Here is a 143,059-nt window from a genome sequence, read left to right as displayed (position 1 = left end):
CCCATCTGCATCCACCTATCACTACCCGACGTATCTTTCCCCAGGCCCACCCATCCTCCCTTTAGCTTCCTTGACCTGACACAACTTCTCTCCCACCTATCCGCCCAACTATTCCCATTGACTAACCCCCACCACCTCTTGCCTGCACCCATTTATCACCATCCCACCTACCTTCCACCCCGCTCCTCCTCCCTCTATTTATTTCCCAGCTTCCTTCCCCCACCCCAGATCTGAAGAAGGGTCCCGACCCGAAAGGTCGACTTTCCTGCTCCTCTGATGCTGCCTGACCGCCTGTGTTCGTCCAGCTCCGCACTGTGTTGACTCAATGTTACAACTGCCTTCAATGTGTCTTTAAGTTTGGGTTAGCCACAAATAGCTATCATCCAGAGTTTGGAGATGGTACATGCGGAGTTCCATCGATGTCTTGTAAGACAGAAATTCACCATCCCAAAGTGAAATGGTCACCACATTTGCAACAACCAAAAAAAATTACGCCGAATACAGCATTTAATTCAGTACTTTGATTCCGAAAATCATGAAACTTGAACTACGGCTCCTTCGCCGCTTTGAGAATCTTGCGTTTAATTAGAACTGAAATCAATATCGGCGCGTTCCTGGTCTCTCGGAGTGCTTCATCATCCCTGAATTACGAAGTGGTTTTGTTATCGTTTTCTCAAATGTTTTTACATCGTTTAAATCGCTCTGCAAAGGAAACAAGGGTGATATGAGGAAAACCTCTTCAGACAGCGAATAGTTGGGGATTGGAATGCAGTGTCTGGAAAAGTGATCGAGGCAAGTTCTATCGGTGTGTTCAAGAGGGCATTGGAAGATTATTTGGATAGGAATATTGGGTAGAGAAAAAGCAGGAGATTAGCGTTCGGTAATGTTACTCATTTAACCAAAGGATGCAGGCACCATGATAATTCTGTGATTCTGCGATTACCTCTGTACAGCAAATGCGATTGGCGATAAGTTCTGACGAAAACATAGTGGAGATATTTTCTCGACATCATTTAGTTCACTGAGGACTATCAGGTTCACTTGAACCTCAAAAAGAAACTTTGCATCTTTTTCCAAACCAACAATGTTCTAAGGGAGAACTGAACTGTGGGTTAGGTTGGGGGTGTGAGTTGCAGGGTGGTGGAAGAGAAGCGGGTTGGTGAGGTATGTCAGAAAATCCAAGGTGCTCCCTGTCCTCTTAAGTGAAGGTGGAAGATCCCAGGTAATAACTTAAAGAAGAACAGTTTCTACATAGTGTTCTGAAAATATACATTTACATGCAACAGTGACTTCTCTGAAATATTTAATTAACTGTGAAGTTACTTGAAACACCCTAAGATCGTGAAAGGTATGTTAGAATTATATTTCTTTTCTAGTCCCTTCAATTATTTATCAGTTTACTTCTGAAAGTCACTATTGAATCTGCTTCCAACACTTGTTCTGGCAAAACCTTCCAGATCATAAGAATTGACCAGGTATTCTCCTCATCTTACCTCAGAATCTTTTGTCAGTTATTGTACGTTTGTTTTCTCTTTTTAATGATCCACCCAATAATAGAAATAATTTCTTAATATTTACTCTGTCCTAATTCTGTGTAATGACAAACGCTCTGTATTTGACTAAAACCTGGTACTTAGTTCCTCCAGCCCAGTATGGAACAATGGAAAGCAATTACCATTCCCGATCAGTCACAATCTCTTTTGCTGCAACCCTGGAGTTGTCCTGTGCTTGAAGATGCTCCTTAAAGGAACTTCATCTGTTCTTTGGCCCATCTTATCTCCTTTTCCCATCTAGTCACCAACAGTGTGCTACAGGGATTGATGTTGAGTCCATTGTTATTCTTCAGTTTATATGAATGATTTGGATGAGAATGCAGGAGGTATGGTAGGTAAGTATGCAGATGGCTACAAGATTGGTGATATGGTGGGCAGTAAAGAAGATTATCTGGAACTACAGCAAGATCTTGAACAACTGGGCCAGTGGGCTGAAGTTTAATTTAGGAGTATGCAATGTTTTGCGGTTTGGTAGATCAAACCAGGGCAGACTTACACAGTTAATGGCACAGCCCTCGGGAAAGTTATAGAACAAAGAGATCTAGAGGTATTGGTTCATAGCTCCTTGAAAATGGATTAACATGTAGACAGGGTGGTGAAGAAGACTTTTAGCATACTTGGTTTTACCCATCAGCACATTAAGAGTAGGGACATCTTGTTTCAGCTGTACAAGATGTTGCTAAGGCCACATTTGGGGTACCGTGTGCAATTCTGGTTGCCTTACTATAAAAAGGATATTATTAAACCAGAAAGATTACATAAAAAATTTATTAGGATTCTAACTGGACTGGAAGGATTGACTTACAAGGAGAGGTTGGATAGACTGGGACTTTATTCCCTGGAACATAGGAGACTGTGGGGTGACCTTATAGAGGTTTACCAATTCATGAGAGGCGTAAGTAAGGTAGATAGTCAACCATTTTTCCCCATAGTAAGGGAATCTAAAAATAGAGGGATTAGGTTTAAGGTGAGAGGGGAGAGATACATAATGGTCTGGCAGGCAATTTTTTCACATAGAGAGCGGTGAGTGTCTGGAATGGCTTACCAGACCTAATGGTGGAGACAAATGCAATTTTGCCATTTAAGAAACATTTGGACAGGCATATGGATGGGATATGTATAGAGGGATACAGACCAAAAACAAGCAAACGGGACTAGATTAATTGTGAAAACTGACAAGTTGGGCCAAAATGCTTGTTTCCATGCTGTAAACATCTGTGTCTCTAGTGGGGTCCATTTGACTGCCACTCTGGCCCAACATATGCCCAAGGGGCAAAATATCTGTTCCAATCAGTTATCTGTCATACATTTCCAAGTGATGCCCAGGATTCGTATAGGCAAAGCCAATATAAAGCGTACTACTTGCATGAAACCTTAGCTGCTCCTTTCTACATCTCACTGACCCAGTTCACAGTTGATACATCACTGGACATGTTCAGTTGCAACTTTGTGGCAAGTTGATGGCATTGAATTCCCAGACCATATGGAGCCCCTGGAAGACTGACTCTTCTTTGACAACTCTTTTTTGTATGTTAACTCATACATCGCCCTCACTGGACACTTTGTTTCTCAAGTGGGACGGTGTTCTGTGCCAGTGGTAATAGGCAGGAGTGGGAATCCTATGGCCATCAAGTCATCATTTGTTGGACTTCTTATAGCCAATGTGTAGACCAACATTAGTGCAGCTATTCTCAAGACTGGTGCTCTTGTCTTTGAGAGCATGTGATTCTTTGGTCAGTATGATATTGTCACCTAGTATCAATGGGAATCAGGGGAATTCCACAACTGGTTGGAGTCATACATGGCACAAAGGAAGACAATTTTGGCTGTTGGATATGGAAAGAAAGAAGATAGGAGCAGAAATAAACCATTTAACCTCTCAATCCTACTCTACCATTGACTATGATCTTGGCTGATCATCAAACTCAACACGCTAATCCTGCCCTCACACTGCATCCACATCCCTTGATCCCTTTAGCCACAAGTGCTATATTTACCTCCTTCTTGAAAGCGTATAATGATTCGGCTTCAACCATTTCCTGTTATAGTGAATTCCATAAGCTCACTACTCTCTGAGTGAAAAGAAATTCTCCACATCTCAGAGCTAAAAGGTTTACTCATGTTCTTCAACTATGACCCCTTCTGATGCTGGGACTCCCCCAGCATCAGAAACATTGAACTTGTGTAGTCCTGTTAGAGTGTTACAGGTCAATTGTGTCAACCCCAGGATATCTCTGTAGGTGTTCCTCAGGGTATTTTCTTCAGCCCAACCATCATCAAATGGTTCACCACTGATCTTTCCTCCATGATAAGGTCAGAAATGGTAATGTTTGCTGATAATTGTACAATGTTCAGCACCATTTGCAGTCCACACCCAGATTGCTGCAGGACGTGGACAATATCCAGACTTGGGCTGCTGTCTCCAAAAAAGAGAGAATCTAACTATTATAATTCCTTCAGAGATAATAGGAACTTCAGATGCTAGAGAATCTGAGATAACAAGGTGTAGAGCTGGGTGAACACAGCAGGCCAAGCAGTATTGGAGGATCAGGAATGCTGACATTTTGGGCCTAGACCCTTCTTCGGAAATGGGTGAGGGGAAGGTGTTTCTGAAATAAATAGGGAGAGAGGGGGAGGTGAATGGAAGATGGATAGAGGAGAAGCTAAGTGGAGAAGAGAGAGACAGGTCAAAGAGGCGGAGATAGAGCCAGTAAAGGTGTCTGAAGGTGGGGAGTTAGGGAGGGGATAGGTCAGTCCAGGGAGGACAGACAGGTCAAAGGGGTGAGATGAGGCTACTAGGTAGGAGATGGGAATGGGCCTTAAGGTGGGAGGAAGGGATAGGTAGGAGGAAAGACAGGTTAGGGAGGCTGGGCTGGTTTCAGGATGCAGTAGGGAGAGGGGATATTTTGAAGCTGGTGAAGTCCACATTGATAACATTGGGCTGCAGGGTTCCCAAGCGGGATATGAGGTGCTGTTCCTGGAACCTTCGGATGACGTTGTTGTGACACTGCAGGAGGGCCAGGATGGACATGTCACCTAAGGAATGGGAGGGCAAGTTGAAATGGTTTGTGACTGGGAGGTGCACGTGTTTAGTGCAAACTGAGCATAGGTGTTCTGCAAAGCAGTCCCTAAGCCACTGTTAGGTTTCCCTGATGTAGAGGAGGCCACAATGGGAACATCGGATGCAGTATACCACAAAAGCAAATGTGCAGGTGAACTTCTGCTTGATGTGTAATGTCTTCTTGGGACCTGGAATGGGGGTGAGGAGGGAGGTGTAGCGGCAGGTGTAGCACCTCCTGTGGTTGCAGGGAGAAGTGCCGGGTATGGTGGGGCTGGAGGGGAGTCTGGAGCGGACAAAGGAGTCTCAGAGAGAGTAGTCCCTCCGGAAAACAGATAACAGTGGGAGGGAAAAACGTCTTTGGTGCTGGGGTTGGATTGCAGATGGTGGAAGTGTCGGAGGATGATGCATAGGATCCGGAGTTTTGGTGGGGTGGTACATGAGGATGAGGGGGATTTAGTTTTGGTTGTTATTGTGGGGTGATAGTGTGAGGGATGAGTTATGGAGAATGCGAGAGACACGGTCGAGGGCATTCTCAACCACTGACGGGGGGATGTTGTGGTCCTCAAAAAATGAGGACATCTGAGGTATTTGGGAGTGGAATGCTTCATCCTGGGAGCAGATGCGGCAGAGGTGAAGGAATTGAAATAGGGGATGGCATTTTTGCAGGAAGGAGTGGAAGGAGGTGTATTCTAGGTAGCTATGGGAGTTAGTGGGCTTGAAATGGATATCAGTTTCCAGGTGGTTGCCAGAGATGGAAACAGAGAATTCCTGGAAGGAGAGAGAGGTATCAGAGATGGTCCAGGTGAACTTAACGTTGAGGTCCTCTCTACCACAATGCTTAGTAGCAGCTGTGTGTTATCAACAAAATGTCTGGAAGAATCCCATCAAGGTTCCTAAGACATCATCTTCAAAACTACGACTATGATCAACTAGAAGGGCAAGAGCAGCAGATACGTGGGAACACTGCCACTTACAAGTTTCCCTCCAAGTAATTTACCACCCACAGCCACCACTTGGAGATATTTTGCTATTCCCTCAGTATTGCTTGGTCAAAATCCTGGCACTGCCTATTTAGTGGCATTGTAGCTGCATCTACAACAGACAGACTGCAGTGGTTCAAGAAGGTAGATTACCACTACATTCTCAACTGCAAGTACGTGTAGGCAATAAATGCTGGTTCTGCCAGTCAAACACCCACTTGCAAATGATTTTTCAAACAAAACTAGAGGTCTATCAACTGGTGATGTTAGCATGGGATTCCAAAGTCTGAATACACCAATGGTTTTACTAGTGAATTAATAATCAAGAGCAGAATGAATGCTGGGAGCATCAGCCTTGCTATACTTTTCAAATATAGTTAAGGCATTCTGTGATGCCTGTGCTGATCTTCTGCAGCTGGAGCTTCTGTATTTGCCCTTAATCGCTTTTATAGAACATTCCAGGATGGAGCAGAGTTTCCAATGTTAAGCTTTATTCAATGTCTTCTTGAAATCAATGAAGTCGGTAACCATTAACTCTTTCTGCTCTAGGCTCGGATCTATATTCTGAGCATAAAGATCTGCTTGTAGCATAAACTGTTAACCCAGAAAGCAGCTCATTCTTCACAAAGGGTACTGTGCATTTCTGTTTTCAGTCTGTCAAGGGCACAATGCTGAAGACTTTGACAGGTGCTGACAGCAATTTTGTACCTCTCCATTTGTTGCAATCACTGAGGTTCCCTTTTGCTCACCAGATGTTTGTGGCAGACTGCAGTCAACATCTTCTTGAGCAGATCTGGGAGCTATGTTTAGATGGCAATATAGCCGTGCTTCAACAGCTCTGCTGCTGTCATGGTGATCTCAGGTGCCTTCGTTTTTTTTAGATTCTTGATGATCCTTTAGTCTTTTACATGACAATTTCTCCAATGTTGATTGTTCGTTGCTGAGGTGAGGAGTGTTCATCAAATGTGGAACTGGGACTAGGATCTCCAGAAACTTTTCTACCCATGTTGTCTCCGGTTATCCAGCCACCAATGGTGATCTACCTTGCTTGTCTTTTTGTGGTACAGTAGTGTTACTCCTTATATCAGCTAGTTCATGTAAAATCCTATACAGTATTGTGAAGAAATTATCGTTTGGTGTTTCTTGTTCATTGCGGCCTTTAACTCTATTCTACTTTTCTTGCCTCTTCTGCAGCCTTTTACTCATTTTTTTTATTCCATCTTCTAAAATTCTCACCTTTTTGTCATCTTTGCAAAATGATCTTTTCATAATCTGCCTTGCATTTTGCCGGGTTTATTTCATCAATTGAAGTGAGCATTGGTTCAGTGATGTATCTTTCTTTGCTGGTCCATCTGCTCTATTGGATGGAGTCTTCTTCACTCCCCACAATCTCTATTTTGATGGTTTCTCAGTGTTCTTCAATGTTCCCTGACCTCATTATTACATTAAATCTGTTGGAGAAGGCCAAATATGTAACCCATCTAACCCAACAAGGTGTAGAGCTGGATGAGCAATGCTGGCCAAGCAGCATCTTAGGTGCAGGAAAGCTGACATTTCGGGCCTATTTCTGATGAAGGGTCTAGGCTCGAAATGTCAGCTTTCCTGCTCCTAAGATGCTGCTTGGCCTGCTGCGTTCATCCAGCTCTACACCTTGTTGTCTCGGTTTCTCCAGCATCTGCAGCTCCTATGATCTCTAACCTGTCCATCATAAGACTTTGTGATTGATCAAAATAAAGTCAGTCTGGAGGCCTCCATGTCATTATTTCAACGTCCTTGTATTTGAAGAAGATATTGTTGAGCCCACAGATGGTATAAAAGGCCAGCCAACATTCACCTTTTTGCCTTTCCAACAAATAGAATGTCATTCACAGCTCAAGATATGACTTAGTCTTGCCAGGAATCACTGTTATGTCAAATTACTTAGAGTTCACTGGCATGGGAAGTTTGGCACAACCAAACTGTATTTAAGGACACCTTCCATATGATTCATACTCTCAATCTCATGTGCCTGTTGTATTGTTCACTTTGCCATCATTCCCCTGCAGAATGTGTTTTTATGTGTCAACATGCTGTTGGAATAAGAGCACAGTATGGTAGCAGTTGGGTTCTGACAAGCAGCCTTTGCTTGGATTAGTTTTTAGGAATGTGATTTTAAATATGAGTTGGGTTGCTAGTTGGGAGGTTTAAATTGTGCTTGTAAACAAATGTGGAAATTAAAAAAAAACTAACACCTTTACTGCCGACCATGAATTGTTGCAAAACCTATTGACTCAATATCATCGTTGCTGGAAGGGAATCTACAAACTTCATTGAGCCCAGTTTATATATGGCTCCAAAACCACAGGACTGCGGGAGCTGTTATTACCATATAAAATGTTTGAACAAGTATTCCAGGTGGACAAACCTCTGCAGAAAACATAATAACAATATAAGGGAACAGATCACTCAAATTAAATGTAGACACTGGATTTGGATTTGAAAAGGGTAAAGCCAGCTCAGGTCTCTCTGTAAAATTCTTCTCAGTGAAGTCTGTGAAATTGGAAAAGCTGCTGCATGGAGAAAATCACCTATTTTATTCAAAGGTCTCGACATCCATCAATCGTTGAATATGTCCCATGTCACCAGAAGGCCTGGCTCACCAGAGATGAAGTCAGGATGAAATTGTTCCTCAGAGAGAATGTGGTTTACTAAGAATGTCACAGGATAGTAAACCAGAATCCAAGGTTAACATTCGAGGGACATGAGTTTGAAATCCACCATAAAAAATATTGAAATTTTAATTCGATATTCATCCGCAATGAGAACATGGCCTAATGTAAACCATGTAGCCAATGTTGACATTGGTAAAACCTCAGGAACAAAATCAAGCTGCTGGAAAAACTCAGCTGGTCTGGCCACATCTGTGAAGAAAAGAATTCAGGGTTAAGATTTCAGGTCCAGTGACTCTTCTTCATAAGTCTTGCTACTTCCGTTTTGGTTCCTGATTTACAGTATCTACAGTTCTTTTGGTTTTTATGTGGTAAAAACTCAATTGGTTCACTAATGCTTTGTAAGGAAGGCAACGTACCGTACTTAACTGGTCTGGCTTGCATGTGACTCCATACCCAGAGTAATATCATTGAGTTTTAACAACACTCTAGGCACTTAGGGATAGACAATATTGCTAGCCTAGCCAGAGATACCCATATCCTATGAACAAATAAATAAACAAAAATATACCTGTCATAAAGTTGTGGTTTGTACCATCAGAACTGATTGACCTGACTGAGTCCAAAGGACATGACTGCCAGACTGGATGCACAGCAGTTGGTGAGGTAACTGCAATAAAACAAAAAATCTATGAAGGCTGAGATATGAAACAAGTAAAAATGGAAATTGTTGGCAAAACACAGCAGGATCTGTGGAAACAAAATGAGGTTAATGTTTTGAGTTCTATGATTTGAAGTGATCTTCTCAAAAAATCAAAATCTGTATCCATTCTGCTTGGTCCCAATGTTTTGGGCAGTGGGCAAATCATCCAATTCAGTTCTTATAAAAACAGTTCACGGACAAGGGCACACACATCACTAAGGGAAAGTTGTTAATTCTTAATTTCATCTACATTCCTTTCCCTTGATTTAATGACATCTGAAGTAATTTATTCCCATTTAATGCTGTGTCACTATCCTGTCGCTATCTTTTAATCTGAGTATGCCATTCATTAATTGCCATGCCATCTGATTCAGGTGCTCCAGGGACACCTTACAATCCAGTTGAAAAGTAACAGGTTTTCATAACATTTTTAAAATAGTGATCAGGCGATATATTGTGGTTCTAAACAATAACAAATGCTACTTGTTCTTTTTTACAAAAATTACACATAATTTTTCTTAAAAGTAACTGCTAAATTATACTCAATTTTTGTTTCTTATAAGATTGGCTCCAATTCAAATATGGTAACTCAAGATTTTTTTGTGTATAGAGCCTAGGAAGTGTTGGTGGGCTGACAGGTTTTGTTAGTGGTCAATTAATGTCTCGGACTGGAGGGCTTGTCTTACGAGGAGAGGTTGACTGAGCTCGGACGTTTCTCTCTGGAGAGAAGGAGGAAGAGAGGTGACCTGATTGAGGTGTACAAGGTAATGAGAGGCATGGATAGAGACTTTTCCCCAGGGCATGATTGACTGCCATGAGGGGTCATAGTTTTAAGGTGTAAGGAGGAAGGTATAGAGGAGACGTCAGAGGGAGGTTCTTCACCCAGAGAGTTGTGAGCGCATGGAATAGTTTACCAGTGGTAGTTGTGGAAGCGGAGTCATTAGTGACATTTAAGCGACTGCTGGACATGCATATGGACAGCAGTGAATTGAGGGGAATGTAGGTTAGGTTATTTTATTTTTGGATTAGGATTATTCCATGGCACAACATCGTGGGCCGAAAGGCCTGTACTGTGCTGTATTTTTCTATGTTCTACGTTCTAAAACAATCTTTCCCATTTTTTAAAAACAAATTAAAACCGCTTAGGCTTATTTTCATCAGCTCTTAGTTCAATGTAGAATTTTAAATTTTAAAATTGTTTGTCACCTCGATCTTCATGTAATTTGCCATTGCATGCTTGAAGTTGCAAATATTATCTGCTTATTTTGCTAATACTAATTTCAAGAACAGCTACGTCCTAGCTTGATGTTTTCAAATTATGGTCCTTTATTTGAGACGTAGAGATTGCAGTCAATTTAGGGTTCTCACATTTTTAAACACAGAAAGCTGCCAGGGCAGTTTGCTGTGGCATCACTTTGCTCTTAAGACCTACTTAAAAACACAAACAAAATTTATTCTGTTCTGGAAGAAGCCCAATGGATTAATAACATCCAAATATATCTGTAAATTCAGAATTGTGTAAAATTTAGTCCTGCCCAAAATCACACATCTAGTGATTTGGAACACTGATGGTAATTTTTTTAAAAAAGCTATCAGTAGAAAAGTTGGCTCTTTGTTGGTCTGAGAAGGGGTGGGGGCCAAGTCACCAGATGATGGCATGCTGTACTTTTATGCATTAATTTTAAGAAACTGGTGAAATTTTTGGCAATTTCAAACTGACTTGTAATTTTTTTATTGTTTGAAATAAATTGTTTTAATTTTTTTTAAGTCCACCTTCAAAAAAACCACATTTCTCATTCCAAATTTTCAGTTCAAATTGGGTGACTTTCAAAATGCAGCCTACCTATGTGTTTTGAGAAGAAGTTTTACACAACACAAATTTTTTAAAAATTAAAATTGAAAAGTAGGTACTCAAATCAATTTGAAATCTTTGACCCTTGTCAACAACATTGTTTTTAAGGAAGGACTTGACCTGAATGTAAAATGTGCCCCCTTTTTTGAATATACTTCAATATCCATTGGGATACCCTTCAAACTCATTGGGGAATAGACCCTTGTGCAGATTCATGACCTTTTCTCTAACTGCACCAGAGGGGCTCTTTTTATTTTGTTCATTCATGGGATGTGGGCTTTGCTGGGTGGCCAACATTTATTGACTATCTATAGTTGCCCTTGAGAAGGTAGTGGTGAGCTGCCTATTGAACTGCAACAGTCCACATGCTTGAGTTGACGCACAATGCCATTAGGGAGGGAATTACAGGATTTTGCCAGTGAAAGAACAATGATATATTTCCAAGTCAGAATGGTGAGCAGCTTGGAGCGGAACTTGAAGTTGGTGGTATTCCCATGTCTCTGGTGCCCTTGTGCTTCTACATGGAAGTTGTCATGCATTTGGAAGGTGCTGTCAAAGAATTTTTAGTGAATTTCTGCAGTGTATCTTGTAGAAAGAACACGCAGCTGCTACTGATCGTCAGTAATGGAGGGAGTGAATGCCTGTTGATGTAGAGCCAAACAAGTGGGGTGCTTTGTTCTGGATGGTATCAAGCTTCCTGAGTATTGTTGGAGCTGCACCATCCAGGCAAGTGCGGAGTATTCCATCACACTCCTGGCATTTGCCTTGTAGAGGGTGGACAGGAATTTGGGAGTTCAGAGGTGAGTTACTTGCCACAGTATTCTTTGCCTCTGACCTGCTCCTGCAACTATTATGTTTATGTGGTGAATCCAGTTGAGTTTCTGGTCAATGATAACCCCAGGATGTTGATAGTTGTGGGATTCAGTGATGACAACAGCATTGAATGTCAAGCGGTGGTTGTTAGATTGCCTCCTATTGGTGATGGCCATAGCCTGGTATTTGTGTGGCGCAAATGTTACTTGCCACTTATCACCCCAGGCCTAGATATTGCCCAGATCTTGTTGCATTTGAATGTGGACAGCTTAAGTATCTGAGGAGTCATTAATTGTGGTAAACATTGTGTAATCATTGGCAAATATTCCCACTTCTGACAATATAGTCATTGAAGAAGCAGCTGAACATGTTGGGCCTATCACACTACCCTGAGGAACCCTGCAGAGGTGTCCTGGAACTGAGATAACTGAACTCTGAAAACCATGGCCATCTTCCTGTGTGCCAGCTCTGAATCCAACCAGAGAGTTTGTCCCCTGATATCCATTGATTCCAGTTTTCCTAGGGCTCGTCGATGCCACACACTGTTCAATGCAGCCTTGATATAAAGGGCTATCACTCTCACCTCACCTCTGAATTTCAGCTGTTTCGTCAATGTTTAAACCGAGGCTGTAATGAGGTCAGGAACTGAGATGTCCTGGGCATTACTGAGGAGGTTATTGCTGAGCAGGCACCACTTTACAGCACTATTGATGACACCTTCCATCATTTTATTGGTAATCGAGAGTAGACTGATGGGGCAGTAATTGGTTTAGTTAGATTTGTCCTGATTTTTATGTACAGAACATAACTGGGCAATTTTCACATTGTTGAGTAGATGCCAGTGTTGTATCTGTACTGGAACAGTAGTTCTGATAGAATTGTACAGCAGAAATGTACTGGCTAGGGGAACAGCAGGTTTTAGAGCACAAGCTTCAGCACTATTGCCAGAATGTTGTCAGGGCTCATAGCCTTTGTAGTATCCATTGTCTCCAGCTGTTTCTTGATTTCACGTGGAGTGAATCAAATTGGCTGAAGACTAGTATCTGTAATGCTGGGACTATTGGAAGAGGTCAAGATGGATCACCCACTTGGTACTTCTGGCTGATGATTGCCATAAAATCTTTACCCTTATCTTTTGCACTGATGCGCTGGGACCTTCCATTTTAAGAAAGTTTATACTTGTGGATCCTCCTCCTTCAGTCAGTTATTTTACTGTCCACCACCATTCATGGCTGGATGTTGTAGGACTGCAGAGTTTAGATCTGATCTGTTGGTTGTGGGACTGCTAAGGTTTCTCTACCACTTGCTGCTTATGTGGTTTGATATGCATGTAGCCCTGTTTGTTGGTTTCACCAGGCTGACACCTCATTTTCTAGTATGCCCAGTGCTACTCCTGGCTATGCCCTCCTGCACTTCTATTGAACCAGTGTTGATTCCCTGGCTTGATTGTAATGGTTGAGTGGGGGATATGCCATGCTATGAGGTTACCTATTGTGCTGGAGTACAATTCTGCTGTTGTTGATGGACCACAATGCCTTATGGTTACCCAGTCTTAAATTTCTGCATCTGCTTGAAGTCTGTCCCATTTAGCATGTTGATAGTGGAGGTTACTGTCAATGTGAAGATGTGACTTCATCTCCGCAAGGACTCCACAAGGCTCTTGTGAATAGTGCCGTAGACAGATGTATCTGCACTTGGTAGATTGGTAAGGATGAAGTCAGGTTTGTTTTTCCCTCTTGTTGGTTCCTGTGCTATCTCTCATAGACCTAATATAGCAGGTAAATCCTCAGCATCGACCAGCTTGATCAAAGGTAATTTTGCCAAGCCCCCTTGGTGGTGGATTTTGAAATCCCCACCCAGAGTACACTTTGTGGTTTTGTCATTCTCAGGGGTTCCTCTAAATGTTGATAAACATAGAAGAGTACCAATTCATCAGCTAAGAGAGGACAGTATGTGATAATTAGCAAGAGGTTTCCTTGCCATGGTTAACCTGGAACCACAAGACTTCATGAGGTCTGGAGTCAATGTTCAGGACTCCCACAGCAACTCCCTCCCATCTGTATCCAACAGTGTTGCCACTTCTGCTGGGTCTGTCCTGCCAGTGGGACTGGACATATATAAGAATGGTGATAGTGGTGTCTGGGACATTGTCTATGTGATTCTGTGGGTATCACAATGTCAGGCTGTTGCTTGGCTAGTCTGTGTGACAGCTCTTCCAATTTTGACATTAGCTCCTGATGTTAGTAAGAAGGAATCCGCAGGGTTTACGGGGCTGTTCTACCTGTGTCTTTTCCAGGCCAATGCCTGGTGATCTATCCTGTTTCTTTTTTGTTGAAGCTCCGTGGTGACTGCTAGAACTGAATGGTTTGCTTGTCCATTTCAGATGGCAACTGAGAGGCAACTACATTGCTGTGGGTCTGGAGATACACGTAGGCCACACCAGATTAGATTGGCCGATTTCTTTCCCTGAACGACATTGGTGAAACTGTTTTTTTGACATTCTACAATGATTTCATGGTTATCAGTTGATTCTTAATTCCAGATCTGTTATTTTAATCAAATTCAAATCCCACCATCTATAGTAGTGGGATTCAACCTTGATTCCCAGAATATGAGTGGAATTTCTGGATTAATAGTCTCATGGTAATACCACTAAGCCATTTTACCCCCCTCTTCTATCTCCATCCAACATTTGCCCCAGTGGCATCCAACATGCGCTGAGACCACATTATTACATTGAAGAGATAGGGCCAGGAAAGGTCAAGGCTATCTGGCCTCTTTTCTAGGATAGTAATTGCAACTGCCTGGTGTTTGCAAATTTCTGCCTGACCCTTTCTTTGTTCCTAGTAATCCTATTTTATATTCAATTTGACAGCAAGGGACCCTCATATTGAAACCTGTCGAGGCTTATTATGAGCATTTTGTGCAGTCTGGCAGTTGCTAGACAATGCAGGGGAATCAGGTACCATTAATTGCTGAAAGTGTCCATTCTCAACAGCATGGACAACTAGTATCCCACAACCATCCTATCAGAAAGAAGACACCATCTATCCACGGGAGGACTGTTGGAGTTCTAATGGACTCTATCTATCTAACCTAGAGTTTGTGTCACTACTGCAGTGGACTGCCAAACCCCCTGTCTGATTCTCTGTTAGTGCCTCTACACTCTCGCTCTCTAAATACGTTCAACTCAATCAAAACTCATGTGTACAGGAGGAGGAGGTCAGAAGCAGAACACACTTTCATTTTCAGACTCTTCTCCATCCTGTTTATTACAGTAATCACAAAGATAGTGTTCAAGTTGATTGCATTGAAACAGTGAATTCGGATGCCTCTTATTTGTACAGTGTTCTTAGGTAGTCCAGACTTGTGGCTGGGCAAAGGTCCTTCAACAGCTGCCATGTTAGCATTTCCCTAGCTGCTGCAAAGGTAATATGGTCTTTTCCCGAGGCTATGTTAGTATAATGGATATACTCATTCCAGACTGCTGCTTTACAGTTGTACACACACAATCAGTACAAAATGAAGACTGATATCCTTTCAGAATGAGGGTCTTGAAACTTGGCGAGTCACAGTATCACCTCATCGGGATTCTCTATCAGGTCTTTTGGTAGCAGCCATAAAGTATCTCTGCAAATACACTGGAAATTTCAGTGGATGTCTATTTGATAATAACTAATACTTGATGGAAATTAATATTTGCTACCCCTACTCTCATTTACTTAACAACCTTTTCCATGTTATTCTAGTTCAGTTTTCTTATAAAGTCTGAAATAAAAACGGGAGTTGCTGGACGATCTCAGCAGGTCTGGCAGTATCTGTGGGGAGAAAACACCATTAGCATGTCAAGTCCAGTGACTCTTTATTAGAACTCTTCTTCAAGTTGCTGGGCTCAAAACATTAATTCTGCTTTCTTTCTACAGATGCTGTCAGACCTGCTGAGTTCCTCCAGTAATTTTAGCTTTTGTTCCAGAGTTCCAGCATCTGTAGTTCTTTGTTTTATTCTCTTTAAAGACTTGTAAGCAGGCCGATAAGAGGGTCTGTTTGAAATCATCACTCTTTTATTCTGGGTGTGAAATTCTAAAAATTTCTCGTTTTGGCATGAGGAAAGAAATATTAGAACTTATATTTGCTATACTACTCAGTTCCTCCCTCAGGATCCTAACATTAGCTAGTAATAGGCGTCCATGTGCAGTTGTAAACTCCTCTTTAATCACAGTGGGGCTTCCCTTCTCACCGTCCTCTTGCTCAGTTTTCACCATGACTCATGTGAATACAAGAGAAGGGAGAGACTGCTTCAACTACACCCTCCCAAAAATGCATGAAATCACCAGGGTAACCACTCTCACACCTGCTATCCCATCAGATAACAGGACTGCTTATTCTATTTGTACAGAATGCAGCTATCACTATTTGTTTTGATTAGGATTAGTCTGGAGTACTCTAATTTTGACTGTAAAAGGAATGTTGCCTGTTCCTATGAGGCAACAAATTTTTGTCAAATTATTTATTTCATACATCTTATGGTTCTGCCTTCAATCTCACATTCTCTGTTCATAGCTCAGTGTCTTGTTTGAATAGTTTATCTATCTGTTTCTTTTTGTATTGTGCCTTGTTACATACTTCTGCCTTCTGTCTTAATAAGTGTGCAAGCTATCACTTTCCTTCACAGGTTTGTAATTTGATCCCTAGACTCCTTGTTCTAATTCAGCTGGAAGGCACTGCGTGCTAGTTCATTTTGGACATTTTAATATTTTAATCTTGACCTTCTGAACCTCCCTAGAAAATCTATAAAAATAGACCTGTGACCTCCATCAAGTATTTCTGTACATCCTTTGCTCCAGCTGCCTCCATTCTCACAGCAACATTTTCTATCAACTTTTGTCTAGCACATGAAAAGGCCATTGATTTATGTGAGAATTACTCAGCACATGTTCACTTACAATCTAAAACTGCCGCTTCTCAGCTTCTCGAAATAAAGTGCCAAAATTTGTGATATCCCACATCACTGTCAATTTTGACAGGCTCATGATCATAGTTACCTAAAAGTGGCAGTTAACAATTTCTAGCAGTTTTCTGATAGTTTATTGAGTTTGTTAGGAAGCAGTAGTTTAGATATGATATTTCAATTAATTGAACAAAGAAAGCATACATCCATGACATATGAGAACACTTCGCTGATTCTGTTGCAGGTCAGTTGAAAGAATGAGCATAAAAATGATTTTGAAGTGGTAGAGTGTCTGTCCCTGATGTAGTGCAGTCTTTGATGGTAAAAGTCTTTGATCTTCCCTTGGGCTGATATAAAGAAACTCCTGGTCTTCTCCCAAGTAGGTTTTGGCACATTTTACTAGATGCTCTCTCTTGCTCTCTTTCTCCACCTATCCCATGTTGATGTGCCTTATTTTGGTGGCTGGCCATCTATGTATATTAATCAGCTGTCAAATCCTCTCAATGAATGACCATGTGCAGCTACTGAAGATGCAAGGATGCTCACTAACCTCTTTCCCACCTCTATTTGATGGTGATTTTTCAATTCTTCTAAAAGCATAAACTCATTATTTTCAAAACACTGCAGTCATAAAAGGATATTGTAGTGCCGTATAAATCTTTTGTTTACACTTGAAGATGACTAGTTAATACTGTAACATTGTAAAATGAGGTCTCATGCTACAAATAAAATGCAAAAAATGGAAAACTGAAAGAACACACTTTTAAAAGTGACCCCAATTTCCAGCAACGTGCCTGGACACTGCAATTGAATAGGACTCAAGAACTTAACACTATCCAGGAGAAAGTGACATATTTCATTGGCACATGATCTCTATAGTTAAAACCTCAGTTCATCTACTTATGTCACTCTGTGACTCTGATTTGCACCATCTTACATGACAATACTCACTGGAAAATGCTACTCTTCAGATTAAGACTGAGTATGTTTTGATAGAACCCTTTTATTTTACGTCGTGTTCTGTCCATCGCCTCTGACAGACTTATCCAGGCCCTTTTACAAATATTAAATGGCTATCTGAAAATATTGACAAACACAAAATATCTCCCTTGATATGAAGTCTATTCTTACATGCACTTAAATAATTTCACAACTAATTGTAGTACAAAGCAAAAAGAAAAAATGCAAATGTTGGAAATATGAAACTGGATTTTGACACCTGCACTTCTTGTGTTCCTAAACAGATGCTGTTTGATCTGCTCACCATTCCCATAATTTTCTGTTTTGATTGTGATTTTTTTTGTTATTACAGCATTATGCCACCTCAGGACTCATGGAACTAGGCATTCATGAGAAAAGTGCTGATTATGGTAGCATTTTACTTTAGTAGGGTTGATTCTGGAATGTGTTCAGTATAAGGAGGGTGAATAGAAAATTGTTTCTTAATAACCAGTCAGTTAAAACATGTTTTTACTATAAACATTTTACATTACGCAGAGCGTCACCAAATCAAAACATCACTAAACTGGACTTCAATGTAACACAGATAATTGCTGTAATTTACCACAGTAAGGTCCATGGTAGCAAGGCTCCATTATGATACAAATTCATGGATTCAATATCTCAATGTTATGATGTTAGTAATTAATAAGATGTCATTGTGATGCATTGGATTATATCCCAGGATTACTAAGACATGATTTCTTATATATTTAAATAAAGGGCTTGGATTCAAAAGCATGATATTTTAAAATGGTGAAAATTACCTAGAATCAGAATAATAGGAAGTAATTTTGAAATATTTCTTTAGAACAGTGGCCAACAGTAACAAGTCTGTGTTTGGCCTCGCAGCAACGTTTCCTTAAATTGAAGACATATTATCCTCTTTGTTAGCTTTTATTTATGTAAATAGTTGTCACACTGTCTGTGCTTTTAAAATCCCTCTTGCAATCCATATGTATATTGGTTGCAATGAAGGTCTACCTAAGTATTGAATGAATTTCTCCTCTTTAGCCAAAATGTAGGATATTATCTTGAACAATTAGAATTGATATATTATTAAATATTAATAGATTAATTTTATCCCAGAAAGCAGTTTGAAATTTTTGAAGGGGCACTTGGGACAGTAGCCTACAAGCAACACAAAGAGAAATAGAAATTCAGAGGCCAAAAAGAGGCCATAAAAATGTTTTCAGGAGAATCTTGAGGATGAAAAGAGGATGAATCTTGAGGTGAGTGGAAACAGAGGGAGGGAATTTCCTTGCTAGATGCAACAACTGTCACTGACAGGACAAGAAAAGAAATTAAGCTTGCGCAAAAGGATAGCAGGGAGCAACTTGAATCTAGGACTGGAGGAAGACTAGATAGAGCTATGGCATATAAAATTGATACATGTCAGACGATTGGAAATTAACTTGTGAGTGTTTAATTATATTTTAATCATGAAATATTACCTTTGATAGGAAAAACATTTGTTCATTAAATAGGATTCACCCACTGTACTTTCCCTACTTGAAATTACTGATTCCACTACCGAGGAGTCCTAACAGATCAAGGCCTCTGATGGTTACTCGAATCCCGTGACCAATAAGCACAAGGCAGTCTAGTCCTCAACCACAATGCACATACAAGTGATGCAAAGTCAGAGAAGTATATTGTGAGAAATATTTTTAGACATTAGGCAGTTACTTTAAAGCCTGAGGCCTTGATTTACAGACATGATAATGAGAAACTTGCATAAGTTGAAGTAAAGAATATAAAAAAGAATTTGCATTAATATAGCTTCATTGTCAACCTCAAAGGCTCTAAAGATGTTTTGTCCAACAACATATGTTTGAAGAGCTGTCCATTGTAATTATTTCTGTCACTCAAGGTGAGTGGCGCTAGTTACCATTGTGTGGTAGGGAAATGTATTAAGCAGTACGATTTTAAATTATGCTACTGTTTTAAGATTTGGACTTTGAATCTGAAATGAATTCTTCAACAGAGGAAAGTGTGGTTTCATATTGACACCCTAATCCTTAGCTCAGACATAATGGGAACTGCAGATGCTGGAGAATCCAAGATGACAAAGTGTGGGGCTGGATGAACACAGGAGGCCAAGCAGCATCTTAGGAGCACAAAAGCTGATGTTTCAGGCCTAGACCCTTCGTCAGAAAAGGGGGATGGGGAGACGATTCTGAAATAAATAGAGAGAGAGGGGGAGGCGGACTGAAGATAGAGGAGAAGATAGGTGCAGAGGAGAGTATGGGTGGGGAGGTGGGAGGGGATAGTCAGTCTGGGGAGGACGGACAGGTCAAGGAGGCGGGATGAGGTTGGTAGGTAGGAAAGGGAGGTGCAGCTTGAGGTGAGAAGAGGGAATAGGTGAGAGGAAGAACAGGTTAGGCAGGCGGGGACGAGCTGGGCTGGTTTTGGGATGCAGTGGGGGGAGGGGAGATTTTAAAGCTGGTGAAATCCACATTGATACCATTGGGCTGCAGGGTTCCCAAGCGGAATGAGTCGCTGTTCCTGCAACCTTCGGGTGGCATCATTATGGCACTGCAGGAGGCCCAGGATGGACATGTCATCTAAAGAATGGGAGGGGTAGTTAAAATAGTTCGTGACTGGGAGGTGCAGTGGTTTACTGTAGGTGTTCTGCAAAGCAGTCCCCAAGCCTCCGCTTGGTTTCCCCAACGTAGAGAAAGCCACACCGGGTACAGTGGATGCAGTATACCACATTGGCGGATGTGCAGGTGAACATCTGCTTGATATGGAAAGTCATATTGGCGCCTGGGATGGGGGTGAGGGAGGAGGTGTGGGGGCAAGTGTAGCACTTCCTGTGGTTGCAGGGAAAGGTGCCGGGTGTGGTGGGGTTGGAGGGAAATGTGAAGCGGACAAGGGAGTCGCGGAGAGAGTGGTCTCCCTGGAAGCCAGACAAGGGTGGGGTGGGAAAAATGTCTTTGGTGGTGGGGTCGGATTGCAGATGGCGGAAGTGTCGGAGGATGATGCGTTGTATCCCGAGGTCGTTGGGGCGGCAGGTGATTACTCTAGAGATAAAAGGAACTGCAGATTACTCCAGCACGCCCTCTGATGTTCAATAAACTTCATTACAGGAAGCCCGACATTCCTCAGGATCATGTTGATCTGAAGAGAAGATTCGGGGCATTTTCACATCGCTGTTCTACGAAGTAATTCTGAGGTCCTGGGGAACCTTAGTCATCTCCCTTCGTCAGAGTTGCAAAATTCTGATTTCATTATCTCCTGTCCTGTTGCAGTAAATTCAAAGCTCAAATTCCATCAAATCTGATTGCGTTCGTTAATTGATGTTGGCTGGATTTAAAAATAAGATTTTAAGAAAAAGAAGCCACCTATTAAAACAGAATAATCAAGTTAATATAAGTAAACCATATCTAATCCTTTATCATTGCAATATTAGTGCTATATAAAAATACGTTCAGAAACCTTTAATAATCAATACTTTGATTAATATATTTTAATACTCTACGGTTAACGCAAATGACGCTTAATCTTAAAGAAAACAGAGCAATAGTTCATGTTCTGACCATGCACATGCAATTGTTTACTCTCTGTCATATTCATTATAAATTTGATGTTTGGATGTTGAACTTGCACAGCAATCTGTTTTGTATTTAATAATTAGCTTCATACTAAGTTGCAGTTTCACAAGAAGTCTACAATTGAACAATTGAGCCATGCATTCGAATCTTTTCAAATAATATAACACCTTCTGAAACTGGAAGTATACACTACAGGTACTATCTTCTATTTGTAAGTAAATACACCAAACTCATTGCAACTGAAACATCTTCAGGGTTTCTCTGAAACTGAGAAATTTTAGTTTAATATTTTAAACATTGAATCAAGGCCGTTGTTTTGGACTTGTATGAATGTCTGTCAAAAGATGGAAGTTCTTTATATAGGGGGCTCAGACCTCCTGCCGTTTGATTTTATTACTATTTCTTCTTTTTCAGGAAAACGCTTGAAAGAGAAGAACCACTAATTTCGAACGTAGGAAATGAGGAAAAAATAATTATTATTTGGATTACATCCTTCCAAATCAATAGTTCAAACAGGCACCTATAAGCTTCAAGAAGAAAAACATCACTCGTTTCAAAACGAGCTCCGGCACTTTTCAAAACTCCTGCATTTCAATTAATCGCTGATCATTTCATTAAAGAACTGCACCGTAACTTACATAAACCATGAAGAGTTCATTCTTATAGAATCGTCTGTTTGCGCTGATTTGAGATAAAGCATCTCTTCATGGTCAATTTTGGTATGAAATATAATGCGTGATCACATTTGAATACAATCAGTTTAGATTAAGTATAACCGAGGAACCTGGATGTGTGTGTCTCTGTGTAAGACAGTGTGAGCCAAAGAATACAATGCAAGATAAACTCGAGAAAATAAACATTAGAACGAACCCTTCATGATATGACATCCTGTCATTATTTATCAGTTTCGATGAAGGATATGCTTCCAGATATCAGTCTTGTTTTTCTTTTGATTGGGGCGCATATTCTCTGGTTCTCATTTGCTAGAATTCCTGTAACTAATGTCAGTTTAGCGAATCGTTGAACTGATTATATTTATTTTGCCATGAAGTCCCGTTTTAACATCTTTATAGATTATAGAACTCGAATTTCTCTAACCTTCTTTTGCAGTCCATCTTCCTTATGTTTTGGGTTATTTCTGTTGCTGGGGTCTGCACTGCCTCCATTACAAGGAGATATTTTGAGATGGAATGACCAGAACACAGTACTCCTAATGATAGAGATATTGGGAACTGCAGATGCTGGAGAATCCAAGATAATAAAATGTGAGGCTGGATGAACACAGCAGGCCAAGCGGCATCTCAGGAGCACAAAAGCTGACGTTTCGGGCCTAGACCCTTCATCAGAGAGTCTTCATCAGACTCCGAATGATACCTAATCTGTACACGGTAGGGACTCAATTTACTTTCTAAAGATTTATTTCTAGATAAAAATCTGGCAATACACTATCTTCAGCACATTGTTTTGCTGAATGGCCTAGACTTATGGAGTGGCCGATTGACTTTCGCTCCTCAGTTAATTTCTAACGCTGCTATTAGGGCTCACATAGGGCTAAGAGCGATCTCAATTTCAATCTCTTGTCTAAATTAAAATTGCAATAGAACCTGTTTAGACATCTCCATGTATGCATAAAATGAAATAATATAGACAGCTCTGCGCAGATCGCGTATTGAATGATTATATACACATTGTTTTTACTTTTATCATGGTTGTATCTGCCCTATTGTGACAATTTTCAGGCATTGAATACTAGATACGAAACTGTGCAGTGCCCATGTATTTATATGACTCTCGTAAGGAACGAAGTTGCTTTGGATTATTTTAACAGTACGATGAGTAAAAGTATTACAATGGGGCTCAGGTTATACGCTTCCAAATATTGTTGGGTTTGCTATTCTACAAAGAAGAAGCTTTCTAATGTTAACAGTTTAACATCGCCCAACTATCATGTTACTAGTTTCAAACGTTGCACATCTACGAAGGGTAATGCAACGCTGTTCGTGTCCCGACTACTTTTGCATTCACCTGCTGAGTTTAGCAACTGAAGTTGACGTTTCTTCAAATCTCTTTCAACTTTGCTTCCTATTCATCAAACCTGATTATTTTCCACACCAGGATAACCAGTATAAATTGAAATTTCGCTATCTCGTGGAATGATTCTAGCTTCCCCAGTTGACGAACATTCTGTTTCCTATCTTAAATCAATGGTTCTCCCTTCTGTTTTCCGCTGCATTGTTTTAAATGAATAAAAACTTTCGGTCTGGAAAGCATTCGAAAGTTTTCTGTGATTTCCCACATAAATAATGCCCTGGCCTTTCACTATTACTTCCCTAACATATTCAAATAACTCAGAAATGTTTAAAATTCTGCAACTCCGCCATAGGCCATTCAGCCGATCGAGCCTGTTCCGAATATTTAAATTAGTTATCGCTGAAATCCAATTACCAGTCTTTAATTCATTCCTGCGATGCCTTAGCCAACAAAAGGGTATCGAACATAGTCTCGATAAAGTAAAAATGTACATCAACTCTACTAAATCCCTCACTGAATTAAAAGACCTTTGCTAGTGCATTCGTCAATGTTTCAAGAGTATGCTCGCCATTGTAGGGAAGCTGTCCGCATAATGGAACTATTTACGCCGTGTTCTTCGCACTAAAATACGCGTATGTTACAACAGTGAATGTGTTTCAATGTAATTCAGTGCATATCACTTATTTAACACTGTGATAATTCAATTAAATTGAGATATTGTCAGATTATAAGATAAAATCCAAAATTGTGTGTGTGTGTTTGCCAATGTTGCTTTGTGATCAGTTCTCCAGCTTTTCTATCTGAAATGCCTTCATTGTTTAGTTTTTCTCAATATCTGACGATCGTCAGATGTGAAAGTATTTTAAAATGCATGCACTACAAAAATCCGATAAACCCCAGAAGTATCCAGTGCTTGACAATAATGGCAAAGACCTGGCTTTCTTCTGTTGGTGGAGTCAAATTCGGAGGATGGACGGCATTTCACCCAAATAAGTAACTTGTTTAAATTCTTTTAATCCGACAAGTAGCCCTGCTGTGCTAACTACAAGTTCATTCACAAAATGTGTTAGGAATAGAATGTTTTATGTGTTATCTTCCTTGGTGAATGTTTCCGGAATCATCCGTTTCAAGTTGCAATTATTTTTCCCTCCATAACTTTCATGTTTGAAGGTTGTATCCTTCACGTTAACATTACTAGCAGAGATGTCACTGAAACAGCTATGTGTTTGCTGGTCTGTTTGCGTATCTATCTCTTTATGTGTCACAGTAGATATGTATTCTAAGTTCACGACCTTCTTGAGAGCAAGTATCTTTGCTGTGTTTGTATATATTTAAGCGTTTCAGATGGAACACGTTAGTATGTGTAAGGTATTGTATAAATTTGCATGCGTAAAGGCTTCCCGTACTTGTGTGTGAGTTTACGATAATTGCATGTGTCATAAGCTAAAGAGATACTGCGGATATTGACATTTATTACAAAATAACGGAAATATTGACTATTTATAGTTTCGCAACGTCTTCGAAATGGCGACCGAAGTCCGGAAATTGTATAGGTGTAAAATATGACTTATGCATCCAACGCAAACTGGGAAATGGAAATTCGAGTACTGCAAGAGTTAATATGTGCACACATTGCATGAACGCTAACGCCTTCAGCTTCTGTTAATGCTGTCTCAAGTTCATCCCTGTACGCTGTGAATTGAATCACATCGGCATTTTTGTCCTAGATTGCTTCCCGTGTAGAATATAAACCTAATAACAGTGAGTACTTTGTTCATCATGTCCTTTACAATATTTGTCTGTCTGTCTCTTTGCTATGATAATTGTATCTGTGAACTTCTCTTGTTTATTTCTTCTAAGCTCCGGTATGTGTATCCTGACACTATTCTCCTTCCCTACAGTCTCGAAACTTATTCATAACTTTTCCTTGCGCTTCGCTCCGTTTCCAGAACCGAACAACTTCTGATGTCCATCTCTTCCACCTTTCTATCGTTTTCAGAATCTTAAAGCCATATTTTGGCATCCCCTAATGATTTTCTAATGGACGTCCTTGTTTAACGATTTGGAGACTTTGGCCTGAAATACATGAAGGACAGTGGTTTTCACCTTGATCACTTTACAAAACATAATATACCGGTTTACAACCGTTTTTACTCTAGCCATCGACTTTGAAAATGATATCTGTGCAGTTTTGACATTGAGCTTCATGCGGTTGTTATGGACAGCCGCAGTCCGCCGACGCTGGAATTTATACCCCGTGGATTCGTTTACATTTCACCCCACTTCATTCGTGTTACTAGGGATGGGCAAGAAAGCATTTAGTTTGTATGAATTGGGGAAATTGCCTGCAATCTTGTTCTCGGATACAATTTCCATGGAGCATCAACTCGTCCGGAGCAGTTCGCGGTTTAAGGGACAGGTTGTTCTGAATGAGTCAATAATTAAAATCCAATTGTGCATATAGAACAAGAACCACTGTTTTAAAGAAAAGGGCTGAGATTTGTTTTGTAGACAGGTTGCTTTTGTTTATTAAAATAAAGTCACGGAAAATTCGCATTGCTACCTAGCACCTTAAAAATACTGTAACCCCGTCGAAAATAAGCATTTTGGGAATAGACGTATGAATTGCTTCATGCGGTGTACATAAAGGGAAACGAATTTATTTCAATTCATGCTTCGGTTAAGAGAAAGAAAATCTTATTTTGTGAAATGTGCCCCCTTCCCCATTCGCGGTAGAATTATACGAGCCATCGGGAGAAAAACCAAGTTCGGGACTACCGATCTTAAAATGACACTGTGCCTTTTTTCGAGTCGCTTAGGTAACCGTTAAAAATGCAAATTAAACCTGTCATGTTAATCTGTCCTTTTGCGTATGTGATAAACTCAATTGTTTTGACGCGTTTGCAGAACATTTAACGTTAGCTGTTACCGTTTATGAAAATCTATAGCTTCAAAAAATTATTTTTTGCAAAAGAGCTTCATCCAAACGGAAAATGTTGGGCAAACATCATAAATTTAAAGGAAAGGTAAAATTGTTATAAATACAGAGCATCAAGCAAATTGCGAATACTAAAACGCGGACGAATGTTTCAGATGTTTACCAACGATTAACTTGCCCTTTGTCGCCATCGTCCTACGTACATCCAGATACTCTCATTTTCTTTCCGGACAAACCTCATTTTTTTAGTCTTGCTCTTGTATTTCTATTTGTACTAGTTTCTATTAATAAATACGTAGTAAACCAGTTAATCCTGTTTTATTTTAAGGCTAGATTAAAAACTAACAAATTCGGAAAATAACGTTGTGGTGATGGATTATTTGTCGATATATTTTCACGAAGGCTATAATTCTGGAATTAATTAGTTTTTTCTTTCCACATCTGTGGAATGCAATTTGCAACATTCTCGTTGTCGCGCCGTGATGAACTTATATTACATTTTAAAAGTTTCATCAAAAGTAAAATTATACACAATTATAACTTTTGAGAGATTCTGCAAGTGATTATTTTACAAGTAGGTGCATCTTTTTTTGCAAAATGGAGGCAGATGTGTGAAGAAAAAACAGTGCGTAGGTGAAAAATGTCTTCTGGCAGGGAAGTTTTGCACGCATTTGGACAAAGATATAAATTTGTGTTTTAAGACCATACTAGAAGTGGTCATTCCGTATACATTGTGCCTGTTAACGTTTGATAGTTAAATGCGTTTTCCTATGAATATCAAATAACGATAGCTTTTCACTGAGGGAGCACTTACGTGCATTGAGAAACGAGCCTTAACCACAGTAATTTGTTTGGCAGTTAATTAAAAATGTTTTTATGTTAATATATACACATCAACTGTTTTCGACGGTGAACATTTGTAACATTTTTAGCTCACCTGGGCCCCTAATATAGTCCTGCAATTGTGCTAATTAGTAGTCAGTATTATGCATTTCTGTGTTTATTCGGTGATTTGCAAACAAATATATTTGTTAATTTCACATTTCTCGTGTTTAAGATACAAACCTGCAACAAACTCTTGAAAAACTATAAAACAGAACTGAGCTTTAAATCGATATTATGGCCAACAATTTTTTAAACAGTCTTTTGTGAATTATTTTCGAGAACCCAGTTAACTACAAGGTTTTACTGGCGACCCGTAAGAGAAAAAGGCTCGGGTATGTGAAAACCTCTAAACAATGTGTTCTCAGTCAACTCCTCATGTTGAAAAGTGAAGCGTTTTTCTTCGATGTTTTGCTATGTCGGAGTGTTGGAATGAAGCGAGTCTGTAAAGTGAAAGGGAAAACTTATTTCACGTTGAACACAATTCGAATGGTGTAAATAAGTTATTGAGGTGATCCATGTTTCAAAGCAATTATTGCAGTTTTGCCTTCAATTTCAAAACAAAATAAATAACTACATTTATGCCACATTCCACATGCTTGATTGGCAGAACAATGGCAATTTCAACGTTATACTCGCATACTCTCACTGGAACACGGCGTATTCATTTTTGGTTGGATAACTATGTCTCAATAGACTTGTAATTAAAATTATTATTAAACAGCCAGACTGGTACAAATTAACTACTGTACTTTGGGAGGACAGATTGTTCAAGTCACCTTGAAATGACATTTTAAATCAAAATCACAATCAATAAAACCGTATCAGAGATAATGGGAACTGCAGATGCTGGAGAATCCAAGATAATAAAATGTGAGGCTGGATGAACACAGCAGGCCCAGCAGCATCTGATGAAGGGTCCAGGCCCGAAACGTCAGCTTTTGTGCTCCTGAGATGCTGCTGGGCCTGCTGTGTTCATCCAGCCTCACATTTTATTATCAACAAAACCGTGTAGTTTGGCAAACAATTTAGTGAAAATAAATAATTGTGGCATATTTTCAAATAGATATTTAGTGAATTGGCAATAATATGTCAAGATGAGATAACATGGTGTGAAGCTGAATGAACATAGCAGGCCAAGCAGCATCAGAGGAACCGGACGTTTAGGGTCGAGGCCCTTTTTTGTACTTAAATGCAGACGCCTACAACAGGCCTTCACATATACTCAAATAGTTCTTAGTTTCAAAAGATGAGATCGATTCATTAGAAGTAGCTTGGCGCAAGATGTGTTCTGTCGTTAGATGTGTGTCACTTTAAGTCGACACCACAGCCAACACAGAAGTGAAATATATCAACAGCGTGTATTTTTTTTAAAAACGGGGCAGACTTTAGGATGTTGGATCCCAAAGTGCTTGGTACCAGTAATGTTGCAATTTTGACGCGATCATCAGATCACATCACACGTGACATGCCTCAGTACGTCGAACGACAAGAGTAAAATGAGACGCGATACATTGTCCTGTGATGCATATGAAAAAAATGAAACCAAAAAATGAATGGTATGCATTTCAGTCTTCAGTCCTGTCTTGGATTTAGTGAGGCAGCTGAAACTCTGCACCGCCAGAAGCTAATCCCTTTCCATTTAGATAGCTTTGTATGTTTATTGTCAATGAAATTTGGTAATGCAGCTTCACATATACTAATTAAACATGTCCCTCACCTAAAATAGAACCTTTTCTATGAACCACTTCGCCAAAAAAAGATTGCGGGGCGAAAATTCGACCGAATCGAATCTTTACTTGCATTTCCAGCGCCTTAGACTTCGACTCGAATAAACATCCGCTCCTGAATGAGCGACAACCAAGTTCCACAGAGGAATGCGTCCAGGAAATAAAGTTTAAGTCTGGAACCGTTTCAAGGTTAGAAACTACAGGAGGGAAAACAATTGCGCGACAGAAATAACAAGAGGAGTTCACTCATTTGCAGCCAATCGCCCCAGATACGGTCATAAACTGCTCATTACGTTAGAAGAGGCAAGGAAATTCCAGCAAGACGTTTCTTCTAATTTATCAATACCATATTTTACAATCTGGAATTCCTACACAGGCCGAATATTTACAACTTAAATTATTTAATGATACTTCAGGTTTTGTGAACACAGCATGAAACATCCATGATCAAGGACAGTTTGCTTTCACAGTGCCCTTGTTTATTTTGTCCAGAGTTGTTTAAAAATATCTATCCACCAAATCAGCAAAGTTCAAATAAGCCAAAGCAAGTAAGCATTTCCAAAATATATCCAAGAGATTACAAATTCTAAATATGGGGAGATGCTAAGGTATCACATGCTGCTGCATTTTAAAACCCATGAGTTTGCAAGGCGTTGCATAGGAGCGCACCCAGCAGCCAGACAATTTATTGCCTGTCTGTATAAATTTTATGTGCCATCAGACAACCGGCTGACGGAAGAAGAGACAGAGGCAGCGGTCCTTCTAAAACATCAAAATTGGGGCTACAAAAAGAAAGAGATCGTCCAACTAAACATAAACAAAGATGCAACACAGCGTTTATTCCGTGAGTTTGTAGCCGACGCGTTATGTTGACATTCCTCTTATTAGTGAGTAAGTTACAGAAAGTAGCTGACAAGTCCAGTTTCGGTCTGAAACAAACTGCTGTTCTTTTCAGGTCGACAGAATTGAACACACTATGCGGTGGACTCCAACTTTAGCAGACTGCGGAATACGGCCCCCATCCCCCACCAATGCAGTTCCCTCCCAACCCCCACATCAGACCCACTCTCAAAGTAGTCACAGCCCATATTCTGCGACAAGTTTTTAATGGGTTTAAACAACATTTACACGGCGCTGAATCTCCACCTGTGAAGATTTTTAAAAACTAAACAAATCAGTTCGCCTTCTAGTTTGCACCCGATGTTGAAGGCCATTCAGGTTTTAAGTAAACTTTAAACGCTTACAACATAAAAGCCGCCACAGTTGTTCATCGAGTCTTAAAACACATTAAATCGAGTGTAACAGATAATCTGAATACGAATGCACGAGTTGGCTCATATATTCAAATCCCTGGTCTTCGTTTAAAAAAGCCTAACCTTTAAAGATTAATCACTACCGATAAATTTGTATTTCAGGCCTGAACTGGTGGAGACACCACAGGGAATGAAGCACTAGAAGCGTACAAAGTTAATCATTTTCTCTTTATCACTAAAAAAAACTTCAAGCTTTATTCAATACAACATATTATCCCTCCACCACAATCCTCCACCCAAAACACAATGGTGGGCTTTAAATGCCGGTAATTCTATGCAACATTGATACACAGAAGCGGAAAAGGTTATGACGATTGTTCTGCCTTCCTGATGCTGCATATTCATCACGGACGCCATATATTACTTATATATATTCAGCATTTATTTGACCAAAATATATCAGCATGGCACAATGGTTCTTGTTTTCTTCATGAGATTGTGTATATAGATGTATAAATGTCGCAAAATAGGGCAGGATTCGGCCCAGATTTAAACATGCCTAATTCCAGAGTTTTCTTATTAATTTCAGCACAGAATAGCAATTCTAACTCAACTCCTCCCTTATTAGGAAAAAGAGCAATTTATTATGATTATTGTGACTGTAATAGTATCAAAAAGGCAAAATCGTTTGACAATAAGGATTTTCTCTTCCAATCATGATAGATAATTATTGTCTGAAAGAATTATTTACACTGCACGCTAAATTGGGCTTAAATTAAAAATCTTAATTGCTTGATAGCAATTTTTCATTTGAATTCCAGGTCTTGATGGACACTGGAAACAGTAGTGTTAACACAATAAACCCTCCAAACATAGAATAAGGAAAAGTATTATCTGTTCTCTTCCTTTAATTAAGAGTAAAGATTTGAGGCTTTTGTCAGCAGAATATTCAAACTGAATGGATAAAATGAATATTTTCCAATGTGGAGAGACAAAGTTATAAACTATTCCCCTCTCCTCCTCATTTCTTTGAATTTGAGTCTTTGAGGAATTCCTTATGAGACAATCATGGTTAGGTATATTAAAAACTGTGTGCTAGAACTCAGAAACAAAATTAGGAATTGATGGAAACTGTCAGCAGGTCTGACAGCATTTGTGGAGAGAAAGCAGAGTTAATGTTTTGTGTCCAGTGACCCTTCAGAATTTATCTAGAAAGCATGCCTTCCCAATTCTGAAGAATGGTCTGAAGATGTGATCTGAAGAAGCGTCACTGGACCTGAAATATTAACTCTGCTTTCTCTCCACAGCCGATGTCAGACCTGCTGAGTTTTCCCAGCAATTTCTAATTTCTGATTTTGTGATGTACAATCTTACCAAGGTTTCCAAGAACAGGAAGCTTGCACGTTTTGTATCATGCACTAATACAGAAGTCTATTTTGCAATGTCAGTTCAATGAAGCCTCATGTTATTACAATAGATGACTTGGAGAGAATGACAAGCTCAGCAAACTTGAATATGACAATCCCCCAGTTCCAGATGGATTATGCATAAAAATACTCAACTAAATTGGAGAGAAGATAATAGGGCTGCTAATAATCAAATCTGAATAGAAAATTACAGGAAATTGTACAGTGGATGTAGAATTGTTGCTAACAAATGCAATTCCTATCTTCAAACATAGAGCTAGAACTAATCAAGAGAACAATTGATGACAGCAAATAAAAATTATATCCTAATGTCGCTGGTAGGAATGGTACAATAATCTTTGCCAGAAAATTACATTGCAAGATAGATACTATAGGCAAAAGGATAATCTGTTCAAAATACCTTGTTAACTTATTTGAAGTGTTACAATAAATGCAAGGAAGTGGTTTCTCTAACTCTTTGAATGTTTGGTGCTAGTAAGAAACTTGAAAAAGATCAGGTTGTTTGGAATCAGTGTCAGGGAGCTGACTGAACTGAAAATTTCTACAGCACGCAAAATAAAGTTAGATGAAACATTTCAGGTTGGCAGAATCTAGGAAGTGGGCTCCTGCATGAATTTTTTGGATAGCTGATTTCCATTTACACAGTATTTCCAGAAAATGTCGACACATTCAGAGAGTTCTATATTGTAGGGTATAATGGATAAAGTGCAAGATGCAGGAAAATGCGAAGAGAATTGCAGATTAGTTGGAAAAGCATCAATTGAGATTTAACTTAGATGATCATGGAGTAATTCTTTTGTGTAAGTATCATAAAGAGATACATTTTCATGAAAGAATGATAAAAATGGTACTGTTTAACAAATAATGGAATGAATATTAGATACATGCAATATTAAAGTAGCAAAACAGGTTCATATCATCACAAATATTATATATGAAGTATTGTGTGCATTTGTAGAAGAATAAAATACAAAAATAGAATAGAAAAAATTATAATTTATTGTGGAACCATTGTTAGATCAAATTTGGAATATGGAAATCTTCTTCTCATAATACAAAAATGCAATTGAAACACTTGAGGAAGTTCAGAAAAGATTTATAGGGATTTTATTGCAATTAGGAATGCATACCTTCTAGGTGATTTTGAAGGCTCTGAATTTAATTTCTCAGAAAAATCTGAGATTTAGAGGAGTCTGAATAAAGACTTGGCAATTTGGAAAATTCAAATAGGGTGGACAAATATCCTCCTTGTGAGCTCAGGCAGAAAATGATAGTCACAAATAGATAGGATAAAGGACCTAATAGCAAATCTTTACAAAACAAATGGTGAGGATCTGGAATTTGTTGCCACGTGGAGAGACTGAAGCAGGTAACGTTGCTGAATTTAACGTCAAATGTAAATATCAGTCAAAGTGAATTGGGGAACAGATATACATCTGAATGGCAAAAGTTCGTCATCACGTGGGATACCATTGTCTTCATAGGTCAGTTGGCCTTTCTTGTGCTGTGGTTTCTACACACTTCTAATTCAAGGTCCATACTTTAATAATACTTACAGAAGCAAGTTTTCAACTCTGTAATATACAAAAGTGCACTTTAATATGACTAAGTAGACAACCCTTATATAATTTAATGCATCTTGATGAGCTGGGATTATAATCATTAAATACTGCAGCATTACCATGTGTTTCAAAAACACCACTGGAGAGACACAATAATTATATTCTCAGATGTATTAAAGTTATCTGGACATTCATAACTCATGAATTTCACTTGATTGCAATGAACAGGGGTCCATTGCACAGGTGATAGCTTGGAATTGTAGACAAATTATGCGCAGCATATTTAAAAATGTATCTGATGGACCTACTTAATTATGCATGGACATAAAATTATAACAAACAATTAAGAAGGCTCAGGTTCTAGCTCTAACAGAGCTAATTACCAAGTTGACACCTGCAGTCCAAGCTTCTTAATTGTAACTTATGCCAAGTAGGTTTTGTGTTAAACATTATACAACTATTGATAAATGTATTGCATTTCTCTTTTAAATTTTATTCATAATTCTTTGACATTACATATACCAATTTTTCTCGATCAAGTGGTCACCCTGGTAAGTTGAAGTTGTGCCTGTGACCATGCTATTAAAAGATAGAGGCACACAAAATGTTAGATCAGGATGCAAAAAATTCTTTATGCTCTTTGAAGTTGAACATTCATGGAGATGCTGGTATTTTATCACTTTTTTCACATTAACTGTTTTATTATGCATGCTTTCAGTCATAAGAACAGGGCACACCAGGTACGCTTTGTGACATAAACACTTTATTATATCAAAAGGACGAATGTGCCATTACCTCTAGGGCTAATTGATGTTGAGCCAAGGAATTAGAGTGATTCTTAATCTCTGTCAGCATAAATGCAAAGGGAGCAGCTTTGTAATTATTAATCTATGAATTATTTTGTCCAATAATTGCCATGTTTACATAAATTTTCATTATGGGGTCTGTCTCATGGACTTTATGTTGTGGCGCCTTTTGGAACATAGTAAAATATGTGACACCTAGTAATGAATATTTGTTGGCCATGCAGTTGAAATTTGTTTTTGCAGCAACTTATTGCATGTTCCTACCAGGAAAAACGTACCGTTTTTGCTCATCCAAAATTTTTGAAAGTGCATATTTGATTTTTTGCATAAAAGTTAAACAACTCTCAATTCTGTTTCAGTGAGTATTTCTGTTCCACAAAGTTAACCAGAATCATTTTGAAGATTTCTGCAACACTATATTCATTCCTGATTCATAACATATTGAATTTTCCATTGTGTAACTGAAATACTTGACTTCACAATTTTGCAAGGTCCACATTTAAGAAATCAAATTACAATAAGAATAAAGTTGAGACTGACACCAGACTCACAGCCCATAGTAAACCATATTTGCAGAAGTCAGAATTTGTGATGTTTAGCATAGGAAATGCGCAAGGAAGAGGGGGCTGATGAAAAGCAATTAAATGTCCAAGCTTAATTTCGACCTACCATAACAGTTGAAGGAAAGATTGACTTGATCCAGCATCAGTCGTATTTGTCTATCCTGGGCGTGGCATTAACAATATATGATTTTGGGTTCAACCAAGTCTGAATAATCTTCACCGCTTTAAGTAATTAGGATATCTGGAATTCCAAATTGTACAATACTCTCTTTCCTCAAATTTGTAAAACAAGCAGCACAACTTTCTGGTAACTGGGTGGGGGATGGGAGGGGAATCTGGAGGGGCCAAGTTATAGAATTTGTACACAACAAAAATAAGGCATGGTTATATTCATAAGACTAACAGTTAACATTCTTGTGATATGCTTTGTTGTTAACAGTGGTGCTGAAAAAACCTTGATTGCCATTGGCAGTAAAGAATTCTACAGATTCACTACCCTCTCAGAGATGAAATTCTTTCTCATCTGTCTTAAATGTGTGACCTTTTATTCTGACATTATGCTGTCTGGTCCTAGACCCTCCTACAAAGGGTAAAAGCCTTTCTGTATCTAACCTGTGAAGTCACCTAAAAATCTTATATGTTTCAAAAAGGCTGCCAGTAATTGTAGGCCCAAACTATTCAACTACTCCTCATAAGGCAGCCCCTCCATACTCAGGATTAGCCCAGTGAACTTCTCTGGGCTGTCTCCAATTTCAGCATCTTTTCTTAGATCAAGTGCGCAAAACTGCTTATAGCTATGTTCTGATTAGTGTTTTGTACAGTTTAAGCAAAATCATCCCTACTTATACTCAGTTCCCTTTGAAATATCAGCTAACATTCCATTTTCCTTCCCTATTACCTGTTATGAATTTCAACGACAACTTCTTTGTGATCCATGCATGAGAACTCGCCAATCTCTCAGTTCTGTAGCTTTCCTCAGTCTTTCTCCATTTAAGTAATATTCAACTCCTCTATTCTTCCTGATACAGTGCACAACCTCAATTATCCTTCCTTTTAATCCATTTGCCAAGTTTTTGTCCATTTGCTTAACCTGTTCACATCCCACTGCAGACTCTTGTGTCACCCTCATCACTTGCCTTTCTGCCAATTTTTGTGTCATCCATAAACTTGACCAAGTTACATTCCTCATCCAAATCATTAATATCTATGGTAAAGTATTTTGGGTCTAGCACTGATTCCTCTAACATTATTCCTCAAAGATGTTCACGCCAATTTTACAGACTGCTCTCTCAATCCCTGGAAGGGTAGTCATAGTAGGCATTTAATTTCAGTCAATGTTCCATGAGCAAATTAGATCTGCACTCTAGTGACATGAGCAGTAACAAATGATGCCTGGAAATGTTACCGAGAATCTACCTCTTTTAAGAGCTGGGTACAGGCCATGTGCCTATCACAATCCAAGTGAAACAAATCGCTGTCAAGCTAGCTCAAGATTTTGCGAAGTAATTTTGGACTTATCCAGATCCAGCTACAGCCCAGAATGGAACCGCAAATTCAAGGTGCGTTTACAAAGCGCCAGTGATGCGTTCAGAAGTGGCAATGTCTTTCACATGTGCTATCATCTGACAAAATTAGTCTTTTGAGCCACATGAGGAGTGGAAGGGAAGAAGAAACACAATTTCAAGCAGAGAGTGAAGTAGTAATATTTAGGATGTTGGCTGTCGATGTGTCTGAATTCGATTAAAGGGCAAGCGATTACGGAAATCAGGGACGCGATAACAGCGGGATTTGAAACCCACATTTAGAACCGAAATATTACTTAATCAGAGATACTTTAGCTCAGCGATAATAAACAAATGTGATGGGTGAAAGAGACTTTGACTAAGGTAAGACATCAAAGTAATAAATACTTTGATGACCTGAAGTTTGCGGACGGTGGAAAGTTAAAGGCACCCATGAGTGAATTACATTTGTCTAGTCCTGTGGCGACAATTGGATGAATGAGGTTTTCAACAGCAGGTCGGCTAAGGCAGATATGAGGTTGGCTATGGTGTGAAGATGGGACTAGGCAGTGTTAGTAACGTTGTAGGTTTGCGTCTTGGAAGTTCTTTCCACTGCTAATGAGTCATCGGATTGGCGAACTGCCTTGGTGATCTTCAAATTATTCCCGCAGAGAGGAATATAGTCAGTAGTTAGCGAATACAGTTTGTGGCAGGGACAGAAACGAATGCTTCTAATATTTAGTTGACGGAAATCCCTGCTTGCGAAGTATTAGTTGACACACAAACATTTAGAAAGACTAGAGCATCAAGAGTTGTGTTGGTGAGATGGTCAGCGTACAAACAGAAACAGCATCCAGTTCCATGTGCCCAACGTGAACAGAGGCGTAATAACGTTGATAGAAAATATTGCGAGCAGCACCCAACATGAATTTAGTACGTACCAAGCGTGTGCTAAACATATAGTCATTGTGTACTCAACCTGGAGTAAGCACCAAATATTGACCATAAAACGAACAGTTACGCACCTATCCGTCCCGCGTCTAACCTTGAGCCAACGTGCACTAGCGTGGATTCAGTAACTAACTTGCATCCAGAATGTGCACTATATGTACCTTGTCTATGCTCGCCATGTTACCAATAAGTGTTCTACACGCATTTAGCGCTTCCTGGTGCATACATAACATGCGCCCAGTTTATGCACGGTTTACATACACATTTGTCGAGCGCGGATGCAACATGTGTCCATTGTAAACTTATCTTTCTTCACCAATATTTAAATAGATTCTCTGTTGTTTCCTCTTGCGCCTTCTTTCTCCCTCGTTGTGGCTGTCTTTTTTCTCCATCATACTTACTGTTTCTATATCTGTTTATAACTATGAATCGCTCAAGGAAAGTTTCAACTGAACTTTCTTTTAAAATCTAAAAGCCAACTTGAATGCCCCGCTTATCGGGTGGAACAAGACGTTTCTCCCTCACTCTTTCCTTGTTGAGTGTAAACAAACTTTGCCTTTATCTTAGTTGTGCTTTAAACTGAAACGAACTGAATGGACGAAGGTGAATTCAAAACTTTTGTGTTCTTACTGGAAAGCGCTGCAGCACAATTTATTTAGTTACAGACTATAAGGGGAACTGAAGCGGAGTCGATATTGACCCCGTGATAGAACACTGCAATATATTAGAGGACTGACTCGTTTTCTCTACGAGGAGGAACTAATTTAGATTTTCAACTTCGTAAATACATAGTTAAACTGGGAGAGGCCAGGTCTTTATTCGATTAAACGATATAGGATGTGAACTTATAATGCGTTTCACAGGAAGAGAATGATTCAAACGTTTACATCAAATCTTCTTTAAAAATCTGGAGAGATTATCTACACTCTTTTCTGGAGATGGATTTATCGATTAATTGCGTTATGGTTATTACTGTACTGTGGTTAATCTCTGAAACATTAAATTCTCCACCATGTCCATTCGATTTGACGCATTGATGTAATGGAATACGTTTTAAGGGTTTCCTAGAATCGTTTTGATAGGGAAGCGACAGAAGCTTTAAATGGCAATTATATTTCTGTTTTTTTTTGTCTCTGATCCGTTATGATCTCTAAACTCCCAGTGTTTTTTTAATTCTCTTTCTTTCGTTTCCTCTTTCTCTCTGTCTTTGTTTCTATCTGTTAGTTTTCGATTTATTTCGTATCTTTCCCAAGTCTTTCTCCGGCGTTCTCTTTCCACCTTTAGCCTTGCTTCTCCGCCCCTGATGCGTACTGCATTATTTTTGCACAATCAATAATAGCTAAACATTTATAAATAAAACAAAACTCTTTGATCAAAATGGAAATATATCCTTTTTATAAACAACTGCTGCTCGGTTCGCTGTGAAATTCTGTTTTTTACCTCCTCGTTCTCTATACCTTCCTCTTCACGCCTTCCTTCACTTTCTGTCCCTGTCTGCCCTTCATTCCTTCCTTTCTCGCATTTTATCATCCCTTTCTTTCTCAGGAACCCCAGCTGTTTTAAATGCCCACCCGTCTTTTGTCCCTCTGCTCTACTAAGGATTGTCTTTGAACTTCCATGAGGTCAAGGTCACCTTTGACCCTGAGGTCAAGACAAACACATTCTGCTAACAGAACAAACTTGCAAACCACTCCGCAAACGGATCAGTTTCACAATCTGCTAATGGTTCTGAGTGACCTTCAAAGCAGAAGAAAGAAGAATTTAAAAATGGTTCAAACTTGGCGCTGGATTTTCTACCCGTTGGCGGAAAGTGAATGTATTCACAGACTATCCCCGTGCAAGCAGCCCTTCTAGTGTCTGACGCAGGAGGTAATCTTCTATAACCTTGCTATGATACGCCAATAACAAGCAACAACTGTTGCCATGACTACAGTTATATTTCACTGATCTTTAATAACATGTTAACGACTCATTTCGAAATGAACCTTCCTTGGCATAAATCCGACTGACCAAACGATGCGTTAAGTGCATGCAGCACCGACTTCCGATAAATACAACAGCCTCCTCAGAAAAACGAAGGCTCGTTTGAAAAGCCTGGCAGTAGCGATACTCAATCTGCATAATGCGCATGATGGTGCAATCAACGTCAAGCTGTAATAGCGGTAATATTATGCATGTGGTATAAAATCTGCTGCGGGCTTTCGAACGGGGAGAGGGAATGAGCACAGATTCCACGGTCGTTGAGAGACTGAAGGACTGCCGCATTAAAGTAGCAAATAGTGGTCCAGGAGAGGAGAAAAACCTCTAAACAGACGGTAACAATCTGACAGGTGAGTGCCTACACGTTTCTGGAAGCTCCTGGAGGTTACCTCTGGCGAAGGCAAGATTCTTAGAAGTAGTGTTTTTGGGCCTTGTTTGTGTTTTGTTAAATAGAAACAGTGCACACACGGGCAGAAGTAACATATCAAGCTCTTAGCAGACTTCAAACCACATGTGCAAAAACCAGGTCCGCCCGGAAAATATGACCAACTCCCCTTCCCCAACCCCCACCACCAACCATATCTCGGAGTCTAACCCATCACTGAATTTGCAGAATTCCCTTGCAGTAGCGCAATTCCCTCCTCATTAGCAATTATCCCTCTGCTGAATTTTAGTTCCGCCATCTCTGATCGTTGCAGTAAGAACAGTGAATATCATAACTGACCGATTGCTGCCTACGATTGTTGATTTTGTTTCTCTCTTCTATTTAAAATGAAACAGTTCGCTACTACTTGGTTTAGAATGTCTCACTGTTATGTTAGACCCTTGCTTTTGGAACCAGCTGCAAGTTCAGTGCGCTTTGGATAAATGCCCATTTTTCTGCTCTTTTGCGTCATGTTCGCAAATAACGCCCCGGGGTGTGATGAATTGTTAAATCTTCAGGAGCTTTCTGAGAGTTCTATTTATCTGTTTTCGCTGAGTTTGGGAGTGGTTTGAAGTTTTGCAACAAAGTTTACTTTTGTACAACCGCTTTCGATTTCAAAATATTGGAGAGACTGTTACTTAGAATGAGTGTAAAATATATGATTTGTTCTGCCGCTGAAGAATTGTGTTGAGAAACTCACTGACGTTGAAAGCATACAGCAATCTGTCTGACTATGAGTTGCAGATGATTCATTCTGTCAGAGTTTTTTTTACTTTAGTTACGAATTCAAGTGTAGATTTCTGAAACCATGGTTGATTAATTAGTTAATGCTCATAATAATCCAGTCTGAATGCTGTGAAAAGGAAAATACATAGGCTTTTTAAAAATTTTCTTAGCAGCAAAGTAGTGTGTAGTTATTTTCTTGGTCACAACCTGAAAGCAGCAGAAAGACTGGCCTGAGAGTTGGATGTCTCTAATTGGAAATTAGTTAAGAATGAAAGACAGTTTAACGTGCAAAAATCCTTCAAAGTAACATGTATCTCCTTTCTAATTTTGTAACTGTATAGTCTATGAATATCAACATCAATCATTGCCTGTGATAGGTAACCCAAGAAATCGTTGAACAATTCACAGACAACCTTTTAACCCAGAACTTAAAAAATAACTGGCCTGTTACTTAATATATCAAGAGTCAGCCTCTTCCACGTGATGGTTGTCTTCTTCCTCGAAAAGGATACAAGTTAAATATCAGAAAAGACGACAAGAGAATGAATCGATTGAAATGTGAACATTATTAGATAAAAGTAATTATTCGGCTAGTTATTTGGCTGTTTCATTTTTATAATTTTATTATAATGAACAAATGTGATCGAAATAGTTAAAATTAAATTTTAAAATTGAAACTATGCAGTGCATTTACATTTAGTGTTGTTAATGTATCTGTTGCAAGTAAAACTACTTTCTTTTTAGCCTTGGTTTTAATTTCATTGGTTTTATGCTACAAAGGCGTCTTCTTCACCTCATTTGTGACACAACACCGACCTCGTGTGGAGTTTTCTAGTACTGCAGCGATGATTTGTGTTTTTCAGTGCGACCTGTGATTTACGAACGTACAGAAAAAAACCGATTGTTTCTACAATCAGATAATTTGAACAGGGATTTCTAGCTTTCGAAGAAATATTATTTCTAAATATTAAATATCAATATTTATCTGATTATCTAAGTGGAAGTATAATTTGCATAGTCTGTGTAAATCATTCATTGCACCGTTGTGGTGTGAATGCTGAACTTTCCTGAAGTAAAACCCCACAAGTGAGAGCGGATTATCAGACATTGATATACAATTAATAGGCTGCAAAGATTCTTAAGCAGTTACTTCAACCAGACCAAATCATTCGTTGTGAAACCCTACACATCCTGCTTTACGCGGAAGACCCCTTTATATGTTGCATTATTCCAATGACAGCAATGGAACGAAAATGAAGAACATTGTTTAATACGTTGGCGCCATTTCTTATGAAATGTCTTGCGAGAATTCTTTATAAATCTTTTATAAAAACCGCCGATGTTTTTGAGTAGTCAGCATCCCATGAGAGTCAGTGAAAATAATTCATCATTTCAAACACTGTAGCAAGGTTTGGGGTTTTTTTGCAGCGCGACCAAAGGTATTTCTTTGAAGAAGAGTTCTCAATGCTCCCTGTGCACTTTTAGCTGGAACTTTATTAACCAGTTTTAAAACTGTTTTGTGCAGCGACGTGTTTGTTATCCGAAGGATTTATTGCAAAAGCATTATTAATTTATGGAATTCACCAAATACTCATAACTGTGTAGGATTAAAAAGGATTGCCGGGACCGTTAGACCAAATTCTTATTGCTGTTTCAGATCAGGTTTATTAGTGCAAATTTGATGTCACCAGAAAATCAAAGTCAGCCAGTTATTGGCAAGGAAGTACAGCTTTTGCTTACAGTTAAACAATATAGATTGGACATTACACAAACCGTAAACTTCGAATTAATTGAACCAAATAATAAACCGTGTTATTGCTTTCATTCTCACGGGGTATCTCCTCCGCAAGCTTTGTTGAGACAAAATACTGGCCTTGGGATGCTTATAAAATGAATTTGAGGTGTCATCTATACGCCCTCCTTTTCTCTCTGTTCGATCGTTTGGCCAAAGCGGCCACATTGCATTCAAATCTATTCCACCTGGTTAAACTGATGAACTTAAGCGAGTAAGACAACTCATTGAACATTCGTTTAAACTGTAACTGAACAGCAAAATGTTAACTTCCACACGGTATTAATAATGAAAACGACACTGCCGTTTCTGAATTATTGAGATCGTTTTGATGATGCTATCGGAAGTAGCCAACACCGTTTATATATACGAAAAGAAGCCATTTACGACACCCGATTAGAAACCCCATTACAAAGCGAACACGTTGGTGTAGCGTTAGGCACAAACCTCACTTCTACGTAATTTGTTAACATATTATTTGTGGGGAATTCGAAATACAATTACCCATAATTTCACCTTTTTTGTGTGTGCGGTTTAAAAAAAAAGTATTTCATATGTGTAGAAATGCTTCAAATGTTTCCACGGCTGTATGAGTGGAACACACGGTGTTAATGTCAAAGTCAGCGTTCGAATTTCCGCGAGAAAAAAGTGAAATCTTTCGAAGTGCAATTGTTACAAACTGAACCAAGAGCCGCATTGATGCAATTCTTCTAATTCTCTTTGATTTGGGAGGTTTACAAAGGGATGATTCCCTGTCATGGCGTGCAGGTGTCGTGACGATCTGTGACGAAGCAGCGCAAACGGTCAGTCTCATAAAAGAGTGATAGGCCGGTACATTTGCAATGTATGTAAACCTTGAAACTGAAAGTTGTTTCACTGTGATAGCTTTGTGGTTTTAGTTTGAAATGTTTTCCAAACTAATTTGATCTTCGAGCAGCGTCTGGACAGGACGTTCGTTTGGCGCAGACTAGAAGTCACCATGCCATGAATCAGGATTAGTTCAAAAATTACACGGAAGTGGCATTCTGCGGGGCCACACTTGCACCGATTCAAAATGTGACATGCAATTGTAGTCAACATCACTCTCACTTGAAACGCAAGCTCAGAGAGCAATTAATGTGGAAACGCTACACAATCAGGTCTCAACGACCAACGACGAGACAGTGGATGCATTTGTTTGAATCACTAATAAGTCAGAAATGTTGAATGTGGTGATAACTTGTTTTGCACGTTTATTTGTTGTAACATCGCGCAGAGTCTGGCTTGGTGCTGACAGGAAATGAGTAAACCGCAAGTCACTGAATCTACATCGTTTGAAATGATCGCCAAAACTCATTTCATTTAAAATATTCAATATCTACAATTATTTTAGATACTTTATTATCCCAATCCCAAGAATTGTGAGCACTTCATCATCTTATCTGAAGCTATCTTAAGTTTCAAAAAGAATTAAAAATCGTTTGCATTTCAACATGGAAAATGCTTCTTTTTGGATAGGAGGAGGGAGATTCGTGTTGGAGACTGTCATAAATATTTAACGCAACTTGTTGTCCTATTGTTAAACTAAAACAGAGTTAGAGGCCTCTCTTCTGCGGGTTTTGAGATTTTGTTTGTCGTAGTGGAGGATTGTGCCTCATTTTACTTCAGAAGTTGCTTACAGGAGACGGATGGATTCTATACAAAGGAAAGCGCTGAGGCATCACCTTCACCTTGAGAGAATTCATGGGCACACATGAATAGCTTTGATTTGAATTTAATTTCGAAGTGCACAGGACAAGAAATGACAAAGACATGAAAAGGTCCGCACCGAGGAGGTGAACAGGAAACCGTGGTTTGTTAATCACAAAGTTCAGATTTCATGTGTCTGCATTATCCGAGGCAATATGAAAGGATTCCCGTAAAGAAACGGGTTAAAAAGGAAAACATCAGAGCTGAGAGGGGACATTGTCACCAACGTGAAGACGAAGCCAAACAGACGGATATAGACAGAACAACAAACCCTACAAAAATGGACACAGAACAGTATTCTTAACTAAGCGAGTCTAATTCATGCTGTCAATGAGGACATCATAAGCATGGATACAAATGCTAACTGGTTACTTGAAGGTTCATCATTAATTTCGGTGCTGTGTCTTATATTAATATGTTTCGACAAATTTTCTGTCAGACGGCAGAATCGTCGCGTATCTTGTCGTTGCTTCGGTTCGAGGCTGTTCCATCCTCATTCTCCGTGCGCAGTGATATCCAAAATGAATTATGAACTAAAGTAAGTCATATACAAGATCTAAAAATCGAAACAAACTGTGACCCCCCACCCCCCATCTCCTTTCAAGATGCTATAATTGTGAACTTGAATATGAAAGTTCCCTGACTGAGCTGTGATCGGTCTCCGAACGAGTATTGCAACAAAATTATATTAAAGGTGCAGGAATGTCACAAGAAGCTGCAAATAGCGGAAAGCATTTCTGTTAGGAAAGTAGAACTTAGATAACTGTGCGATCGAATCCCACAGCAGGGACATATAGTTAATTCCGGTAAGTAAATATATTATCGTTTGTAAATTATTGTACAGTTCTCATTACGTTTTTATTTTGTTGGTATATACTTATGGGAGTCAAAAAGAATCTCCCGCAGATTGTCGGTTGGTAACCAATAAAAATATGCAAAGCGTCCAAACACTGCTGACGGACCCGGTTGGTTACTACTGCTGAGAGATTTTGTTTAAATTCTCGTTGTCAATTTAGAGAAAGGAAATCGAAGACCGCCCCCCCCCCCACTTCCCGCCAAAAACATAAGGAAAAGTTTCAAAGTTCTTGACATGTCCCCGATCTTACATGTTCCTATACATTAGAAACTACCAGTGCGGCGATCTTTCATGTTCCTATACATTAGAAACTATCAGTGAGGCGATTTTGGAGCGTTGTCTGTGAAAAGAAAACTCGATAATGTACTGTATTGCAATTGTATATTCAATTACGTTACCATTTCACAACTATATGTGGTAAATACATAAAATATTCTTTGTGCAACCGCTCAGTAATTTAACCCATTTCATGTCTATTTGAATGAGCGACTAAGGGGCGGGGGCGGGCGGAGACATAGAAGATCGAGAAAGAGAGAATAAGACCATTACCGCTAAATGTATTGAATGGCGAGGCCTGGAAGTTTAAGCGGTTAGATTCAATTGTTAAGATAATTTAGAAGTTGAAGGACAAACGTGCTAATTATGCAAAACTACGCAACCTGCAAGAATAGTTCAGAAAGAACTTTCATTTTCTGTTCAAACAGATTATTTGTTGTTGAATCCCAATATATTGTCCACGTATCCAGACCAGGAATTAATGTTTGTAGCGTTTACAGATATCAGTTGCTACATGATTTTCTCCAACGCAGTCAGACTTCTGTCGCCATTTTGCAGTAAGTGCCCTAACGTCTACCCACCTCCTGCCCCCTCCCCCCATCCCCGTGATGGTCTATTAATTGGCCAACACTGAACACCAAACGGAATCTCAAAAAATAACGTGACCCATTCAGAATGATTGTTTCCCTTAAATTCAGCATTGAGATTGTAATTCACCCACTAACGATTACTGTAAAGGATTCCCACTGCAGATACTGTCAACTTAGTTGAATAAACCCGATTTAAAATGCCTTAAAATTATCCATGGCCTACTTTCACCAAACAGGCACCAGCATCAGATGCTATGCCGCAGTTAATCCTGTCTCTTTAATCGGCGTAATGATTCTTATCATTACCTCCTCATGTCTGGAGTTTTAAATTTCGTAAAGAAGCATGGCATCAGTTGTAAATCTCAGTCTTAATTTGAGATAAAGAAGCACACGAGTCACAATTCACACAAACACGAGTCCGTTCAACACGTCTTCTGACGTTCGTTATTTAAAAGCTTAAAATCCCCCCAAAAAATATAGAAAGAGGCATAATACGAATATCATGATTTAAAATAAGCGGGGTTGTTTTTTGTTTGCGTTGCGCTATATGTCTTGACTTCTCACGGGCACTTATAACCATAATGGAAAGATGTGCTGTTTTGTTCAGGTCAACGTGGATGAGGGGCACTCAAATTCACGAATAAAAGATGTTTTTTCTAAATTAAATATGCTGACATATTAGTATAGACCTACGGACGCCCAATTATTCGCGGATCATCGCTAAAATCATATTACTTACCTCACTGTTGAGTAAGACTATTCATAAATAAAAGAAAGCTGAAACCCATTGTGTGCAAATTTTCACCAAAAGGGATACGAGGAGCACATCCTGAACAAAAATGAGAACTGCAACTTTAATTACAAACAAACCTACTCGTCGATTGTGCAAGAGCATGTACTATTCCATTCAAGCTAGATCACCAAATTTGGCCGCATTACGCTGTATAACAAAACAATGATGCAGGGCTGTGCCGGTGTGTTTATATAACGAATAGCATGTTAATGAACTTTCTGACTGTAGCTACAAGCTGCATTGTTGCACCCCTGCTCAGAGCTTTCTGTGCTGTGTCCCATTGTCGTATATCGTTTTGAATCTCGCATTTATGATTTCGGGCTGTCGACAGCAGCTGTCGAAGCGCTTTGCTGCGAGATGGTGGCTAAGGTTTCGGTTTCATGAGCTTTATTCCGATATTACGGTGATCGTAGTCTTAATGCGTTCATATGTATAAATCCTTTCTCATTAGTTTAATCTTGACCATCTCTCACAGACAATGAACCGCGCTTTATTCCACGCGGCTACACAGAGTACTGTACTCCAGGGTATTATTATAAACAAGATTACGGGGTAATCCTTCCGCTTGTTCTCTTAAACCAGCGGATCAGTCATTTCTGGAGAATTATTGCTGCAGTTCACGGTGGAAAATCGTCTCCACACGTGTCACGTCCACGTGGCAATAACATGCTAATGTCTCCTGTTGCTGCTCTGAAATATTACTCGTTTATGAATTGTAGTAAAGCTCAGTTATCCACACAAAACCCGCTTTCATTTCACTTTAGTTGATATATTTCTCGGGGTGTGTGGGGGCGGCAAGCCGTGTGAAAGTGGCAAATCCTATTTCTAGCCGAGTTCAATAAGAACATATTAGATTGGATTTCCAATTCACATTGCTGATTCGCTGGCTCGGCTTTCAGAGGATTAAAACGTGCGCGGACTGTGAACTGAATTAACGTTACTCACCAAGGGAAATTTAATTGAGGTTGAAAAGGACAACGCCATCAAATCTATCGTTTAGGTAGTTGTCAATAAAAAGGCTCCTATCTGTCATCGTCAGAGTTAAACATTTTTTGTTCTTAAATATTTACAGTTGAGACCGCGAAACTCCGCAGGGGCTAGTATTTGAAAGTTAAAACTTTATGTTTTGTTAATAAAGCTTTTATTTTAACTGCGCTGGCGTCTCTGCGTGAATTTGACAGAGAAAAAGCATTTTACTCTCGGGAGAAAGCCAACTTACATAGTTCTGCTTTTCTTAAAAAAACAACACTAGTTTAACTCAACTGATATTGCAAATACGTGTTTTTACAGGAGATTTGATCCCAGCTGAAAAACCTCAGGCGTACATAAAGTCAGATTTAATGGCTGTAGATAAATGGCGAAACGATTGGCCTCTTAGTGCACAACAATGCACAAATGTGCAGCAAGCTTGAGATTCCTTGTTTTGAAGCAGATAGGTCTATGCTTGCTTTGCATCATAATATCCGCTCTTCCATTATGAAAAAAAAACGCTCATTCCTTGTCTGATTACTTACCTGTGCTCAAATCTTTGACATGCTGAAGCAAATTTTCGTACAAAAAAGATCTAGCAGGTTTTAAGTATTTAAAAAAAAAGATATCCAAGTACTTGTTTTGACGTTCAAATGGTCAATGTAATGCGCAAGAGGTTTGATTTTAAAAAAACGGAATTACGAAATTATTGCGCAATAAAATGAAAGCGCTATGATAAAAGGCGGTCAATTCCTACTTCTGAAAACTATAAACAAAATAAATAGATTAAATCCAGCTCCTTTTTTTAAAAAGCCAATTGAACAGATTAAAATATGTTTCGGGGTGAAGGGAAATTATGGTTTTAAAACCCCCAAAAGAACTGCGGATGCTGGAAATCAGAAACATAAACAGAAATTGCTGGAAAACCTCAACAGATCTATGGAGAGAAAATACAGTAATCGTTGAACCCTGATTCCATTGTCCATTGTTAATTCAAAGCAGGACAAGAGAGAAAAGGTAGACTAAAGGCGAAATATGTTTGCTTTGTTTCAAGTCTTTTGAGCACTATTGTTCCATACAGCATTGTTTCAAATGATATCCCTATGGACCCTTATAGATTTAGAATTTTTCGACCTCCCACCCCGGAGCCATCGTTAGATAGAAAATGCCTCCGTTAGCAAATGAAACAAGCGTAAATTTTCAAAGCCATATTCATGTTCATGCAAAATACATATTCAACTGCGTGAAAATTCACTCCTGGCTCTAAGCCCTATCCGTTTGGAAGACAGTAATGTCATTTAACTATGGAAACCATAATTAGCATATTCAATTTATACATTTATATATTAATTATATATGTGGATATTTCTGAAGATACCACCATTTTGTACTTCTTAAAAGGTAGAAGAAAATTCATAGTGACACTTTCAGTCTTCGCCTTAGTTACATTGAATCACTACATCAGTCATTGATTACCACAAAACTGAACATGAAAAAGACTCAGAGCTCCTCTAGCGTTCCTGCTGTCGCCATCCCGTCTGAACAAAAATTATAAATGAAAATCTTGTTCTTTTCCATGTTGTCACAAGAAAATAGCAACAAGTTGAGCTGGTTAGCGTATACGTATGGAGCGGGAGGGAGTTCCCTCCAATTTGGCTGATAAAAGCTAAATTAACAAGCTTGTATTTGTCACTATAACTAGGTGTTGCTGAGTCCCACAAATGCATCACTGTCCTTCTCATTTCAAAACCCCCATGAAGTAGGCGGCGTCCATAGAGCCAGCCGCGAGTTTGATTGGCCGGCTGGGAGGAAGTAGTCCACAGCCGGCTTCTGAAGAGTGCAAGTGAAATGTCAGTTTGATAAAGACCTTTTTTTCCCCCTTCTCCCTGCTCAGCAAATTAAGCTGCAGCTATGTCATGTTCGGAGAATTCTACTTCCAGCTCGTTTTCAGTGAAGTCTTTAATTTGCTCCAGACGGGCTGAATCTTACTGTCCTGGGGCTTATTTGTCCTCCAGAGCGGACCAGGGCTACGGGCTACACAATTGGCAAGTTGGTCTAGCACAACGTAAACAAGGGGAGATGAACAACCAGCAAGGTATTGGTTTGGTTCCACATCAGTACGTGCCAGGCATGGCCGGGTGGGCAAACCCGTCACCCTCCAACCACACAGGCCGATTCCAACAGATAAACACTTACTCCTTTACGTCCAGCGTGAAGGAAGAAGCGAACTATTGCTTATTAGGCGGGAATAAATTTACGAAGACGCACTCCGAGGTTTCAGTCTACCCGAGGGTGATTTCTGAACTCTGCACAAATGACAGTGGTAGAGTCCCCATGCCTAGTTACTTCCGTTCAGAACCGAACTATTCATCGAACCAACCGACGGATTACAGTCAACCACAGTCAGTCACTGCTCCGTGCTCGCTTCACTCCAGCATTCCCTTCACTTCTTCCTTCGCCACGTCGTCTTCTTCAAAACCAGGTGAAAAAGAACTAAAAGTGAGCACCTCAAAAGAGCCGGGCCGTGGACTTCCAGGAAAGAACACAGAAGGAAGAGAAAGTACGCTTGCACAAGAAACATCCACTCTACAGTTTCCTGGCGCCAATAAAAACCTTCCCGAGAAGGATGTTAAAGGTGGGTAAGTTCCTGGGCGAAAGGGAAGACAATGGCATGGCATTTGAAGCACGGACCTAGGAGCTCTCTCATCCGCGGCAAGGTGACATTAATTAGGTTATTATGGAGGCTTTTGTCTCCAGCATAAAGATCCCTCAAATTAATACCTTCAGTAATTTATAGGACAGGCTCCATACGACAGAGTAAATTGCAAACATGTTTAAAAGACACTTTTAAAGATCAAAACTGTTCCGAAGGCCTCTCTTTACTTGCGGGACAAACCGATGTAAAATAAACATAACTAGCCAAGAGAAAAAAAATTGTCAAACGGAAGACATGCTTAAGGAGAAAACATAAAATTGAAACCGTACGAAGCACACGTGACATTAACAGAAAACAGTTACGTTAGTTCGAAAAAATATCATGCAACTATGTTTGTTAATATATCTAAATAATTTCATGACTAAAATCTGGAATATAATTCACACAATTGTACGCAGAATTACAAACATATGACAGAATTAAAATATCATCATATGAGTTTACCTATAGATTGTCCATGTATGCTGACAATATATTCAGAGACAACCAGATTGAACGGATCTGTTAAATAATAATCGTATGCTGGCGTGTCTATTTTACACATAGAGGTACGTGTTGTAACTGTGAGTGGCTTTGAAGGAATCGCTAGTAAATATTCATGTAATCATTTCAAAACGCCTATAGTGATGAATATTATTTCGATTGAAATCATAGGTAGTGCTAGATTTTGGAGTTTTGATGCAAACATCTGCATTGGTGGTCAATGATGTTTTAAGTAAATAATTGTGGGTGTTAAGTCTGGTAGTGAATGTGCTATACAACCCAGTCATCCAACGATTGGTTCATTCATCTAAATAATTGTAAGATTAAGTTATGAATTCCAAACACTAAATATAACTAAAATGAGCTTGGAGCCAACATGTGACATCTATTTAAGATTCATATGTTGCCATGGAGCTGGATAATGGCGCCTAAGAAAAATTACATCACCCGGCGCTGCAGAGGTATTGCGGTATTATATGAGAACTCGCCGTCAGTAAGTTAGGAATAAAAGAACCACGGGGGCAAACAAATTGAACCGACATGCTCATTTGTAACCGAAACACTCCGAATGCCATTTCTTAGTAGGCAACTAAGATTCCATTAGCAGTCTGGCTGTGAGCTGATTCTATCACAATGTATGCAAAATGCGACGAATATCATAACACTTATCGCCGAATCTTTCAGAGATTGACTATCGTCTAATGGGTGAGTAATCAAACAGCCATGCTCCTCCTGTACTTTCCCGTAAGACATGTTTTTTAACTGCTCTCCCCCACCCCTACTGCCGTCCAATACCGTACAAAATCCTGAGTCGCTACACAAGGCGAAAGAAATGGGTAAACACCAGCATGCAGTAACACGAAGGAAGTTATAATTAACTTGGATCCGCCATAACGGATTTCCTTCACATACTTTCACGCACATAAAATAATGAAACATTGCAAAGCATAACCACTTCAATTGCCTGAAAGTCGGCAAAATCCTTTGTAAAATAACTGCAACCCCAAACAACTCCAATGGCCGTTTCCTAACTTGTACCGGCTTGTGTGTCTTTGAGGTCTAAACATGAATGTGCTGAAGTGAAGAGAACTCTCTCTGCCTAGTATTGATTTTATTGGGTGTTTAACCAGACAATCAAATGACATAAACAAGAGCATTGCAGTGAGCATCAAGTAACAACGAGATACACAAATTACGTATTGTTATGCAAATTTAGAACATGTTAAGCATACGATAAATTTTGAATTTGAGGTGAAGCATTGTAAGGAGGCATAGTTTGTCCATTGTCCCTCTGGATTTCCAGGGAGCACCTCAGAAGTTGCATAACCTTTACAAGAACGAAAATGCTCTATTAAATCCATTCTTGACACATCTTTTAAATGTGAACTGTAAATAGGAGCAATGATAGTAATTATTGATGACTTTCAGACTAAATTAGAAACATCATCTAAAGCTACAGATACAGTAAGTTTGGGCTGGCAAAGTTTAGTTAAATAGATTTGATTGGAGACTTTTTAAAATTAATAAGATTTCATTGTAGCTGTGAAATCCGTGCTGATTTATTCTGAACAATGGATAGATTATCCGACCTGTGAGAAAAATTCAATCCATTTCGATTTCAAATTTCATTTAGTTCTATGTAGCTGGCAGTTCGAATTTTCTATATGTAATCTGTTCTCCATTACAGATCAGTTGATTCTCCAGTTTCAGGAGGTTATTTGACTTCCATAGAACGTCTTTTTCCAAAGATGAGAAAAACTTTCGGATACAAACTACATATTACGACAACAGTGCTTCCGCCATCTTTGTTGCATTGAAGTAACATCAGCTTCACACAAAGAACCTAATAACGTGACAAAGTAGCTAATAAAGATGGAGGGCTAAAGCTGGATTGGGATTTTGGCTACCTTTAAAATTGAATTTGTAGCTAACAAAGTACAAGTTACATAACCTCCTTAATTGTGATTCCTAGGTATCAGTTATTTCCACACCGTTTCTGCATACAATATATTTTATTGTTATGAAATAATAAGAACAATTACAACATAAACACTATGATAGAGTTCATTCATTAGTTGTAAAATAAGATTTTTCAACAAGGCATTAACAGCTTTAGTCAAAAAATTTTAGCACCATGCCTGATAATGGAGTGTAAATTTCAATTTTATGTATTAAACTGAACATAAGGTATTGTAGGATTGTGCTTCTGTACAAGCTATCGCTGGTAGCATCACCTGAAACTTGTTGAGTAATTGTCTATAATTTAGGATCCAACGACTCAACGCATCATTCCACACTGAACTAGGGACCCACCCAAATAAAACATAACATTTGATTTGAAAATATATACAGTTTACAATTTTCACCCATACAATTAAAAAATACAAATTGACAGTGCAACATCTCGAAAAAAAAACTATTGGAGAAGTCTAGATTGATTTCAGACTCCTTACTATATAGTTGGTTATGTTTTGGATCTTTTGATGCATTCGGTAAGCTGTCAGAAGGGGAATGGTACAGCAAAATTTCAGTTTTCATTAAGTATTTGAGCTCCATAATAATTTCACATAGATGCTTTACGACTGGATGACCAAAAAGCAGACACGGGAAACGCTCTAATTTGCAGCTCAATATTGGGATTTTTATCTGTTGGCAAATAGATTCGGCGCAATTACGCCCGAAGTTCTACAGAGACCAAAAGCGAAATATTTCCAATCTGGAAAATCTACGAAAAAGATTGTAAATGGCGGAAATGCACGGCAGGTCTGACAGCATCTGCTGCGACAAAGAAACAGTTAATATTTCAGTTCGAATGTCACGTCTTGAAAACATTAACTGCTCCCTTCTCCATAGATGCCGCCAGGACTGCAGAGTTATTTACAGCATTTCCTGATGTTATTCCATTTATAGACTCGTCGAGCGCTGATATTCAGATAGTCTTTCGCGTGTTTCCCCTTAGCTGATTGAAATTTGGTCAGCAACAAACTGTCCTGTGCATCACACACGCCGTAGATTTTAACTCCACACCGACTGCTTCCTTTTGGTGTTGTTACTCCTGTATGTTTATATGCTTACGGCGGCTGAATTTATAAAATTGCTTTCCATTCCATGATTTTAAACGTTAACATTAGAGTGAAGAATTGTATAAGGGTGTAAGTTGCATTAATGGATTACATCAATGCTGTCTTATTTTAAAAGGTTAGCGGTTAATTGCATTTGTAATCCAGTCACTTTGGAGATAAGCAAAACTTAGAGCACAGATGGAGGCCATTCGGTCCACTAAACAGGAAGATACTGCAGCTTTATTGTAACTGTTGGATTTCATGAAAAGACTTATTTTAGTGCCCGAGAAATTCAAGCACCAATATTTTACCATTACAGACTAAGATGTTGAGCAACAAATGGACTGTGCCTACAAATTGTACACATTGACCTGTTTGTCAATGCTGCATTCTGTTGCATAACATTTTAGTATTGGTGAAAGCAACCAAACTTGACTGATACTATAAAGATGTTTACGCCAGAGATAACGTTACATTTTAAAGAAACAAAAATGCAAAAATTCTAAAATCTTAGGTCGAAACAGATCGGCTTAGTGCGTTGCATCCTTACACTCACACTAAGACAATGAATTGCATTAAAATGTATCAACTGCTTGCATACATGTCAACAAAAGGGTGCTGGAGTGTCAGGAAAAAATAAAATTTGAGAAGTGTGGAGAATCCTTATAAAAAGACTGAAGACTTCCTGTTTAAAACAGTTGAGCCATGGTTCTATTTTATTGTCCTCTGTTCACGATTGTTTCCCCTCCTTCACATAAACCATAACCTTGGAGAAAAAGTCCAGAATTTATGCAGGGGTTAACTGCTATGTGGCATTAACAACTTTGTTCTAAAACAGTTCTCAGCAAGGTCGGTGCATAAAACATTGCCACTAGAAGGTTAACAAGTGTTTACATGTAGTTTCCTGAATATTGTAGGAAGTAACTACAGTTATCTTAAACCAGTTACGCAAATTTCTAATATAAAATTACTCAATAATTAGAGTTTTAGTTGGGGATGTCTGTCAAAGGTAAACTAAATTAGCTGTGTTTTAAACAATTTGTATTGATAGGAATCAAGTTTTAGTGAAACGTACATTCGAGAAAATGTGTAATATTGAACCTAAATAGACTTTCCTGCTGTTATTTGTCCAGGTACACGATACCCCTTTAAGTATAGTTGTCGAAACTGATACATAGGCCGTTGAAGTTGAATTAAAACAGATAATGCTCCATCGTGAAACAACCTTCTATACCATATGCTATCACAAATCAGGATAAAATATGGAGAGTTCATATTCCCATAGTTAACTCTGCGCCGAAAATCCTACCCTTCCCCATTCTCAATCGGGATACCTGATTGCAATCCCTGAGTCATTGTCTCGTTGACGGTGAGAGAAAGGATGGAAAACGAAATCTATTTTACTTTATAGGTTGTTTGACAGTGTGTTTTTCCCGATTGACAGAGAGTACAAAGACTGAGAGTACGATAAACTGGCTGTCGGCAAAGGGCGGAAGGAAGAAACGCTGCCCATACACCAAGCAACAGACACTGGAGCTTGAAAAGGAATTCCTCTTCAACATGTACTTAACTCGAGAGCGCCGCCTGGAGATTAGCCGGAGTGTGAATCTAACCGACAGACAAGTCAAAATTTGGTTTCAAAACCGAAGAATGAAACTGAAAAAGATGAGCAGGGAACACAGAGTTCGAGAAATATCGGCTACTTTCCCCATTTGATGAAAGCGATGTTTTTAAGATCAAAATATACGAGATGGCGGATGATATGAAATGTCTCGTTAAAACGGTTCGAGCGCGACAACAGCATTAATAGGGGGCGGGGTTTGGGAGGGGGGTGAGAGGTTGCAAGTTCAGAAGTCTAGTCACTACAACAACATTGAGCTAGCAAAGCAGAAGGGATATGGCCGAATGAAGGACTTGCAAGTTCAAAAATGACTAATCATAACAAAAGGTACTGATTTGCTTTTCGAATTGAACACAGACTGAACATTAAGCTTGCTGTCCAGAAGCTCATTAACAGCCATCACATAACTTAGAGTCCTATCGCTTAATCGTGAGCAACGGAACTCAAAGAATGTTCCACAAGGGCAATAAAATCCAACTTGTTTTATCCATCTTGTCTTTTTTCTTGGATTCAACAGACGTACAGTTAGTACCACGCATATTTGTTGTATTCACAAGTACTTTTACGTCTGTCGCTTCCTCTTATTATGGAGACAGGAGTGAAATCGGTACGCCATCTGTGCAAGCATACTTCATGCTCAAGAGTGTTAGATTATAGCAAGAGTCCAGCCTCAAACTACGCAGACATATTGAATCAATTAGAGTGGATAATTATGGGAAATACTTGGTCAACCATAGGGTAAATTTTGAATTACTATTTACATTTGGATAAATGCCATTATATTTTGTCTTAAAATGATGCCGTTTCCTCAGTTTGTAAGAGAACATAATGGTAAATATGCACTCTCAATGTTGGTCACCCTGTCATGAATCCTTCGTGCCTTTTAGTACAGAATTATTTAGGTGGGTTATTGCTGGGCATTGCAAAAAAACCTATCAAACAATACGCAATTCTTTCGTTGACGTCATATGCTTTCAGTGGGCTGTTTCCCCAACGTAATGTCAAACATAAAATTAATTTTAAATATTTCTAAGAACTGCAAATTAAACCACGTTTTTATCTTACCACGCAACAATCTCAAAGTACCGCTGCATAGGTAGAAATGGAAATGTGCAAGCTATGAAAAATTGCATGTGTATTTCATGGAGGCTACAATACTAATGCTTGAATTAGGCCAGCGTCTTTTACATTGCAACTTCTTAAAAGTTAGAAGCAATAAATTCTTTGGAGAGTGTATTGATTGTTTTGCAGTTGAATAAAATTATCCCACTGCTGAGTCGGCTTAAAATAACAACTAATATCTGAAGGTTCGTATTAAATGCAGAGTTGCTGAAGATGTAAAGCATTAACTGGACACACATTGAATAACATAAACTTTAAAGTTTAAGCGCAAATATTGGTATTGAACTCAGCTTTAGTTACGTTAATGCAATTGTTATGGGAACAGAAATGTTGATGTAAGTTTAGAGTTCCTTTGATTAACATGGAATGGCCAAACGTTAGTTGGCCAGCCTGGACACCTGGCTCAGTGATAATGGAAACTGCAGATGCTGGAGAATCCAAGATAATAAAATGTGAGGCTGGATGAACACAGCAGGCCCAGCAGCATCTCAGGAGCACAAAAGCTCAGCTTTTGTGCTCCTGAGATGCTGCTGGGCCTGCTGTGGACACCTGGCTCGTTCTTTTTAGAAAGACAACTTTTTAACCTGGATTCCCGCTCGCTATTACTTTCATTTTTCATCAAGAACTGCTACTGATCCATATATTTCTATTTACACATATATTACCTCAAAGCTTCTTGGACCAAAAGCATTGGACTAAAAGACAGCTGGGCCGGGGTAAGGACAGTGGTTGGGTATTGGGCACCTACTTACTTAACAAGATACAGATTTAATTTTGCTGTTTCATTTCTCACTCTGTTCCACATTAGAGATGTGATGTGAAGCTTCCTAGCAAAATGTGAATGGAATGTGAGAATCTAATAAATGGATAAGAACTGACAATAAAAATGATAGCATACGTATAATTGCAGACTGAAATATGGATAAACGCAGACGAGTTTTTGGTCAGTTAGTGTTCTGGAATCGATCAGCAGTTGTTTGTTTGAGCTTCTCCAGCATAAGTGATGTGATTATATAGTAATTAGTTCAAATGGACTTCGCAATATACACCAAATGTCCAATTTTCTTGTTGCAGTGACCTACACGCTCATTGGGCATTATACACTGCAATTAAAATGTGATTGTGCTTAAGAATAAGATGTATCTTAAAATCCACCAAATGTATGACAATGTACAGTGATCTGTCCTCTCATTTGATTTGACATATGTGGTTTTAGATAGAGATTTCAGATAATAAATGTGTAATGTCATATAGCATGTAATATTTATTTTTTTAAAAAATGTAAAGAAACTAGCTATACCAAAGCCTATTAACGTCGTATTCATCAAATCTTGTCTACTGCTGTGCACACTGAACTCCACACTTCCTTTTATGAGGAAAATAACAGGATATGTTAATATTTGGGGACCACATATAAGTCCACAAATAACTGTTTAAATGATATATTTCACTCTCATGGTGTAAACGAATCGTGATTTTTTTTTGAATAGCACGTTCTGTATATTTCACGTCTTAAATTGGTTGCATTATTTCCTAAGCCTCATCAATATTAAAATACAGATTTAAAAATGACAAAAATGTGTTTGAAGCATTTCTATAGATCTTAATACTTTTCTTCAACGTCTAAAAGTCTGTTAAGGTTTGTTTTGACTATTTGCTGGCTAGTAGCTCTTTCATCAAGCTTGGCTCATATATATCACGGACATTGGTTGGTTGATTGTGAACCCGTGAAATTGACCTGAAATGGACAAGTTGATGGTGGAGAAAAAAAGGCAGGGAATTCCGATGCTTCCATCCCTAAAGAAAACCCCGCAGTCTGAAATTTATTTGGTATCCGGTGTCCGTGATTTAAATACCATCGAGACCGTTGTAAGTGACTGTGGGCACTGATGATGTTCCATGGACAACCACGTCCGCTTTTGTGAAGTTTTATGGCTTGTAAATATGTTTGGCAATTTGCTGTCACGTAGCACTTGTTGGACTTAGGCAGATTGTCTCCAAGCGGCATGCCACACAGCACAGATTTGAGATCAGGAAAATGGTCACACTTTCCTTGGCAAACTACAAGTGGAAACTCGCTAAGTGTTATCCACGTTTGTTTTCAAGACTTTGGAAAACATGCTGAAAATGGTAGGGCCTTGTTGTCATGTTTCACTGGCGTATTCTTCCAGATCCCCCTGTAAGGCTGTTGATAAACAAATTGACTTGGTGGAAAATTAAATGTTTCATTTTCCTGAAGTTTCTTGTTACAATGGTCTGCTGATTATGTTAAAAAGTGCAAACGTTGCTCTTTTGCCATGATAATGATGCAGTATAGTGAGACTGATCGCTGCGGTTTCTTTTATGTGTATTCGAATGCCCAGCGAGCCCGAAATGGTACAATGTGTCCTTTTGGATTGATTAAAGAAGGATAGATGTAGTTTAGAGCCGCTAGAAACTAAGGTTTGTAAATATCCCGCCTTCATTTCCTTTCTTAGAAATATGTGAGAATTTTATTAATGTCATTATATTTTAAAGAATAATGCTTAGTAAAAACGTATCTCACAATGTCAATCTTTATTTTAGTGTTCGAATTGAACTTCATTCATTAAGTCCAGTCTATGGCGCATGTGAGATGGAACTGCTGTGTGACTTAGGTAGTTTCATGTTGTTGGGCTTCTGTTTGATCGCAGTGACAAGAAACTGCCTGAATTACTCCAGTTATTGTCATCGCAAACTTTTGGAACTTAGTTAAAAAGAGGAATCTCTGCTGTTCTGATACCCGAATAAATGGTTCCTGTGGCAAAACACTAAACGTGACGAAGCTATAAACAATGATATATAGTGCGAACTGTTATTGCAGATTACCGGACACATTTATCTATCCTATTGCTATTTATCCGATACATCGCTATATTCCAAAATGTAGTATTTGTGTATGAATGGCATGGTAAAGTTTTAAACAATGCAAATTGTGTGCATTTTTCTACTGATAAATGCACAATTTTGGAATTGCCTTGTCATTGCAAGCATCATTAGTTTGATCCGAATTTCTATTCGTCAGAAGGATCTGCAGTCAGATGGATTAATCGATTATACGTTGAATAAATTAATCGATATCTAAATCAACAGAACAGATGGATGAACTTGCAGTTGTGTAAGGTGTGTTCCCAGTAATATCTGCACCGTCTCTATTCATAAAAGACGTTATTACATGTTTTCTTGTAAGGCAGACAAATGGACAATGGGCCCTTGGAAAGCTGAAAATCTGTCGATATACAAGACGATTTATTTCTGTATCATATTAATTCAGTGTAACAGCTTTTATACATTTGTGTTATGATCGAGGGACGATAACTCTCTTCCATTCCCAGTTGAGAGCGCTCTTCAGTCCTCCAATGTTATGTTATCAAGTCTTGTAGTGTGAAGTAGTTGTGTTGTTTTTTTAAATTTAGCATAATATGTCTAGTCATAAAAGATAATGTTGTTACCACTTTATCATTAACGACGATTGTTCAGTCTATCACAATATTGCTGTATATCAAAAATATAGTCTGGGTCAATAATACTCCGGTAAGATACATCTGAATATAACTCATAGGCTTTTAAACTGGAGGTATCCAGTTGCAGAAAGACATTAGGCAAGCTTCCAGTGAGATTATTGCCTGTGGACGAAGAAGCTTCAGTCTTGCCCTAATCGATTTGTTATTTTGTTCGTTTACATATCAAAGTATAAGTTGAGCGAGTTTCCGCTGATAATCTTCAATTCGTTCGCCTTTGCTGTCAGTTTGGAACCTGCGAATTAAGTGTAGGATGCTGTTTAAAGTACTTGTAGGAATACATATACTGCCCCTGTTTTGCCCACCGAGTGAATTGTATAATGTCATCTCGGTTAAGGAAAAAGGAGCCCCTTTTAACAGCAATTTAGTGCCGAGGAGTGTTCCATCATAAACTTTATTTGATTGCCATACATTCAGCATCTTCACGATTTAATGTGAAGATTCTTTGTTTTCTTGTCTCTCTGCGTATTTCCAATGCATTATGAATTGAGCAAAAGGTGAGAGTGCAACGAACAAACTTACTAATGTGAAAGTAATAACTGCGTTGAAATGACTGAAGTTCGATTGGATTGCACAGCGTGCTGAGACAAGAGCAAAATGGCTCGCTTCTTTAATCGTTAGACTTAAATTAAACATCTTCTTTAAAATATAAATGTGGTGTTGCCACCAAATGACCTGCAGCGACCCTGAACGATGGATCTTTTCCTTTTCATCATGCTACTTGCTGTGTTTGGAGGCTGTGCCCAATTTTGCTTGGCAAGGATTGATAATGTATTTTTTAAAGCTTCTAAAAGTATATTACTTAAACTGGAAATTTGCAAGAAAGACCAACGATTTCCTACTTCTAAAACCATTTAAATATATTATTAAAACTCTCATAAAACCAAAGGTCTTAGAAATATTAGAAATGATTGTTGATTGTTTTATACATTACTGTTGAAACGCAGTTCCCTGTCCTTGTCGATGTCACACTTTGCATCTGTTTTCCTGTATTGATGTAACAATTAAAAGCATATTTCCCATTTCACTGAAGAATACCCAAAACTGCTTTGTTGCGAAAAAAATGGAGTGCATATTTTCATTGATAATGAAACCTTTATGCTATTAAGAAAATTGTTTAAACTGGGATTTGTGCATTTAAGATAAGTTTTAGATGCAAACGGGAAAACCCGGCATATCCCTGCTATAACTTCCAGCTGGGAAGAAGAACGACAATGCTAGTATCATATTGTCAATTAAAAGTTCCGAACTAAAAGACAGGCGAGTGTCTCTGAAGTATATTTTAACATGTAGACAGCAATACACTGGCAGAGTGATTGTTTCAGCTTGAAAAGATACATATAAAATCCAATAACTGTGTTTACTTTGAGTAAATAGATGTCGACTTATTTCGCGCATTAAATAATTTTTTTTACTGTTCATACATATAAAGCTGTTTAGAAAATATTGATTTGTGGCATTTTTGGATGTCTATAATTATATATCAAAACTTGCATATTTGGCTCCATGAGCAATAATCGCTAACATATCCCGTTTTACAAATGACTGAAAAATCTATTTGATGCAAATATTCAGATGCGATCTGCAAATCACGCCGGCCTTTCAAAGGGATGCCTGCCGTTGAAACAATCGCCCTATTTGACTGTTTAGACTGGACAATATTCATTGATGTTAAATGAAGATGTATCCGTCAGCATCTTAGCAGCTTGAGAATACGTTTTCAAGTACGCAGCCTTGAATGTAGAATAAGGTTAAATTAATTTCCCCCAATGTTTTCATCTAAACTTTCGAATTCATCATGGCGGCAAAATAAACTTTATCGGCAGGCGAGTGGACAAGAGGGTTACTTTTACTTCAACGCATCGCCAGAAAGAGCAAACAGAATCAAAATGCTAAAGAATTTTGTGAATCTTGTGAGATATTTATGATCATGATGCTAACAGCAAATATAAGTACATAGGTGAACCGTTTCACTGATCTTATCTAATAATTGAATATTCTCAAAAATATTCCCGGTACAGTAGTTTGGACCTTATCCAGGCTCTTGCAAGGTTTTTTTTATCATGGAGAATTCAGTTGGTATTTAAGATATAGTGGATCTCCAATAATAACATTAACGAATACTCAGATGTTCACCTCAGCCGATAGTTTGTTCTATACCTCTATACTCGTTAATGCTATCTTAATAGAAGCCACTGTTGTAAATTAGCAGCCCTGCCGACGGTCACCTGCCTGCCAGCATAACCGTCCAAAAATTACAATTCAAATATTCGTCGAATTATTTCCGAGCCTAAATAAATGTTTGTTTATTCATTTTTAATTATTTTTCTTCATCTGAACAATAAATTTTGTTTCGTCAATTTATAAACTAAACCATTGACAGGATTAGAATTTAAAATGTTTATATAAATATTCCCCCAATTTGTAATGTTCTTCATTGCCTTCGCCATTGTTCGTCCTTCATCAATTATCAAATCTCTTCAAATACAACTCTTTGCATTTAACGCATTCATTTAGAGGTCGATTACAAACATCGATTCTATTTTATTCCGCTGATGCAAAGTAAAGTATTAATAGTTTCCATTAATAAGTTCCATTTCTTTCAAAGTGATTTGCAATTTAAAAACCGAATAATTTTCAACCTGTGTAAATTTTTCATTACCCACCGAATTTTGTCTGAGTATTCGCATTTCACTAATTGTACTTAGTTTTCGAACATTAATTCACGCTTTGTCCTTAGCTGATGATACAAAATCTTTCTTGGCTCTTTTCTTCCTGGAACTGACGGAAAACATAAGAGAAAACTTAGTTTACATTTATAGTTAACCTCTAACAATGAGTGTATATTTTAATACACAATAATTATTCACTTGTTCACTAAAGTTCATGATTATTGGAGGGTTCGCTTTTCTTTTTCCTTTGTTCCAAAATAGACTTGCGAGGAATTTGAAATCACACAGCATAAACAAAGCAGGATAATACGTAGCCGTGGCTTTCGTATGACTGTGAGCTTTAAAACATCACAATGGGAACAAAAAAGACTTTGTTGGCTGGAAATGCAGAAACCAGAATCAGAAACTACTTTAAATCCAATTCGTTCTAATCTTCCTCAATTGCAGTCTTTCGACTGAATTAAAATTTTACGAGAAAGTAACGGACCATCTTCTCACATTTTCGTGTATTTTCATTGCAATATCTTCTCTATAAGATCTAAAGTTGTCACACATAGCACGCACGCATATTTCATTCAATGGCACCAGAACCTCGGGCTAATATTGTCAACTCCAATCTAAGCGTTCCGAACCACCAACCTCACCAGCTTCTCGTACCCATCAAGTACAAATATCGCAAGAATAATCTGCTGCGTTGATTGCATTTAACACTTCTTATGTTACGGATTTAAAATAATAACAGTAATACAAAAACTGGCGATGATGAGACCTGGTGTGGGAATTTATCGCACGACGTAAGATTGATTAGGAAACAAAATAGTTCCTTTAAAAAATGTCCGTTAAAGTTAACCAGGTTTTGCATTCTGAGGAATAGTTGCTCAGTATGTATTTATCCGTGGTACTGTTTATTGTTCAATCCCCCTTTTACTTCTAAATGTATTTAATACGGGGGGAGGAGGGGGATGCTAATTGTTTAACCCCCATTGCGGATTGATTTACGTTTTATTGTCGCTTTGTCGGCCTCATGAAAACTTTAACCAATCGTTTCGCAGATAGCCCACAACATATTAGCTAACTCTACTTTGTTAGTGGAGAAGTTGAGAGAACAATTTCTAGTCTTACATATAATTTCTCAATGAATCGAAGTGTATGATGTTTGACAATGTCGATCTCTGGTGCTATTGGCAACTACTTTGTCGATTCACTTATAAGTCATGAAAGCGAGGGATCGCCTGCAACAAAGTTTGCTTCGGGGCAATACTTAGTCTCCAGGCAGCCGCGAGTCCCCGAGCACCCCGAATTTCCTGCTTGTAATTTTCAGGCGAAATCTCCGGTGTTCGGCGCCCCTTGGGCCCCCGTGTACGGCCAGCCTTCTGCCAATGTTCCCACTTTGCACCATCCTTACGTCCAGTCTCACCCCATTCAGCCTGATAGCAGGTACATGCGGTCCTGGTTGGACCCGACCCCCAGGGCTGTGTCCGGACCCGGAATGCCTTCCAGCGGTCACGATTCATTGAAAGCAGAAGTACCCGCAACACATGGCGGCGAAACCCTACCAGCAGCGCTTCAAAAACTACATGGCGAATATTTGGAGAGCGAAACCATTTGCTCCGGGAAAGCGCAGTGCTACGAAGACAGTATATGTGAAGAGAAGGCAGACAAAGAGACATCAGAGCAGAGTAAGTTTTTCGAGAGATCTACTTAACTTATCTCAATGAAAATAGTTTCCAAACCTCGTACAAAACAAAAACACGCTATTGTAGTAAGGTTCCAATTAAAAGGTAGTTTGTTCCCAGTTTAGCCTCAAGGATTTAACTGGTCTTATGTCGCTTGTATATTATACGCCTCCGTTCTGTTTTATGTAAACACCTGCATATCCTTAATGGCGGTTTCGCCAGATTATCTTCTACGAGACATTGCATAAATGGAGGAATAAATAAAAAGTATTCACTGCTGTTATTTTCCGTTCGAAATAAGCTCCTGAGAACCATGAAATGTGCGCCGCACCATCTTTATGTGAAGCTGCGGAGAAGGGAGAAAGGAAATATTTCATGTAGCGGAGTCGGCTCTCCGAGTTTATTTCTGAATTGTAAACGTGGTAATCAACAGCAAAATGAAGTCTTCGCAATTCGAGAGTGCCCAACAGTTTCCAGTTCAGTAATACACTATACTAATGGACAAACGCTTAGGAGTAACACAAGACCCAGACACACACACACACACACACACACACACACACACACACACACACAGACACGCACTTTCTTAATACTTAGCTAGACCGATATAACTGTGGAAGAAGACTCCCACAAGCAGTAAAATGTTAGAAATATCATTTAGAAATTATGATTGCAATATAATTCTTATTCTCATCTGATTATTTTCCCCTTCACTCATCTTTAGACAATCCTGCTGCAAACTGGTTACATGCCCGCTCAACGAGGAAGAAAAGATGTCCTTACAGCAAATATCAGACCCTGGAGTTGGAAAAAGAATTTCTGTTCAACATGTACCTCACCAGGGACCGGAGGCACGAAGTAGCGCGTCTTCTTAACCTGACTGAAAGACAAGTCAAAATCTGGTTTCAAAACAGGAGAATGAAGATGAAAAGACTCAGTAAGGAGCATGTAAAAGAGTTCGAGTGACTAGCTGTTTAAATTTAACTTTAGCGCGTAGCCGGTTTTTGCTGTCTCTGCAATTTATCCTTAAAGTACTGTAGTTCTGAGAAAGTCAACATGCTTCCACAGCAAAGAATGGTCAGAAAGTAAGGTTTAAGCATCCAGCAATTCGGCTATTTATTTCGAATATTTTAGTGCATTCATTCAGGGAATACTGTCACGTGTAAAGAATTTTATGGCAGGATATTAAGAAATACAACTTCCTCTCATTCTCATCCACTCTAACAGCCAGAGAGAGCAGAGTGCTTTTATTCTTGCCACCATTTCTCTCTTTATGGCTTAAAAAGGAACTTCGTGTTATTTATAAATTGCTACAATTTCTGTCAGTGCTTTGGTGTTGACCTTTCGCGCGGCGCTGGGATGGACTGCGCTCCAAAGCAACGCTTTACATAAAATGATCCTTTTTAAGCTGCGATTAAGTTTTTTGGACTTTGCTGGCTGCAATGACTTAACATGCCTTGTTTGCAACAGTCTACATGCAAAACTCGAATGCTTATAATCCATTTTGAAGACATCACATCGCTGTTGAATTAAGTGCTGTTTCCACAACTCCTGTATCTCTTTGATTTAAGCATTTGCTTGTTTCAATGGAATTGTGACTACTGTTTAAATCAAGCGATAATCTAGTTTTCCATCTCAACTTCTGTATCCCCTAGTCTGTGTGTTTGAATGAGTGCGGATCTGGCGTTTTGTTTCAATGTCTGATGCTCCGAGGGTTTAAGTTAGTAGATTTCACCTTTGCTAAGTGTTTGTGCGACTATGGGTAACAATTAACAAGTGGCTCGTTTATGAAACTGTTCAAATATTGCGGTAAGCATGTCCAACAGTCGAAGCGAAAACTTAAATGATCTGCAACTTTTTAGAAATAAAACACTATGTAGGAATAATTTGACGAATTATAATTACCGACTAGATTGCACAAAAGGAAGTTGACAACAGGGATCGGCTCAAAAGAATAAATGTTAGGAATAATGACAGTGTTGGTGACAATGTATTAAATGTTAGGAATAATGACAGTGTTGGTGACAATGTATTAAATGTTTCTTAGGATCTCTGTCCAATGTGGCACTGGTGTTTGTAGTCGTGGATTTTGTAGATATTTTCCGATTTTACACTTAAGGTAAATGACCTAACCATTTTACATAAGAAAAGTCCAAATTCCTGCAGGCACTGTGTTTTAGTTACTTCATTTTGGGGCTCTCCGACGTCAGCAGCGCACGGTTGCACTATTCTAATGTGATTTATTAACGTGAATTGTAAATTAAACCCACTGAATGGAATCAAATATTTTGAACCCACCCTTCTTTGTACACATAACATGATCATTAGATGTAAATATACAACTATTAAAAAGGAACTGCGAAATAAAATGCTGCTGAAAAGTTTGGAAACGCAATCCCCCCCCCCCCACCCCCACCCCCACCCCCCGACCTTGTATCTATTGTTTAAAGTCTTGCGTTATTCTTGGTTTTGAATGTGAACCTCTTTCTATGAATGAAACCTGAAAACCAGATTCATAAACCCAAAGGAGAATAGCTCTTTTTGTTAAATAAGATCGTCGAACAATTATAGAAACCGAGAAGACGCGTTAGAACGCTGAAAATAAATTCAATTTCTAAAATCCTAACTAAACCAAATCAGTTATTTGATAAATCATTTGGCCAATTCTAGGGGTACGGCCCCTGGTTATGCTGGATATACGGTCAAAAATGTCGGTATTTTATTTCTTTTTCCCGAAAAATCCTCTTCGAGAGTGGGCACAATGGCGTGTCTTCAATACAGCGGCACAGAAGAGCTGAATGCATGCAACTGCGGGGAAGCATGAAACTACGCAAAGTGCTTCCATAAATAAAGTGATATAAAAATACTTCCGTCTCATGAAGAATCGTAACCATAGTACCTTGCCGAACGAGACATATACACAAGTTGTTGGGATGGAGATGAAATGTAAAAGTGCGTTTTTCGTGGGAATTCCAAGGGAATTAGTCTACATCCAGTAAATTTCTCGCTTACTTTCCATTTGCTTATCATCACAGGATCTGAAATTTCGTGTTCTTTTGGCCCAATAATTAAATATGGATAAAGCAAATTATCATCAAAATGCCCCATCGTATATATCTGCTAGTTACTTTGCCTATTTTATTGTCCAGTACATATCATAACGCGAGTGAGTTCATTTCTTTTGCACGCAATGAATCTTCTGCCTCCCAGCTTTGAAGAAATATAAATTACACAGGCAATTCAAACGAAAATTTGCATTTATTTTCGCAAGCATGTTCTAACAGAATTTACATAAACCATTGAGAAGAAAAAGCAATCTGTTATCTATGTTCTGCTGGTTTACTTGCATTGTTCAGTACTATAATCGTTTGATAATTAATATTCCCTCTGTTGACCTATTCGAGTTGAATTTTGAAACTTCCGAGGCATAATGTGAGCACTCACACTCTCTTTGGAAGGCTTAGGTTTCTTCAGCTTATTAAGCAAAGATAATTTTTTTAAAAACCTTGTTATTCACTGTGTATATATTATATCTATACCTAAATATGCATATATATCTCTCTGTACATTTGCAGATATAGGTGCATAAATATCGACGTTATAGATGAGGATTGCAAGATAAAAAATGAATGCATGCAGAAACCTATCAAAACATTTGCCGCATATTACTTCGATGAATAGCAAATAACAAAGAACAAAAACGAAATGAAATATTCAGCTCAATTAGAAAATGTTTCACGACGAATCTGCCCACAAACAAGTAATGGGGGGCATTTTGATTACATAGCCTTAGCCGAAACATTCTAAATCTCTAACCCCCGCATAAAATAGTCCAATGTGGAAATCTGGTGGAAAGATGCCTATTTCACCATCCTCGAAAGAAATGTCCATCAATTTAATCGAATGTTCAGGGTAGACTGCATTTCAGGGGGTTTTATTTCCTCTCGCCATCTTCCTGTTAACAACGTAACAGGGGATAATTAGAAAGGAGAAAGGGTGCTCGCCAACTTGAGAGCGTTCTCGAGGTTGGTTCAGTAGAATGGCTGCCGTGGACATCTAAGGCCGTAGTAAAAATAGTCTATGTTTATATGCCTTAGTACCTCTAGATCACTGAAACCATTATGCAGCCGTGTACAATCTCTTTTATAGGCTTGGAACAAAATAAATGCAGTATCAGCGTGTCGTGTTTTAGAGCTAATATAATGATGTAAGTTATATCCATTTCGACATTATTTGCCAAGCACACAAGACACAAACATATACAAGGAAGAAGCATATATGAGCCTAGCACGTTGGAGGAGGAGTTAGGAAGTTGTCTGTCATTATAGGAAATTCAGTGTGGTGTGCTGCAATAAAATAATATGACCGTTGTAAAAGTTTATAGGGTATAAATTTCTGAAGGTTAAGAATTGAATGTCTGCAAAACAAACACAGCAAAGGGAAAACTTTCAGAACCTATTAAATTAAACTCACAACTGGAGGTGCCAAGCCATAAAAACATGGCTTTGCGTTTTACTTCTGAGAGGATGCATATTGTAACAGTTTTTTAAGGGAAAATCTTGGTGAATATTGTGGTGTAACCAACATGCATTTTAGACTCTAAAGCAAGCGACGCCCTCTTTTGTTCTACTTCCTAACCATTTCAGGCTGCCAGAAATTGCTGCAATAAAACCCTATACAGAGTCTGGCGAGACGTCTGGAGCAGGGTCTTTGGATGTGTTTACAACTCCGCGCCCATGCCTGGGACTTAATTCTAAAGCAGAATGCCCAATTGTTTAGACTCCGACTCGGAGACAATAGAGTTTTGAAAGCTTTCTTTCCCTCTTTTTTCTTATTCTTCTCCTTCTTTACTGTCCTTCAAGAATTCAGGGTGTTAGCAATCCGTTGCAGCACAGTACCAAAGATGTGGTATTTTGGCAATGCCTCGATTGTATTTGTCGGTGAAATTGAAGAGATTATACCTTCTTTCTTTGCAACCGTTTGGGTCCAATGATTTCTTTGAAGTCTAATGTTATACATTGCGCATATTTTCTCATGCTTTTTCACGGTTGTTTTAAAAGTCCCAAAGATTCACCTTACTTCCAGTAGGTGGCAGCATTGTTCCACCAAACTCAATCATTGAGCTGCTGCAGCTCTTCTGCCGACCCGAGATTCAATAGCTGCAACGTACGTGTTAGAAACATACAGCTTTCCTCGGTCCCCGGATTTTTCCATCAAATTGTTTAACAATTATGCCTTCATTTTAAAATGCTCTCCTTTGCATTTAGCTCCCTCCATTCAACTATTTTCCAAAACACCTAATATCACTTATGTTAATTTGAAATGTACTCTAATTGCAATTTGTTTATTTGGGCCAGAATTTATGCAGTTGCATTTTATCCACACTATGCTATAAACCCGAGAAGATAACAGAACAAATAAGTCTGTCCATTTACGGGGGCATTGTCCACACTTTGAGGCTAATGTCAATAAATAAAGAAAACGGTTCAATTACGGAAAAATCGCGAGGTTTGTTGCACTTGGGCAATATGTAAAGTGCCAGGCATTCACACTTTTAAATATACATTCACACAACTAAATGCCTAACAAGCTGTGGATCTGATTCGCAGTTGGCTGCTTTCAAAGGATACATGTATTGGGAAAGCAATTTTTTGTACTGTTTATTTATGGACATCAGTTATGTCGAAAAATGTTAGAAGCGTACATTGAAATTTCTGGATACTTAGCTTCCAAATGAACTTTCAAACCTGTTATATTTCTCACATCCCAGTGCACATGTCTTTAGATTGAATCCATCCTGGGCTGCTGTGCATATATTGATTATCGTTTGAGTGACTGTCTTCCTTTCAACAAACTGTGCGCCACATATTCACAGGATAATGGCCATCTGTATGGACATTTCTTTCTGACAGGTTTCCAGACCTTGCTGATTTATTCTTTCTCAGGTTTTATTGATTTTATTTTATCTCTACCATTTAGGTTACCACCCTCTTTTCAGTTTCTTCCCCTATTTAAATCGAGCTGTACTCTTTTTTCACCATAAACAAAACGACTTATGTAACCGTATCATGGAATAGGAGTTTCACGGAACTGAACAGTCTGCAACCTCATACATAAAAGAACCTGGAATTTCACCCAGATGAAGGCAAAGCTTTACTTCAATATGATTGGCTTTTCGTTCTGTCTCCATCACTGTTCACATTAGTTTCATTTCTGTCTTTATTTCGCTTTCCTGCATGAATACTTTTAAAGTAACGAGTTGCTTATAATTTCACTTGAAAATAATTTAAAAGAAAGTAGAGAAAAGTCAAAATCTTTGGTGGAAATTTATTTTTTGACTCTGTAAAGTTTTCACACGATTCTCCAAAGAACTAAAGACGCGTGATTAGGTAAACGTACAAAATAAACAAGATTATCATTTTACAATTGGAATCCCGCGCACTAATGCGCAAATTAATGGAAATACTTGGTGTGTGGATATCTTCTATTTCCACTCTGTGCTTTTACATCATGTAAATCTTACGAAGATAACGGGTTTCTATAAATTTCAGCTTAAACTGTAGAGCAATAACTTGTGTCAGCTTAAAGTATCAAAAAGGTGTATACTTATTGAGGAATAATAATTTGGATGAACAAATAGATGAACATAACCATAATATTTGTACAACCAATTTTCTGCATCAGTCATAGGTTATGTATGAATGAAGAATGAAACTAAAGGATCAATTATAAAACTTGTAATGTTATACCTCGCTGTGATGTTCCATATTTATCGGAAGAGTAGAATATTTAAACGTGAGAATCTGTTTCGATTGCTAGCAGAAGAGAAATGGAAGGAAAACCCTCTGGAAACAAACAGTAACTAAGGGGCGTTTATTTTCTTTGTAGACTTGCAACTGCCTTTGGAATATTTTTAAAATGTCTTTACATTTATGATAGGTACTTGAAATATCACATTAAGCTCTGTGTGTCTGTCATATGTATGCAAAATATACGTGCAGCGAGATTTATAGAGGAGATTTACAAATTATACTCAGAATATGTGAACACATTTATAGTTAAACTTAGGAAATGTATTTGAATGCTTTCCAACAAAATGGAAATACGCCCATACAATGAATCACGTTGCTGATAAAGAGATTAACCGCATTAAAACACGAAGAAAAACAATATTAAATGCGCAATGCAGATGTATCACTGCCTTAGAACCAAATAAAGCAAACACGTGGGTCGTCACGGACCGGACAGTCTGCAAGTTATAGACTTTGTTTACTTCTGTGGTCAGAAATTGTTTCTTCCCCCTTAAAATCTCACAGACGTGTCAGTTGATGAAGCAATTGGAAAATGTAGGAACTAGCTGATCATCTCTTAAATGTTTCTGTGACAATCCAATGGTTGATTAAGAATGTGGATTGTCCATGTTGCAGTAATATTAGATGTTTAAGTATTTTTATTGGTTTAAATGGCACTCCAGACCTGTTCTATTTAACGCTGGCACGGTTGTGCCAAATTTCAAAAGAATCTAAACGGTTGTATGACCAAGTACCACCACTAGAAACGAAAGTAAAAGCTAAAATGTAATCGGAACGTTGTTCTTTAAACTTCAGAGAGAAAAACGAAAATAACATTTAAAGATTTTCATCTGAGTTAAAGTAACCCGGGGCACCTATGGAGACAGGGAACAAACTTTTCAAGAGGAGCCTTTCGATTAATTATTAAACAATTGGTTCCACTCATTCCTATTTTGAACAATGCTTTTTTTTTCAGAAGGCCACAGCCACTTATAGAGGAAAAGAATAAAATATTAACTTTCATAAATCGTTTCTTTTTGTTTTGGCAAATTGATGAGGTTTTTTCACGTTCCAGACTTGTATTATCTCAATGATCTTATTCAGCATTATTTGATCAGTTGACAATATTTCACAGGCTGCACGTGCACAAAGTTAATAAAATGTTCTTATCAGTGTGATTTGCTACTTTATTACCACAGCTGCACACCAACTTTGGGTCGATGATACTTTTACAATGCCACTGCGTTAATTTCCTTGCCAGCTGACGTATCCCATAATATTATGGAAGGGTGGAAATCTGTAACCCAAGAATTCCCACTATTTCTGCAACCCAGACTTTTTAGAAGCTATATTTGAACACCATGCTTTTGTATTTTTTAAAATAACACATTAGGGATTGACAAATTAACAATGGGTTAGATGGTTGACAATGGTTAACGAAGGACCAGATACTTCAAAGATGCACTTCAGTGTAGGAATATGCAAAGTTAAAATGCTGATTTAAGTTACTTATGTTAGCTATGATTGTACTCGGATGGATTTGCATTGATAATAAACACCCAAAGGTCTTATTTAGACTTTTCATTGACCGAGTTCTATTCTGATTAACTTTTATACTGTGGAGGTAGAAATTCTTTTGATGTGGAAGCATCTTGTGGTTATAAATAGACATTCCGAGTACTATCCCCCCAAAAATTGTGAGAATTGAATTGCGGGAATAGATTTAGTAAGCTTCGGGAGATCTGCCAAGGTGAGACAGATCGAATGTAAATTATTTTGTCTACTTCATAAAATCGAACTATCAGATACATTTCATAGTAAACTGGCTCGGCGTGACAACATTGGCTTCCTTATCAGTTCAGGAAATACCTTGCTTTCAATTGTCACAGATAAACCAATGAGCTCAAAAATAATGCAGATTCGCTATCAGTCATTATTGTGGCGTTTCGTTAATGGTTTAAAACTAAATGGTCAGTTTCAAAATATGAACAGACATTGCAATAGTTTTGCGTAACTTTATACTCGATTTTGGAATGCAGTTTGCACATTATTTCAACTATTAACACCCGTGCATATATACGAAATAGCCGCATAGAGTTTTCTGATATGGAGAAGATCTTTTCGAGGGAAGTTCATGCGCGCCTTTACTGAGCTCTGAGTTATCTCAGAACTTTGCACCTTTATTTGGAAGCGCTGCGCTGGCTTTCACTCGAAACCCTTTCCATCTGGATTAGAAAGTAACAGTCTTTAAATGAGGTTGAATAAGATGTGTGGTATTATTGTCCAATAACAAATAGTCCGCAATATTTTTACAACAGGAACATTATTTTGTGTAAAAGCGGTTCATATTTAAAGTAGCAAGCGGAATGGGGCGCTAGCTTCGCAAAATCCATGTTTTACTGCTCCGCGCAGAGCCTCTCGTAAAAACTCTAACTGCCGTTCACTGCATGTTATAAACAATAACAGGCTGTGCTTTTATTACGCGTTATAGTTCCTTAATCTCTTTCCTATAGTTCTCAGATGACTGTTACTGTTCTAGGGTCCGTCCAAGTACCAGTTATAAAGCTTTATTAATAATAGGAGAACGGTTCATTAAATTGTTAAATACTACTAGATTTCAAAATTCTTTCAGATGAAACTTAAAAACAATCAAATAATTTGCTTTTGTATGCCATTGGACCTGTCGCTACACTGCAATAACTTGGGAGAAAAAATAGCAATTAGATCCACAGTTGATAGTAATTAGATTTTCGGAGTGGTACAGTACTTCCATGTCTTGTTGATGTAACTCTGACCTTTAAAAGAGACGCATATTCTCATTAAATGGTTTGGAAATTAACGTCTGAATGTCTATCCTTTACTTCACAACAGCGTGGATACTTCCCCTTATCAATCTTTTGGTGGCGTATGTATTTCATCTGTTGTAAAGCGGCTGATATCCCGGTAATGAACATGGTTGAATATATTAATCCGCATATTCCCCCCTCTCTATCTTTCCCTCATTCCCTCTCTCTCGCACCATTCCCTTTTCACACGGTGCAGTGTCCGTACGGAGTAAGCGAAGCCAATAGGACGTGGTTGAGGTAATAAATGCAAATTATCATGAAAAGAGACGGCAAAATATGAAACAACTCATTTGGGCTGAAGTAAATCACAGAAAACTGTTTATGAGTGAGCCTCTTCACGAAGATGTGATGCCAGGACACTATTTGTTGAGATCAATAAGATGAAGGCTTAATTTTTTTTTAAAAATCTTGGCTTGTTTGCTTGTCTGATTACCAAACACTAAGTTCCATTTGTTGAACAGAAAGATCTTAGTCCTTCCCAATGAGCTCCTACTTTGTCAATTCGTTGTTTTCCAAGTATAAAAGTGGGGAGACGCTGCGCCCCAATTATTATGACTGTGGTTTCACCCAGGACCTTGGCGGCAGACCCACCGTGGTTTATGGACCCGGCACCGGGGGCAGCTTCCAACATCCCGGCCAGATCCAGGATTTTTACCACCACGGCGCCGCTACCCTCTCCACCTCCGCCTACCAGCAAAATCCGTGTGCGGTGACGTGTCACGGGGATGCCGGCAGTTTCTACGGCTACGATGCTCTGCAAAGACAGCCAATTTTCGCTGCCCAACAAGAGGCCGAACTGATCCAATATCCCGACTGCAAGTCGACGGCTACCAACCTAGGAGAAGAAGCAGAGATTTCAGACCAGAGTTCATCCCCGACACAGCTGTTTCCGTGGATGAGACCGCAAGGTGAGGCTTTGACATGGGCCAGCAAAAGAAAGAGGCAGACAGAAAGGACAGGGATAATGCACACATACATTTTAAAACGCAGAAAGGTTCATTTCCTGAGCCAATAAAAGAAACGTTGCAACTTTAGTGTTTTATGATTCTGAAGTTCAGTACTTGTAAATTACTTTATACTTTAATGATCCTGGAGCGGTTTTTTAAAGGGTGCTATATTGCATGCTGTTTGCAGTTTTATTGCAGTTTTATGGCGTATTTTTCCTACGGTGTTGAATACTGTTTAACAGTGTTTGAATCTTGTTTTGGAGCCCTCCGTATAACTACAAAGCCTCATTGAGCCCATTTTTTTGCTTCCCCTATCTCTCTCTCTCTCTCTCTCTCTCTCTCTCTCTCTCTGTCTCTTCCCCCTCTCTGTTTCCTAGTAGCTGCAGGACGGCGCAGGGGAAGACAAACATACAGTCGCTATCAGACACTAGAACTTGAAAAAGAATTTTTGTTCAATCCATATCTGACTCGCAAAAGGCGGATCGAAGTGTCACACGCCCTGGGACTGACCGAGAGACAGGTCAAAATTTGGTTCCAGAACAGACGAATGAAATGGAAGAAGGAAAATAACAAAGACAAGTTTCCCAGCAGTAAATCCGAAATTGAGGAAACTCCAAAGGAGAAGGACGTGAAAGAAGACGAAGGAAAAGATTAATAACAAAATAATATTGATACTTTACCACACCAGAGGTTAATCCGAGGGAAAAAGGAAAAAAAAGTAGACAGTTTTTAAATAGTGCGGGTGCGAGAAGCAGAACAAATTTTCCTGTTTACTGTTTGATACACAGGATTGTGTGCAAATGATGGAGGTGCAGATTAAAATGAGTACTTCAACTTTTTACCAGCTATATACCTGTGGTTGTGTAGCACTCTAGCTGTAATAAGTGAATTCTTGTGAAAGTATTTAATGTGAAGTTCATAGATCAATGTTCTAGTGTGTCTGTGTCTTTTGAAATACTGCTGTAGAATATTTAAGCCGTGTGCACTACTTCAGCTAATAACCATTAGCTTTAAGGAAAATCCCGACAACATGAAGCTGCCTATTTAAGCTTTAGCGATTTTAGATTGTGTTATTGTTTACGGTCTTTGCTGTATTTATATTATTGCTTTCTCCCCAAATTGGCATGTGCAGACGTAACGACTTTTTTAAAAAAAATCAAAACATGAGGAAACTGGTCTTTAAGCTTTAACTGTGAGAAAAGTCTACTGTATACGTGAATTGCTTTATTTAGGGGAGGTGGGGGTGGTGGGAATGAAGGACTGGTGATGCATTAATGTTATAGTCGAGATTGGGCTATTGTTTGAACATGCAAGCGGCGGAAAAGGGTACAATAAACTTTACAAGCGAAAACAGAACTGTGAAATTGCTCGGCTTCTTTTCTAAGTAGAATTTATTTGAATGAGGAGATTTGGCAGAAAGAAATTGCATATATTGTGCAGTCTGCAAACAGACAGATGGATGGATAATATTGTTGAAAACTGAGCATTAAATATCAATAAGACATTGCAATCGCACCTGACTCAATTTGTCTTTCTGACTTTTTTATTAGTGACCTGTTTATGTTTGCAGCTCACTTGACTCATTTGCACTCATAATTCCTCACTCCCTCCCATCCCACCTCCCCCTCCCCCTTTTAAGTAAAACAAGTTGAAGTTCGTCCTGGAGTTGCTGTGACGAATAAAGTGAGCAGATATCTGTTTAATCTGTTTGTGTAAATGTTGCGATTACAGTGTAGTTTTGGAAGGACACGTCCCCGGGCTCTCCTCTGGCCAGTGAGCCACATTAAGGTACATATCGATTATTGGGACTCAGTGCGCGATGTTACAGCGCAAGCGAACCGAAAGAAAGCTGTTTTGACAAATGCGTTTCCACTGGAAGCTGAATGCAAGCGACAGAAAGCGAATTGATTTATTTAAATTCCCATCTAAAGGATCGATCGGCCAAGCCCATAATCTCCTATTCACCTTGTATTTGAAGGTAGACATATTATGACTTGGATGCAGGAATTTTTCTTTTGATTAGAGAATTTTTTTATCATCCAAAGAAGCCGCGGGTAGCCCGATTCTCATTGGCCCGCCATATCACGTGCCGATATCACGTGCATCGGGAGGAAAAAGGGGGTTCTTTTGGTGTAAATCTGGACTCTAATTCCGTAATATATCACCGTACCTCGTAAAACCGACACTGAAACGTCCCGGCCTACAAATCACCAGCCAAATTATGAGTTCATTGTATTATGCGAATGCTTTATTTTCGAAATATACAGCTGGAACTTCTGTTTTTCCATCGGGGGTTTTTTCGGAACCAACTTCTTGCGCCTTTGCCTCAAACTCCCAGCGGTCGGGCTATGGCTCTGGGTCGGCTTCTTACGCAGCCACTGTACCGGGTTTGTACAGCACAGCTAACAGCCTGCACCACCAGTCCCCGACCATGTACACGTCTCCTTATGGCCTCAACGCGAACTCCTTTAACATGCACTGTTCTTCATTTGATCATAACCTCTCCTCACTGATGTGTGGCGCAGGGGACTCCTGCAAGCAGAGTTGCAGCAAGTCGGAGCAAAGAGAGACAGACCCCCAGTCCGAGAACTTCCGGATCTATCCTTGGATGAAGAGCTCAGGTATGTGAAAAGTCACATAAAATGCGTTCTCTTAGAGGGACCGTCAATTGCTTTATTGCATTAGGATGTCGTGTTCATTTGTGACGTTCACGAAACAGGGGTATAAAATGCAATGCACTCACACCCAGAATCAATCAAATCGCTGACTATAATATATATTATTAGCTCCATGTGACAAATTGCCAAATCTATCTGAAAATAAAACCTCAAATAAGGATCTGCACTTTATGTTGTGGGACAACTCAGTCCGACACGTCAAAAAAAAACCGTTCCCTTACATTTTCGCCAACTCTTAATTCCATCAAAAGCAATATTGTATCCGAAGGATCCCATGAGATCTAAATCGCCCTCTTTTTCTGTTCATTCCTATTAATTGCAAGTCCTCTGCTACTCAAAGATCCCCTCTGTCTTTAGAAGTTGCGGTACGCTTTTTGTATTATGGAAGCGGCTGCAAAGGGAGGGAGGTTTGGTGGTGGAGAGAACTGGGGTGGGTTGGGGGAATTGCTTGTGTTGATTGAAGCGGAATAGATCAAGGATGGTAAGAAGATGACAAATGGAGGCTACAAAAAGTGCAAAAACTAGCATTAAAAATTTATCAGGATATTTCTGTTCAATGGGAATTACTTAAATGTACAGCCTACCGTTGTGTTGGCCCAGTCAAACCAATGCGGCAGTTTGTGGTTATGCAATACATACGATACGGCAGCGGTAATGGTGTGAAAGAGGGGTGGTTTGGGGCAGGGGAAGAGGAGGGAGCTCCGTTCTCCTATTTAAACAGTTATCTTCCACCAAACAAGCGAGAGGCTTTTTCCAGTGCCTATTCCGCACTGGTCTCCTTTTCTTCCGAATGTTTGGTGAAGTGCAAAGTTCGGGAATCTTTGCCGAGTTTGGAGATTGGTGCTTTCTTGCAGGACCATTCAGACAAAATGTACCACTGTATTGTGCTTTAAAACAAATAACAGTATCCATTTCATAACTACCTGTCAATTTTAAGTTACATAATATTAATTCACCATATGCAGAGTGCGGTAAGGATGTAGGACAATGATCATCCATCAATAGATTATAGCTGTTAAGCTGATACATGCTTCCTTGTTTTAAATAATTGTTGAATAAAAAAATTAAAGTCAACATGCTTCTGAGTTTCATAACATGACAGTTGTCTCAGACCTGTAAGTGCCGTGTAAACAGTTTAAATACTTCCCTATATAGAGTCATCGCCGTCTACTTTATAAAGCATTATTACAAACTTTACATTGATTGTAATCAGTTAGTTTCCGACAGTAATTTATTGTATCTGTCACGGAGAATATTCGGGACACTACGCTGAAATTAGTGGCAGAAGTAGAGTACAGGAAATAGCAATGCCGACTGTTTAGCTAGAATGCTGTTCCTGCATTGTTGGTAATTTCATTTTCTTCCTCACTGTTTCGCCGTTTGTTTCGATTCCGCTCCTTGATCATGGTGCAGCTTCAGACAGGAAGAGGGGACGTCAGACTTACACTCGGTATCAGACCCTGGAGCTGGAAAAGGAGTTTCACTTCAACCGCTACCTCACTAGACGGAGACGCATCGAGATCGCACACGCTCTCTGCCTGACTGAAAGGCAAATCAAAATCTGGTTTCAGAACAGGAGGATGAAATGGAAGAAGGAAAGTAAAGCGACCAGTCCACCTGATGCAGGCGACGAAAAGCAAGAAGAATGAAAACAAAAACTTTTAAAAACTCAACACGAGGGATAAAATTAAAAGACTTTTTTAAACAAGTGGAACGATTTGTTCCTCATTTCTTAACACTGAAACAGAATACTACCTAAATCTGTAACAGTTTTACTTGTAGTTTGTTTTGTACAGATTAGAGGGGAATAACCCAAATCTATATTGTACAAGTACAGTATATATAGATCTGTGCGTTAGCTTTTTTGATGTGATGAATTGTCGTTATTGTAATTAGCATTGTTTTATCTGGTGTATTTAAAGGAAAACAATGTCAGTGACTTTATATTTGTTACTGTATTGATGTAATTTCTTGTCATTAAGAATAGTTTCCAAAAGGAGTCTTGTGTAGTCACAACCTGTGTACAGATGATTGTGTTCGTATAAACTCCTGTTACAGTTAAATATATAAAATGGTGTTCTGGTGGAAGTATTGAGTGTAACTCAACTGTACATTTTTTTGATATTTAAATATGGACCATTACGTTTGCTCAGTTGAGATTTCGCGCTTTAGCTATGAAGGATGTAAACTGTTCTGTGAAATAAAACTAGAATGTTTTTCGTTATTGGTTTTCTCTGTCAAAGTCGATATTTTCTGCCACAAAATACACACAAACCAGAAGGAATCATAATCTAATTCTCAACGAAACAACACAATTTCGAGTCTGGGTTTATGAATAAAGACCAATTCGGTCAAAGGAAGATTTTCTGTCCGGCATACTCCGAGTTTTGCGCTCCAGTCTGTGCGTCTCCAATCCTTAAAATCTAGATTTCCCTGATTCAACATTACGCGCAACAATGGCAACGGGACGTTTTCATGGAATATAAACCCTCCTCTGGCTAAATAAAGCTATAACACCGTATCAAGAGAACTTAGCTGGTTTCGGCGTGGGGAAAGAAGGCAAAACATTTCACCAAATTTGGAATTATTCTTATACCACGAATTAACAATTATATTGTAAGTTAAATACCCTTTGCGTATCTAAGTGTTTCTCACCAATGAAGTTTTTTGTCGGAAAGAAGGGTAAATATTCTTCTAACACCCTTAGAAAACAAAATGGAACAGTTAGTGTAATTTTGATTCATTCACGAGTGTAATTGTTATATATCAATTCACTACTTCTGCCATTTAAATATCTAATTTTTAAAGAAAAATTTACACGCATTGCGCCATACAGATAGTGGATGTAAGTCCAGCCATTTACGCAGAAGAGATTTACGTCTTTTTATACTCGCTCTTGTCCTCTTCATTTTATGGTGTACAGGACGAGGGAATCTTCCTGATTTGAGCAAGAAAGTCGCTATGCTACTGCAATAACGATCCAATTTTGACCCCCTAAAAAATAAAAACACGAATAATACGAATTAAAATTTAAGTTGGGGAAGGTAATTTGCGAACAGAGAAAATGGGCTTTCAAGGCAAACCCAGTTAAATTTCGTTTAACGGACCATTTTGTTTCCTTATGAGAAGCTAAGTTGCCATTTTAACACTGTAATTTTCTGTTGATTTCACCTCAAGTGCACGAACAAAGGAAAAAGTCAAAAAAAGACAATTTTCGCAAAAGCGTTTTTTTTCTAGTTCCTGCAGCCACTTATCTTTCTTTAGAAAGGCTGCGGCGAACATGGGAAGCAAACAGGGAACAAGGTCAATATAATGTGGAATAGAATAAAAGAGAATGTAACCCAGGCAAAGCAGTGCCATTATGTAAGAAAACATTTTAGAAAATATTCTTTTTACCATTTTTCATTGGCACACAACATGGCGGCGAGGGGGCCTGTTGTTGCTAGTCATGAAGAAATGCAATAAATTCCTTGTTGTTTTATGAAAATTTACAACTTTGTGATAGAACTTTATGAGTGGATCGGTCCTTCGATTGGCCGCTGCCGGTCATGTGGATAGCAACCGTGAACATGAACTTTTTATGATTTCCCATGTGAGTATATTGCAGTATTCTTTTGGCCACCGTACCTTGGGTCGGTCCTGTGTCCTCCTCGGGGCTTCTATCGGTTTTTTTTGAAACTTTGATAGTTACTATTGGAGGTGCAAACACATACATCGTTATATGCTCACACACACACACACACACATACACACGCACACACACACGCACACAAAGTAAACAAGACTTTTTTTGTAATCTACCACTTGTCTGTCGATTGGGAATTTCAGCAATGGATGGAGTGGCGCAAATCTCAGTGATGTGGATGATATCATTTTTCAAAGAGGCTCGAATTCCGATTTCCGTGTAAATGACTGATGCATAACCCAGCTAGTCTGCGGCCGCGGGTTAACCGACGGCTATCAGTTTGGGACAATATTGCTCGCGAAATAACAAATCGCGCTATTTCCAAATTGAGCGAGCGATGATCCAAGCAAAACCACAGATGCTGTTGCAAAGGTAAGATGAATATTGCATATATTCATTATTGGATTTTTCAACAATTGTAACAAATGACCGTGCAGAATTTCAGCGAATGGTGAGAAAATGGAGACTTGTTGACTTCAGTTAGAAAATATTTAGCTGCATTTTAATGACAATAAGTTCGTGCTCAGAGGCTTCAATTTGAATAATGTGAAAGTTATTTCCTTAATTTAACCGGAAGACCGCAAGTTTGGGAATTGATGGCAAGCGATTCTATTTCAGATCTCTGTTACATAGTTAGAAAACCTGGTATCCAGTGTCGCGGTGGCGTGTTGACAAGATTTTTAATTGTGGTCGAGCATGAGTTTTGCTAAGTAGTAAGGCTAAACGAGCTTCGGTGATTGTGAATCTTTTCTCGAGCGTCGCTCATTACGTGAACATTTTTTTAAAATCAAGAACAGCAATTAGGACGGGCAGTGTCACTAAGACTAACGCACTGACGTATTGCAGCTATGCTGTAATAATAATACTTCCCCCAATTGTGCTTCACGATTGTTAATAATTTGTTCTCAGTCAACTACTTGCTTCTGGAGTTACAAATTCAAACGTTTATGATGTGCGACGGCTTCTTTTTTCTGTTGGGGAGCATTAAGGTTTCAGCTTACACAGTTAATGGGTAACAGTCTGATGATATAATATAAGATGGCGTTTAGATGACCGTGGTTTAGAATGTTTAGCAACCAAGAGGCCCAGTAGTTCTGCATTGATATAATGTAAATCTATCACAGTTTTTGCTGGGGGCAGGGAAACAGGATTTGTTGCTCTCTGCTGCCACCCTGCGTTCCATTCCGCCGAGGAAATAGGGAGCAAAAGAGATGCACTCTGTTATCTGCAAATTTTGCAAACGATCTAAGCTGTGTGAATGAGTACCTATGTTGTATACATGCAATTTGTGTGTGTGTGCGCGCGCGCGCCTGTGTGCATGTGCATGTGGTGGGGGGGGGGGCGATTGCGGGTAATATACATGTTTATAAACAACTGAATAAATTAGCAGTGGTTATCATTATTGGTGTCTAGGAAGTTACAAATTTGCTTTCGCTTTACTTCTGTGACTCAATGCAATAATTGTACTAACTAGAATGAAACTGTATGCTTGTGGTTTTATTGTTTTTGGTTGCTCCCTTTAAAAAAGGAAACCATGAAACTAGTATACGCAAAAGATGCAGTTCACTGTAATCTTTACGTGGTGATTTGCCAGTGTGTAAATGCATTGTAATCGGCATAGTCTTTCCTCACAAACGTTTTACCTTAATAGCAGCCAATGGGTATTAAAGAGAACGGCTTTAGATGAAAGGTTATTGACTAAATCGAATTTTGTGTCAACGTTAATCCGCAGTTGAGATTTGTAAAACTCTCGTGTAAACAGATCTCTTTGGAATAAATTCTTGTCTCTATCGGCTTAGCAGCAAATTGTGAACAAGGCCCAAATTTGCTATACATCCCTGGACAGATAGCAACACTGCAAACCAGTCTTCTTATGTGCTAGACTCCTCCTTCGCTGCGTAAACACAGCGGTTGTAAACGAATTTCTGCCTTTAATGTCCCGGCTCATAAACAATAAACAAGAAACACAGTACTGCTACCAGCCCCTTTAATTTTACCTTCCCACACTTTCAAAGGGTATTTTATATTCCCTTCATGACAAAGAGATGTTGAAATTGACACGGAAAGTAAATAGTGACCTCGCTCACAGTAAAAGGCAACATAGCCGGGATGGAAGGAATACCGAAGACTTAAGCCGTAAAATGCTCGTTGAAACGAGCAAATGCCAAGTTTGCTTTTGAAAAAGTATCTCATCCAAAAAAAAGACTTACAATTCGATGAAAGCATTCACATCTTCAATAGCAGCTACGATAAAATTTGGAAACGCAACGTTGAATAATTGAGCTCCAGAACAAGTCTCAACATTGCAATATGTGTCCTGCCTACTTATTCTGAACTTAGTTTTGAATGCATTTGTTAATAAATGCAACAAAACTTACACTGCTTTTAAATCACCCTGATAACTTGCAACGATGAAGGCAATCAAATTTTACAGTATCAGTTATTTTAAGAATAAAACTGATGAAACCAAACCAACTTACAGTTACGTAGACATGTATACTTGGAGATTTTAGTGCCTGGAAGTGAAAATATAGAAGATTTGACATCAGATTGTGACTGGTTTAAAGCAGTTGTCTCCGAATATGAAAGTCATTTTTAAAGTTGCAGTGTATATGCAGACTCTTATCACTGTTCAAAGCTTTCATAAAAATTAGGACATTGATGACACTTCTTTAGAAATAAAACGCAAAGTAAATATCTTAGCTCGAGATGTGAGATGGAGCCATTAGGTCTGAATCTAGTAACGGCCATTTCTTCAAAGAATTTCATACAAGGAATTTGCCAGGTGGGAAAAAAAAGCTTTATCACCTCGTATTGAATTCTTCTTTCTCACCATATTCAACCCATCATGTTTCTTAGCAAGAAAACGACCTGCTTCTTAAAATGAAGTGGTCTTTAGCAATAAGGTTTTCTTTAATTTCTTACCACTCAGCTTATGATTCCTTGAAACAGATGTTTGAAACCAGGAAGTGGTGCCTTCCAGAGGAACTGCTAAAAATAAATCCTTAATGTCCAACATAAACTCTCTGACACTTGTAGCATTTCAGATTATACACGAAAAAAATTACGTCTACTTGAAATCTATTTGTGAGTTTTTGTCTAAAGTAAAAAAAAATCAAAACTAATTTTGTTTTAGACAGAAATCGTTTGGTAGACAGTCGGATGCAGCCTGTTCTGTGTCGTCATATTTTTAAAATGATGACATTTGCAAATAAATCTAGGAGACACGGATAAGAGAACTGAGATTTGAACAAATAAACGTTACGAGTATAAATATTACAACGCAACTATTTTATTTCAATAAGGCATGATGTAAGAGTACAGTAAAATATCACATACAGAAGACGGAACACCAACTTTCAATGATATCTGACGTGTGTGCACCAAACTAGTTATGTGAACGCTTGCAGGCTGTGCGTAGTCCTCAATATCGCCCAGTTATCTATTAAGCACTTAACGCAACTGACCTTCAGAAATATTCGTCCGCACTTGTTTAAATACATGGGATTAGTCTGTAAATGGTGCACTCAATCAGCTAAATAGAACATATTTACATATCCCCATACTTTCGTCAGACAAAATCCCGTCTTGTTGTCCTTGGTCGCAGCTACGGTCTCACTTTAAAAGGCGCAACTGTCTAACATTTGGGGTTTTAACTCTTTTCAAACCATTTTCTGTACGCTCTGAGTTTGTCTTTATGGCAGTTTTACACGAAATTACCCTTCACATACTTTTTTTTTCCGGAAACTTTGAAAGAGTACAACTATAGTTGTACATTCATCGTGGCGCTTGTTTTGTGACCTACTCCGCTGGTGCCTTTTCAGGGATTTGATTTAGTTGTCTTTTCATTTTGGAAAGTTTCTTCCGTTCGGTTTGTGGTTTCAATTAAAGATTAAAAGTTTGTATTGAGATCCCCTGTTCGTGCCTCAAAATTAAACCGCATTCGCCGAATCACATTCTTATACAGAGTGAACTGCAACAGAAGCACAACAAACAGCCATCAGGAATTCTGGAGTTGCATAATATACAAGCCACCGAGAAATTTTTATACATCCATCGAAATATGCGAACGAAATCGTGTGGCAACTAACGCTCAGAGTTGGAAATATTAATGGAAACATCTTGAATGCAGCTTGAATTATACAGCCACAATCCAAGACAGACCATTAAGAAGCATAAAACCGCGCTCCGATTTAAAGGGAGAAAGCAATAAAAATGAGTTAATAAGTGTTTAGTGAATTATCTGAATACAAGGACAATGGACGACGTTGTATTTTGCTTGTTTGTTTAGTTTGAATGGCGAAGTTATTTCGCTGTCTTATCAGTGCACAGATGCGTTAATTTAAACATTCTTGCACATTTTATTCATTTCAGTACACAATGAATCTAAAGATTATGCGTGTTTATGTCTCTCTCTCTATGTTTGGGATTTTTTCCCATCACATGTGCCGGTTTCTGCTAGCCTCTCTGATTCATGGATAAGTCCCTCATGGGTACTATTTTCCTATCAAACAGTATTGCCATTGGTCAGTCGATGATCAGATGGTTATATTTCCTGCTGTCCTTTCTGGCACTTGGCCATCCCGAATCAAACCCATCTCGCTAACTGCTAATAGCACAGGCACTTGGACTAATACACAACAAATCATAACAGAGCACAGCCAACAAATGAGTTCGTATTTTGTGAACTCCACTTTCCCGTCCACTTTTGCTAGTGGACAAGAGTCCTTCCTTGGGCAGATTCCGCTATATTCATCCAGTTACGACCCTTTAAGACATTACTCCGCCACATATGGGGCTACAAGCATGCAGGATAAAAGCTACCCGTCACCCTCCTACTACCAACAAGCCAACGGAGCGTATGCGTGCAATCGGACACCCTGTGATTATGGTGCCCCCAGTTTTTACCGGGAAAAAGACCCTTCATGCGGCGCTTCCTCCACCAGCTCCAAATATCACTCAATGGAAGATGCAACACATTTTAACGCGGAACAGCGCAAATTCGAGTGTGCACAAAACAGAATTTTATATGGAGAGGTGGATGATCAGAAGAGTTCGCTCCCAGTGTACCCTTGGATGCAAAGAATGAACTCCAGTGGTGGTAAGTTTGCCCTTTGTACTTTTTTCCCTTACATATTTGAAGAGAAACAAACTTTAACGCATGTTGATTTTGAACTTAGCAAGAAAGTGATTAGCATTTTTAGCCCTTTAACTAATTTCTTGGAAAGTAGAATTAAACGTTTAATGATTTCAAAAGACTTTAATACAGTTCACATGAAATTGTGAACTGCTGCAAATTTTAAGACACCGAATAAATTATTAAAGCACAACGTCTGATATAGAAGAATGTGCATATAAAATGTAACGCTGACCTTAAATATGAAGAATGATCAGTTGTTTTCCTTATATTGAAGATTTTACTGCACAGTCAATGGGCCCACCGGTTCTAAAGCCCTAATCGAACGGAGTGTAAGCATGCCTAGAGTAGAGATCGTTATTTAGTGCTTCAAAATCGAAAGTGCTCATCAAACAGTTTATTTTGAAACTTATAGTTTAACATATAACGTCCTGTATAATCAACGTAGTCCATTTGTTATTTAAATGCTTCAGTACTATTTCAACAGACATGCAATAACCGACTGCTTTGTTTTATCTCCCCTCTCTGTCTGTCTCGCTATCTGCCCATCTTCCTTTACTTGTCCTCTGAAGCCTCAGCTTTTAACCCAAACGGACGGCGCGGGCGGCAAACCTACACTAGATATCAAACTCTAGAGCTGGAAAAGGAATTCCACTTTAACCGCTACTTGACCAGAAGACGCCGGATAGAGATTGCACACGCACTTTGCCTCACAGAACGCCAGATCAAAATTTGGTTTCAGAACAGGCGAATGAAATGGAAAAAAGAGAACAAATTGCTGGGCTCCTCGCAATTAAGCGGAGAAGAAACAGAAGAAAAATCGACAGAGTGAAAATAACAAGATACAGAAAAGGAAGAGAACGCTGTGCAGTTCTTTAATTGAAAATAAAAAAAAATCGAAGTTTACAATTTGTTTGCTGTTGCGCACCAGTGGAGTTGTATATTTCTGTATTTGTTGTGAGATTTATTATAAAGTTATGCATTCCTATGGTTTAGCCAAGCAGGCAATGTTTCACATTGGTGTCAATAGTTTTAAAACATTAGCATTCCATTAATTCTGTATCTCAATTGAGCTGTTGCAATATTGTGATTTTTTGACGTTCGTCTCAGCTCTCTAGTTTAAAGATAGTGTATGTTTTTGTGCACTGTGAACAACTATTTTTGATTTATTTTATGTATGCGTGCGTGTGTGGAAATGAGTGTGCGTGCGTGAGTAAATTACACAATGAGGTTTTAATATTGTATTTTGGTTTGTTTTCGTAACGGAGAGAGGAAAATAAAAGCAAACGTCTTAAGAATTGAGTAAGAGGTTATTTTTTTATTTGCGTTTCTTTTAAAATTAATGTGATTGTAGCATGCGTCATATATTTCAAAGGCCGAGCGTCCTTATCTGGAATGACAATAAAAGTTTTTTTTCCTAAAAATGTGTGTTTTTCGATTTAAGAATCCTGATGTGCATGGAAACCAGTGATAATCTGTCAGGGAGACGTGGAATAAACTCTACATTCTCCATTTCGCTACTCACAGCTTATTTTAGTCTAGATTGTAATATATCACAAAACAAAAACTGACAGACCTCATTGAATGTCTGATAATTGATTTATCTCTATGATTTCCCTCAAATTCAAAATACATTCCAGTAATCTGTTTACTGCCCGCTTCTTAAAAACAGGGTAGGTTAGAAAAGCATTACTGGATAATGATAGACTCTTTTTTTGAAATTTGCAACCATTTAATTACTGAGAGAAAGCGAAGGACATTGCGGTATTTAACAACTGTTTTCCTGGTTCCAATTATTACATTCTCTGTTGCACAATCAAGAAAACTCGTCCTGTCATGCTAAATGCACTCTCCAGTCATGGTACAATCCTATTAAAGCACATTTGTGTAAAAACAGAAGGAGTTTGAGCACAAATATCTCGTGGCCAAAAAAGTCCCCGCAAAAAAAACCCAACTCATTCTTTGTATCGAATGATCCTTCATCATTCGAAATAAACACCAATGCGGACCAAAAATGCAGAAGTACACTCTGCTAATTGTTCACTGAGCCCTTCAGGAGCTGGGTTGTGTTGAAGAGCTAATGCGAATCCTGTAAAAGATCGTATAACGAGACTGGACAGATGCGTATACAAAACCCTCCGCAATGTGATTAAATAGTATTCATTTCGCTTTTTAATCAGAATAGTTACATAGGTCTTTTAACGCATTTTGATACCAAATAGGAGTGGTGTCACGAATTAGCTCAAACGTGTATTTTCTTAACTCCTTCAAAACATAGTAAAGAACCATGCTGTCCGCGCAGCCCAAACAGTGCACCAATGTGCAAATTTGAACTCTCTCAGAATTAGGCTTTTCCTTGCTTTGAAAGAGCCTGTGCAATTTGAAGATAAAGGGTTTTTCAAAAAGAAATCTAATGTGCTTTAGTCGCAATAATTATCACGTTTCAAAACGAACTTAGGTCCCGCAAACACATTGGAAGGATAGCATTTAGTAAATAATAATGCTTACATCGCAATACCAATCGTCGGTCGATGAATGCGTACATTTAACTAACTAGTCAAGGATGGAAAGTTAATTGTTTTTAAATGTATCTGGTCAAAAAAAACGAAATAAATTGCTCCACTCCAAGCATAGCTATAAAACGTGATTTCCAATTCAATTGCAAGATAATTGAATAACCGTTTTATATTTAACCTTTTTGAATGTTTATACAAATGCATTGTCAAATGTTGAATTCTTAGTGTGGCGAACTGCATTGGAACAATGCATTGTATTGATTTGAGGTGGGTAAATTTAAGATATAACTTTTTTGCTGTGTTATTATTAAAATAAGAATACCAATGTCAATACATAAGCAATGACCTTAATTTGTGTAGCGCAGACAAAGCCCAGTAGGTGGCGCAGTCTGCAAACCTGGCCATCATTTGGAACCTTGCATTCACATGGCGTAACGATTCTCGGATCGTCATTATTTGTAACCATAGAGCATGAATTACCCCTTGAGGTCATCAGTGAGAATTTACGACTGGTCAACAAAAGCACGTGATTCCGTCTCGCACCCCCCATATTTGGCCGCATACATAGAAGCGAACGAAGTACAGTCATTTCTATAATTCATTAATATATCATAAATCGTGCAGGACTGGGTTATAACGACTAACAACCACAAATCAACCCAAAAAAACCCAAATGAGCTCTTACTTTGTAAACTCATTCTCCGGTCGCTATCAAAATGGCCCGGATTATCAGTTACTTAATTATGGGACGAGCAGCTCCGAGAACGGACCATACAGGGATTCAGGCACCATGCATTCAGGCACTTACGGCTACAACTACAATGGTATGGACCTTAGCATCACCCGTTCAGCCTCATCTAACCACTTTGGAGTGGCTAATACAGAAAAGTCCAGAAGCTATCCTCCAGCTACAGAAACCAGGTTCAGACAAGCAGCGAGCTGCACCCTCTCATCTCCAGAACCCCTTCCTTGTTCCGGCAAAGACAGTCACGGAGTCAAGGGTTCCCCATCTGATCCGACTACCTCCTCTAGTTCAGCAAGTAATTTTACAGAAATGGACGAAGCCGGAGCATCCTCGGATGCCGAAGAGGGCACTCCAGCCAACAACAACAATCATCCCAGGGCACAGCAAGAACCAACACAAGCAACATCACCAGAACAGCAGCCACAAATATTTCCTTGGATGAGAAAGCTGCACATTGGCCATGGTACACTTTCATTTTCTGTTTATCACTCTAAATATTACTCTGTGGTCAAGTAATTCATGGCGTCCTATTGTGCAACCTGAGTGACACAAAATACGAACAATTTGTATTTCTCAGCTCTACAGAAACTAATAATTTTTCGGCAAATTTAAATTAACTCGTTAAACAGCAATTTTATAACGTGCATGCAAAATAATACGCAGTTCGACCAAAAAAAAGTAAATATGAAAATTTATGTTTGATGCAAATGGGTTGTAAATATTATATGATATTTATGATACTAGCGCATTGAAAGCTATGAATTTAACTGCACGATCAGCATAATAACAAAAAGAACTGTGCACTAACCCTGGACAATCAATGTTGTGTGACCCTTTTCTATGGATCTGCTCGGAATTTCAGACAATTCTTTTCAAAAGGCATGAGTGTGTACGTGTGTATAACAGTGCATGTCTGGTGCCTGTGAGTGTGTGTGTGTGTGTGTGTGTCTGTGTGTGTCTGTGTATGTATGTGTGTGTGCAGATAATTAGAAGCACAGCCGTCAAGACACAGGTTACATGCTCAGACAATGAAAAGGAAAATGATAATTAATAGCAATTCAAATTGGGACGATATACTTTCGTTTTGACATACGTGCCCGGAGAGGCCCAGGGAAGGGAATATTCCACTTCAAGGTATAAAATTGTATTTTTTAAAAAATGGTATTTTCAAAGGGGATGGATAATTCAGCATGGATAAAAAAAACTTCCTATATTTATTAGCAGATGGTATGGGTGGACCCGACGGGAAAAGAGCCAGGACTGCTTATACTCGTTTTCAAACGTTGGAGTTGGAAAAAGAGTTCCACTTCAACAGATATCTAACCCGACGGCGGAGAATAGAGATTGCCCATGCTCTATGTCTCTCAGAACGCCAGATCAAGATTTGGTTCCAGAACCGGAGGATGAAATGGAAAAAGGACAACAAGCTGAAAAGCATGAGCATGACGGCCGGAGCAAGCGCCTTTCAACCCTAACATATCAAACAGAAAAATAACAGACACCGTGCACCAGTACTGTACAGCGAGGCACCTTTTCCCCACGTGTTGTTAAATATTAAAGATGAATAAAACTTTTCTGTGGTATTGCTAACATGTTTTTCTTTTAACCTGTGTTGTTCTTTCGCTGTTAAATGCTTGTTACTATCTTACATATGTCTGTGTCAGTGAATTATTGGTGCTCTCTTAAAAAAGTAGCATGGTTTTTGTGGATTGTAAATGGTATAACTTATTTATAATTGACGCAAGTTGTACAATTTGATCTTCCTCTACCCCATCCTAGCCACCCAATGCGCTGAGTAAATTCGAAAATCCTTGCTGTTACTCTATCACCTCAAAAATATAACAACCTTCCTGTAGCTACTGTCCTTGATGCTGTCAGTGAATTTAAGCAAAGTATGTATGTCGAAATACCTTGTAGAATTCTAATCTTTGGTAATACATGTGGATAGATTCTGAAATCAGCGATGATTGTATACGATTATTTAGTGAGTTATAATGGTTGTAAATAATACAAAAAAGTTTATAATGTTGCCTATAGCTAGACTGTAATGGGCAGAGTGATGAATGGCATATTTTCTGTAGGAGAGAACGACGCTATGTTCATTTCCTACAGTATGTTGCCACCAAGCTTTTTGTATTTGTTTGTAGCTTAATTCAAAATAAAGTAAAAGTTTCTCATAACTACCCCTAATCTCTGCAGTGTAATATGTTCACTGTAAACAGACTGATATCTTATTACCTGGTGAAATGCGTTCTACTAATTCTGGTCAATATTTATTGTTAGTGTCTAGTACATTAAACATTATCAGCAGTGATATATTTCAGTATTGCTACGTGTTTGGTCGTAACTCCATACATAGTGCATTTTGTAAAGACATATAAACAGTGCATAGAAGGAACTTTCATAAGCGTCTATTGATTAGTTCTGGGTTTACCTTTCAAAAATTATTCTATGAGATATTATTAAAACGAAACCTTACCTGGCTGTTTTAGTTAACCATTCATGCTAAATCCTAAAGCACATCTAACTGCTACACGCGGCTTTGAGTTGCTCGTTTATGTTTAAAGGCGGTATTTATGTGATTTGCATTTTTGCATTTGGTGATTTCTGGACCTAACTAAACCCGCCAGCTTCTTCTTAAATACTTCAAAGGATGGCTTTCTGTTCACTTTTCTTGTGTATATTCGAAAAAAAAGTGTCTCGGACTTGATTTCTGCGCTGTGCCCCCAGAGATTTATACTGTAATAAGAGGTGTTGTTCCGAAGTTTGTCTAGATAACAAACTACACGCATTATTTTTGTAAATCTGGCTTCAGTTTTGTGCAACAGGTAACTCTTATGCAGTTTAAACTCAACTTACCAAAATAACGTCCAAGTGCTTATCGGTAGTTGATAAGTCACACAGGAAATGTTAGGGTCTATCCTGCAAAGTGCATGCTCCCCTTGTGAATACAACAAACTACGTATACAAGAAGTCGGTATGACATTGGGATGTCAAATGAATTGGGTATTTATCTCAAAGTTAGATCGTAAAAATCGCCCATACCACAGTCAGATACCCCTACTGGCTCTCAAAAGTCACGTGGGGTCGTTAAAGTTAGTTTTATGGTTCTGGGGAGTTGACAAGGTACAATATATTTCACATTCTGTATAATGTTGGTGACGCTGAACTTTATCTGACTGGGTTTGCAGACAGTAGCGTATAATGTGGCTAGTCTTCCAGAGGGATCGAACAGGGCTCCTTTACCAGACCCGTAGGCTCCAAAATCTTTCCTGACTACAGTTAAAAATCTGATGTCACTGTACTGCTCAAGGTAAGTTACGTCGAACTATACAACAGGACGCGTATGGTTGCCAGCAGGGCGCAAAGAATCTTTCAAAATAAGAAAAAATAAACTTGAAAAATGTCTAAGTTACAATAGTGCATATTTTAGACTCTTCAAATATACGTTTTACCTATCCTTTGTGCCCAAACTATAAAGAAACGTGAGCTATAGTGCTCGAGATTAATAGGCCTCTTTCCCGGCGACTGATTATTTTACCTAAATAGACTCAAATGCTCTTCGTGTTTTATCGAGTTGACATTGAACTGGATTAGATTTCCCATTTATAAGACACACTGTTGCGGTTTTTCTGGCAACCTTTCGTCTTGCTTTCTGCAAATTCATTGAGTGTTAGAGAATTCGTTTCCCCCTTCTACTTAATACAATAATAGCAAACTACTTTGATTTTTAGCGTGTGATTTGTTGATTTATAACTCGGAGCAAAGATTAAAATAAAAATGAATTTCAACTGTTTAACATTGAGCACGGGTGGGAGTAGGGATACTCAAACATGTTCCAGTGGCTAACGTTATGCAAACTTTACTGTCGTTAATAATCTAAGTAGCAAACATGGCTCCTCCTGGATGCTGTTTCTTCGTTTCTACCTTAACTTATTTTTATTTTTAAAATATTCAAAACGTTTTTGCAATTTCCTGGGGAAAAAATCATTCTGCAGGAAAACGGGCAGTCAACACTGTCCAGCGGAGATAAATTTCATATTTTGTTATCAATTTACATGCATGCTTTGAAGAGGAAATCGGCCCTTTTGAGGAAGGCCGTGTATAGTCAAGGACATCTTGATATTATTTTAAGCATTTCCTGGGACTATTAATTTTCCAAACCTTGACTCCCCCACTAACTGAATTTCGAAAGAATGGTCGTTAAATATCTTGTTAAATGAGGAATCAAACTGGTTGCCATTGTTTCAATGTTTAAATGAAGGCACATCCAAACATATATTTTCAATTATACCGTAAGACTTTGCAAAGATTAAATAAGACGTAATTCGCGATTCCACCGCAGCCATGTTATGGTGGAATCTAATCTCAAAATGACCCTGAATGATATTTTTTGATTCAATCATCACCCCGCCCGGGATCCCCCTCAACCTCACCTTCTCAATTTTGCACACTTGCTTTCGGTTTTTATTTTGTCTAGGTACTTCTACATTAATTACTTTAGAACTCATAATGTTTTCAAGGTCAGCAAAGGGGCGACAAAAAATGTTAATCTCTGCTAAAAAGTCCAATATGTATGTCTAAAAGCGGACAGTGGCGTGTTTTGCATCGCAATGGGCTAGCAAAACAACATACAAATATTAGGTGTGCCACGCTTTCCAAGTTCAGAATTCAGGCGTGAGACCCAATCACTAATTTTAAATTGTAGCGTTTAACTTTGTTTTTCACTGCTGTCAGTGTTGAATTATAGTCTTTTAACGTCTATAAATGCCATCGTTTTGAAATGTGACTCTTAAGTACAACTAATTGAACGTTTTGCAGACTTTTATACGAAAAGAAAATCCTTTGGGGATTCAGGTTGAAGTGAGAGACAAGGGAAAAGGTGCTATTTGTTAGGCTAAACTCATTCTTAACACAAGTATATATCCTTTGATCCTAGAAGTAAAGTATCACTAAAAAAAAGTATAGACTGGAAGTTTTATAATTTAGTTAGTATTTTATTTATATACTGCACTTACTGTTCGTTACAGTTCTTTAATATTGTTGCTGTGTGCTTTTATCAAGTAACATTGGAAACATATCTCTCTTACTGTAATGGGCTTCCTGACATGCTAATGTGATTGTCTACATATTTTGAGACTCATTGTAACGATTACTTGAACAGTCACAAACCAGTCTAAGGAGAAATGTAGATATATAAGACGAAAATTATACTTTGACATTTCCCATCAGTAAATGTCAAGTTTCTCACCCGTTGATAATCATTTGTTGTGACACAGTCCTCGAATCCGTCAAGTTTTTAATTCTGGCCGCTTCCGGTGTGCAGTGTGAGGGGTTAGGGAGGGAGCTTTTTAAATCATTGTTAGGAAAGATTTTTTTTCTCTCTCTCTCTCAGAATGGCGAAATGTTTCTGTCATTATTTTTATTGCCTTTCCGCGCTGATATCTGAGGAAATCCAGTGTGTAAACAGGAAAACACATCCCTGATGGAGGAAGTACATTGTGGTCTTCCGTTTCAATTCTCATTTTATTCAGAGTTTTCGGAGTAATTGAATGATTTTTCTTCAGTGTTCTGTAGTAAAATAAAAGACGGCAACAATTAATACTATTATTTTGTTTTCAATTCCTAAGTACACGAGAGAGCAATTCAAAGGAAACGGATCAATGTTTTGAGTTTGGAATGAGCCTGTCATTTGCAGAAAAATACTGATTTGCAATTTTTTCATCGTTTGTTCCCAGGAACAAAATAATCTGTCAATTGGCATCAAAGCTACAACCAACTTCTATTCTTTCTAACCTTGCTGGCTTCTATGCTTGGCCTTTCACTTATGCTCTTCAATCTGATGTAAAAGCAGGATCAGGAAATACGTTAGCTTAACAGTTTTTGACTAGAGTAAGAAAGAAACTGTCAGAACATAAATAAAAGCAGACAGTGGCAAGAATCTACGGGCTGTTGGTAGATACTAGTACATCATTAAAATGCACCAAACTTGACTAAGAATGATGGACCTGAATGTAAGAAAGTGGATATCGAATCGCACGATATATACAGAGATTAGAAGGCTGCCTGTTTTAGAAACGTGCTGCTGAGTTCCAATTGGGCCTAACGCTCTTAGGGAGGAAATTCATGTAAATATTTTATAACTAGCCGTAAAATCAAGTAACCATTCCGTTCATTTCCTTAAGGCTAACCAAAGGCCCTCCTTTGCAGTTTGTAAATCGAGGCAAGCACAAACGTTTGTAGTATGAATCAATAGTCGACTGTAACATTACTAATTTGGCTTCAGAGAAAGTTGGTGTCGTTCCTTGCCCCTTCTAACACAGATGTATTTGTTCCTGATACCATCACAAGCGAATTGTCTGTTCCATGGAAACGTTCGAGATCGATAACCATTCCTATCAGGCTAAGGGTATGATCTAAAGGTGATGCATTGTCTTTGTTAAGGTTTTTAAGTGGTATGCATCTGGTGCGCCTTATAGGCCCTGGATGGATAGGAGGACTAGGTTAAGGTTGTAATTTAGGGGAAACGGGAACAAAACGCAGTCACAGAACGCGCAACGGAGTCATAAATATGTCAGTTGATTATATCACCATATTAAACACCTAGTTGCAGCCATATGGATAAAAGCATTCATATCGCGTGCGTTATCGTTAACTCTTCCCCGTGGTTTCAACCGTCAGTAACTGGAATCACTTTAGGCCATAAACCAGCACCCTGTTCCAGAACGTGCGACCTAAACGAGGCCACCATACATATCATAGTCTAATTAAATGCTACACGGGCATAAGGTGAGATTTAAAATTACACAGCACTATTATTTTCGATGCATCTTCTTCACTTAATAAATTGTAAAATGAAATAAAAACTATAAGCCACGATATAATGGCTATCAGGCTACGTAATAATTTTTATACTCCAAGAAAGGCTTAAGTTTTCTGATGGTTCACAGGCCTTACAGATCTGTTAACCGCCATTGATTTAAACAAAAACGGGTTGATATCTGTTACTGCTGTGCAATTGAACCAGTTATTTTCACAACAGAAAAGCCAATTTGTTTAGCTTGAAAGAATAACATCAATATCCCAAACTGGTTGACCCAGTGTTCGCTTTTCAGCATTTACAATGTAATACTATAACTTAATTGAATTGAATTTGGTTTAAATTAATTTCGGATTGTATTTAAGATTCCGAAATTATTATGCAATCTAATGACAAACATAATAAAAACCCTTGTTAATGCTTCACTCCTTAAGGGATTGTTCTGATGACCTGCTTTCCTGTTTAAATTTACTCCGCTCTCATTTAATAAGACACGATTGCTAACAATCTAACGTCGCACGGAACGCACACAACTGACAAATTGACAATGGTTTCGAAAATAAAACTTCTGCTACGAACATCTTAGGATATTTTGCACAGAAAAATCAAACCAAAAGCAGAATTTCAAATAAATACGAACAAAATTAGGGAGTTATTTCGCACGTGTAACGTGTCAGATCCGCCACCAGAGCCCGCTTCAGACCAAGTTCATAGTCATTATGCCTCCTTTCTGCCACATCCCTCGCAATGCTTTCCGTTTCAGTTAATCTGGCAGGACAGAGTCGGAGGAGTCTGTTTGATATCTCCCCAAAATGTTCTACTTATGCACTATCAGAAGTTTCTAAGTGCTGTAGTCATTTGTCTCTTCAAAACTCACCCTTTCAGTTTGGACATTTTTCCTGACGAATAATGATACAAATTCATTCAAACAGTGGCGGTTTAAAAAAAATTCTTGAAGATTTCAAACCAACTTTGAAGGTATTCCAGTGTCTCAGTGAAATCTTTCCATTTCTAGATTATATGTCTTAATTGAAGCAGGACGAATCTTAATACAAAGTCGAGCCTCGTGGGGGATAATACAAAACTGTACAGCAATACTGTCTGAGGATTGCGGTGTTGAAACTGTTCATGGGGGCTTGTTAGTACAGCATTATAGCTAAGGGGTCAAAAAGTGGAGGGTCAAAAGTTTACGTCGTGCGTGACTTGGTGTTGTCTGCTTAGATAGACTCAGTTCGATGTCAATGGTAAAAGCGATGATCTTGGCTATCGGCACAGTTGAGAAAATGATACCGAGGTAAGATGTGGAAGTGGAAGTAGACTTCACAGATTGTCAACAATCTACAAAGTATGCAAACTAAAACGGGGGAGACAGAAGGAGACAGACAGTAAGAAAGGTGGGTTGGGGGTGGGGGAGGAATGGCTAACTATCCTGATCAGGATCTGTACAAAAACAGGGAGGATTAATTGATTTCTTTTATAGGACACTGTGCACAATAAATAGAAATCAGCAGATCGCCGACGGAAGTAACTGTGGTGTTGGTTAAAAGAGTCTTTGAAAACACAAATAGATGGGATAAATATTTCCCGCCAGATATAATCAGCTTTTAAAAATATTTAAGAGTCAAGTTGTATGAAAACGGGAACGGTTTATTTAAACTAGGTGATATGGCGGAAAAGGATGAAGAGTAAATGCCTGTTTTTCTATCTGGACAAGAGGCCATGAGATAAGTCGAGTTCCAGTTTGCATTGTACAATACGACAATGGCGCATAAAATAAAAGTTCATACATACATTCATCAGATTTTCAAACATAATATTGACATGAATAGGTGTAAGTAGGGAAGGCTGGGCAAGGGACTCAAAAATAAAGAGTGTTTTGGAATTAATTGACGTATTACTGTGCTTTCAAGTATCAGATTCGCAAATAAATCGCGAGAAATGGGAACGAAAAACTCCAAAATTATTTTCAAAATCTCAAAAAGGGACAGTTTAGCTTATTCCATTTTCTGAGCATTAATTTGAGCGGATTCCTCCAGTTATCAATTTATAGATTCTTAGAATATAAGTTTATCTCTCAGCGCCCATTCAGGCAGTTTGCAGGCAAGTGATTTTATTAGATATTGCAAAAGCGAGAAGGAAAAAATCTAACATCTATTTCAAATTACCCGGATGTCAGTCTCATTTAATTACCATTAATACGCATTTACTGCTTGCTCAAGCTAAAGCATAACTTTTAAAAAGTTACCACAAAAATCTGCAAAACATGGCCCCTAGTCCGATCATTTAAGCACAATAAGCCATTTAAATCTGTCTAGAGGGAGCACGATTAGGGTTGTTCTGCGCCCAGAACTCATTTTAAATCTGTTTGCACTATTTTTGTTCTGCAATAAATCTGTTTAAAGTAAATATACAAGCTCTTAAATTTTGAATGTTTGAATGAGCAATTTGTATGGCACATACTAAAAGTATTTTCAAACACACAAATATAGACACTGAGGGAAAGTTAGGGGCTGACTCTTCAAGTCACTACTTTTTACCTTCTTTGGGATGCACATCGAATCAAGTCCTTTTGAATAGTTTAGTATCTCAACTTAAACGTGAAATCAATGTGCATATTGCGTACATTTTCTTATTTTAACAAAGGCAGAGACATACAGTTATCCCTTTCAATTATCACAATTGAAATTAACACTAATCGAATTCAAAAGATTTTTTTTTGCCCTGGTAAGATTATGTTATTATTTCACATAGCTTGCTTAAATTTTTATAAACATAAAATCACTTTGCGTCATTACAACGTTTCCCATGTCCTCTGATCGTAATGTAGGGATTAAATATTTTACTTTATACCACGATGGAAAGTAAATGCAAGCACTCTTTTTTTGCATATTAAATGTTCTGCCTCGGTTTAAATTGGGCGGCGAATCAAGCAAATCTTCGGAACTGGTGAAATCACACCTTATCCTATCCCTAACCCTTTGTTATTTTCCCCCAAGAAATTGATTATTCGTGCATTTTAGGTATTTTGTCTAAAACGAATTCATTTTGTTCTGTAAAATCAGCATTTCCAATCAGAGCGGCTTCTATAGCGGGTGTGCCGGAGGGGGGTAGAGGCGTGGTGGAAGAAATCGGCAACGCAATTTTATGATATTTATATCATTTAGTGGCACCTAGGACTGTGTTATAATGTGTATCGTATCACTTAAACACTATAACATTTCGTAAGTTGGTTGCTAGAATCATGCAGTTTCCCCAAACTTGACTGAAACATTCACTCGAAAACAACATCCATCAAACCTTCGCATTAAATTGAAATTCCTGCTTGATGTGCGAAATAACATGTTGAAATTGGAAAATATTTGAACCATTTTCTTATTTATGTCTGAATACCACACTAGGGTTGCCAAATAAAAATTTAGAGTAGTGTTAGAGTGTATATTTAATAGTGCATTGACATGTTTCACCAATCTGCAAAATGATAGAGAATTTATCAGGAGAAAATGGAGAAGAAAATGAAATATAGTTTAAGCAAGTTTGAATATACGTTGATCGAGAAATTTGCTGACATTTGCCTGGAGGGGGTTGTGTGGAGTGAGGGTATTCTCTTTAGTTTTAATTAGAAAATCCTCTGACGTGTTAAAACAATCGTTTTCAACAGATTAAATTAATTTGCTGTTACACACACATGCACACATATATAAAATGTGTTGGGACTTGCTTTATCTCTTGATGTTATTCTCTGTCTAAGCCAATGTAATAATAAATGAAATATGCAACTGCGAAAAAGATAACATTTTATATTAATGCAACTAAGCATGCACAAGAAAACAGATCAATTAATTACTTTTGTTATTCAAATTGGATCTGCGTGCGTATCTGGCAATGGAAGACTAGAGCTGTGACTTCTATAATAAATATTTGATGCTAATGGAATCACAGAACATGCAATGCTTGAGAGAATTTCCAGAGCCTTAATGCTATTTTGGGTAAACTCCTGCCTTGCTATGTTTCTCAAACGTAATGACCTGAGCAAAATTCAATATGACTGAGAGACCTATCCATACTATAGAACTTGTAGAGGGGGAGAGTCCAAGAACGGGGTGAAACTCAGGTCAAAGCGTCTAACAAATATTAAAATGTACTCGGACGCACGGCACGCCTTGGTGTTTAACAAAGACTGTCAGTGTATGAGATTAATACGAAAACTGAAGGAGAAAACAAAATGTTCACCAGGCCGGTACTGGCCACTTCTTAAAAAGCTGCTAGGCATTTCGAATGAGGAAAAAAAGGGGGCTGCTGGAAAGCCTTACTCTAACTAGATGCTATCAGTTCAAGAACAGACAAAGGAGAACGAATATGTTTGTGTTGAAGTTCTTCGACCACTCGGTGCGATTTTTTTGCAAAGCCCAAACCGACGCGTCCTGTAATGTATAATTTGAGAATGTAGAGGAAGAAGTCACAAAGGGGTTTTGTGTGCGTGTGTGTGTGTGTGTGTGTGTGTGTACTTGATTCAACGCAATCGGAAAAACTATGCTAGGGTGTAGGAGTAAGTTGGTGACATGCCTAGCCTTGAACTAACCTCAACTTGTGTATCTAGATGAACGGGTGGGAGTACGATATCGAGAGAAGTAAGTGTATGTATGAAGTTGCTCAATACAGAATATTGCATATTAACTTTGCAAAATTTATCAGAATGTGTAATTTAAATACTGGTAATGCAAAAATAAGTGCAGCCCTTTAACTACCACTGTGTTTCTAAATATAAAAACAATGACGATACTGAAGTTAATACAGTTAGGTTTTAAACTCTTATTGTAATGATAGTGATTGCAAGTTCACTTGTTTAAATCCATATTATTGGCTGTGTTGAGTCCTATTCTACAGTAAGATTGAGGCCTGCTTTCCCTTATGCTATGGCAAGCCCCAAACAGGAGGTGCAAAAGGCCTCCCCCATCCCGCTGATGCTTCCATCCTCTGTTAGGATAGCAATCTATAGCGAGCTTCTTTTGAAATGCAGAGCAGATAGGGACAGTAAATATATTCATCTTCCAAACTTCCGAAATGTCGACATTTTTATTACAGCGAGTCAAACAAGGCACCGGGATTATCTTTTACGAAAAGACGCCTTTGAACAGGCTCTTCGTTTCCTTTTTAACTGCAGCAATAGTGAAAGCTTGTTAAAAAGACACAAGTGCAAAGGCAAAGGATATTAGTTATGAGTGACATTATATAAAATTCTGCTTCTGTTTTGGAGAGGTTAGGAAGATAGTGATCAACCTGACCGTAAAGTTAGAACGGTAAAAAGTTTTTTATGTATACAAAAAGCCATAAAGTCATCTCACATGTGGAGGCTGTGCTGAGTGCAATCCCTGCATCATTTTCATGTTTTATTACGACCGGAAATAAGGTTCTTTGAAACAGTTCACATGTCCGAAACAGCATATTGTCCTGATTCATGAAATAATTTGATATTGAAACCTTTTGGTATTTCTGCTTCTCCGTCGTAAATGTATTTGGGTTGGCAAAGTTTTTGTTATATAATTTTATGGACAATTAATAGCAGTTGTTATTTTTAAGGAAGTGTGTGGTTATGAAAGAAATTACAGAGGTCATTTTAGTTGGTCGTTTAATTCCCACTCCAACGACATGCTACATAAAGATAAATCAGCTAAGTACATCACAGTAACGCTTTATATTTTAGGAGAATTTATCGAAATGGAGGATGCTTGGTTTTCGCAATGGCTGCTGCAAGATTCATGTAATCGCTGCATGGAGGCTTGCCTACTGCTTGGGAATAAATTAAAGAAAAATTCTTTGCTCAGTGCAGCTGGAAACAAAGTTTTGGGAAAGCATCACATGTGACCTGTCCTCTCAACTAGCTGATTTATATAAACGTAAGGGTGTTTATTTGGGCAGTGATTCGAAGTTGGCCCTGACAATGGATTGTTTAGTATCTTCCTGAATACTTTGATTCGAATTTATTGACATTGCTTTCGTTGCATTTTCGAAACAGTATTCTTCATATTCCAATGGCTTAAAAAATTGCATAGTTGCACTAAAAATCACTGAAAGAAATCAGAGAAAGGGATTCTCACTAAAGTCGTGTAGCTGCATCTAAAACACGGTTGGTTCAATGGATGCTTTTGAACGTCTCTGGGCTCCAAAAATGCTGAAATCTATGTCTGTCCTCTATATATACCCTGTAGATCCGAATTTGTGTTGACAAAGTTGTGGTCACAAATTCGTATCTAGGGGAGTATGTAGTCGACACAAACGCTACAACATTCACTCGGAAGACAGAAGAATGTATTCACGCCTAGAATTTTCTTCGTACAAATCGATAATATAGCTGAATAAATAAAATCGAAGCATAGTGTTCATCTACCTGATTCTGCGGGTCAGACTGCTGTCTGGAATGGCGAGCTGTCCTCCCCCACAGCACCCTTACCCCTCCCTGTTCAATCTTGTTGTAACAATTCTCAGCACTCTGTGGTGCTGTATTTGTTACGTCATTTAAATATGGAATGTAACTGTTACCTTTTTCGATAATACTGCGCATTTCTCCGTTAAAATGATTAGCTTTACAGGACTTGATATGACTTAGATATTAATCAACCCGAAATCCCATGCGCATGTCGTTTGCTGACCATGACATTACAGTCTATCAAACAGAAGAATATGAGTAGCTCCAATTATTTAAATCCGGCTATTTGCAGCATTTTCTTTCAATCTTACATATATCATTTTAAATAAAACGTTACAGTCATTTATGTCACATTTTCTCTGGAGTTGAAAAACATACGATTTCCAAATTGCAAGCATGGTGCAGCTCTGTTGCATAAGGCGTCTTTCTAATTAAAGTCAACGAATGCGATTCAATGTAGCAAGAGGCGAACGTGTATTCACATTCCTCCCACAGTTTGTGAACATGGGCAACTTCGTTTAGACTTGTGTGTGGCTGCTACCTGTGAAACGTTTTTATCTGATAATTGTGGTATTTTGAATATGTTTGAAGTGGAATCGTTTCACGATGAGATATTCTGGGCGAATATACCGCCGTCTACTGCATTGCTAAATGTAATTTGTTGACTTAGGTGTCCTGAATTAGTTGATGAATTTTCTATTGATCCAAAGCAGCACGATTTATCTTTGCCAGCTATTACGCCTTCCCTCCTCCCCAAGCTTTGCAAAGGCGTTAGCATCGCGATTACAAAAAGATTTACAAGCCACGGACACATTCTAATATATCAGATCTTATTTCATGCTTTTTTGTTTTTAAAAAAGCTGACTCATTTTTTGGAGTCATACCGACTAGCAAGACATCATTAATACTTGTAGGGGGGAAATTTTGTCGACGAATTTTGGTTTGTTTAACGGACTTAAATCAAAATTAACCTATATGTAATATTACTAAGTTTTAGGAATGAAAAAAAGAAGCTCACTAAATTCTGCAATCAAATACTGTTTAGAGGAGAAGCTTGGGAGCATTCACCGTCCAATTCTATTTCCTTATCCGGGAATCGAAAGGGACCAACCATTGGTTGTCAGTGTCACATGAACGCCTAACTTTGTTCACTTGACAGTAAAGTAGGAGGGTTTAGGTAACAGGAAAAACGGCTGGGTTAGAAAAAATTTTGAGTTATTTTGCATTTCAGATATTAAAGGTCATGAGTTCGTTTTTGATTAATTCTAACTATGTGGACCCTAAATTTCCACCGTGTGAAGAGTATTCACAGAACAATTACTTACCGAGCCATTCTCCGGAATACTTTACCCGGTCACGGGAGCCCGGGTTCCAGCATGAGGCGATGTACCCGCGGTCAGCGTACAGCGAGCAGCCGTACTCCTCTTGCAGCAACCTCCAGGGCTCGGGCGAGCAAGCCGTGGCGCCTAGGGGTCACGTACAATCGCAGACCGGCCTGCAGAACCACTTAGGCAAGCATGGCCACCAGTGTGTCTCTGTGACTCCAAGCCCACCGCCCTCTTGCAGCCAGAACTTCAGCAACCAAAACACTGCTTGTTCCAAAGAGCCCGTGGTTTATCCGTGGATGAAGAAATTGCATATAAACACCGGTGAGTCGTTTGCCTGGGCTTTTTACCACCTGAAAGTCCGGGATCTATTGCACCCACTGTAAATAGCTTTTCTTTAGATTTACGATCGCCTATCTGGAGGTCAGTAATCACATCCTCCATAAATTTTTATTGCAGTACAATTACACTTCTGGCCATGTGCCTTTGATGTGTAGTGTCCTAGCCGCTCAGACCTCTTTGAACAGCAGTTAATGATAGAAGTGAACGTTTACATTTTTCTTACTCTAATGCTTACTTTAAGTACACTAGTTCTATTCCTTGTGAGATTCGTGGTGTTCAGTCAGTTATTTCTGTGTTGTTGCTTTTTGTTCAGTGAACCCTAATTACAAAGGAGGGGAACCCAAACGCTCCCGCACTGCTTACACGAGGCAGCAAGTTCTAGAGCTGGAGAAGGAGTTCCATTTTAATCGTTACCTAACCCGGAGACGAAGGGTGGAAATAGCCCATTCTCTTTGCCTGTCAGAACGGCAGATTAAAATATGGTTCCAGAACAGGCGAATGAAATGGAAAAAGGACCACAAGTTGCCAAATACCAAAATCAGGTCTACTACAGGCTCTTCGTCCTCTGCAAGTCATCAGTCGCAAGGAAGCTCTCAAAACCAGGAGCCAAGTGGACCATCAGCCACATTATAGCTGCTCTTATTGGAGAGAAATTGGTAGACGCGCGCATAAACATAGAATTTTAACTGAAAGATTGTTTATTTATAGTGGCAAAATCTAAACTGTAAATACTCTGATTTTGCCCACTCCTCTTCCCCTCCCCCATAAGTAATATTGTAGATTGCAGTTTTCAGAAGAGATTGGCAAAGATGAATCCTCGTTTCATCTTTAATCACGCCAAAGTCTCCCCATTTGTCATGTTTACTTGGTGGTACAAAGGATGAACTCTATGCCTACGATTACCTCGACAGCAAACGAACACTTTAATAAATGAGGCTCCGTTTCGTCAACCTGGGATGACAAACTGTCTTTTATTCACACAAAACAAACGCACAAGAATGTTGAAGCATTTCAGCAAGATGGCCCTTGTGGTTTTAAGCTTGGAGTCATTTTCCATTGGGTTTTACAAAAAGAAACACTTGGGGTATTTTCTTTGGAATATTACACCGACATGTACGTTTTCTTCAGACGTTTTGATCCCAAATATATTACTTTCGGTGCCAATAAACATGTATGTAGTTGGACTTAAAGACAAACGTGTAAAAATCATGTGTAGGAATAAATTATGTCAACAAAGTTATTTAAAGTGGTTACGAAAATATGTTGCATGTGACTTGTACAGCCACGATATAATACTTGCTTCTGGCCTCAGTATTAGCAAATTGTACATTAGCTGAAAGAAGTGGAAAGTTAGACAGATGAAGTTTTCAGTTTTAATTTCCTTATAATTCTTTATGACATTCCAAACTTTGAAGCTTATCAGCTACTTCGCTCCGGCCCACAGGAGGATGTATTTTCGTTAGCAGTCTGTGTCCTTGCATTGTTCTCTATGTATTGACTCTCATCCAGACCAAAATACGTGTAAATAGTAATAACCGAAATAAATTTTTTCGAGGTGTATCTTTCCTTTGTTTATTTATATCAAGTCTGCTGGTGCATTTTCTGAAGCAATATGATCTTGTAGTATAACTTCAAATTTCCTTAAGCTCATTCAGCTGTGTGAGTCGGCCAGGGTGATAACAAAGGACATAGGTTTTGGTTAAAAAAAGTCAGAAAGGTTCACCTCTAATCAGACACAATGCCCATCCTGACATTGTTCGAGTCCTTTACACCTGCTTGTAAATACAGATGAAATGTGCAATAATTTAATAGGGGTAATACGTTCGGAAAACAGTCCTTGATGAAGATTTGTTAATTCACTACAGTGATCTGTTATTTCTTGATTGTTTACGTTCGTCACCATGCCTCCCTTTTCCTTGTAGAACACTCAATCTTGTTCAGTTAAATTCATCGTATCATTTTTACAGAACCTCTTAGCAGTTTCCTTCTTTGTGCATGTGTGTTTGAGTATTGGAAAGGGATTGGAAGATGTAATGGTTCAAGCTTTGACAAGCAAATAGATAATCAAGAAGACAAATGACCTCTTTTGTCAGATGAAGCTTTGTATTAATTTTAATTTTCTTTCTTATAACATATTGCATATGCAACCTGGAGTCTGAAACTGCATCACATACAGAAAGAGAAGCTAACTGGGGTGCACAGCATTGCACAATACAACATTCAATATTTAAGTGTAGTATTTCAAGGGTTCAGTTTACTGATACACGTGTTTTGCCTTAGAACGTAATTTAACAGATATTGTTACAAAACTGTATTTAGATGTCATAACTAAACGAAATGGTAATCTCACTCTACCCTACCTCCATTCATCAAAAATATTCCCTTTAAACTCAACCTGCAAAACATCATTGATCTGAACAGAATACAAAATGTCCCTTTCTGATGTTTGGTTGGAATGTGTTTTACATTATGTTCCAGTTGTTACAAAAGAAACACGAATAAAGTTTGATTTTCTTAAATCATGAATTGCCTTTGGAGACAACAGAAAGATTTACAATCTGTCGCTTATATGAGAAAATCTTTTCTAACCAATGTGTATGTGTTTTGTGCTTCCCCCATCCCCCTCCATCCCGGAGGTCCCACGAAACTGAGATGATCTGAAATGCAGCGTTTCCAAATGTAACATTTTCGTTAAGGTATATAATTCTGAAGTGTTTTGATGAGTAATTACTTTAGTTAATAATATAAGAATTATTCATTGAATCTCGCCAGTAGCTGTTCAATTTTCTCCATTCAAACACAGATCACAGGCCAGTCAGTCCTACACCCTCTGCCAGACTGTTGCCAAAGGCTCTGAATGCAAGCTATACAACTAAAGTTCACAGGCATTATTTGTACTCAGAGAGGTTCTGAAAATGCGAGAATTAACTTGAAATCATTAATCACTTCTTTCTTTAAATACTTCTCCCATTGTTGCTCAACAGCAAATCTGGATGGCTCGTCCCGGGGAAAAGTGGTGTGCGACCTGGAGAGTCCTTTAAAAATATGAGCAGAGTGTGGAATTTTTCAGTCACATCGCAAGATTGCCTCTCAACCATGCTTAAAACTCGCAAAAATGTTCAGAATTGGAGAACGGAAAATGCTGAAAGGAAAGGTAATAGCAAACAAAGTCAATTGATTTCCTCGCTTTGAATCGCTTTGTTGTTCTTTTGACAATTATATGGCAACGCATGCTTGCTCTGTGCGACTTGTAACACACACTGTCCACATATTGGTTGTACAATCTGCTTATATTTTGTGTCTTGTTACTTATCGTTTTATGAAGTTTTTAACCATACATGAAGGTTACAGAATAAAATCAGCATGTCGGTTGGTCAGCAGGACGGCAGAAAGGGTTCACGGAAAGGACAACTTTTCTGTCCGATTAGCTGTTTTTATACTAACAGTCTGACCTCTGAAACCCTTGACCTTTAAGACATGACTCTGTTCTATCTGAACATTCTCAATAGTAAAGGATAAAAAAATTCAGGGTTACCCCTCGTTCACTGGATTTAAAATCTGTGGTGCGCCTCTGAGAGTGTCCGTTCTGTTAGGGTTGCTTGAGTGTTCCAACTTGCATTAAAAAAGATAAACGATCTTGAATGTTTGTTTTGAAATCCCTTTTTTAAAATATTCAGCAATGGCTAAGAATAGGCCGTGGGATGAATTTTAGATGCGTGCACACATGCCTGTGTCCGTGTATGCGTGCGTGCTGGTCTTTATAACTGCATTTCAGAATGGTCTCTAAAATTCAAACCATTGAGAAGAAAAACCATTGTTTTGCTATCAGGCTGCCTTTTCACTACAGAAAATTCAATAAGATTCAATAATTTTTAATATTGTAATGCCTTGAATTTTATTGAAACATTTTTGTGTATTTGTGATAAGAAACAGATTTTAGCTTGACTTTTAAATATTATTACATGTGGTTTACTTGCGGACAATGGACATCGAGTTAAAGGGGAGGCAGAGAGGGATGGAAGAGAAAGGCATTTAGTGCATGCAACGTGTTGGGCTTTGCAGACTAGCTTATTCTTATCATAGCTCTGCTAGAAGTGGACGCCCTAATTCAAACCTTATTGTTATTCAGGGTCTTTCTTCGCTAAGAGCATCAAATCGATATCACCTTTTCACGATTTAAGAAACAACTACCATATGATGCAAATTGTATAGACAGTGCGGGAAGCTGAAACCCAATTTTTCCGCATCTTTTCTAACTCTAGTTTATTGTTGCAAAGTGTTGTGTTTTTTCAAGACGAAAAAACACATGAACGCAATAATTCATCATGTATTAGAGAAAAAAGTTTCAAATGTCTGTTAAAAACAAATAAACAAAAACATTGCCTTTGTTGGATGAGAAGTCCCGCCCCTCAACCCATGCTTTTCCCCCCAAATTATTTAGGTGCCTCTTATAACGGAACATGCTTTATCCTCTTTTATAAGCCTCTGGAATGTTCTAACATCAGTTTAAAATGCAATAAATATGACGGATGAGCTTTATAAGGATATCATTAAATTATATCATTATAATTTTCTGAAAACGGTGGGGTTTCTAAAGAGAACAAAGACTGAGTTCCAGGTAATATTATGGGCCACTTAAGACAGATTCCTTAAACTTACAACGAAATATTCTCTGGTGCTATTTTAAAATAAACCTACCGCAATTTATATTGCTGGTGTGCAAGTTAGGAAGCACCCGCAAAGAGAATATTGAAAAAAGACCAAGTTCTAAAGCTCTGTGTCAAATTGTTTTCTCGGAGCATGATTCTCATCAAGATTATTGGGCTTTTTAAAAGAAATAGCTACACTGATACCAAAAAACAGAAGAGGATCCTCCACCTTATCCATCCCTCCCTGATAATAAGAGATTCAGCAGCCTTTAGCACAGATTTGATCCGAATCCTTACAATGTCACCCACACAAAATAGATTTGGTTGATTTTTTTTTCAAAAAGGCGTATCGTTCCTCTAATTGCTCGAAATTTTTCGGAGGCATTTATGTTACTGGTAGCAATTGTTGCCAGGTTTGTAGCAAGAGTAGAGTGTCCTTGCGAGGAGAAAAGGGATCTTTCTTGAAAAATACATAGTGATTCCACAATAATACAAAGCCAGCTGCGCGACAGAAAACAAGGACGTGAAAGGTAAAATATAGCGTATGAAACTTGGAAAGACAATGCATTGGGAGAAGTAAATTAGTGGTGAAATGAAACAGGCAGAAATGTATGATCGTAGTGACATGTTTCTAGTTGTAATAGCTATGATGAATAAAGGACGCCATTAAGAATGGGCATGGTTCTAAGTCTGAAGAAGCGACTTAGAATGCGAAGGATGAGTCTTAGAAAGATCTGAAATCTTTGAAATAGTCACTTTTTGTTCAGTTCTCGCCCGACTAAAAATCTCTTGAATCCCACTTTTAGCAGGTGTTAATAGCAATGCATGAATATCATATTGAAAACAAAAATCATTAAGAATTGAAAAGAATACGAAATATTTTCCTCTCTCCCAGTGGAAGGTGACACTTCTCCGTGGAGTATGAATTTGAAATCCCCCCTTCCCCCTCGATCACGTGACTCATTAAATAATTAATGCAGCTGTTGCAGAATAGATATGTATTCGTCGGTAAATCGCCGACATGGTCTCCCTGTGTCTGACGTGAAATTCTACTGTCCTTTTAAAAACAAGCCTATAAGTTGAGAGAGAGGCTGGAATAAAACAATTTGGGAAGAGAGAGACACACCGTGGGTTGGATTATTGTAAGTACAGCTGCACTGCCTCGTGTCTCTCTATGTAAATATTATGTGTGTTATTTATGTTTTACAAGACTGTCATAACATTTGACAAATAGTGCCTTTCCTTCTATTTTTCAATTTACCACGGTGGTATATTTGTTTATTTCTCCATTTTCTTTGATTTTTTGTGGGAATGTTTTCCTTCTTGCTTTCTTGATTTATTGCAAAAATATGTCAGCAACGCTATGGATGCCATTGTGTGCAAGTTGTGTGTTGTTTATGCTCGTCTGTGTGATAAATCATGCTCTTTGAGAATGATGTGCAAGTGATGATATTCAGGAATGAGGAAGGTTGTAATCCTCTCCCCAGAGTTGATTATTGCGGGCCATTTGTAGCAATAGATCAGAGGATAATATGAAAGCTATAGCTGGGGGTCTTAAATTACAGCATCCGTGATTACCAATTATGGATAGTTTTGTATGAATTCTTTAAAACACAACGCCTCATTGGAATAAAAACCTAGTAAAGGAGGCGCTTTGGGTGACCAGAAATGAATTGCGAAACCCAATTTTGAAAATGAGCGAAGACTAACAGACTTCCACAACGCCTCGGTCCTTTTATTCTGCGGTTGGACGCCAGCCAGTCAAATTGAAGCCATTAATAGCAGCGTAACATTTAACACCGATCGTTAGTGCAAACCTTTATGTAGTAAAATTAGAATAACTTAGTGATTGGCGTTAAATATTAATGGTTGCAGCAGGCAAAGAACATCAGTAGTGAAACGCGGGTGCCTTTCAAAATACCATTATCTGTCAGTTGCATGGTAATCTTTTTCTTATTGAGGGATATTTAATGGTCGTTTTTAATTATGATTATGTGAATTCCTTTTAAGTGTTTGTTTTGATAATTACACTCAGCGTTGGAATTATCCATTATATACTCTATCTGGTAGCCCAACAAAGATGAAAATCTCAAAATACTTCTGAACAATTTAATTATTTAATATGCAAGATGCAGAAATCAAAAAGGGACGCAGTTGCAGGTGAACGAACTACAAGTACATGGAACAAATTTGGAATTTGTCTATGATTTAATACATTTCCTGTAAAATTATGCTGTATTTGTCTTTGTTCTTTTGTACTAGATAGATTTATGTATGTTCCACTCATTTGTGTATGTTACATGAAATAAGATTAAACTACCATGGAATAGATTGACAAAGTTCATATGCCTTTAAAAATGTGGCACATAATCTGTTTCCTCAATCTCCGAATATTGGTTCTGCTCTTGTAAATGAGGAGGAAAAACAATGAAAACTCGCAGTTGCTCTATGATTGGCAGGCCTTTGGGATGTCGATTTTCTTCATTTGCCAAAAAATGCTCCTGAGAAAAGAGAAAACGGTAAGGCATTAGCAAATCGATATCAGAACACAATTGGATATTGCTTAGCTTCCACAGCAAAGATGTGTAAATTTCTTTGCAAGTCTGACCCTGGATTCAATTGAAGCTTTATTAATTGATAACTCCCAGCACCAAAATGGAAAAATAATGTGACTCTCTGCCCTCAACACACATGAATCATACTCAATGGCACTGTGTACGTTCAGAGGAGCTGAGAGCAATGTGTATTTCGTGAACAAAAATCCGGAAAGGCAGAATAAACTGATAAATTCTGAAAAATGTTAAGGATTGAAGCCTGTTTTTTTTCCCATATTTAAAAATTACAGCCTTTTATTTACATTTAATTATTGTGCTTTTTGACCATCCTGACAAAGCCGTGCCGAACCACTCAACGAAAAGCCCCTCCTAAAGGCTTTGTTCATTTGCCTCTCTTTAACAGCAGTGGTGACTTCAATAGAAAGCAACACATCAAGACTAGGGTCACTGTATTTCAAAAATTAGAAATTGCCAAAAACACAGGATTCGATACTGTGCCGAGATGTCAAACAGCATTGTTTATCTTGATTCTTCCTGTTTTGTTATTTGTCTCGTAAATCAAGTTGCTACATTTTTGTTCTCTACTACAGATCGCATACCACTGCATGAGCAACAAAATTATGCAAACACAAAGGAAATTTGCTCAGGTTTTCTGATTTCTACACTTTCCCTCCACCCCCTCTGTTGTTTTATCCCCACTTTCCATTCCTCAGCTGGCAGAATTAACTTTGTGAACCAGTTTAAGATTTATTTATGATGTCTCATTTCATAATTGGTTTGCTATCTCCCTTATCTACATCGTTCATTTACATCCTTCAAATTGAACAGATATACTTCAAATAAAATCCTTTTAACGGAATGTTAATATATTAGGAGGTTATAAGGAAATATTCCTTCCTACTCCCAGAATAGCCGTTGCTCTTACAAGATGGCTATTTAATGTACAGGTAATTATACTCCTCATAATAAATCATGTCTCTTCTTCCTGTTAATATATTGTGCTAGCCTGTATGTGGCTGTTTAAAATTATGGGGAAAAAGATACTGATATTTTCAGTAGAAGCGATTATGTCTGGGACAGTGCGTAGAAGAGTAGGTGAGGATGGCAATGTATTTACATTTCCTAATATATGCACGATGATAGGAAACGAAATGAAACTAACTAAACCTACAGTTTATAAACAATTCGCCTTTTTCAAAATAATCAAAACGTTAAAGAATTTATATTTCGTTCATTGCATAGAACAGTATTGCAAAATGTGTTAAATTGAAATTTAAAATCAAGAATGGATAAGACAGACAATAAGATCATCAAACACATGTAAAATTCTATAAACATGCATCATTTCGCTGCTGATCTTTAGTAAAGTAAAATATGAAAACCTGATGCAGCATCCGACAAAAATTGCGAAGCTAAGTGAACAATATTTGTTCAATAGAATTTCACGTAGTTTCTTACATAAAGGATATATAATTAACCGATCAGTATTGCAGTAGATATGTAAAGTTCCTGACTTTGCAGCTCATGGTGTTTCAACGCCTCTCAATAGCCGATAAAATTAGCTCCAGTAAAGACAAGGTAATAAATTATATTGATGCTGTTCTATGCTCCCAGACTGGCTATTAGAAAAGTGAAAATGTAATAACTATAACCCTTGACCCTTCCCTGATAATACAAAACGAACCTAATTGTGAGATACAATTTACTTCATGGTTCCAGTAGTGTAGATTTCTCTGTTGCAAACGATGGCGATTTTTGATCTTTTTCTTCTGTTCAGTGAAAGCGTCAAATCACCAAAAAGCTAATGGTTTTTTTGTGCCAAATTTTCCATGTTCTTTCCCCCCATTCCTTTGTGTTGAAATGTGGTCGGTCTCTAAGGAGCAATTGTCCGAAATTGTTGCAACTGGAGGAACAAAAATAGGATAAGGTGATGCCCTGTTCGCACTCCGTAGAGATTTGAGGTTTATTTGCTTGAAAGTAATGATTGTAATCATTTTATAAATCACATAGACATTGTTAGGAAATTGACATAGTGAGACCGTAGCAATGAGCTCAAGAAGTAGCATTGTTTTTGGCTTGAATTTTTTTCACTATTGCTTTTTACTTTTTCTTTCTATTCTGCGTAAGTTTCTTTCACTCTATTTCTGCATCTCTTACTCACTGTCTCCCGCTGTTAAATATCACAGCATATTTAGCTGGCGGATCCGATATTTGAAAGGAGTCCGCTAATGGCGTTCTGCGTATTCTCAGCAATTTCTGACATCCATACACCAGACCAGTTCCTATTGGACACGTTACACACATCTATATTTCACCTTCTGTTTACCATTCTGGCCTATATCTTGACAGTAGCCTAAACCTTAAATCGCGTTCAGTGTACATTAATGTGTACTAGATATTTTTTAACAGCATGTGCAGAATTAAGCTTCCGACTATAAGTAAACTACTCAGATTTTGCAGGAAGTCCGTTCACGTATAAGGCTAGTTGGGAACCGGCCGTTTGCAACTTCGCAGTCCAACTGCTATTGAATCCATTCCTGTCAAGCGAACCCATGCATCTTTCGATGACGCTCCCGAGATCTTCCAGAAGGCATTTCTTTCAAATCCACCAGGGTCCAATAAATATTTTCCTCCCGTGGGGGTACAACTGAGCTCCACCACCTGTGATGAAAGACCAAATTCAGTGATCGCTTTCCAAGTTCCATTGCTACAATCCAACAGGTAAACGAACCAAGTAAACTGCAGTTTAAACATTTTTTCTCCTCTGCAGCTCTGAATTCCAAGCTGGGTATAATTAATGGCCCATAGCTTGACCTGAAAGAAAGGTCCCCGGTTGGTTTCCGTGAACTATTGCTGACTTTTTGTGTGTAACGGATTAAGACAGACGTGGCCTCTCCCACACCAGGCAACCAACTCCCCCACCCCTCACACACATCATCCCATCACCAGCGCCTCCCCCCCCAACCAAAAGTGCTATTTTCCAAGGGGGCCATGAAGATTTCTTCTGAAAATTCTTTTCCTCTTCAAACATCCTAAAGATCTAACAAACAATTAAACGTTTGGTTTGGATCTACCTTTGATGGTCTTTGACACCTCCGAATTCGTGCAAGAAACTTCAAAAGCATTTTTAGGTAGGGTGTTATCCTAAAGATGAATGTACACATGATTTATGACCTGGGTAAGTAGTGTTTACCTATTATAATTTGAAAGTTTCCAATTTGAGGTCCATCCAGTGTTGACCGCTAAACTTCCTCAACTCAATCTCTTGGCATTTTCCTCGAAACCTTGAGAAAAAGAGAGACAGAGAGAGATAAACACATCACTTCTTTCAACTTTGCCGACTTGCTACATCCCTGTATTTATTCCGAGAAAAAAAATTCTACATTACTCAACACTCGAGAATATAATCATTAATCTGGAATACACAAGAAAGCGGTTCTGGTAAAGGGTCCACCACCTTAAAGTTGGACGAAAAAAATTACTGGAACATTTTCTAATTCATGGGAGTACAACGTTCTGTTAAACGGAAAGCGTTTTAATAGGTTTTCATTTCCTTAGGCATTCGTAGCCAGATAGACGGCTAGCGATAAGGCGACGTTTGATGTTAGCGGAAAATGGGTTTGCATTAAATTCCTCTCCATTTTTAACAAATCATTTTTATATGCTGTAGCCAGCCTCAGGCGAAATGAAAATGTACCAATTGTTTCGTATGCTGAGGCAGATAGTTAGTACTGCAGGCATCAGAATGGATCTAGGAATAATCAAGTCGAATTTTATCGTTTTTGGCACGTTAACAGAACTAACTATTTTACAGCAGAGGTTTCTCTTTTTTTCTGAAATGAAATCCAAATGGAAAACTCGAATATTATTTCATTTTGTTTTCCTACTGGCTGCAAACACAGTTGTAGATTCCAAAGTGTTCTTTTTACGTTCTGGGTTGCAAATTATTTAGTTAAAGGACAATAACATTAAAGTCATCCTTACTAAAAATTAACTCCTTCTTGTAGCACAGACACTTTCCTTGCATTATCTTGCAAGCTAGGCGTAGAGTTTGTCACTGCAATTCTGCTCAGCGTCGTAGATCAAAGACCCTCTGTTCCAGTTGTACAGTAACCCTATTGATCTCCCTTTGACTCATGCCAGGCATCTCAACCACTAACACTGCGCCCCCCCCCCTCCCCAATCTACTCTCCCCCTATTATCGTTCTCGTTAATTTAAATCAATATCTTTATTTGTCTTAGTTTGTCAGTTTTAAGTTTACGTTAATTTCTCGGCCGTTTGAGTAGTAAAATGAAAGGCCAGTGATACAAGGCAAGTTGCAGAGCACAAACCGCTGTAGCACGTCACCGTGCTACAGGTCAAATGTCACATTAAACACAAGTTATGCATTAATAGGTCAGATGAAAAGGTACATTTGGAAACGTGCCAGTGTACATTATGCAACGTGTTTTGCACGGCTGGCATTCACTTTTATATGTTAAAAAAAGCGTGCATGTATATTAGAGAACACATTATCTAAGGAAAGCGATATCTTTATCTTCTACGTTTAATAGAACGGCGTAAAGTACGACGCGTGAGCCCATTCCAAAGAATGTATAACGTGCTTGTAAATGGCAATTTGATTAATAGCTCTTACTTTAAGCCACATTTTGATTTCAAATAACATTTACCTAAATCAGAGCGTCAAATAGAAATGTTCGAAAAAAATGCACATACCATAATACTGTATATTTTATATTAAAATAACACGCATATAATACATGTTTTACGACGGTTTCATATATTTCACTGTGATTTATGTGAAAATAGTTAACTTTTCATGTAACTTTACTCTAAGTATGCCGAATGAGAATGTATAAGACTTCCTTAAATCAAAGATATGTTGCTAACTTTGCTGTTGGATATAATACTACCTTGCTTAAGAATGCGGAGGGCTGTGAACAAATTCTTTGCTTGTTGAGAATAAATAAGGCGTTTAATTTTGGAGTCCCACATTACTTTGACAGACCGTGCGTGGGTGTAAACCAAGCCCACTTTCTCAAGTGTTCTACAAAACAAGACTGGGGAGTCCACATATTATCTGTCCTGATCCAAAACAGGCGTCCCATGCTTGCTAAAAAGAATCAAATTGCCGCTTTACTTCAGCAGAGAGGCTGAAGAAGTTTTAAAAAACACAAAAGTTACTCAATCTCTACTTCTCCTGACCTTGTGTTCTTCGAAGAAGCTAATTATATGAACTTATTTTCATTTCTATTTAAGTAACGCCCTACCTTTGCAAACAGCTTCTACGAAAAGAATAAGAACGTGGAGGGCCCCTCGTCATCCACTAGAAGTTTTTGAAATGCCCAAATTTCAACGATCATGAACAAAAAGAAGGGTTCAATTAACAATTGCTAAAGTCTGTATAAAATGGGGAAACGTTGACGTACTGACCACGTGAATGCATAATCCAAGCGCATTTACTCTGGCATTTGGATGGAAGGCCTTCGCCTGTGTCTCCGGGCTGTGATCACCCAGTCAGTACTCTGATTATTTACAGCAGGCCATTTAAAAAACAAATCGGGTCAGGGGGAAGATATGTATGCCGTCCAATATCTCTTATAAAAGGATTATATGCGATCGCAGAGAAAGCCTGGGATAGTGGGACGGATTGTTATTTTGGACACATTTCAAACCCTCCCGCTGATTGATCATTAATGTGGTGAGTTATTACTATTCAAGGAAAGGTCATTCAGAGAGAGGCTTATATGTGTCACAATGAGCCAAGTCATATTTTATTTCTTTTCCCTTTTTTATCCACTTAGCCCAAATGCAAATGTTTAAATGTCCTCCTGGTACTGAACGACTGTAAATTAGCTCACTGGAAGAATAATTCTCAATGTATTTTACTCAACTATGAATGCGCGTGTGTGGGTCTGTATATGATTTCAGGAGTCCTAATTCAGATCCTTCTCCATGCATCGATATCAACGCTCTTCTTCGTCTTCTTTTTCCTTTAGACGCCTTCATGTTAATTTAGCAAACAAAAAAAACGAATTTTAATCATTGCCGATTATGACAACCAATGATTCATGAACATTTGTTTTCCAGACAAGGTAAATAATTTATGAGTTTAGCAGTCCGCAGCAAGGAACTAAGCCTTTTCGATTGCATTTGTCCCAGGAATCGAACCATGCCGACGAATAAATATCTCGAAAATCCATTAAAGTTAACATAAATGTATAATTCGACTTATTTTAAGATTTTGTATGAAAACACAGAAGCCTTCTGTTTATTAAAGCTAGCAGGTGAATCCTAGCAGTAACCCGCGCCCCGTTTTTTAATCCTTTGTTCTGCTGCACTGCCGGCGTCTAGTCACAAATAAGTGCGTAACCTTTATTATTAAGATTTCACGAAGAATATTACTTTTCCATTTCTCCCCTTTGTCTTTAACCCTTTAAAATATCTACAATTTAATTCATTCGATAAGAAAAGTTAAAGATTCAACATGCGTAACTGTTGCCGCTTTCGGACGTAAGGAAGTGTTTTATTCCAGGAGGTCAGAACTCATTGTGTGTTTTGTCTTTCCGGAATTGATAAATTTTGGGGGTAAAGTGTAACGAATATTTTACTCGGGACCAATAGCAGAACCATAAGATAGAACGTAGCAATTTTCATTATTAAAGACATCAGCTTCCTCACTTTACCTTTTATTACAATGTAAGAGAACTTGGTTATAATGAAATCATCGATTTTAAAACAAGAAACTAAATTTTCAATAATTCAACGCAGTGATTCTAATTTTGATTGGTTGTTCAAAGTAAATAGCAAACATACATTTGGGCAATGCAAATACTTTACAAGTATGTATTAATATAATTTTCATTGTTTGTTGAAAGTCCAAAGTTGAATTAGTGCCTGTTTAATCCAAATGGTGTATAAAACTGACTAACTGCCATGTGTTTTGAACTAAAGATTGGCAAGCAATAGTAAGGAGATAATAAAATCAGGCAATTAAGTGGTTTAGGGTGGCAAAGATTTAATTTATTGACCACTTTCGGAAAGAATTCCACAAAAAAATGTACGAAACACAATGATTAAGCTCAAATAGATTTACAAAGCAATTTCAAAAATACACACCGCGTATTATTTCAATTAAAAGTGTCAAAATATTGGTTGGGTGAGCGGACCAATATACATATAACATGTAAATATATAAATTAAAGCATTGACAATTAATGTTTATAAGTGAGTACATTACGTTGCCATTTCTAATACATTATTACTAATGCAAATTCTATCCTGATTCCTGACGTTCCAGTATTAGATGATTCTTGCTATCACTTGCTCGAATACACTTCACTGTCGATTTCTTCACAGGTTGTGCACAACGAATTCGATTTTGTAACAGTTTACTTGATCGAAGGTTTGTCTTTTTCTTTTTTTTTGCAGCCTTGGTTCTTTATAAAGACCCCTTCAGCAGCTGCACCTTGGATCGAGAGCTAGCAGCACTACGACGGTAAGTCAGATTATATTCATTCTATACCTGACCCATTTCCCAGAATTCAATGTTCTACTTCTCTATCAGATAGAAAAAGATAGAAGGTAGATGGACCAATTGAGTTAGCATTAAATAAACTACACTATTTCAAGGTATATATTGTGCACATTGTTCAAGTTATATCACGTCCTATTATGGCGTTCCAAATTCCCAATTGATGTTTTTGCTAGAAATCCGATTAAGAATAATTCAGATATTTTGTTTGACAATAATCTGGAATAATTTGTTCCACAAGAATAATAGGCAACTTCCGACATTGCGTCGGCATGTTCAAGTAAAATGTCTTACCACCACGTGAGATTTTAATTTAGAATCCCTGAATTTCGAAATTGGTAAAGTTGTGGTTTCCATCTTGAACAGTATTTCTTTTAAAATATCCATTGTTGAAACTGACTCCTTTCCCAGACGCAGAAGTAGATCACAGGCAAAATAATTGGTTCAAGAAAATGTAATTACCGAAAATTGTTCACTCAAAAGAAGTTGGGAAGTTGCAAAGTTGTTTATTCAGCCAAGTCACGATTGAAAATAATGTACAGAAGTGTCTAAAGTTCTTTGAGCTGTTTTACTTATAGGCAAAAGGAGCATTTTTTTAACGGCACGAATTTATGCTCACTTTATGGAGTGACTCCTTTGGCAGTTGATCGCTGCGTTGTAAAAAAATCACTGCACGTTAATGAAAATCAATCCGTTCGTCTCCTCACTCAATCCAAATAGATGTGAAGTATTCACCTAATGAAGGCCACGGACTTCTGAGTTGCTTCTTTAACCTCTACCCACTTCATTCTCCCCACCCCCCACACGCCGCCGCCCCCCCAAAAAAAGGACAAACTTGGCAAAATAAACGCAGCATAGTATGAAAGCTTATTGAAAGTTGCAGAGTTGCGGAATTTTTCGCCGGTCTTCCTCCTACGCCCTTCAGGATCCCCTTTCATATACCTAACCTCGTGCAACATCTATCCCTTTTACACTGTTTACAGCTCTGGTGCCATGAAGTCATAAATCTTACGTAGCCATAAACGACAGAAGCAGCGGCATGCATTAAAAAAAGCTTAAGTTCCAAATTCTTTTTTTTCATTGGCTTTCACTCGAGTGACAATTCTTTATCTCGCTCCATTTTTAAAAGGGCATTCTTCTTTTATTGAAAAAACACCTTGTGTCCGAGCAAGTGCAGCACACAGCTGACATTAAAAGTTTAGAGAGCGACTGTTGCACCTTGTCTATTACTACATATTCAATACGACAAAATTACCTCATCTATTGCGCCCCCCCCCCACGCACCGCTTACCTACTCGCCCCCACCCCACCACCCCCGCACTCCCCGGCCGACCCTCATAATATAGGCTGCGTCCATTTTCTTTTCTTTTTCTGCCGCACCCAGTCGGACACTCCAGCCTTTTTAAAAAAAATAACAAGAATACATTATTAATTAATGATTCGGTCCACGAGTTCAAAAAACAAGACGGGTAGAACGGAATATAATTCTCCGTTGAGTTCTGCAATGAGAACTTCGGCTTATTATTATAATAGGTTCCCGTAATATTATTTTGAATGGTTAAAGCCTTCACTTTACGCGAAAAATATAATAGCATATGCTTACACTTAATTGCCAAACACGTGAAACAAACAGCGAGCTTGCCATCTCAGTCTAGGCCTTGTCCACCACGTCGCTAATTAGCATAATTTTTCACTTGTGACGCTGTGTTTCGAGGGGATTAACACTCGTTGCCTGCCCAGCACTCAAGAAAGAAATCGTTTTTTCCCTTAAACCGTGCTTCTAATATATATACGTATTCATAACAAACATACCGAATATATGGGTTTCCTTTCTAGTTCACTCTGCCCTGCAAAGCTGAGAAACCATTGTTATCTGTGAGTAGGGCGTACCAGTCTAGGGCTCAATAATATCAGGGCTGTCCATTCAAGCCTTGAGCTTTCTACAGTTCTTTGAAGCTGTACCATCTCGCCTTTCTTTGCCGTTGCCTTCAACGAGTGAATTTCAGCGCCATACCAGCTGTTTTATCCTTCCTTTTTTATATGTATATAAAAGAATTTGGGAACTCCTGCTTATCGATTGCGTGGTGAATCTGAAATATTATGTCTTGCTCTGCTTCTATCGTCAGTGGCTAAGGTAAGCTGGACTCAAATAGGCTATCACTCGTGAATGGCGGAGTATATGTCCCAGTGATTTATGACCATATGACTTCAATCTCGGTTCAAGAAGAGTTCACAAGCTATAGCTTCCTTTCACGCAGCGACTGTTTCACATTGCATCTGAATTCAACACGGAGCCCGTTCCTTGGGCCTTTTTTGGGGGGCTAATTTGGAGCATTTTTCAAAACTAAGCTCTCAGTTGTGACTTAAGATATATTTACGTGGACGTCTTACGGTGCTCTATAATTTAAGGTGTATGACGACTTCCCCTATTGTTGTCCCATTAGCTAGGATGCATGTTTTCTGAACATTTAACACATTTTGGGCAATCAAATATCCCTTCGCTTGTTTAGCTCTGTAATTACTTGAGGCCCGCAGGTACAGCGTGTCGGGATTGTGGAGAGTAAAATCTCAAGATATAACTCTTCCAGCCTCTGTGTTTCGCCGAAACATGGTGGCAACCAGCGACTGGAGCACGCCTGACTTTGCTGGCCCTTTCTATATTTTTCGGATCATCATTTCAAATGGAAACATTACTGGATTTTGCTGTAAAAATCCAGTTTTATTGGCTCGCTTAAACTCCGTTACAGCCTAGGGTTTCATTCCGTGCTTCCGTACCACCCGGCTGAAGGCGGGTCATTTTGGTTCGAATTTATTATTTTGTGTGCATGCTTAGCTAAATAAAACATTTCGCCCTTTCTCACTGTTGATGAGCGATGGAAGAATATTGCTCTGCCGGCTTTGAACGCAAAGGCTGAAATTTCACCATGTATTTTATCATCAAATTATAAAGAATTATAATGGCCCTCTCTTAAAGTAAAAATGATCATATCCGACAATCCTCCCGAAGTGCGAATAAATAGAAATGTAATGTTTCGCATTTCGATTTTATCATTTGAATGTATATATTTGGAAGCAGGTAGTCCGTGATGACGGAGTTTCATTTTGTAATATCCCCATGCCGTTTGTTTCTTCCAGGTCGGTGTATTCTCTTGAATGCTTTGTTTGATTTTTAAATACATTTTCAACCCTGCTACTTGGATAGTTTATCCCCAAGACGTTAAACAGAATTTTAACGCAAAACGCCAGAACGTAATAAATATTTCACAAGCAAAAAATGAATTTGCGAACTTATTTTAATTCCTTCTTTCACAAAAGCACATTTTATAATGTATTCCAACACCGAATCGTCTGACAAGCGAATATTCCGCCGATTTAAATTGCAAAAAGATTGAGGGTCATTTAAAAAATTAAGTCACACCTAACATGGCTGAGAAGTACAGTGCTGCTTCGAACACATAGGGTGATTGCGTGCTGCTTAACTTGATTCGAATATTTGACTTCACATATCTTTAGGCAATGCCAAATACCAACATTGATGTTTCGGCATGATTAGTTATACAGAAAGAGGAGTGGGAGGGAGAGGGGTAGAAACCGTGCAAGTTTTGTGTAGAACCGGCCGGTTCCCGTACATGCTCGCCGGCTTTGCACTGCAATGTTTACAAATGTGGCAGGCGTTTCTGATCATTTAAAAAGTGTCAACCTGAAAATGTACTTCAAATACAAACAGGAAAATAAGGTGCGAGTGTGGAGCAGACAAGGAATCTCTGCACATTTTAGCAATGTGAGGATTATGCGGCCAATCTGCACCGTTGACTCTCCGCGTTCGAGCCGCTCCGGGAGTCCTTGCACTTTTTTTTAACCCCCAAAAAATCTTTATTGGTCCGCTGAGCCCTCATACATCAAATTATAGAGCACCTTCCAAGACAGCACCTATTATCTTTTTGTTCCTTGGTTAAGAGAGAGGTTCAAATGCTGGTCATGCAGAATACAACCTCTTGTATTTCAGGTTTGAAATACTTTGCCGATTCATCATGAATAGTTAAGACTGTGGCGGGGAAGAGGAAAAAGGCCCGAAAATATTGCCGGAAGGCCAAGCCATGAGACTTCCAAAAACATATCCAGTTTACACATGGACACACAGAGATAGGAACAAAATCACTTACTTCCTCACCATCATCATGGCAAAGGAACACGCTATAAACAGCCACATTAAATAGATACGTGTGCATTTTCAGAAAACAGTTGACTCAAATGGTTAATAAACTCTAATGCCTATGTATATAAAATGAGCACGTTTTATTGTTTAGCAGCAGTATTTCATTGTGTGTTTTTTTCCCATGTTGCTTCTCATTTCATCGGTGCTGCTTAACAGTAATGGAGTTAAGAGATATAAATTCTAGATTGCGACATTAAACAAGAAATTATGGTGACTATAAAAGTATGTTTCAGATTAGCGTTTGAATACATAGCTACTGAAACATCCATAAGTTTCCTTCTATTTAAACCAGATGTTTTCAGGGGAAATCTCATCCCGCCTTGAACGCTGTACATTTATAAATGTTGATACCTTGGCAGCTCCGCTTTATAACAATAGATGTAAACCTAATTTTAAGCGGTAGGTCAGATTTTTAATCTAGAATATTGACAGCATGACAATTAATCAAGCAAGGGGCAATGAAATGAAATGTAACGATGTTTGGTGCGTATTTTAACTGAACTCATTGTGAAAGTTTATGTAACTGCCTGTCAAGATACCAAAACCGAGTTCGAATGAAGTTTTTTTTTCATAAATAATTATCATTTTTGGAACATTGCCTAAACCAAAAGAATTTAGCAGTGAGCTAATGCTGAATCTGATCTCTATTAAAATAGTTTTGCAGATGGCTATGTGCTTTTTTTTTAGTTTTCTTCTAGGACTGAGTGCAAGTGAGAGTGTGTGTGTTTTTACGTGTCCTCCTCTCCCGTCCAAAATAACCATGAATCAAGACTGGCCATGGCATCTGCTGTGCTTGTTTGGTGAACGCTATTCATGTCATTTGCTTTTGAGTATGTAAGATGGATTCACACACGTTCCACTATTATTCTGTGGTTCTTCTAACCTTAGGTCAACTGCCAGGAGGCTATTGGAAGAGAACGTCACGTGAATTGGGGTGCCAATGTTATTCGATAAGGGTGTCAGGACCCTGACAGTTTGTGAAATAAATATTGGGAAACTGCGAGATGCAAAAAACGACATACTACGACAACTGTACTCTATTCAGTGGATACACATACCAGGGAGCAAATGGCTTCAGCTATGAAGTGGCGCAGGAACCCTATCCACCATCTTCTCACGTTGAAAGTGATTTTCAGAGGTCGGCCTGTTCCCTTCAGCCAGCTGGCACTAGTGTTCCGCATCCCAAATCTAAAGACATCAATGGGAGCTGCATGCGTTCGAATCTCCCCGAGCATCGCCAACCTCCACCTGTCTCACCCCCTCAAAACCCCAGCAGCAACTCGACACAGCCAGGTACCAGCAAGACTCTGCCCAAGTCTTCTCACACGTCCACTCCCAGCCTCACCAAGCAGATATTCCCGTGGATGAAAGAGTCACGGCAAAACTCCAAGCAAAAAAATAACAACTGCCCCAGCACAGGTACACCAACATTCTTTTTGCAGTTTTAGGAATCCGAGCATCAAATTAAAAGTCTGCACTGTTATTTAAATCAGAGCATTAAAAACACGAATTTCAAATATCTGCGCCACGTAAAGCTTTTGGCTGTACATCGTTAACACTTTGATGGCCCACTGTTAAAATTTAAGATTATTGCCCTCAGCAACCTCCCCCACCCCCACAACCTTCCGCCATTTCGGTCAGTTCTGAAATAATTATGTTGATTTGAAACTGAAAAATGTTTTACCATTTAATGCAATAAATATGCAAACTGCGCTGCTGCTCCTAAACAGCCCAGAATGCAGAAAGGTCACGTACTGGTTGACTGTGAAGTCAGAAAGTTGACAAGACATCAAAAAGTGAAGTAATAAACTGCAAGTAATTACAAAAATGCTGCAAACCTATAAATACAAACGCAGCTTTTACTAATGTTCTTACTAAAAACTGCAATATTAATCAAATCGTATCTTGCAGTTTTCCATTCTAAACCTGCTTTTGAATGGGTCATAATAATATAATTAGGTTGGTTACATTCCAAATCAGCATTTGCCCTGTCCTCTTAAGCGTATCACTTCAATTGTGGAATATATTGTTCTAAACATTGTGTCAATGTGATTATGATTCAATTTTCTGAGCTCTGGGGATCTGACATATTTCTGGTGTTGGGGGTATAGAACTTTTAATAATGTTTAATATGAAATGATAGGCCTTGATGTGTTAAAAGGGAGGACTCTGTTTTTCTTTCAAGACTTATTAAATTTATGTGGAGAATTTTCTTGTTCAGATCGGTGCACTTTTAAGAGGTGATTATCTTTATGTTATTGCTCACAGCTGAAAATGTCAGTGGGGACAAAAGCCCGCCGGGTTCTGCCTCGAAGCGAGCGCGCACTGCCTATACCAGCGCGCAGTTGGTGGAACTGGAGAAGGAATTCCATTTTAACCGTTACCTTTGCAGACCTCGCCGAGTGGAAATGGCGAACCTGCTGAACCTCAGTGAACGACAGATCAAGATCTGGTTTCAGAACCGCCGAATGAAGTACAAAAAGGATCAAAAAACGAAAGGCATGGTGAGTTCTTCCGGAGGACAATCGCCCACGGGAAGCCCCCCGCTTCCCGTCCAGGCCCCTACTGGATTTGTCAACGCCATGCATCCGCTTTCGAACAACTCTGCCTATGACGCCCCTTCACCGCCGCCTTTCAATAAACCTCATCAGAACGCTTATGCTATGACCACAAGTTACCAAAACCCGATGAAAGGTTGCCCAGCTCAGCAACAGAAAAGATATCCTGGGACAGCTCCTGAGTACGATCCCCATTCGCTACAGGGGAATGGGAACTATGGGACACCAAATTTGCAGGGTAGCCCTGTATACGTTGGCGGGAACTATGTGGATTCTATGTCCACTTCAGGGCCTTCTCTCTTCGGCCTCAATCATCTTTCTCACCCTGCATCTTCAAACATGGACTACAACGGTGGTGCTCAGATGACTCCCAATCAGCACCATGGACCTTGTGACCCACATCCAACCTACACAGATCTTACATCGCATCATCCTTCTCAGGGAAGAATTCAGGAAGCTCCAAAGCTGACCCATCTGTAGCAGGCCCAAGCAGGAGCTTTACTGAGAGAAGTAAACAACAAGTTACCCTTTCCTTATCTCATGATAGATTTTTGACCCACTCCTTATTGATGTTTTTTCAATCATGTATACTGACTTGTATTAATATATGTTGCTTATGTTATCCCTTCACAGACTAAGCCCTCCTATATAGAGTATACCAACTGCATTCCACTGTCCTTTCACCCCACCCCCACCCTTACCATCCTCCCCTCTCCATTACAATCTTTAGGGTTCATTAAAATTTGTAATGCAAAATCCTAAAGGTTGTACATTTATTTTTTGGACTCAACGTGAAACAGGGTAAATGAACAAATCTTCTGTCCTTTGAAAAAAAAGCAAAAGTGAAGACACTTTGGGTATTTGCTGATGCTGAATTTACTTTGGACACCTGTATTGCACTTATTGTTTACATTTCAATGAGTGAAACAACTCATAAGAGGCAAGCAACTCCAACCCGGCCTTGAAGGAATCTTAAGACTGAGTAGCTGGTGCGTCTTTCAATATGTGTCTATTCTGGTGAACATGCAGATATATTTATTGATTATGCCAGGAAAATATTTCTTCTTTTTTGTATTATTTATCCCCAACAATACGTATTTATATAAAAAATTAAAATCTGTACTTTTTAGTATTTACCTGTCGACACAGTTGTATTCATGTCACTGTAAACAAGTTTATTTTAGTTAATGTAAACTAGAACGAGAAAGTAGTTTTCTGCTACCATTGTACCTACAAATATTGTAGTTATATTGAAGGCATGGGAACAGAATTGGGCAGTAATTGTATAGTCATGATTTAGAAAATTATAGCAAATCCTCCTTTTCTGACACTCCTTGCCTTCTTCGTAGTTATTTTCCTTGCTAAGAGTTGTCTGTCAAGCAATTCTGGAATAAATCTCCTGTTAACAGAATTTGTTGTACGGTTTATGTATCAAATACAAATATAATGCAAGCATCAAACCAATTAATAGGCTGTTTACATTAGTGCCTGTTTCAGAAATAGACAACTGTGATTGCAAAACTGTTCAAATCGTACATTTTAAGCTTTTTGTCTGCATTCTCCCACACAAATATTTCGCACACTGGTACCAGCACAGCCTCGTATATAGTTTATTGCCCAATAACTTACACGTCTTGTCTATTTTAATACTAATGTGGGGGAGGGGATTTGTGCAAAGGAGAGAGCTCTCAGATAAGGCCTCTTACAAAGCTAAAGAATGAAGCACTTTTCCAGCTTGTAAATGTCTTTATTACCAAACAAGGTCCAGAGACTTACACAAACATTCAGGAATTAAGGGGTAAAAAGTTTCCATCCGGTGTAAGGAGACACCACGTGCTGTCTGGGCAAACCAGTCATTGGATCTGCAAGAGAAACAAAGACCAAAGCATGAGCAGGCTGCCAAAGTACACACACATTTCCAGTTCATTCCATTCCAAATGAGATTTTTTTCCCTTGGTCTGGCAATCAATTAATTTGATAAAGTGATCTTATGAGACTCGACTGTGTCTGAGGATGGATTTTAATTTCAAGATTTCTGTAAACTCTAAAGCCTAGCAAATAATTGAGAAAATAACATTTACCACCATGAAAATGTAATTTGATAGCCCAATTATTCAGCTTTTGATACTAAACTGCAGAATGAAAATAGCTGAGAAGTTCATTGTTCTAACAAAACTTCCATTGCACTTTTTAAAATTCAATTTATTAGGTGCTCCCTGCCCTAAAACAGTACATACAAGCGTTTTGTAGTAACCACTTCAAACACTATAGTCATAATCACACATCATAACAATAGCCTTAACCTATCAGAGATCTAGGGAAAGAAAAGCACAGAGTGATATTGGTTATCTAATCATATAAAAAACACATTTGCTTCTAACAAGGCTATCATCGGTACACTAATTCTTCAAGTAATAAAGGTAACATTTCTTCCTTGGTCAAGTAAATTATGGAATATTATAGTAAAATACTTAATTTGCGTTATTTTATAGACAAGTTCACAGATATTCTTATTTCTGCAGCAGTAGCTAAAAATGATCAACGAGAGTTACAGTAGGCACCAGTCATAATTTCTTAAACCAATGCAAAAGTATTAATAATCATGGTCAGTACTTCGTTAACTAATCGTCTCCATTTTACATCGCAATCCTAATAATTTGACCTTTGATTTTCACTAAACTTGAATTTAAAAAGAAATTTAGTTTTCTGTACTTGTGAAATCAACATGAAAGTCAATGTTCAATCAGTTCCTAATCATATGCATAGCGATATGGATCGTTTAAAAGCCACGGATCTGTGTGAAAGTTTTCCTGAGATCGTATAACAATTCTCCAGGGTTTTCCAAATACAATTTTGCAGCTGATGTCAACCAGAGCTAAAACGATTCGGCGCCATATTGTTCGATTTTCGACCTCTCGCCGCCCAAATGAAAACATCCCCCGAACAAAACGCTTAAATACATTTTGCTTGTGACGGCGATCTTTAGAAGAACTTCAATTATTTCGCGTTCTTCAGCGCGCAAGTGAAAATAAAACCATGATCAACTCGAAGCCAATTTATTTTTGGCACCATTGGGTTCTATTTAATTCACCGCAATAATCTTTGTATCAACTTCTATTTAATATATCATAAATTTGTTTTCCAGCGCCAAGAATTTTATTCCACTGTTTACATTGCAATCGATTAAATACGTGTAGAGTTAGAGAGGGCCGGAGTCCAAAACCACAGCAAAACAATATTTAACTTTATCGCATTTAACTCGTAAATCCTTTTCCTTTATAACATTTCAAACAGCAAAGATTTTTAGAACTATGAATAAAAGATATAATTTTAAGACACGCGCACGATGAAAATAAATCCGCTGCTATCAATTCAAAACAAAATCACACGCCATGTTCCATACAGGCTTTTCTCACGTCACTTTTTAACCAATTATTCCTAAGTCAAATCTACCGGTCAAGCTTCTCACTCAGTGAACCAGTGTTGAACAGTTAAAACTGTTGATAATTTTAGTAGCTGGATAAAACGTGTTTAAAAAAATAATTAAAATCCTAACGTTGACATAACTTTCGAGCAGATATAGAGATAGACTTCTTCTGTTCTGAATTGTTTTAGTATTGCAGAGGCCCGGCGGGGCCCGCACTTAAACACTTGCACCCACACACTTTTTGACAAACAAAGGTTTCTAGGTCCCCATTGTATGAAGTCATTTACACGTCCCACACAATGTTTTGCCACGAAGAGTTACAAAATGAGTCAACGCAATGTTTTGTACTTTTTCTCTTCAAAACTTAGAAGTGTTGTCCTGTAACTATATGTTTGCACTTGTAGTGTCTTGGTTCTCTTTAAGTCAATGCTTCACGACTTATCTCTGTGTTTGGGACGTTTTATTTTAAAATAAACCCATTTCACCTTTGCTTTAAGAAAGATGGTCAAAAAGGAAGGCTAATCTCGCTTCCTGGCAATTGATATGGGAAGACGAATTCTTCAGTGTTTGCTCCCAAGGCTTAGCTGTCAAGCTCTTCTGTGGGAAAAGATTGATCGAGGCTGCCTTCAGTTCCTTCTTGGACTCAGTTTTTAAACAAAAAATTCTGTTGTAGCTCTCACGCTAGCTACACTTTGCAACAACTTTTTCAAAAATAAGGATGTCTCAATTTTACACAGCCTCGAGCTTTTGCTAAACAAGTAAACAGGGAAAGTAAGTTTTCAATTAACTTGCATACTTCTAAGTAAGCCTTTGGATCAAAACAATTTAAAATACCCCCAAAAAAGACTGTTTAAAAAGGTTGCATAGGGATAGAGGAATTAATGGATCGATGGATAAATAAATTGATTTTAAAAAAACGGTTGCAATAACTTTCTTCTGGATATAGATCAAATGAGTTAAAATAGTTATTTAATACTTTGTCATATTTTCAAGGCTTCCTCAAATTAAAATCGGATACTTACCTGATTTCAGAACCCTCTTCACTGCTTTGTAAAACTACTGTAATAGCATTTATTTCCGTTCGATAATTAGAAAAAGCACATTTAGTGAATTGTGTCCAATGATACAACCATTTGAAGGGTTTAGAACTTTCCTACAGGCAAATTGCAACTGCGTGGCTGATCTTGTGAAAGTTCTATTTTGTTACTGGCCCTCTTGTCAAAACTTTGAAGATTAATGAGGTACCTTGTTAATTACTCAAGCCGCCAGATTTTAGGTGCAAATCGTCTTCACTTGAATTGCAAAATACTCTAATTGGCAGAATTCTTCTGCAAAAATCAATTTTCAGGCTTCTTAAAAACGAAGAAATGTCACGAGAATGATTTCAAAAATTCTGAAGTCAATTTTTAAATTCTGACGGTAAAATAAAGTGGAATAATTTGCTTCTTCACTTTTTGGATCAATTGCAGAGATAATGATTTCTTTTCATAGACAACAAATTGCTATTGGGCAACGCCAATCATGTGACAACGAATTTGGTCCAATTTCAATCTAGTCCGCAGTTTAATAGAGTCGGTCTCCATACGCCTTGTAATATCAGAGATACAGAATTAAAGCCTGAAAATATTATTTTTCTCGATATTCATAACTTTTTTTTCCATTTGGGATTACGAAGGCCATGAATTTCGAATTGGAGCGAGAGATAGGTTTTATTAACAGCCAGCCTTCGCTTGCCGAATGCCTGACGTCCTTCCCTGCTGTCGCTGATACATTTCAAAGTTCATCAATCAAGAACTCGACGCTTTCACACTCGACACTAATTCCTCCTCCTTTTGAGCAGACTATCCCGAGCTTGAATCCCAGCAGCAACCAGCCGCGGCCAAGTCGCGAAAAGCGGCCTCCAAATGGCCTATTCCCATCTGCTGCGGCGGCCGAGTTCCCGTGGATGAAAGAGAAAAAGTCGAAAAAAAACGAGACACTTCTGTCATTGTCAGCTCCGGTCCCTGGGTCCTCTCAGACGGCGGAGTCTCCGACAGGTCTGCCCCAAAGCCCAGACTTTCTCTGCATCGTTTAGATAAGCAATGTTTTTCAAAACATCTAATTTACAAAACTCAAACTTTAGCGTATGGTATCTATACCAATTAGAAGGTAGATGACAACATGCAACAAAGCATAGATTAGTCTGGAATTTGTTGCTGCTTAATTTATGAAAAGCATTTCTAATTGTCTGAAGGATCCAGCACTTGGTATTAAAATGCCTATTCATTGCAATCATTTATGTGATGTTGTTTCAATACGCGAGTAATGTTGCCAAAGTATTTCGAGATATAGTAGATTCTGATATTTTTGTTCTCGGCGGCCATGTTGCTCAAACTCTTATAAAGCTCCAGCAACTCGAGAAAGGGAAAGCATCGGTTCTGCTGCACGAATGTGTCAATGTTGAGGTTATTTATGTAAAGTGCAAAGCATCTTATCGACGCTTGCAGGAAAGAAGCTTTCACAAGGCTAGTTTCAATCTAACTTGTGAAAGAATGGCTTCTGCCCAATAGAAGCTATCGCAATTCTTTTCAATGTGCATGTTAAACATTCACTTTCACTTCTCCTCACGTTCTTTCTTTCTCGCTTTCTCTCGTTACACATCTCTGGGTAGAAGGCCAGTGTGAACAGGAAATCAGCAACAGCTCCCGGAGACTCAGGACAGCGTACACGAACACGCAACTCTTGGAACTAGAGAAAGAATTTCACTTCAACAAATATTTGTGCAGGCCACGCAGAGTGGAGATCGCGGCCCTTCTTGACCTGACCGAGAGGCAAGTTAAAGTGTGGTTTCAGAACCGACGCATGAAGCACAAGAAGCAAGCACAGTATAAAGAAAATCAAGAGGGGGAAGTTAGGTTTTCTATCAGTTCGCTTCCAAAAGACAAAGGCGAGGAGTCGTCGCTGTTCAGCCGAACCGTGGAAGCATCAGGAACCTATATAGACAGTAAAAACTGCACGGAACAAGCAAGAAAGCAAATTCAACACACACTTAACAAAGAACTCCAAAACCTGCAGGATCTGGCTGTATGCGGTAGCGACGGAAAACCTAAGAGCCCCTTCTATCTGACAGCCAGTGCTGAAAACGGGTTTACAATAGGCCAGACTTGTAGCTCGGGTTTGGACACTCTTAGTACAGAGGCCCTTGAATTGGTCTCCCTAGCAGAATTAAACCTGTTTTCTTCGGATTCCTATCTGCCGTTCTCTGATGGATTATCTCCCAGCTTGCAGGGTTCCACCGACAGTCCTATGGATATTCACGAGGACAGTTTTGATGTTTTCACCAGCGCTCTGTGCACAATAGACTTGCAGCACCTTAAGAATCAGTAGCAATTCGCAAGCTTTAGGGCCCATGTAGAAATGCAGCCTTGTTTAATAATATGTTCGGTATTTCCTATTTAAATTACAATAATGTGGAATATTAAAGAAAAATATAGAATTGATCTCACAGTAAATAATTTATCCATCGGCCTTGACCCGGAATCTACAAGAGTTGCAGTCTTTTTTCAACAGGTATTTAAACAGATAGTTTTATTCAGTTTCAGTTTCCTAAGTAATGTTGAAACGTTGAAAAAAAATGCAGATTTCCCCTTATTCGCTAACTCAGGAATACATATACGGGGATTGTATTTATAGCAAAACTGTTTTACCTTACGGGTCCCAAAAAACTGTGATGATTTACTCTATGTTTTAGCGGTAGCCTATTTATTATAAGTGAATTTTAAATTATTTATTGTACATTATTTTCATAGTTTAAATAAAATGACTTAATTCTTTAGTGAACCTTTACTCTCTGTGTTTCAAGGTGACTGTTAGCGTTAATACCATTATTTTCGAAATATTTGCATCAAGAATTAGATCAGAAATAGCGCAGGCAGAAAATGTTCGCTGTAAACTGACAAAAAATACGTAAAACGCGTGTGTTTGAAATAAGTAAATCATAGTATTAATATCTACCAGAAGGTACCTACGCGAATCGGTCACGCCAGATCTGGGATAGTAAAATGGCAGGTGTTATATGTTATATAATCTAGGTGCTGTACGAAAAAAATCCCTTTAAGCAGCAAACAGAATAGATAACCAAATGTTTTATCATCCTTCAAATTCCTCTCTAAACAAGGTGTTCACTCAATTGATATGTGTTGTATATTATATAAGGGTCGTCATACGCTTGGAGATGGTTCAGTGAAATCAGTAGACCAAATGAAATTTTTAAAAGCTAATCGTATTTTAGATTGCTAATGTAATTTCTCTGTTTTTAACGTTCTGTCCCCGCCCCCACCCATTTGTGGATCGAAGTGATGAAGTCCCCAGTCAAGCTCAGAGAGGTGAGGCTTCCAGCCCCCTGATTCCGCCAGTTTCTGGGAAAACAAAACACTCAACCTTCTAAAGTTACAAAGCAATTCAACAGAAAACTACCTGAAGAAGTAACTGATGAGGGGACTTGGCTTTGGTAGATATCGCCAACCTGGAGCATGAACTATTATAGGCTTGATGGGCAGAGTGGTCACCTTGTGTTGAAATTGATTTTATTGTGCAGAATGATCATTTAAAATGTAACTTAAACAACTGAATTATTTTAGAAGATAAAAGAGGACATTAAAATGTAAAGACACACAAAAGACACATTATAAACACATGAGGTCGGTGTTGGGGGAGGGAGAGTCAGAGTGATTCCGGGTTTATCCGTCCAAATGGATTTGCTTCTTTGCTTTGACAGAATGGAGGCATTTTTAAGTTTCACTGTTAAATCAGCTATGGGGTTTCTTGAATTTCCATTTAGCTCGTGCGATGCGCTATTTTTTAATATCCTTTCCCTATCAAGCTATCCTATGTTGAATAGAATGGCCTCAATGCTACTCACCTTTCGAATCAACCAGCGTTGTTTTTGTGACGGGGGGGGGGGGGATGTTCTTTGCAGCCGGGTATCCTTCCCTTGCCTAAGTCTTTATTTATTGAGCTGGAACTGACACTAAAGTGACTCCAATCTCGGGGGTACCGACGTGTCTGGGATTGAATGGCTTCGGTGCAATTGCCACGTTCACACTGATGTTTAACAGTATCGCGATGAAACTCATAGCGAGAGGGAAAGATGGCGAGGAAATTAAAACGTAAACTTTGGAGCACTAGATGTCAAATTTAGAAATAAAACTAGAAACGAAAGCCAGAAGAACAGCTGAGGCAGTACAAGAGATGGCGGCCAAACTAAGCTGAAGATGTGGAAAACGTTGCTTGACAAAGAGCGAGAGGAAAAGGCTTTGTGCAAATGGCCAGAAAATAACTAACAACATCGATCAAGATTTCATCTTTATTCGCAATGGTGCTCCACTTTTTCGCCCCTAACCCCCGCCCTCTTCGCTCTGCCAAGGGAGGTTTATTTACAAGATGTAATTTTTTTTGCTTAAACTCATGCATCAAGCTGCTTTGTGAATGAGGGGGGTCATCTTGAGAAATCAATCGGAGTGACATAAAAAATAAATCATATTACGCATTTGCCTAGTCATGGTATTTCCCAAGAAAGGCAGGAATTTGGTACAGCCTCGGAAATGCTCCACAGAAAATGTTGCAAATATCAGGATCGCAAGGACTGCCTTATGCATCCTCAAAATGGCGCCGTGTGTGCGTGAAACACAAAACACTATCACCGTCTGCTAATTATTCTCCTACCAATTTTTACTTACACTTCTTCCTTAGCTTTGTTCAACTCCATCTTAAAATACCAAGTTTTCTTTCGGAATTATTTCAAATAAACCTTGAACTGCTTACAACATCAAGTCATTTCTTAACTTTCCACCCCGCTCCCCCTTTGTCTGTGGCTCCTTCAATTAATCTGTTCATTTATTGCTCTACCCTTCATCTTTTAGGCACAGTCCCTTTTGAAATAAGCTGGCGTCCTATTCAAAGGTACTTGTAGCACAGACTGCAATTCAACTCGTTGCTCGATGAGTTCGCAATGGAATATTCGATAGAAAACTACAAATCACACAAGGAGATATCCTGGTTTGAGGACAAGCGACATGACAATTTTACTTTATTTTAAGAATAACAGGTTTCGCCCTTTATGGTGCGAAATATAGTGAGGCACCGCAAAAAAAGACAGGAAACCACAGTATCAGAAAAAGCAAAAACCAAAGTATGAATGCGTGACGTTAAAATGGGCTGGGAAGAGCTGGAAAAAATAGGAAAGTTTGAGATCAGAATGTGCAGAATAAGTAGACACAGAGAGATACAAAGAATTGGAGAGGGGGAATTGAAAACAGACGCAATGGGAGAGCAAATGGAAATGTGTGATTAGAGAGGAATAGAAATAGAATTCCATTATCTATTAAATAATTCTTAAGACCATATTGAAAGCTCAGTTCCCTTGGATAGAAGAACTCTGTTTATTTATTCAATGTAGTCTGAGGGCGGATACTCCAGGAAATTCTAAGGTTTAACCTTGCCGTAGAGTTATGTGCTCTGCTTTATTCCAATATAAGTGCATGACAGTTTAATTGAGTACAAACTCCTTCAACTTACGTGTGCAAACCTTGACGTGTTATCGATACAAATGTCTAACGAGCACCTCTTTACATAGCATAATGACCAGTAAAACTTGCTTCATGTCCAGGGAACACGCCAGTGACAATTACAAATCAATTCTATGCCCACAGAACAGCCTTAATAAATGGGAACTAACCACTCAATCCGACCTTCTTTAAACACACATTGTATCCCTTTTTCCTCCTCCTACTTGTCAATTTCTGATCAATTTCATAAATTTAAAATCAATCGTTCAGACATATTTCTCCGTGTACCCTGATTGGTTCAAATAGCCAATAAATATATGGCTGAAATAAAACTTTAATATTATTTAAGAAAACAAATACTGTAATAAATTTAACAATTAAACACTAAATGTCAATAATAAAACGATTACATAAGTCAAAATGACAAATGCCAGGCATTGGACTGGTGTATTACTAGTCGCTAAATTAAAGCCTTAAAAGCCTTGGGATATGCTGAGTTATGCTTTAGAGAGCTTTTCTCTTGTTCACACAGAAATCTACAAATCATTGCCAGGGAGTGATTGACTCCTATCCTCTATGCGTACTGAACTGTCCAATGACTGTGGCTGAAACATTATAGCCGACAACAGACCGCATGGTTTCTCGTTTTTGAAATGTTCCATTTCTTTTCTGCCCACAGCTTCTTTACTTTCCACCATACACAGAGTGTGAGGTACTAACCTAGCGCCAGGCTTTTTTTGCGCAGATGCTATCCCGTCAGACCCTCGAAAATGGACAAACGCTGCCAGCGCACATGTCGCTATGGCAACTGAAGTGCACTAAGGTTTTACCCGAATATAACCCATTGCAACCGACTTTCTAAAAGACATCAACTTCAGCAGTGCAGCATTTCCCCTTTCTCGTCATTAAACCCACCCCTCCCAAAACAAAATCCCGATGGCTCTTTAACGCATTCAATACCAGGGCCTCAAAACTGCCGAGCCCTTTCTTGATCTTGGCTTCATTTTATAATCCAGTGCCCTTTCGCTCTCAAATCCTAAACCACTTCATTCTTTATCTCACCTCCATTGATCAGCTATCTTACTCTTTTCTAGCTTCTCCTTTTTACCCCGACTAAAACGTTTCTGACATTTTAACCCAGTGAGACTTCACATCTGGTTCATGTTGGTGCCTTGGGAAGACCGCAGTACAGAGGAAGAGTTTCGGATGGAGTCGGACCACAATGCTTAACTCAGCTGTGTGATTAGAGGCACTCTTAGCGATTATTCAGTAGTGCAGCTGGACCTCATGTGGTACGCCAGACATCAGTGCCCCCTTAAGACAGGATCAGTATATCAGTATTAAGTCGTTGTCTGATGAGGAGATACAATTCACACTTTACAAAACCAGAATAAAGTATTTGACACTTCTTTTTTTGTTTATCACATAAAGCAGTTCTCAAATCTTTGAGAAATACCGTGCGCTCGAAATATCGTCAACGTCACTCGAGAGGCGATATTATTGTGAAATAAAGTCTGAAGACAAAAGGGGGGTTTTAAGTAGAAGGGATAAAGATACAGCTATCAGTTTATCTCAGTAATTTGAATCCAACACGACAGCTGTGGTAGGCACTGGGATTGGATGAAGCTCAGAGATATAATTGTGTTACCATGTTGCTCAAGGAAGCTGACATCAGAGAGGGATCAACATTGTTTCACTGTTGGAGGAATCATCTACAACTGAAATCTAGAATATTGACGGAGTGGTTTACAATCTTAATAATTATGGCATTTGTCTTTATTCTCTATAATACTAGCAAAGAAAATTTGCAACGTCTTGTTAAAAAGAGTAGCACCAATCCCGAATCAGTCCAGGTTTCATGTACCTGCTAGATTGAAAATAAAGCGCGTTCGCATTGAAGTGGTGTAAACGAATCCTGAGCAGACAGTGCACTTCTGGCCAGATGGAGAAGGTTCGTCTAGTTTCAGTGCACTAGAGAGCTTTTTTTTTAAATCTTTCGTCAAAGATTAGAATATGGGCCAGTTAAAATGAATGTATTTTCGCTCACTTCTGCTAAATACTTGTCAAAATTGCATTATTCGGTATCAAATGCATCATGTCCACTTCCCAACTATCCTGATCAATAATGGAATTCAGTATGGATTGAAAGTACTATTCATTTCTGTCAACCATCCCCTTTCCATTTACACGTATCTTAAATGGAAATTGCTAGATTATTAAGTAATCCGTGTCAGTACAGTTATTTCCAAGTGATTTATTAAATGTCTTTCATATTAGGCGAGGGCTGTACGTAGATGCATTGTCGGCCACAGATCTATTTTCACTAAGCACAACTAGTCTCGGAAACATGGGCAAGGCTTCTGCTTCACACGTTTTGCAGGTTTACTGGCCCAGAAGTTTTACCAGAGTTCCAATCCTTTATTTGGCCAACATTGGCTACATCTGGCATCCTGCAAAAGCAGCTGGTAGACGAACAGCATTTATGGCTCTCGGTCACACTCCTGTGTCACCATGCGTTAAATCATTAGTCCAGTGAAATCGCAGCAAGTAGCGACTTTTGGAACTCTGCTACAATAAAACTTTGCCGAGTTACTTAAAGATTATATTGCAATCCGAAGATTGGTGCTTGTGCGTGTTTTTTTTTGCGAATCATCATTTGGTACCGAGGACCTTATTCGGAATTCTGTTAGTTGGAATTACGTCTACAGGTCTCGCCTAGTGAAAATTTAATGATGGTTACATGATTTAAAAACGTTGTTTCTCTCTCTCTCCTTGGCTCGGATCGTGTACACACCGTGCTTTCTCTTTCTCTTGTATTTTTGAATCGTTCCAGTTCCCATTTTTCTGGACACCTTTGTCTTTCTCACGTTCTTGGTTATTCGCCTGCCCTTCTCGATTACTATGCTTTTCTCTTTCTGGTTCTTTTTCTTCGCATTCTTCCCTTTGTATTTCAATTTATCCATCTTTATCCTTATTTCTTTCTCTCTTTCCTCCCCCACCCATCCCTGAAAGGAAGAATGCAATAATAAGCAGTAGCAAAATGGAGCTGACATCAAACATTTAAATTGCTCGCTGCCAGAGCTGCCTTTGACATATGGATCCACGGACTGAATGAGTGAAGGCAAAAATAATGTTTCTTGAATTCAGTGACAGTGATAAGGTATCATTATGTAGAAAATATAAGCTCTCCATGAACCTAGCAGATGGCGGACGACGAGCAGCTCGAATGTCTAGGTGCAACAGTGACACATCACATACTGTACAATTAATCTTTTTCTGTTAACTGAGTAAATTAGTATAATTGTAGGCCCCGGGCTTCTAGCTAATCACTACTAAACTGTGTGTATATATGTGATAACCCAGAATATAAAGGGAAAAGCATCTTATTATGTCAAACATATTAAACGTGCTTAAATGTTGAGATAATAGTACATATTTTGACAGCTAACGAAACTCAACTGTGAAGGACATTGTTTGAGATGCCTTCAATTCCGCCAAAATATGAATAATCACCATTCACTTTGTCAGGCTTTTCTGCCACTTCTGGTTAACTTGAGTTTGCTGACTTAAGTAAGATGCATTTCGAAACTTTAAACGAGGAAATATTTATGACCCATAGAATCACACTCCTTCTCTGCTTCCTCGTGCAGAGTGGTCAAAACTTCAGTCTCAAGTGTTGGAAAGTAGTCTACGGCACCCACTGAGAAATCAGTGCTAGTGCTGTCATCTATGCATCTATTACAGGTAACCATAAACTTTGATCAGTCTCAAAATCCGTAAAGTAAATATTTCCTGGTATTTTTAAAGTTAATATTCGAAAGCATACAATCAACTTATCTTACTTTTTGAAAGTAGTATATTGTTGATGAATTAGTTGGATGCATGAATTTCGCAAGACAACCACTTTTACACCATTGTAATGGACCTCTTAAACATGTATAATCTTTGTTTTAATGGTGTCACAGGGCTGATTTTTCAAATTATGGGAAGTATTCTGTCGGATTCACGTCGTATTTTTAATGTTTCGTATTTCAATGTATTCCCTGTGCAGTTACACTGAGTAACAGGAATGACAGCATAAGTATGTTTTATTATAATATACTTCTAAATTTAACCCGTGGTTTTATGACTCTATAGCAGATCCCAGCGAATTACAAAATTGGGACATAAAAAAGCGGTAATTAAGCAACATGCAATTCTAACAGAGTAATACTCATCTATATTACGTTTGTTATGAGACCCTTTTATCAAACATCCCATGAGAAACATCACATTTCCAAAAATCATATGGGCACCTCTTAGCTTTTAATCCACTGCAGCAATCGACAAAAAATCATTGCAATTCATTTCAAACAGATAGTTGATTTTATAACCATTCCTCCACATTTTTTCTGTGTTCAAATTTTGATGTTTGATTCATTTCCACCTACTCTTGTCTTTCACGACTGATATGCTAACCAGTTTCCACATGGCTTATTCTTTCAAAAAATATAAACAGATTGCTCGAATTAGCTATAACGCAACGTTTTTTGCTTGCAGTGCAATATTTTTCAGATAAACATTAAGATGGATATTAAGTTACGTACTTGAGTTCTGCTCTGCTTCAGTAAGATTATATGGCCAGGTTTGTAAGCAGCTCTCGGTTCTTGCTTTGACCAAATCTTTTTAACACTTTAAAGTCAATCTTGAATAATTCTAACTTTCGCTTCGCCACCACCCCTGCCCCCACCACTTTTTTTTGAAGACCGATTTGACGTTTAAGTGTTGCTATCAGATTGATGTGGTAACTTTGATTGAAGGCTTTTGTGATGTAAATGTCACCGCGGTGATGGATCACCTCATGCAGTTCACTAACATCAGGAGGCCCCTTGCCATTGGCGACTTGGGGTCACGTGAACGTCCTCTTGAGTGATATCGTTTGATTGCCAGCGAGCCATGGAGGAAGTTTACTGGGTGACATAGTGCTTGGGGTTTCAGGGGCAGGGAGAATCCCGAACAGGTTGACCGTCCATCACTGGCAGATGGACAATACCAGGATGAACTCGTTCTTAGAGTACGCAATTTGTAATCGTGGGACGAGCGCCTACTCATCCAAGGGTTACCACCATTCAGAACAAGGGATAACAGCTTTCGCTCCTTGTGCAGGTAACATTGACAATTGCAATGGTGATGGACGATTCTTAGTAGGAGGAAACGCACACAATGCATTCCAGCATCAGCACCAGTCAACCAGTTCCTCGCATCATTCCAGTCTGGGGAACCCATACGCCAGCTCAGGCCCTAACAACTACACGACCCAAACTTGCAACTCGGGTTACAATCATCATTACTTTTTCAATCAAGAAACGGATGGGGCATACTTTCAAAACTCGGGGTACACCGCCAATTTAGCATCCAATATCAACCAGCTTTCAGACGGTTATTGTGGTGTGTCAGGGCCGGGTCAGTATCAGCATTCCTACGGCCAAGAGCAACAGGGTTTGGCGTATGGGATTTGTGCTAATCTGTCTCCATCTCAAGAGGGGGAGAAGGAACCTCTTTGCACCTCTGATTCATCCTCCTCGGGCCAGACGTTTGACTGGATGAAAGTGAAAAGAAATCCTCCCAAAACAGGTTAGTATGAGAATCGCTCTAACCCATTCCGTAAACTGCTCAGTGAGTCAAAAACTGGCTAAAATCCAATTCGTTCGCTTGCAACTTTTTACAAATTAATTTCATCAAATGACAGAAGAATTCTGACGGTAACATCAGTTTGTTTCCAAAAAACCTTCCAAAGTAATGAAAAATACTTTGCCCTCTGTTTGAACTTTGCTAATTAAGACCTACAGTATTCAAGCGGAGTTTCACCGTCACCCATTTGCTCGGCACTCCCCCTTCCGGGAATCAATTGGAGTAAATAACTGATAAATGTGCGGTTGATACTAATTTATGAAACTGACCTGAAAATGACAGACAGATCTTAGTAGAAAACTGGGCCGCGGCTACAAGTGTGTTGTACGCAGGTCTGTCCCTATAACTCTCCCCTGTGGAGCTTCACTTCTGTTGCACAAGTTGCTAATTTAATAATTAAGATTTAGTTTGGTTTAGCCTACTTTATATTTTAAAACGAATTTTAAAAATCAACAGGAGGGTGAGAAAGTGTTTTGCCATCACGCCATACTGCTTCGTTGGAAGTTTGAATGTTCTGCTTTTTTTTGGAATCTTGTCGTTCAAAGAGATGAAGTAAATTTAGCCTAAAAGCCTCGCGCTGCGTTTTATCTCTTGCCTCTATCAAGTTCCGGGACACTAAGTGCTGAAGTTGCTGGTTAATGCTGAGGAGTGGGGGGATGGTTGGGAGCTGCTCATGTATGTACGGTCTGATCATTTCCTTTTTCGTTTTTGCAGCCAGAATTGCTGATTACGGGTTAGGTGGTCAGACGAACACAATGCGAACCAATTTCACCACCAAGCAATTGACAGAACTGGAGAAAGAATTCCATTTTAACAAGTATCTGACCCGCGCAAGGAGAGTGGAGATAGCTGCAACGCTCGAGCTGAATGAAACCCAAGTAAAAATCTGGTTCCAGAACCGCAGGATGAAACAGAAGAAGCGGGAGAAGGAAGGATTCGCACCCCATTTCTCCGTTCACACTGCAAAGGAGACAGGAGACGGATCAGACAAATCGTCAACTACCTCTCCATCCACTTCGCCCAGATCGTCCACATCAGAAAATCTCCAGACCTCTTAACTCGGGCTACATATAATGAAACTTCCAAAAAGAGAATATGACTTTAAATTCTTTCATTTCAGTTTACTGGCGTTAACTGCCCTTCCTTTCATCGTCAACATTGTTATAAACTCAGGGAAATTACCAAAAAAGAAGCAATGCACTTTCCCCATGTTTACAATGTCGGAATCGCACCTTTTGATAGTGATGGTTGCGATACTGTATCACCACATTGACAGGCTGCTTGTATGTTATATAGATATATTTAGCTTGCGATTTGGAATACTCGCCTTAAGTCATTGTTAACTTCATAAACAGTCTGGCTTCACACAGCCTTGATGTCTATGCATAGGTGTAGATCTCAGTTTATTTTGTATTTAAGAAATGTGATTTTAAACGGAACTGTTTGTATATATCGGAAATTGAGAGAGGAAAAACACACACCGGTATTTTGCAATGTGATGTGTTTTATGAAATCTGTGGTACTTCTTTGATTGCACTACGAATGCTGTAAACAGGGTCGTCCTTTAAAAATATACATGCTAAGGTTAGAAAGGAGATACTAAGTCGAATAAATTGAATGAAAAATGTAGCAGACGCGTGTTACATGTCAACAGATAAATACTAATCTCATTTCTTTAATTTTGTGGCATTTTTATTTGTTTCAATTGAGAGATCAAACTTGGTTGTTTATTAGATTAGAAACTGTTACAACAGTCATGTATTTCCAGAAAGTAATGATAATTTGGAAAACATTTGAACTTTCAACTGATTTTAAGTCTCAAATCAGGTATCTGTTGAAATCAATGTGAGGAACGTCAGAG

General features: G+C 38.6%; 10 protein-coding genes and 5 long non-coding RNA genes across 32 annotated transcripts in view; 10 read left to right on the top strand and 5 right to left on the bottom strand.

Annotated features, from left to right (window-relative positions):
• Positions 1-38,644: 38,644 nt before the first annotated feature.
• On the top strand, positions 38,645-56,378 carry hoxb10a (homeobox B10a). Of its 2 annotated transcripts, none has more exons than XR_007250414.2 (2): positions 38,645-39,089; positions 54,599-54,710. XR_007250414.2 is itself a non-coding variant. In XM_048560541.2 (2 exons), exons 1-2 carry the CDS (start codon positions 48,805-48,807, stop codon positions 54,868-54,870), a joined length of 996 nt encoding a protein of 331 aa, XP_048416498.2. In that variant the 5' UTR covers positions 48,695-48,804; the 3' UTR covers positions 54,871-56,378. The 2 variants fall into 2 exon arrangements, 1 of the variants encoding a protein (XP_048416498.2); XM_048560541.2 differs by lacking the exon at positions 38,645-39,089 and adding an exon at positions 48,695-49,528 and having other exon boundaries at positions 54,599-56,378.
• Positions 56,379-57,797: 1,419 nt separating this feature from the next.
• Positions 57,798-75,891, top strand: hoxb8a (homeobox B8a). 3 transcript variants are annotated; one of them, XM_048560551.2, is made up of 3 exons: positions 57,798-58,027; positions 73,996-74,332; positions 74,749-75,891. In XM_048560551.2, the coding sequence occupies exons 1-3, from the start codon at positions 58,016-58,018 to the stop codon at positions 75,024-75,026; spliced, it is 627 nt and encodes a 208-aa protein (XP_048416508.1). In that variant the 5' UTR covers positions 57,798-58,015; the 3' UTR covers positions 75,027-75,891. The 3 variants fall into 3 exon arrangements, with proteins under 3 accessions (XP_048416508.1, XP_048416507.1, XP_048416506.1); XM_048560550.2 differs by lacking the exon at positions 57,798-58,027 and having other exon boundaries at positions 66,237-74,332; positions 74,752-75,891; XM_048560549.2 differs by lacking the exon at positions 57,798-58,027 and having other exon boundaries at positions 66,237-74,332.
• On the bottom strand, positions 59,146-63,205 carry LOC125466261 (uncharacterized). The gene is made up of 3 exons (XR_007250421.2): positions 62,748-63,205; positions 62,103-62,217; positions 59,146-59,671 (listed from the first exon to the last, which is right to left on the bottom strand). It is a non-coding gene; the product is annotated as an uncharacterized LOC125466261 (long non-coding RNA).
• hoxb9a (homeobox B9a) lies at positions 61,775-66,138 on the top strand. The gene is made up of 2 exons (XM_048560547.2): positions 61,775-63,787; positions 64,512-66,138. Exons 1-2 carry the CDS (start codon positions 63,271-63,273, stop codon positions 64,751-64,753), a joined length of 759 nt encoding a protein of 252 aa, XP_048416504.1. The 5' UTR covers positions 61,775-63,270; the 3' UTR covers positions 64,754-66,138.
• Positions 75,892-76,171: 280 nt separating the features above from the next.
• On the top strand, positions 76,172-79,273 carry hoxb7a (homeobox B7a). Its single transcript, XM_048560552.1, has 2 exons — positions 76,172-76,992; positions 78,463-79,273. The coding sequence occupies exons 1-2, from the start codon at positions 76,593-76,595 to the stop codon at positions 78,696-78,698; spliced, it is 636 nt and encodes a 211-aa protein (XP_048416509.1). The 5' UTR covers positions 76,172-76,592; the 3' UTR covers positions 78,699-79,273.
• On the bottom strand, positions 76,385-81,321 carry LOC125466256 (uncharacterized). 4 transcript variants are annotated; one of them, XR_007250417.2, is made up of 4 exons: positions 80,851-81,321; positions 79,884-80,043; positions 79,705-79,751; positions 76,385-78,591 (listed from the first exon to the last, which is right to left on the bottom strand). It is a non-coding gene; the product is annotated as an uncharacterized LOC125466256 (long non-coding RNA). The 4 variants fall into 4 exon arrangements; XR_007250416.2 differs by having other exon boundaries at positions 80,677-81,318; XR_009442847.1 differs by lacking the exon at positions 80,851-81,321 and adding an exon at positions 80,446-80,640 and having other exon boundaries at positions 79,679-79,751.
• Positions 80,648-126,967, top strand: hoxb3a (homeobox B3a). 10 transcript variants are annotated; one of them, XM_048560531.1, is made up of 7 exons: positions 92,301-92,445; positions 107,028-107,197; positions 113,708-113,968; positions 117,248-117,343; positions 118,680-118,746; positions 123,887-124,417; positions 125,267-126,967. In XM_048560531.1, the coding sequence occupies exons 6-7, from the start codon at positions 124,003-124,005 to the stop codon at positions 126,034-126,036; spliced, it is 1,185 nt and encodes a 394-aa protein (XP_048416488.1). In that variant the 5' UTR covers positions 92,301-92,445; positions 107,028-107,197; positions 113,708-113,968; positions 117,248-117,343; positions 118,680-118,746; positions 123,887-124,002; the 3' UTR covers positions 126,037-126,967. The 10 variants fall into 10 exon arrangements, with proteins under 10 accessions (XP_048416485.1, XP_048416488.1, XP_048416486.1 ...); XM_048560529.1 differs by lacking the exon at positions 117,248-117,343; XM_048560528.2 differs by lacking the exons at positions 92,301-92,445; positions 113,708-113,968; positions 117,248-117,343 and adding an exon at positions 80,648-81,106.
• hoxb6a (homeobox B6a) lies at positions 81,113-87,263 on the top strand. The gene is made up of 2 exons (XM_048560543.2): positions 81,113-85,835; positions 86,444-87,263. The coding sequence occupies exons 1-2, from the start codon at positions 85,277-85,279 to the stop codon at positions 86,701-86,703; spliced, it is 819 nt and encodes a 272-aa protein (XP_048416500.1). The 5' UTR covers positions 81,113-85,276; the 3' UTR covers positions 86,704-87,263.
• Positions 84,007-92,100, bottom strand: LOC125466258 (uncharacterized). The gene is made up of 3 exons (XR_007250418.2): positions 91,992-92,100; positions 86,107-86,213; positions 84,007-84,707 (listed from the first exon to the last, which is right to left on the bottom strand). It is a non-coding gene; the product is annotated as an uncharacterized LOC125466258 (long non-coding RNA).
• hoxb5a (homeobox B5a) lies at positions 88,843-91,313 on the top strand. Of its 2 annotated transcripts, none has more exons than XM_048560546.1 (2): positions 88,843-89,595; positions 90,357-91,313. In XM_048560546.1, exons 1-2 carry the CDS (start codon positions 89,061-89,063, stop codon positions 90,605-90,607), a joined length of 786 nt encoding a protein of 261 aa, XP_048416503.1. In that variant the 5' UTR covers positions 88,843-89,060; the 3' UTR covers positions 90,608-91,313. The 2 variants fall into 2 exon arrangements, with proteins under 2 accessions (XP_048416503.1, XP_048416501.1); XM_048560544.1 differs by having other exon boundaries at positions 90,354-91,313.
• On the top strand, positions 102,227-105,603 carry hoxb4a (homeobox B4a). The gene is made up of 2 exons (XM_048560548.2): positions 102,227-104,025; positions 104,357-105,603. The coding sequence occupies exons 1-2, from the start codon at positions 103,620-103,622 to the stop codon at positions 104,674-104,676; spliced, it is 726 nt and encodes a 241-aa protein (XP_048416505.1). The 5' UTR covers positions 102,227-103,619; the 3' UTR covers positions 104,677-105,603.
• Positions 110,567-116,874, bottom strand: LOC125466259 (uncharacterized). The gene is made up of 4 exons (XR_009442848.1): positions 116,519-116,874; positions 114,441-114,531; positions 112,932-113,908; positions 110,567-111,193 (listed from the first exon to the last, which is right to left on the bottom strand). It is a non-coding gene; the product is annotated as an uncharacterized LOC125466259 (long non-coding RNA).
• A 315-nt stretch (positions 126,968-127,282) lies between the features above and the next one.
• LOC125466260 (uncharacterized) lies at positions 127,283-132,284 on the bottom strand. The gene is made up of 2 exons (XR_007250420.2): positions 130,006-132,284; positions 127,283-127,418 (listed from the first exon to the last, which is right to left on the bottom strand). It is a non-coding gene; the product is annotated as an uncharacterized LOC125466260 (long non-coding RNA).
• Positions 130,523-132,902, top strand: LOC125466247 (homeobox protein Hox-A2-like). Of its 2 annotated transcripts, none has more exons than XM_048560540.2 (2): positions 130,523-131,019; positions 131,637-132,902. In XM_048560540.2, the coding sequence occupies exons 1-2, from the start codon at positions 130,662-130,664 to the stop codon at positions 132,347-132,349; spliced, it is 1,071 nt and encodes a 356-aa protein (XP_048416497.1). In that variant the 5' UTR covers positions 130,523-130,661; the 3' UTR covers positions 132,350-132,902. The 2 variants fall into 2 exon arrangements, with proteins under 2 accessions (XP_048416497.1, XP_048416496.1); XM_048560539.2 differs by having other exon boundaries at positions 131,634-132,899.
• Positions 132,903-140,145: 7,243 nt separating this feature from the next.
• LOC125466249 (homeobox protein Hox-A1-like) overlaps positions 140,146-143,059 on the top strand; it is a 3,141-nt gene continuing 227 nt past the window's right edge. Inside the window, exons 1-2 of the mRNA XM_048560542.2 lie at positions 140,146-141,141; positions 141,913-143,059. The exon at positions 141,913-143,059 is cut by the window's right edge and continues 227 nt beyond it. Coding sequence (XP_048416499.1) covers positions 140,550-141,141; positions 141,913-142,256 — 936 coding nt within the window. The 5' untranslated portion in view covers positions 140,146-140,549 and the 3' untranslated portion in view covers positions 142,257-143,059. The remainder of the gene's footprint in view (positions 141,142-141,912) is intronic.

Source organism: Stegostoma tigrinum, chromosome 31 (genome assembly GCF_030684315.1).
Source record: "Stegostoma tigrinum isolate sSteTig4 chromosome 31, sSteTig4.hap1, whole genome shotgun sequence".
Lineage (NCBI taxonomy): Eukaryota > Metazoa > Chordata > Chondrichthyes > Orectolobiformes > Stegostomatidae > Stegostoma > Stegostoma tigrinum.
This window is presented reverse-complemented; position numbering and strand designations above follow the sequence as displayed.

Excerpts from the sequence above, each read along its gene's own strand:
- hoxb7a (XM_048560552.1), top strand. The coding sequence starts at position 76,593 with ATGAGTTCATTGTATTATGCGAATGCTTTATTTTCGAAATATACAGCT. Across the intron at positions 76,993-78,462 it reads TCCTTGGATGAAGAGCTCAG|CTTCAGACAGGAAGAGGGGA; the intron begins GTATGTGAAAAG and ends ATCATGGTGCAG.
- hoxb5a (XM_048560544.1), top strand. The coding sequence starts at position 89,061 with ATGAGCTCTTACTTTGTAAACTCATTCTCCGGTCGCTATCAAAATGGC. Across the intron at positions 89,596-90,353 it reads AAAGCTGCACATTGGCCATG|CAGATGGTATGGGTGGACCC; the intron begins GTACACTTTCAT and ends TATATTTATTAG.
- hoxb4a (XM_048560548.2), top strand. The coding sequence starts at position 103,620 with ATGAGTTCGTTTTTGATTAATTCTAACTATGTGGACCCTAAATTTCCA. Across the intron at positions 104,026-104,356 it reads GAAATTGCATATAAACACCG|TGAACCCTAATTACAAAGGA; the intron begins GTGAGTCGTTTG and ends CTTTTTGTTCAG.
- hoxb3a (XM_048560528.2), top strand. The coding sequence starts at position 124,003 with ATGCAAAAAACGACATACTACGACAACTGTACTCTATTCAGTGGATAC. Across the intron at positions 124,418-125,266 it reads TAACAACTGCCCCAGCACAG|CTGAAAATGTCAGTGGGGAC; the intron begins GTACACCAACAT and ends TATTGCTCACAG.
- hoxb8a (XM_048560549.2), top strand. The coding sequence starts at position 73,906 with ATGAGCTCCTACTTTGTCAATTCGTTGTTTTCCAAGTATAAAAGTGGG. Across the intron at positions 74,333-74,748 it reads TCCGTGGATGAGACCGCAAG|TAGCTGCAGGACGGCGCAGG; the intron begins GTGAGGCTTTGA and ends TCTGTTTCCTAG.
- hoxb10a (XM_048560541.2), top strand. The coding sequence starts at position 48,805 with ATGTCATGTTCGGAGAATTCTACTTCCAGCTCGTTTTCAGTGAAGTCT. Across the intron at positions 49,529-54,598 it reads TCCCGAGAAGGATGTTAAAG|AGAGTACAAAGACTGAGAGT; the intron begins GTGGGTAAGTTC and ends CCCGATTGACAG.
- LOC125466247 (XM_048560539.2), top strand. The coding sequence starts at position 130,662 with ATGAATTTCGAATTGGAGCGAGAGATAGGTTTTATTAACAGCCAGCCT. Across the intron at positions 131,020-131,633 it reads GACGGCGGAGTCTCCGACAG|AAGGCCAGTGTGAACAGGAA; the intron begins GTCTGCCCCAAA and ends ATCTCTGGGTAG.
- hoxb9a (XM_048560547.2), top strand. The coding sequence starts at position 63,271 with ATGTCGATCTCTGGTGCTATTGGCAACTACTTTGTCGATTCACTTATA. Across the intron at positions 63,788-64,511 it reads CAAAGAGACATCAGAGCAGA|ACAATCCTGCTGCAAACTGG; the intron begins GTAAGTTTTTCG and ends ACTCATCTTTAG.
- hoxb6a (XM_048560543.2), top strand. The coding sequence starts at position 85,277 with ATGGTTATATTTCCTGCTGTCCTTTCTGGCACTTGGCCATCCCGAATC. Across the intron at positions 85,836-86,443 it reads AAGAATGAACTCCAGTGGTG|CCTCAGCTTTTAACCCAAAC; the intron begins GTAAGTTTGCCC and ends TGTCCTCTGAAG.